This window comes from Sinohyriopsis cumingii, chromosome 8 (assembly GCF_028554795.1).
Source record: "Sinohyriopsis cumingii isolate HCF-2022 chromosome 8, ASM2855479v2, whole genome shotgun sequence".
NCBI lineage: Eukaryota > Metazoa > Mollusca > Bivalvia > Unionida > Unionidae > Sinohyriopsis > Sinohyriopsis cumingii.
Genome location: NC_142968.1, coordinates 30,634,669 through 30,778,847, shown reverse-complemented (window position 1 = coordinate 30,778,847; position 144,179 = coordinate 30,634,669). Strand labels below are relative to the sequence as shown.

General features: G+C 36.8%; 1 protein-coding gene across 1 annotated transcript; it reads left to right on the top strand.

The window, feature by feature from the left end:
• The first annotated feature begins 27,825 nt into the window (after nucleotides 1-27,825).
• LOC149793225 (uncharacterized) lies at nucleotides 27,826-112,384 on the top strand. The gene is made up of 5 exons (XM_089966326.1): nucleotides 27,826-28,066; nucleotides 65,826-65,877; nucleotides 84,568-84,653; nucleotides 102,797-102,961; nucleotides 111,748-112,384. The coding sequence occupies exons 3-5, from the start codon at nucleotides 84,580-84,582 to the stop codon at nucleotides 111,890-111,892; spliced, it is 384 nt and encodes a 127-aa protein (XP_089822452.1). The 5' UTR covers nucleotides 27,826-28,066; nucleotides 65,826-65,877; nucleotides 84,568-84,579; the 3' UTR covers nucleotides 111,893-112,384.
• Nucleotides 112,385-144,179: the final 31,795 nt, after the last annotated feature.

Here is a 144,179-nt window from a genome sequence, read left to right as displayed (position 1 = left end):
TGTTCGTGTATTGCACAAGCAGGTCCGTTCCAAAAGATCACGATCTCGCCAATTGGGTACAGCATCACAGACATCGCCACGGAAATCTCCAGGTTGATCACTGACAACGGAGACGCCGTTGCGAACATCAAAATATAAACCAATTAGTCTACGTTGCAAACTGCAATAACACTCTCGCGAGTGTACATCGTGTAATTTGATATTTGCGACTCGATTGGATCAATACTACGTTTTAGGTCTGGTGAATGGAAATGGAACGCATGAGGGAGATCTTCACCGACATAAATAGCCTCCTCAACAACTGCTCGGTTGCTCAGGGATTGTTGTCGTCGGTCGGTTCAGCCTCCAATGTGATTTATTCCACGGCAATTAATGTACAACCGGAATTACTCATGCAAATTCGTCATAATCCCTTCACGTACTATCCTATCCTAAACACGTGCGCGATCCCGGAAATCACCTTGGGGCTTACCGATCAGTCTGGAAACGGCGTCGAAAATAACAACGAAAGAATCATTTATTATCTGCATATGCGTAAGAAATCCTCATAGTCGACTACACAAAATGTTCACAGATAAAATAAATAGCTATGAGACGATCACACATACAAAGATCGTGGGACAAAAATAGCCAGCAAAATCATGCCTCAGTCGACTACGCCTTCACCGTTGCCGACAGCGACTCTGCAGGAAACTCAGCTGTCTGATCTTTCCAAGCAAGCCTAACAGGCTCTTCAGAAAACTGCGGCTGTACTCAACGCTAGATCGGAAAATATTTTTCAGGATCTGGAGAGATAGGATGGTGTACAAGAAACACCATCTCTTGGCGCCATCATGCCTGGTATGGATTAAAAAGATTGTGGTAAACAAAAATAGAATGTCTTTTAATTATAGTGCACTTTCGAAGGACAACGTAGCTGTCACAGTATTATTTTGTAACAATATTATGACATAGCGACATCATGTATTCGAGGTTTACTACCGATTATCTGAGGCTGAACGATGACACCCCTGTCGACAACTCGACGACCGAGTACAAGTACGTCGACTACCAGGATACGCACATCACCAACCTCAACGCGAGCATGCATCGAAAAAAGTGACGCCTGACGAAGATGTGTAACTGCTTCCACATAAGGCCTTTCTGGAAGTACGCGGGAAAATACAGCCTACAGCGGTGTGAGAAAATTATGTAGCAGGATCTGAAGCCACGCTGCAAAACAACGCATGGTCTTTATTCAAGTCGGAGCAATACCAGCTGAACAATCAGACCATGAAAGAAAGAAATAGATACTTACTACAAGCCAGTACGATCCTGAATTTGATCATGTTCGGCGATGCCTACATGCAAACGTGCGCCACTAACATGTAGGTGTTTAGAGATAGAGACGCTCTTGCTGATGTGAGTTCTGAATTCGCTGCTAATATTTATATGCTTACAGTGGCCGCCGTGGCTAACGCTACTGAACTTACCGAAGAGCGTTTCGGAACCCATTTTGCTGCTTACAAGACAGGATTCGCGGCTCAACGTCTTCTCGCCCATTTTGGTCACGAGATCTGCATGATGTTTCCACTGAGCAACATCTTCGGAGTGTGCAGAGATATCCGAACTGTTTTTAGAGGAGTGAAGTATACTCTCGCTCTGGAAAGAGATGCTCCCACATATTACATGCACAGAGCAGACGGAGCGGCAGATGGACAATTCACCATGACGTGGATTTCATTGTGGATGCCAAACCTTACACCTTCTACTGCTTGCGTGCTCGAATTAGAATCCATGTTTGCCAGATTTAACAAATTACTTTCCTTTATGCAAATCAGGATTTACATGAAATAGTTTATGCAGGCTGGGCAGACCATGTCGTGTCGAGTAGCTACAAATCCAGGCAGCGAACTTCCAAGACACGTATTCGTGGCATTTCAATTATCAACACGGTGCGAAATTTGTATCCCATTTTCCATTTCATGTATCTAAACATTCCGAGTGTCTCAAAGATTCTTCAGCCGATATCGAAATGAGGTGGACTATTCGCTATCTAGGTGGTCCATATGTGTATTACGTCCTGGTGACATCAGACCGATTCATGACGCTGGACGTGCTTAATGGAGAAATGAACAGCATTGTATAATCAATGCCTCAAAATCAAAAGTAAACAAATCGTAGTACCACAGACATGGTGGTTCTGTAACCGCTTTGACCCAATGTTCGGGGTCTGATGTAGCTTTTTCAGATTGTTTATCTACTCAAGAATAATTTCGTTAACTTATTTCAAGTTTGCGGAAGCTTATTCTGTGATTTAAAGGCAGTATAAATGCATGCAAGTTTCAATTTTCTTTTTAGAATGTGAATCATCTTATAGATAAATAAAGAAATAAGAACATAATTTAATTTAAAAGAATCCATCAAGTATATTTGTGCCAATGACATACATCGGATAAGTGAAATTAGGAAGTATACAAATTTGAAATTGTATACTACTTACTTGCTACAGTAGAATAAATTTTTTATTATTATTATCATTATTATTATACTACTAATAAAAGATTTGTACAATCTGAAGGGAAAAAAACAATATTTGTATCATTACGTATATTTATACGCACAACAATTATGCGTAGTTTAATGTCTTTTCTTACCCCTGAAATCTTAAGCTTTTAAATTGTCTTGTATAAATACATTTGATATTTAGGGGCTACTGGGTCAGTCATCGTAAGCAGAATGACTTATGCTAAAATCAAACAAATGGCCTGGTAGAAAAGAATTAAGATACTTTTTTATTTGTACTATATAGCAAAACATTGAAATGTATGTCAATAAATTTATTTACAATTTACTCAAGAAAAAAATCATGAAAAGTTTCCTCGTACAAAGTGCAAGGTTATTATGCAAAGTCCTCTCAAGTTCCGTGTACTTCATTACCGCAAAGTCCTCTCAAGTTCGTTGTACTACAATTCTGCAAAGTCATCTCTGGTTTAGTGTATTACAAGTGTGTGACCTGGGATCCTTCTAGAATATGTCATTTGAGAGACGTGTGTGATCATCCCAATGATCTCGCAAAACACACCACGCCAGTCAAATATAAACTTTGTCTTTCACAAAATATTGACACCAGAGATATGTTTTAGTGTAACAGCAAACAAAATCCATTAAAAGGGAAGCCTATAAATGTGGACCTCCTAATGCACGTGGTCATCCTAATGTAGGTAACGCTTGTGTGTGTGCACGTGTGTATGTATGTGTGCATCTATGCGCGATTGGTCACAGAAACCATAGTTCAGAAAACTAAATTACCTGGTTTGATTTAGAATGTAAATCATCAGTAGAACTCTCTTTGTCATCTTATATCATCATCGCGCGCAGAATCGTGCATGTATTAATGTCAATACATCCAGTATATCGAAAAAAGAAATTAACGCATTTTATCTGATTGGATATTGTTGACACTCAAGATGCTATCGAACTGTACATTCAGTGGGATTGAGAGCACACTCTTTCCACATTAGAAAAATACAGTTGGTTTTCTTTAAAGCCATACGAATTTTGTAATAAATTAATTGCAGTTAATGAAAAGTGATAATTGATGGTTGGGTCTATGTTTTTATACCACTCGAGCAACTTGTCATAGGTATTTAGTATCATTTCTTATTAAAAAAAAAAAAAAACAAAAAAAAAAAACAAACACAATACAGCAGTTTCATCCCGCCAACAGTAATTATACCGTACTGTCAGTATTTTTGTTCTGGTTACTTTTTCGAAGACAATAATAGCCATATTCATTTACAAGTTCAAGGTCATTCCTACGGATTATATTTTCGTCTCGCAGAACTAGCCTACGATATTCCGATTGCAGCCTGATGCTGAGAATTATAGGAAACGAAATATTCTACTGTGATAATAAATTGTAAAACCAGAAATATAATTATTAGCTTATTCAAACATTTTATGCCAGCTATTTATTTTCAAGAATTGAACAGAACTATTTCTTGTTAGAAAAGGAGACTACACACTAATATGTTCTTTTATCATTCAAATTTTGCTTTTGATTTATTGATGGATGTGTATTGCAAACATGGCGGAAGTAGTTAAATCTGTCAATTCTGAATTTGGAGACTGTTAGCTCACCGATTATCTCATAGGTTGTTATATATTTCAGGATACATACATTCGTTCATATACTTACTTAAAAACAAAAACAACAGCTCATATCAATAATGAAATGACTTTCGTAATGCATATAATAGTTTCACCATTTCATAAATTCATTCCTCCTATATAGTACAAGTCACATGGGTCATGTATTCGCATTTACTCATTTGAATTAAATATAAACTGTTTTAAAATTTTAAACTAATTTTCTTTAACCAAAGTCTATTCAGTCCTGATTATTGAATCCTCTGCACCTTAACTGTCACAGACGAAAATTATCTATCGCTATGGACTTTTACATTGTTGGCCGTGTACTAAACTTGGGTCAAAATAAGAGCGCGTCGAGTGGAATCGTCATAGTCGAGGGCAGTACGAATTTGTTTATAATATGCGTAGCTTTCATTGTGACATCACAGCGCGCGATATGGAGTCCGGATTGTACTAGATCACAAATATTAGGTTCATTTCGTCCAAAAATATATACCTACTGTTACATTGATTTTGCCGTATGCTCCTCTTGGTGCGTCTAAATAATGACCTTCCAGAGGAATATGGATGTATACGGATCTAAATGAAGTGAATACTTGCCACTTAAAGCTATGAAGAATCAGATTCTAAAAAATGGCACCCATTACTGAAATAGCCTACATGACCCGTGTGACTTGTACTATAGTCCGTTCTAATCATCAGCCTTTATAATACCTTAAGAGATATTGATAATGCTCAGTTCTGTATATGTTTGTGCGGGGGGTGGGGGTGGGTTACTCTGATTGTGAAGAAATGGATAAATATTAGGCTGAGGCTATTCGCATGGCCGCCATGTGGCCACTTTTGAAGAGACTATTTGCACGGCCGCCATGTTGTCTGCAACAATTATCGCAGTACTTAATACTAGTACCAATACATATTAAAACCGATTTGTCATTGCTGCATTGTTACAAATTGTCAAATTTCTCTGATTTTCCTTCTCTCTATTCCTATATAAAAAAATTCGCTGTCAATCCATACGCGTAAATGTAAATAAAACCGCTTACAGGGCTTCCATTAGCATATTTTATGGAATCCCGAGGACCCCGATATTTGAATTTGACAGGGTCATTACAGGATGTTAAAGGGTCCCACTTCCAAGTTTCTAGAGTAAGATATGTGTGTGTGTGTGTGTTTGTGTGTGTTTACTAGGAGTCCAGGGCTCCTATTTTGGTATGAATAGGAATCCCACCAGGAAAAATTGCAGTTTGCTCCCAGAAGCATGCGTGGCATATGTGATACAAAATCTTGTCAGTTTTATTTATTTGTCATCTTCACTAACCAAGGTTCCGATAACCCTATCCACACCTTGGTGGACCGAACAGCTATATGGGGCTTTGTCCTACTGACATCTATTGGATTTCATGTGTTACCTACATTAATAGGTAATTCCCACTAACCAGTAGCGTGGTGCATTGTACATCAGCCGAAAAAGTGGTGGCAATTGACCTAAAATGGATACTTTGTACGTTTAACATCGAAAGTATGACTATATACCAGAGGGAAGCCATTACATGTCTATTTGAGTGAAAGGTATTTTCGCAAACATGGACCGGCACTGGAAAAGTGCTTATTTATCAGTCCATTCAGGTTGTGTTCTCCCTTTGTTTCGATTACGTAGGAACACTGTTCAAATTTGAACAACTTAATTTTGATTGGATGTGGTGGCTTGCCGCCGCATCCAATGAAATTCACAGACCCGAAGCACATAAATATCTGCTTGATGTTCCAAGGTGTAGATATGGTTATCGGAACCTTGGCTAGCGAAGAAGTTTATTTGTAATTTTTTGTAATTCTTGAAATATTTATGTTTTAAAATTGATATCCTATCAGTCGACTTGAGAACACGCTTTACAAGGCTGTTATTTAGGCAGCAGTACATCACACCTTCCAAAACAAAACTATCAGGTGAGGCGTCTTACATGTTAGAACTAGATGACCATGAATTTGAAATTCGCAGTGAGCAGTCATGTGCTTAATCTGAGTGCTGTATTATATTACTCTCATAGTCTTCTTTTAAAGTTTGTAAAGTGGTGTTGATTTAACCTTTTTTCCTGATTTGACATTTTTTGAAGTTTGAAAAGATCCATTTGCGCTAACAATTTTTGTCATACTACATCCACAAGTCACACCATAAAGCACTTTGCTTAACATCTGGCGCCATTTTCTATAGAAGTATAGGCTGGTCCGCTATCTCACTAGCTTATTGATCTAATGACTGTGAGGCAGAGTTCAAATTAACGAAACCTGTCCGTTTTCTTATAAATGGGTCAAACACAGTTGCTATTAGTGGAAAACAAGGACAATTCTTATGCAGCAGTGATCTTTTTAGCCTATCCTAAAGTTTATGAGTGGAATTAAAGGGATAATAGAAATGAAAAAAACAACTTATAATTGATTCATTTTTATTTTTAATGCACCAAAATCGTAATCTTTATACAGGCGACCGTAAACAACCCTCAAAAATTGTAGCCATGAGTAACTCGCAATTTGTTATGACAACTCGCTAGACAAATAATGGCAACAACGGGGAGGGGGAGGACGGTGACTGGGGGAGGACGACGACAACTGTCAAAATCGAGTATATAACAGGTTCAGGTAAACAGAACAAAAAACTGACATTACATATTTGTCTTTGTTTTGATAATAAAACATGCATCGGTTTTATTACTTCTTTTTATAACATAATAATTGCAGTATTAAATTTTATTTTACCTCACCTATAAGTCAGCCATTGCAAGCTTGCGCTTTATGTCCGCCCACGTGACGTTTTCCTGGATCCGTGAAGTACCGTTTGTCGATGGCTTGACTGGGATCGTAAATCTTGACCAGCGGTCCGTTAAGAACCAGCTGTAGCAGCTCACGCAGGGTGGAAGTGTCTAGAGCCAATCTTTGTTTTGTTTTAATTCTGTTTACAAAACTGAACCCTCAGCAGCAGGGAGGGCGAATCCGACATTTTGTCCAATCGTCATTTGGCTTAATTAATACTTTCTGCACTCAGCGGATCCAGCGTCGTCAGCGCCTGGTAAAAAAAAAAAAACGACGTCGTCGTCGGGGGATCGTCCAATCGTCATTTGGTTTAATTAATACCTTCTGCGCGCCGATCCCAGCGTCGTCAGCGTCCGGTAAAAAAGCGCGACGACCGCGTCGATGTCATCGCCCTCCCTGCTGCTTACAATGATTTTACAAACAGAGTGATCACTAACTCCTCCTCTTGTAGATCAATTAGGTTATTTGACTGATCGGTAAGTTTAAAATTAATTCTCGTTAAAAACCGATTATGGCATCGCATATAGACCGGATTAATTGGACTCTCAACGATTAAAAATCCCGGAGGGGCTGTTGGTGAAAATGAATAAAGGATATACCCCTGTTGAGCCTGATTTGATTGCTTGGTATTCACCTGGTAACTCCCTTCGATAACATCACACACTAGATTGATTGCTATCACAGACGTAATATTTACGTTGTATGGAGCAATGTGCCTACCATCCTCTCCGTTATCGTGTCTGAGGATAGTTGATGGGGCGAGAAAATCATTAAGAGATTTTCTTAGTTCTGGTGCGTTGTATCCTGAAAACTTGAAATCGGGTAAATTGGCTTCTGTGATATTATACTCGGTTAGGAATTTTTGTTTATTATCATCGCTGTTAGCGGATATTGTTTTAACGATTCGTTCATTGATATATTCCATGTCTGATATAAGTTGATTTAACACCTCAACGTGTTTTCGTGCTTTTGTTTTCCGTAGCTGTTCTAGTTGTGATTGGTAATTACGATTAATCTCGGCAAACGCACCAGTGATATCATTTAAACCAACTGTGACCACGGCGGACGATTCAGGAGTTTGCTTATACGGAAAATACCATTGCATGGTATTCCTGTTTTGAAATATAAACCTACTGGGTAATAACGCGCTTTTTATAATAGACAAATCATCTTGATAACTGGGATTAATTCCATGATACGATTGCGCATTCGTGTGCAAGTCCGCGGGGATTTCATGAGGTGGATTCTTAGGCCATCCTAGTATGGTTTTTATTGAACTGTTATAAATATCAACCATATACCCCGGTGTGTTTATTTCAATCGTCGACGATAACGTCGGTTCATGAACCGTAATAGCGATTTTTGATTCTTTTCCTGTGATCGATTTTATCCTGCGTTGAAATTCTTTATTGATTTGTTCTATTTGGTATGACCCAGTTGGTATTGTAACCTCCTTCCAGTCTGGGGTCCCATCGGGTTTATTTGTCCATGCAAAAACCAGCGAGTTATTAGGTTGTTGTCCGTTAAATGCGTCCGCTCGGATATTAGGCCAACTGTGATATACTCGCAATTTTGCCAGTGCTATTTCCTTTACTGGAACCGGTGATGGGAAGTTCACACTGAATTCGGGTTTCGTTGACGTTATCGATATCATACTTGTTTGTACCGGAGTGGTGTTCTCCGCGATCCGTTGAAGTAATTGAAACCCTTCGGGGTTCAGCGACATTATTATTATTTGCTGTTTTTAGTGTTTAATTTCGACACCGAATATTAACAACCTGCTTGTTTTCAGGGGGGTGTTTTAAGCCCATTGAAGTGGTTTCCGGCTTCCAGTTGAAAATTTTCGATTTTTGACATCGCGGAGCCATACAACTGGACCATCGTGGAGAATTCAACATCGGATATGAACGAATTATCAATCGACAACGAGATCAACCCGGATAATTTCGAGTACGCGTCGGATACTATTTGATGTTTTACTGTATACTCGTTGAGTTTTTTCTGAGAACACGATGATATCTTTCTAGTGATTGCGTTGGCGACTTCAGCAATTGTTGTCGCCGCGGAGATAGCGATTGGAACAGCGATCGGGGCTATCATGGTCACCGTGGATAAAATGACACCGGTACCAGCTACTATACCGGACACCGAGTACACGGCCACGTCGATGGTGGTTATTTTTCGGCGGTATTTTTTTATTTTTGCGCGGTATTGTTCGGAAAGCGTTTTCAAGTTCGCGGAGAATTCTTTTGCGGTATCGAATCGATATTGATGTGACGTCGGTGATACCTCTGATTCAATTACCTTGGTGGTCATTTTTATTCTAAAAGAACTATTGTTTTCAATTACTTAGATCCACTACAAATTCCGCATACCATGTGATGTTTGTCCTAAATAGACCGCTATCAACGGCTTTAATTATAAACCGTTCGGTTGCATTTTTGTCAATGATTGTTGATATTGTATTGTTAAACCCGGATGAACTCGACGATGATATATTGAACTGCATCGCTGAAATCAATGTCAATTGATAAATGCCCTTAACAATTGCGGTGATATCTATTGCATTACGCGTAGGAGTCCAATCGAATGATCCGTATTGAACCGTGTATACGCTATTGCCGATGCTCCCATGAGGTGTTTTCATTTTTTCGAGTTGCTCTGTTATATTTTTTTTGTTCGCTGCAACATCAAGTTTGATCGTTCTTATTTCCCGTGTATTCTCGGTCATACTAGTTCTGATCGCTGTAATATTAGTTTTGATCGTTCCTATTTCCCCTCCATACGCGTCTATACTATTTTTGTTCGCTGTAATATCAGTTTTGATCGTTCCTATTTCCCCTCCATACGCGTCTACATTTTTTTTGTTCGCTGCAACATCAGTTTTGATTGTTCTTATTTCCCCTCCATACGCGTCTATACTTTTTTTGTTCGCTTCAACATCAGTTTTGATTGTTACTATTTCATGTGTATGCACGTCTATACTTTTTTTGTTCGCTGCATTATTAGTAGCGAGTTTAATTATTTCCCTCCAATGCCCGCTCATACCTTTTTCGCTCGCTTCAACATTAGTTCTGAGCGTTACTATTTCATGTGTATGCACGTCTATACTTTTTTTGTTCGCTTCAACATCAGTTCTGAGCGTTATTATTTCCCCTCCATACGCGTCTACATTTTTTTTGTTCGCTTCAACATCAGTTCTGAGCGTTATTATTTCCTGTCCATACGCAGTGATATCATTTATAGTTGTTGTAATCTCATCCAGCTTGGTATTTTTTTTACCAAAGAATTTATCAAAGTTGTCATCGATCCTGTTAACATTTTTTCGTAACGTGTAAAATTGGCCCGACAGCGTTGTAAACTCCGAAATAGTATTTTTTATTGTTGTAATATTCGGTTCGGTTACCGTCGGGGTCCCAAAAAAACTAGCGGTAGTGAGTTGTATATCGGTGACAGATTTTTTCACCTCAGTGACAGATTTTTTCACCTGCGCGTCGAGTTCGGTCACCGATCTATCTAACCTTGTAAAACCGTCTTGGACTAATGTTACCCTATTCGTTATCGTCGATAGATGTTCACCCGGTTTGAGTCGTCCGTCGCTGGTATACAGCGCGATAGCGTTCTCGGCGGCATCACGCTGTCGTGTTAAAACGTCATCCAGCGACACATTACTGGATTTTAATTTACCCTGGCGGTCTTGAAATACAACTATTTCGCCCGGGTCAACACTGGTTAGATTTAACGTATCAGCGATTTCATCCTCGATTAGTTTTTTTATGTCATCGGTGGCGGGCGTTTCCGTGGATTCTTTCAGCGCCGAGATAGGTCGTCCCCAAATATCAATCATCGTTATTGTAAAAAAAAACGGTGTTTTTAATTAACCCGCCGGGCCTCTACGACCCCACTAGTGTATTCGTTTACAACCACATGAGGTGGTTTCCGCGATGATGAAATGGCCGCGAGTACGTTCAATACCTCACGGCCACATATCGGTGGGTCACTTAATCGCTGTGTTGGCAGCGTGGAATAAAAAACCGGGGCTGAACACGCCCGGATATACCGCATGAACTCGTTCGGCGGGGCTAACCCGTATGAATCAAAATAGACGATCGCACGCGGATCAATCGCGTATGCAACCCAATGAGTTCCCGCTCCGGAGGACCCATCGAGGTTAATTATGCCGGTTTCAATATTCCTTGGTGCCGCCGGTAATTGATCCCTCATAAAAACACCTCTGAAGTTTTTTATCGCTAACGCGTCGGAAACGTCTATTAAATCAAAATTAGACATAGGAGTCATTAAACGGTTCCCGGTAGTCTTAGACCCTTTCCCGAGTACCATGAATACGGGGTTCCCGGTAGTCTTAGACCCTTTCCGACCACGGATCGTCCTTGTTTCTTTTTTTTATAGCCTTTCCCGGTTGCCTTCTTCAATGCCATCCCCGCCGCGGTACCAACGGCTCCTAACGCCGCCGCCTTAGCCACTGCTGGTGCGGCCGCGGCAATCAATGCCGGAATCGCAGCTAACAGCGGAAATATCCCACCGGTCTTTTCCATGTTTTTAATCGCTGCGGCCGAAAAATCTATTTGAACACCCTTTTTATTCTTCATCACATCATTGAAATGTTTTATTTGACGCGCCGTCAACGATATCTTATGATTACCACCCGCCATCTGCGACGGCTTCAGCGTTATTGTGGTCCCGCATTGTTTAGCTGACTTTGATCGTAATTTCTTGACTTGACCATCAGTCAACTCTACACTGACAACACTATACGACATTTCATTGTAAACGCGTTTGTGTTTTCAATTACATGTTTTCCACTGGCGCATCAACGATTCTCATTCGTCCACCAACACCTTCTAGCAGCATTGATTTATCGCTGAGAATGACAGCAACCGCTCTATAATCAGCACCACCCGGGGCTATACGAGCTCGGAAGTGTATATCAACGACGGATTGTCTCGTTAAATCAAGATGTTTCAACGAAAAATAATAAATCGGATACAGTTTTTTAAAATCAAGTTGTGATATTTGCAAACCAGTGTCGACGTTTTGATCACGACCCATATATGACAGCAATCGATGATACACACGTGCGATATGGTTGTCGCCGTAATTAAGCTGTATATCCTCGGATGGTTCCTGTTGTCCGTTTATTCTCAGCGAAACATCCCTGACTCCTAATTGATCAAATATCATATGGCTGCGTTCGTGGTTACCCAATCGATTCATATTCTGTAGCGCTATAAATATGTGACGCGGAGCTGAAACACCCTGTTTTGATGCCAAGTGCCATGTAAATGTATCAGCGACATTATCCTCTTTAGCATCAGTTGTTACCGCTAGCCAACTTAACAACGATTTCCTCCCCCCCCGTTCCATAAATGATAACAATCGTGCTTCCGTGGTAACTGATGGAGTCAACACCGGCATCCACAATGCTATTTTAGTTAAAACGACTTTACCGTTATCGACGCCAGCAGCACGCCATATTGCATTGTTATCATCGCCCCTTCGCGTTAGCGCGATTGTATGCTTAGCCCCATAGATAACGTTTCTGACATTTCTGCAAAATCCGAATATGTGATGGAGTGGAATCGCGCATGAAAACTGTCGGCGTTGTCCTTGCAACATCCCTACTCGTGTTGCGAATCCTAGATTGTAATCATCGTTATTACTTTTTATAACAGTGAAATCAGCGCCTGGTCTTGTCCTGCGATCTGGATTGGCTGCTTCAGCCTGTGGGTCAACTGCGTTATCTCTTGCCGTCAGCACGTTAATGTACTGAAGATGATCAGCGTTATTAGTGGTGTCCTTTGCGAACATCATAGATGGGCCCGCCGATCTTGTATAATCATCCGAGTATCTCGCTAACCCAATTATCGTTGTTGCAACATCAACCTCGCGTTCTATTGATTCAATTTCTCGCCCGTCAATAAGATATCTGGCGCTCTCAAATAACGCCATGATACCGTTGTTGACGAAACCAACTCGAACACGATCGTCATTTGCGTATGGTGTATTAGCGGCAACATTTGTCACGAGTTCTCCCTCAATTTCGATAAACGCTTCACACGGCAAAAAGTATTTACTGGTATCTTGGACTTGAAGTTCAATTCGCGATCGTAGGTCGGCTTGTGGTGGTTGATAGGAATAAAATTGATAATCACGGACAGAATCATCCCTGCGCACTGGGGCATCCATATCAAACGCGGGATCAGCGGTTCGCGCAAACATTTTTATTATTATTCATGTTGGTGTTTTCAATTGAAATCCATCAACTTCGTTTTCGTCGTAAATTCTTTGAATTCTGTTTAAGGCCACTTCCCGCTATCGCGTTCATGAGCGCGTTGGTTGTTGCATCGGTGGATGACTGAGCCTCCAACGACGGAGTCGTCATCAATGACTGAGCCGCCAATGACTCTAGTTTTTCTTCCACGGCGTTATTTATTACTTTACTGACATTTGCAGGCATCACTGTCGTTGATGGCATCACCGGTGGTTTCTGTTTTCTTTTTCTCACCAACGACATTAGTTTATCTCGTGCGGCAGAAAACGCCTTTCCGGCAACATCTCCAATAGCGCTAATACCCCTATCACGAATAACATCAATAGCCTTCATTCCTAATTGTTTGGCTAACGGCGCTACTTTTGGAGCCATTCTTGTAAATAACCCCGCAATGGTATTACCGAGACCATCTCCATAGTACGCGCAGTAAACAGGCAATCGCGAGTTTACCACGTAGACGAGTACTGGTTTATCATGGTTGTAGTGTATGATCATCTTTATTATAAAAACACCAGTTTTCCAATTAATCATCCACGAGCTCGTCTATGAGCGTTCGATATGCATTAATGTCCATGATACCGCCTGCAAATAACCGCTTGCAAATATCAGCGGCCTCATTGATTATTTCCGGAGAGTTATTTCCGGCTCGTTTTCCTCCGATTAGTACTTCCAGCCGTGATATATCACTGAGAACACTACCAGGACAAGCGTTTTCAACCACACCGCTGTATCCTTTTCCTTTTTTTGGTTTTGTACTTTTAACCTTATCGAGGAATGCTTTGTAATTGGGATCACCACGTGGTACCGCATCTTTATGTTTACTCTCTAAATACACCATTCTTGCCCAATCCTTTAACTCCTTTACATTTTCCTCGTAACCGCTATTGATATGCTTCTTATCTCGTGTGCTCTTAGCAAAATTTGTGACAGTAAAATTAACTAATTCTTCCTCGCTGTCGAAGCCTCTAATTTTATCTATTGTGTCCTTTTTAACTACATTACGGGGTATATTCTCCCCTTTCTCTTTTGTTTTCTGTATTTCTTCCGGTATTTCTTCCGGTATTTCTTCCGCAGTAGCACCTAGTTCTTCTTCGTCGGCCATTGTAACATAGGGTTCTTGTGGGTCCGTTATAGCGAGTGGTGGTGGCCTCCGTGTTGTAGCAACCGCTATTTCCGCAGGAGGTGTTTCTAAAGACCTTTTTGTTTGTTCGGTCTGAGCCGCTATCTTTTCAAGTACGCCAAGCAGTGGCGCCTTTTTCTTTCTTTCTTCGTCGGAAATATCCCCGTATATCGCTGTTTTCACATCCTTGGTTGCACTCGTTATCGGAGCAAAGAGTTGTTCACTTCCAACAGTAAAATCAGTTTGTAGTTGCTGCCGCGTTTGAAGTTGTTCTCGGACCCTGTCTCGTAACGGTATGAACTTTTTAAGCGCTGCTAGCCGCTCTCTGGCTAGCCGAGTAGTAAGTGATTCGCCTACCATTATTGCAAATTGCTCCGCAATTTCTAATTTCCCGCCGAGTGTGGCAGGAATGGGGGGGGGGGGGGAATATGTATACATTTAATGTGCCATCGGGGGCTCCACGGAGTTTTCGTCTATAATCCTTCTAATGTTTTTGATCTTACTAGAAATCTCCCGGCGTCGTTCATAAACACGTCCAAGTTTTTTTCGTATTATTTCAACGGCAGTAAATAGTCCAATGAATGCATTTACGTCATTGTGGTACAGGTTCTCATTAATCGTATGTTGTAATCGTTTTATAAAAAAGTACTCGCGGGCCAGGGTAAAACGCCCCCGTTTCGATTGTTCGTTAATAATCTCATAATCGGATAATATCTTTTCGCTGTTGAGACCATCAGATAATTCAATTCCTTGATTTTTTAATTTTGAAATCTCGGCTAATATATTATTGATGTCTTCGATATTCATATTCTTATAAAACATCTTATTTTTAAATAAAAAAAAAATTATTTTACAAAATGAACCCCGCGCATCAATCCCGAGGTGTGTTATTTAGTATGAAGTATTACAGACAATTCGTCATGGTGACCTTGTCACTCGCTGATATTTGTGTACGAAAATCGAATTCTGTGTCCGGTCCTTTTTGAGATCGCTGTTTGATATATTTGTTCTGCAACAAATCGTACTGAGGCGATGCAAATGTCGAAATATTTTCCTGCCTCATTCATCGACTGAAATATTTTTTCCTCGTGCGTTGATGTAATAAACGATTTGACACCCTTTGCTTGCTTTGAGCACTTACCAGTTTGGCCTTTTTTAATATTTTCGCTTTGAGAGATAGCTTGCAAATTACACAGTCTGTTATCTCGATAATTAGAATTAATGTGATCAATAACGAGACCATCCTTGATCAATCCGTGGAAGCATTCATAGATAATTCTGTGACAGAGATGGTTTTTCCCTCCAGCATTAAATATCAAATACCCCTGATTATTTTTCCATCCAACTGGTTTTTTTAGTCTACAATTTCTAACAACACCGTCGCGAGATGCCTCGTAATTAACGAGCACAGGGTGGGGTCTGAACTCTTGGTTCATTTGTATAATAATACTACTTGTCTAATTCATTATTTGGTTTAATTATAAACCTTTCAATGTAGTCTTGAGGAGTTTTGATGATTTTGTCCTTGACGGAGTCAGCGGTGGGGTCAATGACGGCGTTTTTTATTCGTTTATCGTAATAACATTTTAACTCTCTGTATCGCTTTCCGCCACAATTGACACACAACTGCGATTTTCCTCTTACACCAACGTGGCAAACCAAGCACGGGAGGGGGCCAAGAGAACCATTACGAACGCTTTGTAAATGATACCCGCAGAATTCACCTCTACATGATTTATTGCACGGGGTTGTCGACCCAATCATCAACCATTTGCAGCGATTCATTATACTATATTCTTTCATTTAAATACTTGTTTTAATTATATGGATGATTTCGAGAGATTAGCAGCAATTAAGCCCTGGAAAAATATTAGGTTTGATCTCGATAGAGCCCTCAAGGACGCACCAAAAGCGTTAATAAACGATAGAACCCTGTTGAATAAAATACGCGATTGTATCAATGAATTCAAGCGTGATGGTGCATCTCATAGTTGGTCAACATTTCGAATTGATGGCGTTGTTGATGCTACCATGAACGACAACCGCGCAGCAACGATAATATCACAACTTGACGGTAAAAAGTATTTCTTCAGAGTAAAATTCATTGTCCGGGTGGAATCAGGTAATTGGATCATACGTGATAAATTTGAACCAGTTCTCAGCGACAAGAAAACAGTCATTGTTAGCCGCGACTCCAAGCCGGGGCTGTTAACCGGAATTGACAGACCATACTATGAACGAGCGTATCCTGAAACAGCAGTTGTTTATGGAATATACCCGTCAAATAAGAAACCTGATATCGGAAAACTAGCGCCGATGAAACAGTCAACGGGGATAAATTGTGTAGCAGAACGAGTAATAGAGCATTTTACAAATGCGCGTCGAGGAAACAAATTGACTGATTTACGACGTAGCAAAATCAACCGGTGGGAGGAGACAGTGCGCGAGCGTGGAGCAACCATCAGCGACATAGCGAGATTAGAAACGTCGTTGAGATTTCCAATGACCGTTACAACGATAACCGGTGAAGTATTATACGAATCGAAGTATAAATCAAATGGAGCCCCAATCAAAATTATTGATCATAACGAACACGCGTGGACGCCCGCGATCACAGTGTTTCCACGGGATAGAACAGTAAAGTATATACCTGAAGAATTTTTGGGAGAAGAATTCTCCCGGGATGGTTTTCTCGCGGAGAGGAAACTATTTGATGCTATTGCTTGTTTGTGTAAAAACGACCCTGTATCAGTGTGGTTACTTCGCAGCGCTGAAAACGATGCGGATACCTTTGATCAGTTTGTAAGACCAAACGGTGAATTATATCGCACTGAAGCGTTTCACAACAAGATGAAAAAAACCGCCATGGAATTTGAAGAGCATGATGAACAACTGCTAACAAATTGTTTTACGATTCCATCGGTTGCGGCTCATGTTGCAGCAAGGAAAAATGCGTGGAGCCCAACGCGCAAGGAATTTCTACCGGATGTACAATCCAGTTGTTTGGAATACTATCACGGTGGACTATGGAACACTGGATACAACCGCGACGCTATGATTTCCGTTGATATGGTTGCCTGTTATCCAGCGAGTTTTCTCGGGTATGGATCCGCCGCTGGGTACTTTAAACGATTTGGACACCCCAGACATGAAATGACTCGTGTTGCTATTAATGGACCACTGCCTGATTTTGATTTAACTGGATTCGCTCGCATAGTATCATTTGAGTTCGCGGCGGGACTTCATCGCTGTTGCTATATTTGGATCGGTAGACACATGAATGAAAAGAAGTGGTTGCCAATAGCGCTGCTACGGTATATGATTGATTGTAAAATGCTAGTTTCGTTAATTGTCAGTGACGCGATTATATCATATCGAGCGCAGACTAAAGTCTGGTTACCAGAACCGGAGCGTCTAGATAGCATAATTGACGAGTCCAAAAAACACATTGATGCCGACGAGGAATATATCGTCGAATGGTCCAAAAAGATATTCAACCAACGAAACCGCGAGGCAAAAGATCTCGGTAGAAAAATAATTGGTAAGTTCACACAAGGTGGAAAAAACTGCGATTACAAACGATATTGCTCACGGCTGATTATAGATGACGCAGAATATGATTTCGTAATCAAGGACGCAGTGGCAAAAAATAGATACGTGAACTGCAAAACAGCTTTCTTGTCCAATGGAACAAGGTTGGGTACAGTTGTTACCTACAGCGATGGAGACAGCCCGGCATATCCACATTTGAGGGCGTCTATGCTGGGTTACGCCGCTATCAATTTATTCTCGATGATAAATAGATTTCCTGACACCGCGGTTAGAGTTGCGATTGATTCATTTTACATAGACGTAAAGTATAAGGGAAACATAGCCGAGTTTACTAGTCCGGACGAGAGTTGGGGTACATGGAGAATTAAAAATGAAATACGACGCGATTATTCCCCGTCAGCAGATGTCACCGTTGAGAACAACTACTTACGCGGTGATAAATTGTCAGAATGGTCTAATGCACCACCGTGTTCTGATCCAATTTGTAGGCACAAAACAGTTTATTTAAGCGGCTGTGGCGGGTCAGGAAAGACGACTCGGGCAATTGAATTATTTCGAACGAGGGCAAGTATAATCGTGCTTACACCGACCCATAGACTAGCGCGAGAGATAAAACAACGAAATGTTGACGCCGTTACTTATCACAGCTTTTTTCGATACAGCGGCGGTGAGTGGACTCCTGATCGAATGGGCGAAAAATTTATTCCTGAGGTTATCATCTGGGATGAGATATGTACTGTTTCGTTAGATGTTTTACAAATGTTTCTTGATTGGTTGCTGCTCGCGAATACAGCGGTGATAATGTGCGGAGATCATGGTCAACCACCACCATTTGTCGGCGAGGGCCCACATGATTGGTTAAAGGGTTTTGTGGACTATTATGAAGAAACCGATACTGATTACCGAGCACTTGATGAACAACTGCGCGAGGTTAAAAAATTAATCAGATTACAGCCGGATAGAATTCAGTGTGAAATAATCCGCGAGGTGATTCCGGAAACATGGAGACCAAACGATTTGATTGTAGCGAGTAGAAAGATAGTCAGAGACACACTTCAGCGGAAGTTGTTTACGTTGCATAAGGAAAAGTTTCCAATGCGCCCAGTGCCGTTATGTTATAGACCCGCGGATACACGGCGGCAGAACATTGAAGTTGAAATTCCAGGCCCAACAGCGTCGGGGACAAAAAAACAAATTCTCGTGCTGAATGATATCGTGCTCGTTGATATCAGCGTCGTCGAGGACGCGCTACGTGCTGATAAATCCCCGTGGACGCTGGGATACGCAACGACAATACATTCCTCGCAGGGACTGACTATCACGGACACAATTGTTTGGATGGTTGATAATCGCATCGAATGGTCAAATCTAGTCTATCTTGCAGTGTCCCGAGTACGGAGGATAAATCAGCTTCGAAGAATTGTTATTGACGGAGTCAGTGACGGAGTCACCAACGACAACGACATCATCGATGCAAGCGTCATTGATAGAAAACTCTCGGGTTACCGCCAACAGGATAAAAAAAACACGGCGTTTTGATATTGATGCCGAATTAATAATTGCGTTACGACAACAACAGAATAATCACTGCGCGAGTTGTAATTGTGTAATGCGCTGGCGCTATTCGGATAAAGACGCTCGCCAATTTACCGTGGACAGGATCGATAACAGTCTCGGTCATGTCAAAAACAATGTGAGGTTGACCTGTCTTGAGTGCAATAGACGCAACGGCGCTAGTTAAGACCACGCGGGGGCAATTGAGTATCGTCAGGTATTACTTGTAGTTGCTCGCGCGTAAACCCCCGCTGTGGGGCAGTTGAATCTAGTCTATAGATCGGTGGTCTACCAGTTGATCGTGTTATCGTTGATATGTTATGTGTGGTAACACTCCAGATAGGATCAGTAGCTCTTTTTTTACCGCCTTCAAGCTCTCCTGGTTCATATAGATATCTAACAGTGACATCGCCGAGAATTGGCTTGGAAACGCTATCTATTTTTGATCTTCCGGGTATATACTTTTTTTGAATCGCGTCGCTGGGCTTCATGTTGATTGCTCGGGTAATCTCGTTATTTAACGCGGCAATTACGCCTGGCAACCTTTTGACCCATTCACGAGATCGTTTTTCTTGGATGAATTCCTTCGCGTATTGATATCCAAATAACCGTTCAGCAAGAGTCCGATTGAATCGTTCAACAATTGCCTGATCACGATGTAGCGCTGTATGACCTCGTCGTACCGCGACGCTATGATGTTTCAGCGTTGATAAAACAGCGCCGCGAAATTCATTGCCAGGATCAACTTGTAATAGATTTGGCCAGCGCAGAGGACCTCTTCGATAAATTCGCCCAAACGCATCAGCTACTTCAGTTGCTGACTTTGTTTTTAACGGCTCCGCTTGTTTGTATCGACTCGCAACATCAACTACGGTTAGCGCGTATTTGTAACCGTTGTCATGCGGCAAAAATAGTATATCAGCCTGATGAACTTCATTAGGTACGCTGACATCAAAGCGCGAGAAGTTGATTTGTTTAGGCGGTGGTAGATAAATTTGCCATATAGCCTGTTTGGATAACCAATTAGCCGCAGTGGCCCTCGTTACTTTTGCAGCGCTTGCAAGCTTACCAATTGCGGCCTTCCCCTTCCAGTATCCTCTCGGAGAATAATAGATGGATTCCATGTTGTTATTATAAACGCTAGCGTTTTCAATTACCAGCGCGAGAAGCTCCGCTTCCAATCATTAATTTACCTTTCATAGCCGATTTTACCAACCATGAGGCCAATTTTTCCTTGAAGGATTTATCAGGAATAGCATTTAACGCGTGAATTAATTTTACGTCCGCGATATGACGCTCTTGCAGATCGCTACTTTTGTAGTAAGCAACATCATGAGCATGACACGCCTTATCGATAGCGTTTATTGGATACTCACCGGGTTTGGGCTGATTTTGATCATCGAGTCTGATATCTAATCGTATTCCGGGGCCACAGTAGCTATATCCTGGGAGGTGCTTTTCTCCTGGATACTTTGCCCACGGGGTTCCGGGGAGTTTTGATAACTTGGCTGCAATATCACCTCCTTGCTTTTTTTAAAACATCCCCGGGTCTAATAGAAATAAATCTAAATTTCTTTGTACCGCATTGTACACACTTACCAGTAAGCGCCGATCTGTTATTTCTTGTTGTAACGGTTGTCATATCATTTGTGCCAGTACGCACTCTACACTTCACACAATATAGATCCATAATTTATGTATAGAGATATGAATATAATTGATTTTTCGGCGACTAAAACAAGAGAACCAGTTAAGCATGTTGCAGCGTTACCAAACTCGATCCGGATGATTATCATCGGACCATCTGGATCCGGCAAGACGCAATTGTTACTCAATTTAATAATGAGATGGATGAAGTGGGATATGTTGTATTTAATCGCCCCTAGCGTGGATGATCAACGATGCTACGAGGTGTTAAAAGATTTCAAGGAGAATGCATCAGCGATCGCTGAAAAAAAATGTTATTGAGTTTATTACAGATATCAATGATGCACCAGGTATCGATGATATTGATGGCGACGTTAACAATCTAGTCGTGTACGATGATGTTATGTTAGACAATCAAAAAAACCCAGCTAGGATATTTTCCAGAGGCAGGCATAAAAACACTGACGTGATATATGTCACTCAACGATACACTCAGATTCCAAAAGTAATCAGAGATAACTGTAATATTCTTGCTGTATTCAACGGCGTTGATACACACACGCTACGAAATATTTGGCAGACATGGTGCGGCGGTGACATGGACTTTAATGTTTTTCGAAACTTTTTTAGTCATGCTCAGTCGACCCCACATGGATTTGTAACGATAAATTTACATGATCCTCGGACACGATATCGTATCGGACTTGACCAAATATTCGGTTAAATTGTAAGTAGCCACTTAGCAGCAGGGAGGGCGATGACATCGACGCGGTCGTCGCGCTTTTTTACCGGACGCTGACGACGCTGGGATCGGCGCGCAGAAGGTATTAATTAAACCAAATGACGATTGGACGATCCCCCGACGACGTCGTTTCTTTTTTACCAGGCGCTGACGACGCTGGATCCGCTGAGTGCAGAAAGTATTAATTAAGCCAAATGACGATTGGACAAAATGTCGGATTCGCCCTCCCTGCTGCTCCCTCGCTCACACGATGCAGTTGAAACAGCAACACAAGTTGTGGCTTCGAGAAACTTTTAATTATTTAGAATTTTTATATAACTATATTAAATATCACTGTAAATAATAATTAAGGATCCAAACACAGGATACCCAGCGAAGTGAGGGACGAATAAAAGACACTGTGAACACAAAATAGAAAAGAATGAACTTAAAACAAAGCAGGCGGAAACTAACACACAGCACATGATACCCACACGATGTCTGAGTGGGACAGGGTGCTTGCTGCTGACGCAATCGGCTCTTCTGAATCCGAAATGATCTGAATATTCCCGAATTGCTTCGGTACAGATGCGCAGTTGACAATACGCCAAAAAGGGTGGGTATGTATGCGCCGAATATGCCTCTATGCATGCCTCTCACCCACGCATGGCATGTATTCAAGACGTATAAGTTCATTATTATTGTTATTCTAATTATATGTTCTCGGCAGTCCTGACTTGCGTCTAAACTGAAAATGCTGGTCCAATTGATTGCCAGTAAATAATTTTTTTCTTTTAAGTAGATAGAAAAGTCATGATCTTTTGTAAAAAATATCACCGTATGATAGCCTACATGTTATTTTCTGAGCTCACAAATGACATTTTTCCACTCGCAAATTGTAATTTGGTGAAAAAGCATAATTATTATACTAAAAGCATATTGGTTGGAATGTATTGACCGTTTAAGTCCAAAATACTTATCCAAATTTACAAACGGCATTTTTTTCTAAGTCTTGACGTGAAAGCAACAAATGGTAATGCTATTTATTTTTTGTTAGGTTTATGTTCTGGTTTAATACGAGTCCGCAGCATGGTTAGATTTCGTGGTCACATGGGCTGCTTATTCGGCTATACTCAGAAAAGAACACAATGCATTATTAATCAGCATGATCTCAATAAACGGCGTAGAAAATCCTTGACACCTCTGGTTCCAGAAACCTTGACCTTTTACGTAAGCAGGAAATCGACGTCGGTCAGCAATTTGTAATGCGTCCAACAGGACTCTTAGAACGGGGTTTTGATGCATCATTTTTATTTTATTGTGTTAGGGACGCACATTTGTGCATTACCGGAAGCCGTGGCTTATGACAGCTAACCCAGATTACCGTACCTTGGGGGAACAACACTATATTATCGCGGTAACTTCAGTATGGTAGCACGCACATATTATAATAAACACAAATTTCAAGTTACTGATAATATGGAATGTCGACGCTCACTCTGGCTGAATATTTCCACCAAACTAAAGAATCCCATTACTAAATTGAACACGCTATTGTCAGTTAAGGTGAAATCCATGATAACAACAGCAGAAATTAAAAATAAATTAAAATATAACTTCGTCTTAATTATATATATATATATATATATATATATATATATATATATATATATATATATATATATATATATATATATATATATATATATATATATCTGTGTGTGTATAAAGCTATTATTATTATTATTATTATTACTGAAATATTACTGCTTTTAAAAATTGTTTAATTATTACTGCTTTTCTATTTATGTAGGATAAGTAGGGTCATAAGCAATTTTGGTCCATATTGGCTACCTTGGAATGAAATTCCAAGCATAACCTTGTAAGAACATGTTCATCGCCATCGGTATATGACCTATAATCATCAAACATCGGACGATACACAGAGTGTATTCATAATCAATACCAATGCAGATATAGTAAGTTTGAAAAGAGTTTTATATCTGATGGTCAATAGAATTCCATACACTTTCAAAAAGTGATGTTCGTTGTATTTCAATATAGAATTACCAAAAATGTTGACATCTTTTAGGTAATTGTGCTCTGACAGATTTGTGTCGTTATTGGCTAAGGCTTTACATCTATGAACAACCAATGAACAGCACATGTTCAACATTATTCGAGAAATCCTGTTTGCCACAATAATACAGCACCCGCGATAATACAGAGTATACATTACAACATGTATTTTAGCTGAGCTCAGAAAGACTATTTGCACCGCTGCCCATTGCATAATTTACCTAAAGCAGTTGCCATGCACATGATCTTCCATTTCTTTTTCCAAATGAAAAAACTGGTACAATATTACCCTCTCACTGCGTCTTTTGCAGTAACAGATGTTTCTATTACCAATCCGATCTATATTATAATGTAGAAAAATTGCCCATAATGCATGTGTAGACAATCCATTTGTCCTAACTGGATGGTTGTAAAAGCCAAGTGCACAAGAGAGCATACGTTCTCCATATTCTTATGTCTTACACTTACAATGATAAATTGTATGGATCCTTTTAAATAGCAATGAGCAACAAGGAATACTCTTCTTTTTAGATATTGGTTTTGGAAGTGAAAAGTACCTTTAACACTAATGAATCATACTATTCATAATTTTATGTAATTAATCCAGATAATATTCTTCCATCTTAATTGTCACATAAAACAACATGGGATCCTTTCTTAGTAAGTTTCAAGGGGAATTGATGTGATTTCTCTTTGCAGCAAATATGTTTCTCTGTATTTTTTTTTTCAAATTTGGAAACAATAATCAGAATATTTCGGACTTGTCCATAATGCATTTACGTGTCAGCGTGCAGATAGGGTTTACTGTTCCGCCTGAGCCATGGCTGTGCAAATATTCTTTTCAAGGGTAGCCACATGACAGCAATGTGAACAGATACTTCCTAAATATTATGGTAACAGTGATATCTCATATCTTTCAGTTAAATATATTGCACCATATAGTATTGCGTGTGTGAAAGAATAGCTTATAATAAAAACAATTCCTAACCTTTTTGTCCACAGACTTTGAAGCAGTGTACAGTAATATGGAATCTGTATGTGGTGAAAATGAAATGCCACTGACGGTTCTGAATAATGCACTTGGTAGTAAGGAGAAGTGGATTCTGAATAAAACTTAAGATATATCGAACATGCACTTTTCTTTTGCACATGCTGCTTTCAAATAAAATGGATTTAGTCCTGAAAAACCCTGACAGAAGTTCCTAAAAAAGGTATGAAGTCATGTATTGGCCATAAACAGCATTTTGTGATGAAGTCAATAACATAATTCTGGTTATCTTAAATACATAAAGAAGGTCACTAAATCACCACTAACATGTACATAACTGATTGTTTATATAGGTGTGAACTCTTTTCGTATACGTGACCTTTATGACACACTGTACAGTTCAGTGTAGAAAAAGCTCATGAATATATGCATAAATACATGTTATCGTCAGTCATTAACTCATTCGGATAAGTTTTTTGGAGGTTAATAATGAATACATCCATTGTGTGTGTGTCGTTTGTATTAAGTTTACTTTCCCCTGAAAAAGATATCAAAACTTACAGAAACTTTGTTTTTCCCCTGTCTTTATCAAAATGCGTTTCCAGTCAACATATTGTAGCCACTTAACTGACCTGTCATGTTTGAGCTCGACAAAGAACCCGTTCTGTTACCAGATTTTCGGAGCAACAAGTTCTGTCGTAAACACTGGCTTGACATGACCACATCATCTTATAAATTAAAGAAAATTTAATAAATGAATTATTTTAAAAATATTCAATAATATTTGGATTTAGTATATTTTAAAGTCTTTAGATTCTTTTTGCAAAATACATAGAAGTCTTTTGCATTTTCAAAACGCATATTTTCGCGCGGATAATTAACCAAACTATATTGCGAAACACGCGCATGACAATCGATCTTTCTTGTTAGTAGTCCACGAAGACATAAGGTCGTGTTAGCCTAATACACGTCGTTATGTAATTGATAAAAATCGTCGTGTTGTAACTTATGATTACAAATGCCTACCCAAACACACCAACATTAAGGGTTACCGCGTAGTCCGTTTGGGGTATAATTTAAACGAAAACAACAGAAAAGCTGACTATAGCGAGGGTTGTTTTGAGTTTCGTGACATAACCTCTCCAAGAAATCTTTCACATCCAATCCATCAAACAGAGATTATTAATGATGCATACAGAGTTCATTACGAATTTATTTCACATTTTATTTAGTTCTAACTGATGTCCTCTTGCTTTGGTTTAAATTATCTAACTTAATGAAATCCAGAGCCCCCATGAGGTAACGTTATATTGAATACAAGATTGATTATTCGAGTAAGTATTTAATTATGATTTACCCTTTCTCCGATTTTATAACATTGTCATAGCGTTTGTTCCTGGATGAAAAAGTAAAAAGAGTAGCCATTTGAGATGAAATAACTTCAATCTATTTCTGCTCTGTAGCCTCTCATTTCTCACTCTTGGTCTTATTAAAACTTCCATATAATTTTTATCTCAATCCGTATTATCGTATTAGTTTAGAGCCTCATCTTGCATAGATTTTCTTCACCATTTATCCCTCACTTGATACTATGCGCTTAATTTGTATCTGTATTCATCTACAAGCGTGCAAAGTAATGAAATTATATGTTAAATATTTGATCGTTAATTCTGAGAATTATTATTCTCACCTCGTTTTTATTTAATATTCATGTTATATTTGGTCAACTAATTTTCAGATATGTCTTTAGGATTACAATCTTCCATCTACTTTGTATTAATCCCTCTCAAACATTTACTTTCACCTAGATTGTAACATTTCTTCCAAACCTTTGTATAAAAAGCACGTGTACTTTGATCCGATCCAAGCATCTTTTCACTTCATCTGAGTACCTTTCCGTTGTTTACTTCTTATTCTACAAGATCAAAAACATGTAGCAAACAAACAGCAATGGAGGAGTGGCAGATGGTGATATGAAGAATCTGCGTTAATTAGTAGTTTCCCCATAATGGTTGGAGCTAAAATCCGAAGTTCAGAAGGTGAATGATATAATGGCTCACGTGTTATATATGACCAGGGACAAAAACTGGTTAAAGAGAACTCTTCGTAAACATTTTTACCATGAGATGATTAATATGCTGGTTGGCACAGTTTTACTTCTTACGTGTCAAAGAAACGATTTTCCTTTCTCTTGTTTGAATGTTCCATCTCAGATTGTTTTTATGAATTATGACCGACTACCTTAAGTTCTTTACATCAACCTGAATATGGGATGGCTAAAAATGTAAGCATGAAACAGCAAATGATGTATTGAAATATATTTGACATGTTGGTAAAATCTGTGCAAAAACATAAAAGAACTGGGCATATGAAACATTCGTGTCTTTGGCATAACGTACACAGTGCTTTTCAGATTATTTTGTTCCACTACACAAATATGTTCATCGAAATTATGATAACCAGATCTATACCCACAAAGATATTGAATCTGAGCACGTAATAATAATAATAATAATACAATAAAAAGAAACGGATATGTAGGACATAACCAATTGTGATAAATATATAGCTGAAAATTAATAATCTTTTGACACCACAGCATCCCAAAGGAAAATATATATCGACAAAAAATTACACATTTAATAATTATGATTAATAATACTATTTTAGCACTTGTTCGTCTTTTAAATACCCATTCTTCTCTAACGTAATTTTTCTATAAATAGTCTCGAATTATTTTGGGGTTAAAATCAAGATTTAAACATGCATATGACCTTCACATATCTAACCGAAGTATGAGATATTTTATTAGCTAATTTATTCATAGCATGGACAAAGTTCGTCAGAAAGATATCTTCGTTATGGCATGTATATACCACTCATACATCTCTCTCTATAAAACAGGCATTGATAATGTGACATAACTTGAATTAGATGCAGATTACTGGAGGTTTATTTTACGTGAAAACGGAGGAATGCAAAATACTTATTTACCCAACAGCTACTTGACAAAAGCTATATTAATGTTGGACGTATTACAAGAGGGGTATATGCGAAACATTAAAAGCGATAACAACAATAATATCACCTAATAATCCGTTTCCTATCATGGATCTACTGTGTGAGGTGATTTATCGGGAAATTATTCATCTATCATTTGAAACAATCAGAGTGAGTATACACTACACAATATCAACAAATTAAGTTCACGTCATATTTTGTTCTCAGTTCTTCATGCATTTGTTTCAGATCAGCACCTATTCTGAAATAAGAGGCCATTAAAAGGAAAGTTTATATTAAGCTCAGAGTAAGTATCAAAATCAAAGGCATTCCTATATCTTAATTTCTAGCAGGTATCGGTGCTTATTTCAGACTGACGTCGTGTTCCTCGTTGCAAATTTATTTTTTAAAGAGCTCGAATAGCGTTTTAATGTGCCTCAGTATTATAATCTTGTCTTTAGAGTCTCATCTTCCATCCATTTCCTGCGCTAGTCATCCCCTCTCTTAATACTGTGCACTTATTTTCCATCATATTGAATTTTTCGAAACTGTTAAAAAGACATGTTAAGTGCTTCGATACTTGTTAAAGTTAAATCTGTGAAAGACTATTCGTCGTTATTCTTTAATATTCATCTTAGCTTTAACTGATTAAACTTCTGAGATTCGGTTTCGTTTTTTCTTTTCTGTATCTTGACTTTCCTTTTACTTCCTCTCTGAATATCATACCTTTACTTTCCATCGCATTGTACGTTTCGTAAGCACAAAATTCAGATATTGATCTGACCAGCTAAATGTCACCAAGCACATTTTTACTTCATTCCCGCATATTTATTATTGTATATTCCTTGTATATTAGCATTAAACGTACATGGTAAATTAACAACTGATGAGGGGAGGATGATAGCTAGGTGGTGTATGGGTGTTCGAACGTCATTTCCATCAATTTATTTATCCCAGAAACCTAGATCTGGAGAGGATGGAGAATAAATTGGCACCGAAGTTGCATATGATCTGTAGATGTATTGGCTGCAGTGAATTCGCTCTTAAAAACATGTCCAAACAGGGCAATGTACGCTTTGATCTAACAATTCCCCATATACTTAAAGAAGATCCAACCCACCCACTCTTTCCTCTGGGAAGGTTTCTTCTGTCAGTTTATTTGTTTTACTATAGGGATTTAACTAAGCTATTTGCTTCAAAATTGTTTGTGAAAACGTTTCATGTGTTTGAATTGGTTCAATCATATTTATGTATTTTTTGTAGTTTTCAATAACTACAATAACATAATTTGCAATATCCGTGTAGGTATGTAACAACATATGATATACTGAAGCAGCTTTAATATGTAGATCTAGTTTTTGTTCCAAAATGTAAAAGTATCGTGATCTGCGAGAGAAGTAGAATCCCTCACATATAAAACTAATTCCTCTGGACTATATAACATAGTAAAAAATTGATGGGAAATGTGGCCCAAAATCTCTCTTCTCTGTTGCACTAAGGATTTTAATTGAGACGTGTTTTTTTAATAAGTAAAAATAACAATAATTTGGCTAATGATGATACAGTCCGATGAATAAGCGGAAAAACATGAACTTTCTATCTACACTTACACGGTCCATATTGACATACATTAGATAAATATCATTAAATTACATATTCTCCATTACTTGAAATATCCATATTTGTCAGAAGTCACTTTCAAATGAATATATAATGGAATAGGTGTAAATTGTATGGAGCAAAGGAATACTTGCATAGGTTAGATCATACTTTCTTTGATAATCGATCAGTTCAGTTTAATTGTTTCGATGGGGGTGGAGTTTATCGAAAATATGTTTTCGTTTATGCCTCACGAAGAACAACCCACTTAGGCATTTCAATACATTCGACAGGTATGTGAATGTGAAATGACTTCAGCTAGTCTGAGTTTAAAGAGAGCGCATTTATCTGATAGTGAGAGATATAATATGTAGGGGCCGCAACGCCTACGTGGAAAACACTGTTATAAAAATTGATTACTTTATCTGCGTTACATTAACAACTTCTGTCCCACAGCTGTAGACGATAATAAAATGATATGCGATACGTTTACACTTATCTCTCTGGCTTATTTTAACTACTATTACTCGTCGTTTTCTTTCAATATTCATCTTATTTGTCTTCAATAAATGTTCATATCTATTGTAAAAGTTGTGGATGAGTCCGCCACCACATGGTGGGGATGTCTATTACTATTCAATTAGTAGAATAAAGACAATCATTGTCAGATGCTAATGCATTAAAAATAAATGACAGTAAGGGGGGAGGGGGGACGGTACAAAATGTTTACTGTGGGGCCCGTGGGGAAATAGGTGCGCCAACGTGTATGCATACACATTGCTTAGTACGTATGAATGAGAAGTTAAGTTGATATGAGAAACTATACTATAATCTGTCTTAGCAGTCTTGATTTATGGAAGACACAGTGACGAGCTTTACAATAAAAATTTCTTGAAATTGGATTTTTTTGTGTGTATGATATTAAAGTCAAAAGTGGTTTATGATTAGTGGCGAAAAGTTTGCTTGTAAATAAATTATCATCATGAACCAAGCTCTGTATCGTGTTTTTGTGCAATTTTTGAGAGGGGGAATTCAGTCAATGCGCGAGATTGATACATTTTAAATGAGACATTATGAACAGTGTCATACAGGATACAAGAATCCGCTGACTGAGACATAGGATTTAAAAACGCTTACTTGAAAATCACATCAAAAATGTTACTGCGCTGCCAAATCAGGATATAAAAAGAAAAACATGCAAACGGGCTACACCGAATATTTCTTCTTTAGTTATATTCTTTGACTCCATCTACCAGCACCTTGTTATCAATAAGTGGAAAAGAATACAGTGAGAATACATGGAGCGATATGAATGATAACTATACCGTTAACTTATTTCGTCTTGCTTTTTGTGAAAATTCTCGTGTTTTTCTGAGTAGCTCTTGCTAGAAGGAAACCATATAATGTAATCTTGCTTTCCTATCAAAGTATATAGTCATGAGTATTAATTTATCTGAACTGTTAACAGGTATCGGCTTTTGTTTTGAAATAGCATGAAGAAAGGTGCATAATGTAAATGGTACCAATTTCAAAGATTTATTCAAGAATCCGTTTACTTATTGAAGTTCTTTAATGGACCCGAATACAATTTGTGTATCCCTCAATATTTTGAAATCAGCTTTAACTTCTCATCTTGGATATATTTGCGTCAGCATTTATTGATATTTTGATGTTCCGTAATTATTTGCCATTACATGAAAATCTTTTGTTCTACATCTGCAGAAAGTAAATTACTGAATATATAATACATTTTTTGGGCTTCTGGTGGCCGAGTGGTCCAAAAAGCTCGCCTTCACTGATCATTGCCACCTCACCTTTGACATCGTTGGTTTGATTGTCAGACACGGCAAATGTGGGTACCGGGTTCGTCCTCTACCACTTACACTGACCGCAATGATAGCCTATCATGCACTGAGAAAAAAAACCCAAAACAACAATACAACCATCAACTAAACTAAACAATACAACCATCAACTAAAGATTTAAACGTTTGGTTCCAGCTAATTTTGAGCAGCAAAGTGGCAACAACTGAAGAATTGCATACGGTGGCAAAATGAAATGGTGTCAGTCAATTATTCACCCCACTCACCTACCCCAATCCGTTTATTTGCATTGAAAACCAAATCTGGAGAAGAGGACTGGCAAAACTGTCCCATAGGTTGAATGTATACGGTCTGCGAAGAAACTGGGCTGTAGAGAAATGACTTTTGCGAAATTGTGCACTAGGGAAAGATGCCTTTGGGGTCCATTGTACCTTCTATGCTTGAGAAAGCACATCTGTCCACACAAGGTACTCTTAGAGACAGTTTTGCGCCTTATACGTTTAGCTTTGATTTACAATAGTTGGTTCAACGAATGTTTTGGTTGTTTTTTAAAATTTCAAATCCTCTACTAAAATATATTTTATTATGTCCTTCCAAGCATGTAACTGCATAGAATGTACTGAACTAACTATATGATGCTGATATAGCGTGTGACAAGTGTAAAGTTATAGTGCACGTTGAAACGTCAAAACGTTTACTTTTAAAAATTACAGGTCAGTTTCCTTCTTCTCAACATACATCTTAAATTAATTAATAGCAAATATGACACGAAGTTGTTCAATCATAAGTCATTAAGGATCTCAAATATGTATCAATAGTAATAGTAATAGTAATCATCATCAGCAGCAGCATCATCAGCATCATCATCGTACAGTCTACTACACATATGGAACGAACTTAACAGTCTTTGCGCACTGGCAAATTTTAGAACATTCTTCTCGACATCTTAAGATAATTGATAGCAAATATGACACAAAGTTTTTGCATCATAATTCATCAAGGACCTGAAAAAGTATCAATAATAATAATAATAATAATCATCGTCATCATCATCGTACAGGTCACTACACATATTGAACGAACGTAACAGTCTTTGCGCACTGGCAAAGTTTAGAACATTCAAGTCACTGACATTCACCTAAAGATAACAGTTACACAATCAGTTACAGTATTGATATGGAGGCGGGATTTGGCGCGATATCCTATCTCACAAGTCGTCTGAAGTGCAACTCATGATATTACAGTTACGTGCACAAAGTGGGTATTGCGAGTACTACTTTCAGTTTAAATGACGTGCATTTTATTTGAAACATAAAGCAATATCAATTGGGATTACGCAATGCGTATTAAAAAAAATAGTCAAGGTAAGCACGGTGTTAAATCAGGCTACAAATACAAGAAAGTAAACAGAAAACACATTAGCAGCACTTTATTCATCAGTCACTTAAAATAATACAGGCATTATCTATGACACAATATCAGTTGTAATTTAAGCTCGTAACAATATTTAATTCTGACTTATTTCGTTTTGGGTCTGTTATCAAAATGACTCTTTATAGACAAATATACAAGTAGCTCAAAATAGAACGAATGGGGACAACACTTGGACCGATAAATATCTCGCATTAACGAAAGTTTCATTTATCAGTCTAGGAAAAAATCGGATATGGATACGTGGGGTATACAATATTCATTATTCACAGCCTAGGTTGCTGAAAGTCGAAATGGTCCAAAATAAATGCTCGATATTGCCAAACGTCAGCAACATATAGGAAGGCTGCTTACGTTCTACCAGACATAATTAGACAGATATAAAGAGAATCGGACTTCTTATAGTACAGACAGGTTATCCAGTATTAAACAGGAAACTTTTTTTTGATATACCGTACAACGTCAATTATGTGGTCTAATCTGGAAAATCAAAATATGCTATGTTCTTAAAATTATTTTCTCTAGTTCTATATGCACCTTTGATCTATGATTGTACATCTTCTACTCATAATTTAGGTTTGTGTACATAAGGCTTATTTTTACCTGAATATATAGCTGAAGAATTCCAGAATGAAAGGAATAAAAATTAGTGAACAGAGCTTGTTGAAGGTTAAGAGTGGTACTGCGCTTCCAAAACGACATACCAAAATTAGAATGTACGAAGAGCAGACACGTCAAAGTTTTATTTAACCAAGCTGGCAGGACCCATAAACTTCGCGAATTCAAGGGCACTTCCAATGACTGAATGAAACAAAGAACAACACGAGTATTCTCAAACAACCGAAAATGAAAGTTATCCTAGGGTTAACGAAAATACTTGAAGGATATAAGTGAAAATGGTGTACATTAATGTGTATGTTTATCAATGATATAGATAGTACTGAAAGGTACGACGGGCAAGTTAGATTTTCCTACATGATTTATGTCCGGGTAAAACCAGTTAAAATACACATGAGTACTGACATGCACATGTATAGATTATATGCTCGTACATGAATATTAAAACTGCGAAGATTAACATTTGCATGACACTAAGAACGTCTTTCATATTATTTCGCTACTTATTATCATAACGCCTACATTGCTTCAAAGGCGATTGAAAATCAGTGCAACTTGTAACTTTAAAATGTCAGGGCATGTATTTTTCAAATGTACTCCATGTATGTCAGTGACGCTTTCATACCTAATGTCACGAAGTTATTCTGCACAAAATGGACGTTACACAAGGCCTACAACATACATATATCTATTCAAAACTCTTTCGCTAATGATGGTGATAAAACCCCGGGATAATGAATCCGTACCACTAATACAAACAACAAAACATTACCACCGCAAACTAGTACAAAACTGACATAGTACTAATTTATTGGACGTGATTGATATTCGTTGTCTGCGTTAGCAGTAACAGCACAAATGAAACCACCATATCCCTCCCAAAAAAGCAGTTGTTTGCTAACCACGAAATAATTGTAAAAGTTGCAGAAGTTTAAAAGTGGTGGATTACCTGCATAGATCCTAAAATAACAGTTGAGACTAGTATTTGATTTAACAGATCAACCATGTCAAACATGTTTTGACGCAAGAAACAAGACACATACACTAAATCATGGGGATATTATCAAATGTGTTGATCAGTCTGAAATGATACGGTGAGATAATAGAAGATTAGAAATGTGTCTCTACTTTACCATTATTTTTAGTGGACCTTTTCATTAGTATATACGAAGTAGTTGAAAGGAATGAGGAAACTTATAACTTGTGGAACACCTGTTTAAACACGGACATGATACTATTCGAAACGTTATATCATTCACATGAGGCGTGATTGATCTTAAAATAGAGTTATCTTCTTGGAATAATCCAAGATAAAGGTAACTAGAGTAGTGAAGTGGGATACCCTAGCGTCAATGGGAATTAGCATTACAGAACCCCTTGGGACAATCTGGAGAAAAATCGTGGGACAATCTAGCGTCAAAGGGAATTTAACATGGGAATAAATCGTGGGACAATCTAGCGTCAAGGGGAATTTAACATGGGAATAAATCGTGGGACTGTCTAGCGTCAAGGGGAATTGAATATGGGATTTTTTTTTTTTTTTTTAAAATTTTTTAAATTTAAAAATTTAAATTTAAAAAAAGGGGTAGGCAATGGAAAGGCTATCTCTTTTCGAGATATATGGCTGGCCCTGAAAAGGGCCTTTGGGTTTTCTTCTTCTTTAATTTCTTCTTTTTCTCCACCAAGTTCTTATTTTATCTCCTACACTCTTCTTCCCTTTCTTTTTTTTCTTCTCCTCCTCTTCTTTCTTCTTCTCTTCCTCCTCTTCTTTCTTCCTCTTTTCATTTTCTTCTTCTTTTTCAATGTTTTCGTTCCATTTGCGTATTCTTATTCTTTCCTCTTCATCCTCCTTCTCCTCCTTTATCTCTTTCATGACACCACTAATCTTGTCCTTTGCTTTTCTTAAGTTATTAATTTCCATCTTTACACGATGGGGACTATAGGAATAATGGTCTTCAACGAGTCTTATTAGCATCTGTTCCATTATTCCTAAGTTGTCTAAAACGTCTTGCAAGGTTTGTATTTTGTCCATTTGGTTTGACGCCATCTTCTTTTTATTCTTTGCAGAATGGTTTGAACAACTAACACTGTGGGTTCTTATAGTGAAAGCGCGGACGTGAAGGAAAACATCCCCATAACATAAAATTGATCTTACCTAGATCATGACCTAACATCTCGCGTACGTGAAGGAAAACATCCCCCTACTTTCTCATTTCATATAATATAACCACAACTATACTCTCTACATACGCTAAGAATCAATAAATAAACCCATAATCTACTATTCACACAAACTTACTTCAGCATTTACAAACACAAACACACAAACACATACACTTCCACTATTAATAAAGAGTTAGTGTTTATATTCACACTACTCTACCTACACACATTGGCAAATCGATCGTTATTTCTTTTCTAGAGTATTGGGTAGCCCTGAAAAGGGCTGTTTTGTTTGGAACTTCATGGACACCTGGTTAATGGTGGCACCTTCCAGGCCTGGCGCCACATACACATCTTATCCCCCAGTTACTTTTTACCTTTTGGGGGGAGAGAGCAGAGGCAGGATATTTCGCTTCAGAATCCCAATTTTCGCTCTCTGGGATTCTGAAATTTTTTCTTCTCTCCTTTTCCTCCTCCTCCTCTTCTTTGTATCTTCTCTCCTCCTCTTTGTATCTTCTTTCCTCTTCTTCTTTATATCTTCTCTCCTCCTCTTCTTTGTTTCTTCTTTCCTCCTCTCTTATCCTTCCCTCCTCGACAATGGCTTCCGCGGCCAGTTCATTTAATATGCGCCTGGCATATTCCAGATGCACATGAAGTTCCAACAGTTTCTCCAGTCTCGTGTTCATTTTTGGTGTTGATCAATCAACAAGGGTAGCTGGACTGCCGAACGAGTTTCAATTTATACTGAAAGCGCGGACGTGAAGGAAAACATCCCCCTAAAAACATAAAATTCATCTTACCTAGATCATGACCAAGAAACAACAACAACGCGCGGACCTAAAAGAAACACTCGCTCACTTTTTTATGCTACCCATCACTATTGTAAAATTTTTTATAAATCACTTCAATAGACTATCCACATACGCAAAGCAATCCAATCTAACCCAAAATCTACACCTCAAACAGCCCAAAAAACAAACATCATTTTAATCTACTATCCACACCAACCTACTTTATCACTTACAAACACAATCACACAAACACATACCCTCACATTTTTTAAGAAAGAGTTAGTGTTTATTTTCACACTACTCTACCTACACACATTGGCAAATCAATCGTTATTTCTTTTCTAGAGTATTGGGTAGCCCTGAAAAGGGCTGTTTTTTTGTTTTGCTATGGCATTCTTTTTTTAGTTTCTAAGAATGCGATGTCCTCTGAGGATGGACTTTCTGGCAATAGGTCTGCTTCTTCGGAAAGAGAAGAAGAACTCTTTGGTGTCGATACGACAATCGACAAAGCCTCTGTCAGCTTCAGGTTGCTGCTGCTGCTGCTGTTGCTGCTGTTGCTGCTGTCTCTGAAGTCTGTACTTCTCTGTCCATTCTTCTTTTTCCCTGTTCACTTCTTCTCTGAAGAGCTCTTCTATCAGGTCTTCAGTGACTTTTAGCATTCTCACGTTCTCTATTTCTTCTGGCTTCGGTATCAGACTGTGTCTGACCCTATGCAAATTCACGTAGGCTTCGTTGAGCTTAGCTAGTTTGGAGCACATCTTCGTTGGAGGATGAGTCGACAATGGATGGTTAGACTGGAAACAAACCGGTTCTTAAAGTCAAAGCGCGGACGTGAAGGAAAACATCCCCCACACGGTTTTCGAGCCGCAACGTTCATGAGAGGGATAGTAAGAAATGAAAGAGCATCAATTCAACATTCTTATAGCTAAACAAACGACAAAAGCATTTTTTCAAAACACAACATTTTTTTATTCAAAAATCACTTAACACTAAACAACAACTCTAACATTTTTAACAATAATCCAACACTATAACATCAAACAATTTTTTCAAATCACAAACATTTTTTTTCTCAATGGACAATCTACTTTAAACAGGGCTGACAACGTTGTGAATGAAATTGTGATTTCCACTGTTGGAAATCATTAGGCCATTGATGGACACTACGTTTCCTAGCTTGAGACAAAAGATAAGCATAATGGTCACAAAACCATCGATCTACTTTCACATCGTTTCTAGCAGAAGAACGAGGATCAAAATGAGTCACTAAATGTTCTAAGGAATAGCCCAGGCTGCGATGATGCAGAAAATACACACAGTACTGTCCACACACCAAGGAATCTGTGCCTTGTAATTTCACGTTATTGAATCGGGTAGTCTGAGCATTTCTTCTCATAAAGTCGATGATATCGTCTTCCAAAGGGGGCAATCCGTACGAATCGAAATATTCCACACATCCTTCTTGAGGAAAGTAAACGGCTACCCAGTGGGTTCCTGGGAGATGACTGTCGTCCGTGTTGATCACGTAAGCTTGATGGTCTTTAGGTTTGCGATGAGGGAGTTCATCTTTAGCACAGACGACAGGATTCCAAGAAGCCGTATACGAACTGTGGTTCAAAGGGTAATAAAGTTCCCAGGTATCCATTGATTTGTGTGTTTTTTTTCTTCACAGGTAATAATAAGTTGTTAATTCGATCCTGACTTTTTGCTTGAAAATGTCTGACGAATAAACGGTTATTCGTTCTGTTTCCTCACTCTGATTCAGGAGAGCTTCGATACGATGGATCTCTTGAGTGGTTAATGGTGGACAAGAATGTTCACGCAAGTCTTTATACCACTGGTGCAACACGTCTTTGTTCGAGATGAGACTCCAAGCTTCGTCCAGATATTCGTCCAATTTTTCTTCTTGACTCAACATCAGGCATTTATCGTGTTGAATTTGACTGGGATGATCGTTTTGACATCCATAACAATTTTTCTTGATCAATTCCGTCATTTTATCCACCAAGTGTTTGGCAAAACAGGAGACTAAATGCGCTTCTTGTTCTGGCCATCGGGACTTCATCATGATCACTTCTTCTTCTTTTTCCACGGTCTCCTTACATTCCATGTCCAAAGTTTCTCCACTAGGTAAAGAGGGATAACAGTCTTCCATGGCTTCTAGTAATCTAGAATGACTTCTCTCAAACTATTGATTTCTATGGTATTATCAAATTCGGCATACAGGATGACGTTCACCGTTACATCAGGGTCTCGGTTTGCAAACTGAATTTCCACACGAATTTGGCCGGATTTTATAGGGTGGAAATGTCCCTCGTCGCTGCCTTGGTCTGGAGTGAAATCGAAAGCCCACAAAGCATAACCTCCTGCGTAATCCTCGTACGTAATACCGTGACTGGTGTTGGTTCCTAACTGGCCGGTGGCTTCGTACAGGGACAAGTACGATCTCAAGTAATTCTTCTTCTCAAAGTCAGGTTCGAAAGGTCGGGTACACAAGGTCTTGCCATCGCGACTGACTTCGATCTTGGACACGCCAAAGTGTTGAAAGTAGAAAGGATTTTTTTCGACAGCTCCGTTGAAGGCTGTATTCTCGACGATACCAACGATTAAACGTTTGGGTAGCTGTCCTTGGAACAGATGATCTTCGATCATGGATCGCTGTCCCTTGGGAATGGTGAACGTTTTCACTTCCACGCGTCGTATGGGATACTTGGCGGTCGTTCTGCTCAACGTCTGACTGATGTCGTTTCCCACTTTAGGTAACACTTCCACACGGCGTACGTAGAGCCTGGCTTCCTCGATGACAGTTTTGCAAACAGTAGTACCTATCAAATGGAAAGCGGCACTGCTACGATTCAGTCTCAGGCGAACATTCACCCCGTTTAGCAAATATTTCTCTTGCAACCACATGTCCAGATGTAAACGATCCATCAGTTCTAAACTTTGTCCGTTTTTGATTTTGTCTCTTCGTTCTACAAATCCGTCATTGTTTGGTGTTTTGCTTGCATCAGTTTCGAATCTTTCAAACTGGCCTGCTTCGTCAGCTTCCCATAGCACACAGGCATTGAGATGAGTGTTCTTGGCATCTATTCCGTACGTCAAGAGATTTTCCAGGTACGCTCGATAAGGGTAAGTATCCATGCTGCTGCTGACCAGTTTGTTGTTCAAGTACAAGTCCACTCCGCTAAACAAGGAATGCATGAAATTGTTGACGGGAGCTATTACCTCATCGCCATCTAGGGTCGAATTGTCCTCATCGACAACTTTGACTTTCAAGTACAAGTAACTGCTATTCACATCGATGTAATCTTCGGGCTGTCCTTTGATTTCAAACTCGATGGGAGCTGAGGCTGTCAATGAGGAGACGGGGTGAAATTCCACCCACTGGGATTCTTGCATCGTCATCATGGTGGGGGGCATGGCAAACAGATCCAGTTCTGTCTTGGAACAGGCGCATGACTCTCGGTGCATCATTTTTTTTGTTCTGTTCTTTCTCAATAATCGAAAACGTCTAAGTCTCGAACGGTTCTTCTTTTCTTGGCCTTTCTCGCTTGAAGTCTGGTGAAAGGGTGTTTTCTTCGTCGTCTCTTTCTGCCTTGTCCTTGCTGAATGCCTGACTCGGTAGCGTGCAGGGCATTTATAGGTGTGTCTCGTCGGCCCAAAATGTCTTTGCCCGTTTGCAGCAAGACATTTCTGCCTGCCCTCATGAAGGCTTCTTTAGGGTTTTGTTTGTCGATGATAACATTTTGGAGAAATTCTTTGCCTTGTGTCAGTGCCGCATCTTTCAAGGCGTGCAATCCGCGTGTCACCATCGGTTTCAACACCGGAGCCACCGAACGAAAGGCCGATTTTAACATGTCTCCTAAACCGTGTCCTCGCTGTCGAGCAACCCCTCGGTACACTGGATACATGACTTACTTACGAGTCGTGAGAAAACCGTTTTCGAAAATGGAGTTTCACCGTGACTTTTCCTTTGGTGAATGGAATATTTTGTCCCAAATCTCCTTTTATAGTAATGTTGACCGTGTCCAAATACGACTTGCTGACAGGCAAATAGTGAGGATGGACAAATTCGCGGTGGACGTGATAAGTGTTTCCACCTTCCTCGTCAGCGTTTGCGGCAGAATCCACTTTGAAAGGAATGACACGCAGTAACGGTACAGAGGTGTGTCCCACCACGTTATACTCCACCACATCGGAGTACACAAACATCAAATTCAGTCCTTGGTTCAGTTCTACCGGGGCACGAAATAACTTGCTAAAAGACTCGTTTTCGTAAACGATGGGTGATTCGTTTTTCTTCATCATGACCATTCTCATGTCCATGTCTCCGCCCAACATGTCAAACAATTCAGGACAAAATAAAATGGACAGGATTTTACTCCCGTCAAATTTCATCAAGAAGCGACGAGCTGTTTTGTGGTATTCCATGGTGACACTTTTTTTGAAACTTTCCAAAGCTTTCAGAAACACGACATTAAACCTGGAGGTAATGGTGCTCACCAAATGTTGACCACTAAAATAATACCCTGGGGAATGAACAAGTGATAGGTGGTGTACTTTTGATTTTTTGTGCCAGGGGTTTTCTTGTCATATTTGCCATAGGTATCCAAGTACTGTTGCAATTGTTCGTCATGAACTTCCACATCAAATTTATTTTGATTGGGAAGGACATTGAGGACTTGGGTCGGGTGAATCATTTCTACTAAAGCCACTTCCCAATGGGCTTCGTGATCTAAGGGGATGGCCTGAGGTAATTTAGCCGTGTAACAGCACAACGTGTTGTGGGGAAACACCTCCATGGAACTGTCACTGGGTAAGGTTAAGTAAAATTGGTTTTGGTGACTCATAATTCCAGAGTTCTGTGGCTGTCCGAGGGGTTATTAATGGACGTCAGAGGCGTGTCTCCGCCCAAAATGGGGTTCTGATTGTGGTTGGAGTGGTGACTGGCACTGGCACTGGACACAACGTTCCCGTTCGAGGAGAATTTCAGGGAGGGATTGGGAAGCAGGTAACCGATGCAACTGCTCAATAAAATGGTCCACAATTGTTTGTCTCCTTGTTGCAAACTCAAATTGGCAATGGCTGCCCCGATGACACAATACACCACGAAGATTTGGCAGAAAAAGACGATTTGCGTTTTAGGCACACGTTCTCCACACCACACCCACAAGGGTTGTTTTTGTAAATCTTGCACAGAAGAACTAGGTGAAGAAGGAGTGGTCGACGTAGCTGCGTCTGCTGTGTGAAAGGGCATGATGGTCACTTCTTTTTATAGTCGATGACTTGCGAAGCGTCGATCCAAGAATCGAAACTGGGTGGATATCCTTTCCAACGTACTTTGACTTCTTTGACACGTCGTTTGCCCACTTTACGGGTTCTGCGTTCGAGAATGCTTTCGATGTCGTACACGTCGTCTTTTTTTTTGGTGACACGTTGTAACTCGGGCAAATAAAACGTTCCTTTGAGCACTTCTCCGTTCATGTCTTCCAATTTATAGACGGCAGGATGACGGCCATGCACTCGTCCAGTGACACGAAACAATTCGGTCGTCCAGTTAGGTAAGTAACCTTTGTCGAAAGTGCGTTTGGTTTTGCCAATGCGCACCCAATCTCCTACGGCCAACTCTCCACTTTTCTTGGGGACAGCCCTCGTCGGGGACGTACCGAACAGGCGCTCAAACACCAGCACTTCGTTGTCGGGAGTCACGTCTTGCGGGGCACGTCCGATGCTTCGATGGTAAGATTGGTTGTACGCTTGCACCAGGTGCGGTAAGATGTCGATGTACTTCAGAGTGTGGTGATGCGTAAAATATTTCCACATGCGTTCTTTCAAAGTGCGTTGAAAACGTTCCACGATGCTGGCTTTGGTTTCGGGATTCTCGGTGGTAAAAAAATGAATGTCACGTTTCTTTAATTCTTTTTGGAAAGCTTGGTTCAGAAATTCGGTGCCTTTGTCCGTTTGCCATCGAAGAGGGTGACGACCGCTTTGTTTCAACACCCGTTGCAGGGCTCGCACTAACTCGCTGCTGGATTTGGAAGTCAAGGGCACGACCCAGGCAAATTTGGAAAAGACGTCGATGACACAAAACAAATATTTGTAGCCGCGATTGTAGCTGGCCAAATGAGAGACATCGGCTAAATCGGCTTGCCATTGATGATCGATGCCTTCCACTCGGGTGCGACTTCTGGCAAACTTGCGTCGAATGGGTTTGTGTAAAGTGTAGGTAGCTTGTTCTTGTAACCATCGTTGCACTTGAGGTAAACGGAGACTTTTCAGTCGCGTTTTGGCAGCACGATACAATTTATGAACTCCTGCGTAACCTGCAGGATGCGAGGGATCGTAGTAAATGCTGGCTAAGACTTTTTCCATTTTTTGTGTTGGTGTGTTAATAAGTCACCCACTCTTCGGTGATGCTACTTTGGGTGGGTCGAAAGGGTGGTTTGGAAACGGATTTACGTGTCCGATGGGCTACGGGAGTAGAAGTCGAAGGTAGTGGTGGAGGTGGAGGTGGTAATGGAATGGCTTTGGTTTTCTTTTCTTTTTTCGCTTCTGGTTTCCCTTCTTTCTTTTTCACTTCTGTCGAAGGAGGCGTGGACATCATCTTTTTAACCCAAGCTTTCATTTCTTCTCGTTGGGGTGTGGGGGACGGGGTCAACAAGGATGCTGCAATCTTACTCGAAATGGGAGCTGCTGACGGTGTTTGAAACACTTCGCGCATCTCTTCTTCCTCAGGTCTTTGTGGGGTAGCATCTCTGGTGACCCTTGGGGATGGTAGTGGTGGTGGTGGTAATGATGATGATGGTGCTGGACTTTTCATCAAGGTCTTAAAATCTTTTAGAGTGGGTAAAGCTGTTTCGTCTAAAGCTTTCTGGTGAAAGAGTTGCAGTCTTTGCAAGAGTTGACCGTACTTTTGGGATTTTTCTGTTTCGGACAAAACTTGGCGATCCATCAAGGATTGCAATTCGTGTTGTAACTGGGACATCTCGCTCAAATTGGGATTGGGAGGTAAATGCGGGGTGCGTTGTTCTTGCCACCGATGGTATTCCATCCATCGTTTGTAAGGCACTAAAGCTAGTTTTCGTCCTTCCATGGGGTTGTCAGGGGTCGATTCTGAGATCTTGGGACTTCCGAGGGCCTTTTTATCTTGCTCCCACCAGTCCTCCCAACATGGTTCCCAAGACTCCTTTCAGTATGGGGCCTAGCAAGAGAGGTAAAATGCCTCCACGTTGGACCAACATCTTCTTTTTTTGACGAATAGGAATTTTCTTTCGAACCATTTGGCGAAGAACGTGACGATGTTTGCCTAAGCATTGTTTCTGGTGTTTGGACAAAGGGATCGTGCCTTTCAAAATGTTCAAACAGCATTCGCACACGATATCGATGACCTCTTTGGAGGCCGTTTGAATGAGTTTTTTTCGTAGGGGTGGAGAAGCTTTGGACAGGACAGATAACATGTCCCCATGTTTGGCTAAACGTGGTGGCAGTCCTTTCCTTTTCTTTCCTTGGGGTTTTCTGGAGGGTGACATTTTTACTTGTGGGTTCCAGGACATTCACCGAACAGACACTAACGTCGATGACTTAACGCACACCCTTTTATCTTTTTTTGGGACTATCGCTTTGTCATAAAGGTGACAATGTTTTTCCCAAAATCGCCAAGGAATCCTCCCCTTTGTTGACGCCTCTTTTTCTTGGAACGACTGTGTCTTTTCTTAGGGTAATGTCGATCCTTGGCTAAGCGCTTTGTCGGATGACGCGTCTGCATTTGTCTCTTTCTTTTGTGGCTTCTTGGAGGTGACATCTTTTACAAGTTCACTGATACCCCGACTTGGTCACAGGCTCTTTTTATACTGGAACGCGTCGCCACTGATTGTCTTTACGTTTTATCAGTTTGAGGACAGGCATGACACGTCGTGCAGGGGTACGCAACGGACTAAATCGAGCCAGTTCTTGCTTGGACAAATCCAGTAAACTTTGTAACATGCCCGATCTTTCTTGGACTTTGATTTTGGGAGAAGGTACTTTGTGAGCAGCAGCCACTGCCACTAAATTGGAGGGTCCTGCCACTGGGGAAGTTCTTTTGGGGGTCATCAACGGAGATGTTCTTGGTGTGATCAACGTCTCCAAGTACTCTTCAGTTCTGGGTGTCATCAACGGAGAAGTGGACGAACGCGAGGATGCCGGAGACGCAGTCACTGCCGTGGCAGGTCGTGGTTTGCGAGTGTAAGGTTGCGTCCTGGCCGAAGTGCCTCTCTTGCGACTAGTTTTCTTCTGTGGACTTTTCTTTTTCTGGGGACTTTTTTTCTGTTTCTTTTTCTGGGGGCTTCTTTTCTTTTTCCGGGGTGGTGTCTGGTAAGAGGAGGGTCCTGCCACTGGAGAAGTTATTTTTCTTGGGGACCTGGTCTTTTTCTTTTTCTTCTTGGGGCTTCGTTGGACTTTTGTCTTGGGGATAACTTTGGGGGCATTAGGATCCCATCTTAAGAGTGAGCGAATGATGACCCCTCCTAGAGTACCGCTCCCTCCAGGTTTCAAAATGATTTGTTTTTTGGTTTGAGTATCGATGCGGGGATCGGCCAGTTGGACCAAAGCAACTTTGTTTCGATCGAAAAAGCGTTGGGTTTGATGAGGAATCTGAATGATTCCTTGGAGTATTTGACGTGCTGTCACCGTGAACCATCGTAAGACTTCTTTGAGACTAGCTTCTAAGACACGAGCTCGTGTTTGTGGATTTTTTTCTCGACTGATGCCATACAAGGCACGAATCAATTTGACGGGAAGATGCGACTGAAGGGACGTCATGTTCACACTGTGTGAGACAGACGAAAAAGGGTCTGAGGTTTTTATAGATTTTTTTTATGGGGAGTGAAATGAAGTCGAGGACGGAGACGTGTACAGGACAGGCCCTCCGTCTTGGCACCAGTGGTGAAACAAGTGGGTACGAAATCGCAAATCCTCGGGGGTCGTAGGTTTCAAATCGACGAGTAAATAGGCGTGTGGCGTTTGAGTGGCATCGTCGTACGCCTGAGTCAGCCAAGGCGTTCCTAACTGTTTGGCTAAGACTTGCACTTGCGATTTATCTCGAGGGCTTTTAAACAAGACCACGTAATGCGCATTGAGACTGATGGTGCGATGGGCTTTACTTTGTTGAAACAAATTTTGGGTGATGTAAACAACACTGGCATTACGGTGATGCCCTTTGCGCGTAAACCACAATTTAATTTCTTCTTCGTCTTCTCCTAACATGTCGTCGAAAATGACCAAATGGGTTTGACGGGAGTCAGAGACGATGCCGTCGTCTTCTTTAGGAATGCCTTCCACAAACACGATGGAATCGCCTTGACTTTCTCGCAAGAGGCTGTACGCCGATTGCCACTCTTTGTAACACCACACGATCCGTTGAGGGGGCCGATCGATCAAATGATGTTTATGTTCGATCAAACGTTTGACGAATTCGGTTTTGCCAGAACCGCTAGGTCCAGCAATGAGCATGTTAAAGGGATGGCGAAGATACAAAGCCTCCCAACTGGCACGATCTAAGTGTTCGTCGATGACTTTGACAGTAGAGGAAGAGGGAGCAGAGACAGTAGAGGTAGCCATGGTGTGAGAAATGTCACTTGTGACACGAAAAACAAACAAGACAAAAGTTTATATACTTTTTCAGAACACGTTTATTGAATGTTTTTTTTCAAACATGAATACGAAAGACAAAAATACATAAAAGCCAAAGGCTTAAGTACAAGGATAAAAGGCACATGATAACGATGAACGTGGAATAAACACAAGTGTCTGTACAACATGTTTTGGGTAATGTTCTAACTAGTTCTATAGTAGGGGGTAAGGTCACACAAGTGTCCTCCCGAAAGGGTCTTTCAGGTCTGTCCACGACAGTCCTGTCCTGAGTGACGGGTTCTTCTGGCACCGTCACTAACACGGGTTGAAAAGTAACTTTTTTCCTTGAACAACTCTCGTGCATACTGGGCCACTTCTTGGGTCCAAGCCTCAAAACCCCATTCTTTCCAGGCACGGACATCTGTCCAATGGGGATGTAAGTCACAAGCTACACACACATCATCATACACGTCTTGGGTAGCTAAAAGTTGACGAATCTTTTTTTCCTGTTGAGGTCGAGAAGTATCCAGATGAAAACGCAAGGCTTTGAGCAAAAGGAGTTTTTCGTGACCATTTAAGGCCATTGAGGTGGTAAGTACTGATCGTAAAGAGTCCACAAAGAATCGGCTGGTAAACGAAATCCCAAAAAACAAGTCACTAAGACACACACCACTTGTCGTCCCAAATTGAATGGATACAGTTCTTGTAATAATTGATGGTAATGATCCACGGTTTGAATATGGTCATTGAGTTCCTTCCACGGAATCTGTTGGATGACATGTGACATAAGTCGTGGCATGGCAGCCTGTTTTTATAGTCTCTTTGTTTCGGAAACAATACACGTACTTTCTAGCCAGAGATCTTCGTTCTCCAGTAGGGAATCTAAATCTTGCATACTGTAACCGAAACTTCAGAGTTCGTTTAGAAGTTTCCTCTTCCTCTAAGTAGATTCCACGTAAAATATGTTGATAATCCTTTAACTTGTCTTCCTCAATGTATTGCTGTAGGTGAATCTCGAAGTAACCAAAATAATGAACATTTCGATCATTCACTAACTCAAAGTGTTGAACAAGGTCTGACCACTGAAACAATTTCTGACGAATCAGTTCTCTTATACCATTCAGGTACCAGTGGTTAAAGATCTGGTGACGTAACGGATGCAATTGTTCTTTACGTTTGACTTGTATTTTCACCAGCTCTCGGTAAATGCGTTCTCTCAACTCCACAGGCAAAGCACGAATGTTCTCTAGCAAAGTATCCATGAATAGGTCATACTAAATCCTCTTTGGTCTGACACAAGAAATGTACTCTTTGCACAAACATGGTTTCACTTCAGTGTCGAATTTAAATCGTTGAGTCACTAATCTACACATTACAATTCGTTCAGAAGTTTCCTCTTTCACTAAGTTGACATTGTGTTCAAGATGTTGGTAATTCGTTAACTCTTCCTCTGGAATTCGATGCAGTACGTTTACAATGATGAAGGTAGAATCGTCCATACCAAACCAATCCTTTTTAAAACTAGAGGATCGTTGATCAATGTCTGTCCGATGGAACACTTTCAATTGAATCAATCCTTGTATAGCCTTCAGGTACCAGTGGTTCAAACACCGGTGACGTAACGGATGCAATTGTTCTTTACGTTTCACTTGTATTTTGACCAGCTCTCGATAAATGCGTTCTCTCAACTCCACAGGCAAAGCACGAATGTTCTCTTGTAAAGTATCCATGAACAGATTATTATGGTAAGAAGTTACTTCAATGTCTCGGTCCCACTAAGGGCAAGTAATGACAATTCGGTGACCATCGAGCATGTTCTAAGTAGGCCGAATCTTGCGGTTCCCAGTGGTGAAGTGTCACATCGCAACTGAAGCACCTGACTTTATCTCCTTCGCCCAAGTAGAAAAATCCGGCTCTGGCTAATTCTTCAGGGGTCGGTCCTCCCAGATACTTTGGCCATTTTCCTTTGAACGATTGAAGACGATTTTCAAAGTCGCAGTATTCCGACAAACGCACAGGAAACGAATATTCGTCTTTCACAGGTTCGTTTCGATGAGGGTTGGGTGACAGGAACAGGAGTTTGCTCAGGGCTGGATGACATCCGTAGGGAGGTAAACGTGAAGGTGAACATTCCCCTTTAAACCCAGTAAAATGTCTAAGAGGACGAGCGGCATCGCTTTCGCATCCCTCAGGTTTGACACGCACAGCATCACTTTCCATGACAGGGGCAGTGAGAACAAAGTTCCCATGATGCTTTACGGCATCGCTCAGGTCACAACGTACAGCATCGGTCCCATCGCAAGGCTCACAATCGCACTCGTCTGCAAACTCCGTTACGCAATTACAATGGTAACCACATGGACAATCGCAGTTTCCTTCCTGACATTTTCCGTCGCAATGCCTGGGTCTTATCCATCCAATATTAGTCACACTAGAGGAAGATACAACTTTTTTACAATCCCCAAACTGAAACGATGTCTTTTTCAAAGTATTCATCTTCTTCGCTCGGTCTTGGTAGTCACAATGAACTATCGATCTTAACCATAGCCCCCTTTTTATACTAGTCGCAATGCAGTCTCCAGCTTGTACATCTTTCCTTTTTTACGTTTTTTATGTCTTGTTCTGGAAGGTACCGTCTCTAAGGTACCGTCAACATTGTACCGTAGTGTGATGGGTGGAAAGGCCATAGAAAGGTAAGGGCAGTGCGGAGACCATCGAGTATGTTCCAGAATAGCTGAATCTTTATAGATACATAGATCCATTCGTAACTTCAGTCCGCAAGCAAAACACTGTACCTCGTATCCCAATCCTGACTCAGGTCCCAAGTAAACAAATCCTGTTCTAGCTAAAACATGCGAAGAAGGTAATCCTTCCCTATCCGTAGGCCATTTCTGAAACGTGTCCAATCGACGGGCACAATCACAATAATCAGGTAAGAAGACTGGAAAATGGTAGGGTTTGAACTTGGAGTTCTCATCGGGTTTCTCACTCGATTCTTGCTGTGGCGAAGTCATCTTTCTGGTGGGGTAACTATCCTCTTACAACCAATGTTTTATACCAACGTGTCCATACGGTAAGGTGAAATGATTGGGAAGTCGAACTCGCTTCTGGTACACGATTTGATAGACTTTTTCCAAGGGCCGACTGACGATGTGAAGAGTGGGTAAACGTACAATCTTGTTCGGTTGATAGGTGGTCACTTTAAAGTTTCCATCCTCTCCCGATTGCAAGGCTTCTTTCAATACCCCAAAGTTGACCACTCGACTGGTACGATAATTCAGAGTCAGTCCTTTCACTTTGCACGTCGTGTGCACCTCTCCTTGTTTGTCCCGGTATTCGTAGCCGTAATTTTTGGGACCGCCACTGACGAAACTTAGAATCTTGTCGTCGGGATGCTCGTCTGTCCAGGCTCCTAAACGGTCTCCTTCGATGCTAGGGTGATGTTGAATCGGGTGATGGATGTAAATGCAACTGTCCGTGTCAAAGTACAGGACGCGTTCTTCTAACAGTTCTAAAGCTTCGTACAATTTTAAGCGAGCATGGGCTGTCACATAAGCCGCAATGATGACATTTCCAAAAGGGTCGTCTTGTACAAAGTCTAGATCTTCTTCGTAATTGACCAAGATCAAATTCTCTCGAACGACGTCCACGTGTTTCATGTATTTGGTTTTGTCGTGAATCATCTGGAAGTAGCGGGAAGGTTCTGTCAAATATTCCGTCTTGGGTAAACACGGTCGTTGTGCCATTTTACCCCACAAGCAATTTAACATCACTTTGGCAAACGATCGCCTGCCTTCGTTTTTCTCGATGTGGTCTAAAGTGATGCCTTCTTGTTCGTAGTATTTCTCTTTGAATTGTATTTGGTCTTCGGGAGTGTGACACCAGGAAGGATAGCCGCTGGCTTCTTGCTTCAGTTTCAAAAAGGCATCCACGTAGTCTGCGAAAATGCCTTTCTGCGTGGGGTCACCCTTGTGGTATTGTTGTGTCTTGGGAAAGTGACAAATTTCGTACACTTCTAACAGTTGGTATCCCATGTCCAGAGCTTTGAACAATTCTACGCTGACCCAGGTTCCCGTCAAGGCCCGTTCTTCCTGGGTGTGCTGACAAGGCTGATCTTGGTTGCACATTTCGGCACAAGTACGGCACAAGGGAAACATCAGTTTGCCTTGACAATGGTGAGGTAAGACGGGATGGTATAGGTTCGTGGACGGCAAAACTTTGCACTTGATCAAGCCTTCGTATTGTCGAATGTTGACCAGGTCGATGTGTTCCGTCAGCAATTGCGGGTGCCCTACGGGAAAGCGACAATATTTGCACACGTAGGGATACAGCGAACACACGTCCAAGTATTTGATTTCTTCTCCTTTCTCTTCGTCGGCTTGGTACAGCAAACAGGTGGCATTGGTCCTTCCTCCGTACAAACTATCCCTCGGGTTCAGCGGGTCCATGAACTGGTAACTTTCCACGGCACGTTTAAACTCGGGATCGGTTTTCATACGGTGATCGTACTCGTGTTCCCACATTTCCACCACTTGGTATCCTTGCTGTTCTAACTTTAGGCGTCGCTGACAAGTGTCCTGGTACAAGTCTTCCATGGTTCGTTGCAAAAACTGATTTTTAGTGCCACGGTCAGGGTAACAAACAGGACATCCGTGAAATAAGCAACCTTTAAACTCGTACACGATGTTGGGGTTTTCTAAGTCCCAGCCATCGACCGAATACGTTCCGATGGTCTTTTCGCCCCCTCCGTTGCGGGCATGCTGAATCCACTTGTCTTCCTTGTCGCACAAGTAATGTAACCAACGTAGGGCTTTGACCGAGTATTGACGTTTGACAAAGTGGGTCGTTTGAGGGCTGATGACAGCCACGGTGTTTTCAGGCATGAATCGTTGTCGATACACTAGGGAACACGCTTTGGCAATGGTGCAAGCTTCTTTCAAAGGATCCACCCCTCCGTGTTCCATGAACAGTTCTCGAAATTTTCCACAGCAACGCCGTAAAATGTCCACGTCGGAACGAGAATACTTTAGCATTTCTTCCTGAAAGTCGAAAGGGTCCGAGGCGTGAGCCTGGTACCAAGCGTAGAAAGCTTCTCGTTGTTCGGTACGCATGTTGTCGGGGTCGTAATAGTGAGCCTCAGGTGAATGGGGTAGAACGGCGTGTTGATTGGCTTCCGTATTGAAAAAGTGTGGAAAGTACCCTTTAGCCATTTCTGTCATTCCAAACGTTTTAGGCATTCGACTCAAAGGCATGGCCAAATAGCTCATCGAATCTTTAAACTGTACTTGTCCCACTTGCATGAAAATGATTTTGGCTCCGTTCAAAGTCACTTTAGGACGCTCGGTGCCTTGTTCCGTATAGTATCTGAGAAGAAACTGTCCATCGTATCCGGAAAAATTGTGAGCTATCACTGTGGCATGACGATGACAATCTCGGTAACGTTCGATGTCCTCTTGGCTCCACGTCTTGTCGACGGGGTCTAAGACCCATTGGGCAAAATCGGCTAACGTGTTCGGTCCCCGAAAGATTTTTTCACGTCCTCCAGGAATCTTGCTGCAGTGAGGGCAATGACTGAAGATAGGTTCTTGAATGCACTTCTCGCACGCTCGATGAGCCACGCAGAAATTAGGGATGTGAATGCCAGTCTCTTGCATGCATTCGAAATCGAAAAAGATGAAATTGCCTTTCTTCTTGTGACCGTCCTCTTTCTCTGGTGGGGGTTGGTATTTTTGCACGTAACATTGGTGTTCCAAGTCCACGATGTGGTGACAAATGTGACATTTTTTCTTTCCTCGACATACGTGTGCCTTGGCATTGTTGGTAAGTATACCTTGTCCACACGTAGAGCACAATCTCAGGAGTTGACAAGCACATTTCTTCTTTGAACCTTGTGCTTTCAAATGTTGTTGGTAACAGGTAGGGCTGACAAACGTGCGCAGACAAGTTGAACAAGGCACTGGTTCTTCGCTCAGACAGGGTGGAGAGGCCAAACATCCTGGGCATTTCGATCCACAATGCTTGTGTTGCTCTCGATTGTTATAACCATAATCGCATTTCTCACAATAATAACCGTATCCTAGGAATCCAGTGATACTGGTAATGGTATCGAAATGGCCATCGTTATAATAGACATGAATGTATTTTCCGTCCTTAAATTCTTGGCCTCGAAACAACAGAGGCCCGCGCATTTCTTGAGGGTGCACTTTCAAGGTGTAGCGTGGAGCTAGGGCATCTTGCAATTTTTGCATCTCAGGAATGCCACAGGGTGTGTCTTTGGACAGGCCAGCTTGTTGTAACAGGAGTTCTGCTTCGTTTCGTTGTTTGGCTCGGTCGGATTGTTGAATAGTTTTCCAGGTTCTTTTCCATTCTACCGTGTCGTTCTTGTTGGCATAGGTTCGTCCCACCACGATGGCACGGGCTAAACACATCTGGTCATGAGGGTTGTTAATTCGGACGAGACTTGTTATGGTGTTGCGAAGGTCGTCCACCAATAACATCTTTTTGCGTCCTGTCCCTTGAGGAGGAGAGACGTGGGTCATGTCCAGTGTGGCTTTTCCATCGGTGATGTCAAACTGGTCATTAGATTGTTGTACGTGTTGAATCTTGTCCATGACTTTGGAAGCGGTCAATTCTGCAGGGGTGCTAAACTCGATCCAAACAGGGGATTTCAAACCGTCGTGTTGTATGGAAAGTCTCAAGCGATCGTCTTCTTTGGGTTGACATTGTTGCTTGAGTGCAGTGAGCAAAGAATCCCACACCTCAGTGATGAACACTTCTGCTTTCTCTAACGGCACTTCAGCCTTGAAATCTTTAAACTTCACTGTGTATTTGTAAGCCGTGGTTCTAAATTTTCTAGAGGAGCGCTTTTCCGTCTCTCGAATGGAATAGTACTTTTCAGGGTTGACTAAGGGTGGTGAACTTGGTTTAGAGGGTTCGGATTCTGGTTCACTCATGTCCTCTTCAAAATCACTGGCATGAATTTGTGCCAAGATTTCAGCCCTGGTACGAGGCGATAGATCACGTTTCTGCCTCTTACTTTCTTCTTCTTCTTTCTTCTCGAATGAATGGGATCGTTTCATCTTGAAAGCAAAAAGTCAAATGACTCAAGTTCAAACACCATGAGCTACTTTATAGTCATAGCAGACCAGCGTATATAAAAGGGTGTGTGTCTTGTCCTTTCACTATTCATTTCACTCTCAAGCCGAGCACAACGATGGAAGAGACTAACCAGATGGAACGTTTCGTCAGAGCTTTGCGAGGGGTCATTAGAAAATTCTCTTCAGACCAGCCTACGGACTACTCTCCTTCCTTTAGAGATAAAAGTCAAGATACTTGCTATATCTGTCAGAAGAAAGGGCATTGGTCTTCAGAGTGTCCAGACCGTCAAAAAAGAAAAAAAACAGGGGATAAAAAAGACAAAAGTCAAGATACCTGTTATTATTGTAAAGAAAAAGGACATTGGTCTCCAGATTGCCCAAAAAAGAAACAAGAGGAGTCAGAAGAAAAGAGGAATTCTTCAGAAGAAGAGAGGGATTCTTCAGAGGAAGAGAGGGATTTTTCAGAGGAAGAAAGAAGACAGGTGAAGAAAAAGAAACAGGAGAAAAAAAGAAGAAGGGAAGAAAGCGAGGAGGAAGAAGAAGAAGAGGAAAATAGTGTGACGGTGAAGAAATTCAAAAAACAGAGAGACTAAACAAGGAGAAAGAAGAAGTCAATGAACTTTAAATTAAAGTGTTGTGATGTGAATTGGATTGTAACAATGGATAAAAGAATTAATGAATGATAAAAGGTAAGTGTCTTTGAGTTTTGATTTTAAAATAAGAACGTACACTCACGCACTCATACACAGACACGTACTATAAGGGTAAAATGGGTGGGTTTTTATTGAGTTATTGGCAAATTGAAATTGCATTTCTTTTCGAGAAATGTGGGTGGCCCTGAAAAGGGCCTTTTTTATTTATGGTGTAGGGGTGAGTTTAAGCAATCAACTTTAACTGCCTTATGCCTTTGCCACGGCCAAGGCCTACTTCTGAACTGCGTAATGTTGATGATGATTGGGTTGAAATCACTAAGGGTGGTACGGTAGGCTTAGTCACAGGGTTGACGTGTTTAGCTCGGGAAGGTCGTATTCTCTTCGGTCGTGATAAAGAAGTCTGATACATTTGTTTCAGACTTCTTAACTCCGCTAAAATGTCCAACAGTACCGTGACCGTTTGATTTTCACCCTCTTGTTTCTTTGCTGTTACTTCTTCTTGATGTTGCTGCTGTTGTTTTTTTCTTACCTCTTCTTCTTGCTGCTGTTGCTGTAGGAGAAAAACTTGTTCGGCTTCCTTTTGTCGTTGTATAAATTTCTCCAATTCTTCTTTCTGTCTCTGTCTAAAATTCTCCACTTGCGGTAATGAAGAAGGTAACGAAGGTTCCGGAACAAATTCTTGCGAGGAGAGAAAATCCACAAAATCCCAATTCACCTCTTCTGAAAGTAAGTCCGGGTTCCCTTGGGCAGTCTCCCCTGTTGGTGCAGCCCAATGGATCGTTTTCTGAGTTTCCGTCATGTTGAATCACTGTCGCATAGATTGACTGCACACAAGTGCTAGCGAATCTATATAGACTACGTGACGTCACAGACTGCTCTCTTCGGATTGGATGCGGGCTGACTGAATTCTGTAACGCGTGTTCGGATTGGTGAATGAACTCAATCCGTTTCAATCCTTTCTGTCCCTATAAATAAGCGCAGTTCACTGCATTGATTCACCTATTCTCGGAGCCTCAACATGTGGACAGACGTTGAATCTTCAACCCTTGTGTCAACAATGATGTTCAGGACGGACATGCTCATGTATGTCCGATCCAAGTGGATCGTTGTCCACAGGACCAACAGCAGCCTGTGGATAAGAAGAGTCTATATAGAGAGACAAGGTTGCCTCAAGAGGACTCTGATGTATGGCCCTGCTGTAAGACGAAGTTTGAGGAAAAGAAGATGTCGCAAATGCCCTTTATGTTAAGGGCATATTAACATAAACCAAAGGCCCTTTTCAGGGCCAGCCATATATCTCGAAAAGAGATAGCCTTTCCATTGCCTACCCCTTTTTTTAAATTTAAATTTTTAAATTTAAAAAATTTAAAAAAAAAAAAAAAATCCCATATTCAATTCCCCTTGACGCTAGACAGTCCCACGATTTATTCCCATGTTAAATTCCCCTTGACGCTAGATTGTCCCACGATTTATTCCCATGTTAAATTCCCCTTGACGCTAGATTGTCCCACGATTTTTCTCCATGTTAATTTTCCATTGACGCCAGATTGTCCCAAGGGGTTCTGTAATGCTAATTCCCATTGACGCTAGGGTATCCCACTTCACTACTAACTAGGCAGTCTCGTGTGGATAAAAGCACAGAACACAAACAGGCGTCATTGTGAAGAATACTATTTTCTTGGCTTTTTGTTTGAAACTATCTGTCAGCAACTTATATTCATCAATCATTTGAAATATTTACGGTGAGTATACCTTGAATAATATCAGTTATGACTACATCATGTTAGGTTTTCTTCTAACTTATTTTTGGTCTTTTTGTTGTTTTAATTGAAATGCACTCAGTTCAAGTATGCATTGAGTCATGATTATACATCTATTCGAAACTTTTAACGAATGTCAGATTTTCTTTCAAGATCAGGTGAAGAGATGAATAAAATTAAAATAATAAAAGCTCAAAAATTATGATGCCCAGGATAACTTGTCCTTATTTGTTTGACATAATGAGTTTCAATCCGATTTAGATTTTCCTTTATATACCAGAGATTGTTTAAGATAATAATCTTCTGACGTTTAAAACATGAGTTTAAACTCCTCTTTACGTATCATACATTTTTACCTGTTTGTACAGTGTAAACGTTTTTCCACTCCTGAGTCAAAATATAGGTCGATCAATAAGTGCTTGCGGGGTTGATATGGGGAAGCTTTGCTGGCAGCAAGTGCACGCAGCAATTTAACAACAAGATAACCGCATACGGATCCATCCAACCGAGTTTGTACTGGTATAGTAAAAATAAACCAACGGCTTTTGTCCAGCTCACCTGGATTAGTAATTAACAAATTCGACTGGTGTTGCAAGTTCATATGAGTCAAAATACGAACAATGTTTGGGGTCACCACGTTTGCAGCCTAGTGAGTCCCAGGTCCTTTTTGTCAAATACTGGTTGACAATACAGGTCTGCCAATGTGTGGCACCATTGATGCATATTTAATCGCATAAAGACACACAAAACTTTTTGACTGATTTAGCCATCGCGAGTAAATCAAGATTGGTTAGAGAACGTATGACCTTTTGATTGTTGTACAAAGTAATCGAAAACCTCTTCCCGATGGTATTAAACGACTTGCTTGTGGCAAACGAAGGCCTCATCTTTTTTATACAATTGCGACAGGCTTCGCCTCCCTCTGCCCTATTAGTACAATTCTGTGTGAAGTTCGTACATGTAACAGATATGATTATGAATGTTCCACAGGCTCATCGATCACCCTCATTCGACCACCAGCATCCGCCAACAAATATATCTTGTCAGAAAAAATCCCGGAATGACATCCATAACAGCCAAATTGAGCTGTACCAACACGTGCAATACATATCAACAACATATTGTCTGAACAACTCCATGTGTTCAATAAAAAGTAATAAATCGGGTACAACATACGAACGTCTTGTTCGGATATTTGCAAAATAGAGTCAATGTTCTGACGCCGGTCCGCATATCAACACATAATGCGATATGCACGTGCAATCTGCATATTTAAGCCAAATTTCTTCAGACTATTCATGATGACTGTTAAGCCGCATAGAAGCTTCAGTCACTCTTAAGTCACTCTTAAGTGTTCAAATATTATCTTACTACGTGTTTGCCCATTGTGGTTATCTATATTTTAAATGCTACGAATACATGTTATGGTGCGATAAGAGCATATTGGGTAATTATTTGCCAAGTAAACGGTCCAATAAAAGGAGCTGGAGGGTGTGCGACTGTGGTATGTGCAAGAAACGAATTGGTGATTCCGGGCTACATAGAAGATTAGAAATGTGTTTCCATAGTCAGTGAAGGGGTTTGCTCAGGCTTACAAAATAATAATTTTTCCAATACAACTTTATCATCAACAACCCTTTTACGCCAAATTGCATCTTTGGCATAGTTTTGTACGAAATAAGGTGACTTTGTGTTGGAGTCCAAAGTAACTTAGCGACCATCTCTGCAAAACCCAATATGTGACTCAGGGGAATTGCGCACGAAAACCTTAATGAAGCATCAGTAAGTTATGATTGAAGCTGTTTAATCAGCACGTGCAAATGTTTGTTAAAAGCCCGCTGTGATGTCTTCTCGTGAAGTTTGTCGAGACTGTAAAATATATGTTTACCTATTTTAGGCCTTCTACGACATTATGAATCAGTTTCTGGTGTTCTTGAGCGGCATTACGACAACGCTTCACATACTTTTATATGACATCAATGGCAGATCTTTTGAAATATTGTTTTGTGATTGTTCAATTGGCGTATGAAACGCTTTTGCGTGAGACATGTTCATGAATAGATCATCACGATATTTACCAGTTGAAATTCCATTCAAATCAATGGTGAAAAAACTATATGTTTATGTGATCGGAGCAAGCATGTCTCGAAACGCATTCAACGTGCGGTCAGCGGCACACCATGTCTAAGACTATACGCGTCAATTGCAGGAAATATCATAATGTTCCAACTGTCATTGATTAATTTAGATACATGTGAACATAGTTGAGTCAAATAGAATGTGTTTTCTTTTTGGCAACCAAATCGTCAATAGAAGGCGGTTGAGCGATAGTGAAAAACAAAATATGGTGGGCGATGACACTTTGTCACTCAACGCTTTTGAAAGTCTTTTAAAACATCATAACACAATTGATCGTCAGCCGATGGTGCAATCATGTACAACCGATCCTACTTCAACCGTCGTAAAGCTATATTCAACAGGAGTTGACCTTTTTGATGAAGGAGGATCAATGATATCCGAATAACTGAGTTTGGAAATATATCACCAAGTTTGGACGGCGCAGACAATTATGGTGAAAACTGAGCTTTCTAATCGTTGAATTTTTGTTACTACTGAAAGTATCTGCGAAGTTCCTTTTTCAAATACCATTGAATAATACAGTATTTAATACAATCATGCTTATATTGTGTGCAATCTCGCGTCAAACGCGTACCGCAAATGCAGCTGAAATTCCAACGCGTAATTGACCAGCTGCAACTAATGAAACTTGTGTTCGATGTGGAGAAGATAAGTTCACGTTTATCGGTGAACAATAAAGCAGTTTCACTTGCAATTCCATTAGAAGAAAACGCAGATTGTATAAAGAATGAAAGTCGCAGTGATATCGCTATTGTCTTGACAAAGTTACCAGGAATATCATGGTGTAAATACCCTGCTGAAAAACATAGAACTGGATACAATTACTTTAGATCTGGTACACAGATGGATATGGGACTTAATTTTAACAACCAACCAAAGCCCTATGAGGCACCTATCAACTGCGTTGACACTGTATAACCGAAATGACATGCGTATAAAGCACCCAATGATTGATCCGCTGGTCGATTTCGTGAACGGCAACTGGCTGAACTGGATCTCATCTATGACTTGAATCCGATTGCTGCACTAGGTGCTGAAGAACGAACCGATTGGTGGATTATCAGAGTAGGTATGAAGGCCAAGATTGCATCATGTTGACAAGGTAGACCCAATTCTGCCTCTCGCCGACAGAAAATCCAATTATTCAATATTCATTGCTCTTACGAAGAGGTTATTATATCAACAGTACGTGCAGGAATTGTTAATGAAGCCTTACGATCAACCCATGCAATATTTTAACCAGTTGGAAACAAGTTTGTTCCCTATTTGTTTGCACCAGGATAGTTTGAATGTGGACAACGTTGTTCTGCTAACGTGAGTGGGTGTGTCGACGTGTTTAGGCTCTCAGACATGATTGATACTCTAAGACAAACAATACCTTATAGTTTTGCGACCATCATCGGGTAGAGCAAACATTCCCAAACGAACAATTGTGCGAGAGGAATTGGATCGCAAACGCACGATGGCCGAACACATAAGTGAAGACTCCGTCGGTTAGTATTCATCGTTAGCTATCAAGTGAGATAAAACTCCCTTGCGATGTTTCTGATACCATATCATATTTGCCGTGCATGCCAATTCACGTCAGGCTCAAAGACATTCCACGTACATGTCGTGTTTGAGAATCTTTTTGCACAATAAGTCGTGGAACATCTTTGGACTTTTAATGTTCTTGGAGCATCCAGCTCCACAGGGCGAAAAACCATATGGGATCGCAGTCCCAAGTACTCTTTGATTGGTTTACATGAGCATTATCTTTGAAATTAACAACAACACCAGTCCTTGATTCTGTCAAACAGCAACTACAACATCATCAGTTAACTCAAGTGGAATTTTCAGAAGGTACAGAACAGTTGTTTAAACCGGTTGTCGAACCAACCAAAAAGATTGTTACAGCAACTGAGGCAAGACAAACAGATCCTAAGACATTACCCGATAATATTGATGTTCATCTTCAACCCCAGAAACCTCTTCAACCACCATCTCTAATATGTAGAACTAACATACTAGATACAATTATTGAAGAAGGTATTTATGCTATTAGAGTTCAAGACCAAATACTCGAGATTGCCTCGTTTCGATACGATATTAGACATTAATATGTAAAACTCGAATACGTTAACAGTTTTAAAGCTACCGATTATGTTAGAGATGTATGGCACATTTATAATAATTTTACTCAAGTCAAAAGGGGAGATACAGATTTTAAACTCTTTATCAAAGCAGCAGAGAACCGCATGACAATATCAGAACAGAAACAGAAAGAAAATTGATTGTCAGCTTGACAAAATAGGGGAAGAAAGTGGAGAGTCGGGTGTAAACACAAGATCGGAAAGAAAACAAAAGAAAAGGAAAACTTGCGTCGAATGAGCTCAGAGCAGGAAAAACAATCAAACCAGCACGACGAATCACTTGAAGACGCAACTGGACATCGTGGTCGTGGTCACAAACTCCGCCGGTGATTCAAGATAAACTTTGTCCCAATAACGGCCTCGCTCCTTGTTTGTCTATAAATTTTGATTGATTGAAGACAAGCTAGCTATAATTCACCCAAAATTATCAGTGAAGCAGCTGCTGTTTGTCAGAGTTTATTCACAGGTGGTGTTATCAGTATATAAAATTATCTACGGAGATGGGATTGGTGATGTTGTTCAAGGCCTCTTCAGAATGATAGCCCCAAAAGCGATCCCGATTGTAAAACAATTAGGCATGAAAGCCATCGACGTTGTTTGTGATAAAGCTATTGGCGCCATCGGCGATGCCACTGGTAAAGCATCTTAAGCGGTCGAGGTCAGACTCGCACATTTAATACGACGAAAACCACAGCAGAATGCAAACATTGCACCAGTAAAACTGTCCAGCAGCGAATTGATGCCAGCAAGTGTCATTAATATAATAATTCAAGCAGCAAATGAACGGTTGAAAGAATTAGCTGGCATGCCGTCACCGACAAAACATCAAGCTCCTGAGCAAGAAAAAATATTGATTTCAAGTTTGATAGAGGGAAGTGTCCTGGTTTGATGTCGTTTTAGACAACACTAAATATAATAAATGGTCATGCATTTACCCAATTCCGCATTTGACATGGACGGGAAACAAAACTATAACAGTGATCGGACTACTGCTGGTAGCACCAGCTGTTGTTGGACTCACACAACCACAAGCACAAAGTTCTGATTGTTAGGTTATATAAATAATCCAGATTGCTGGTGACTATTCGCTGAATGGCTTTCTCTGGATATGCCATAATGGTAAACTGGGTATGGGGCGATGTAGAGCGTGTACGGGCAATTTATCAAGGATAAAAAATCGCATATGGATAGCGCAGGAATATGAAAATAAACAGAGCAGTCTGAGAGCGCTATTTGAGCAGTATGTGTTTGAATATCCCGATGATGATCTTAAACAAAAAATCATTAATACAATAAAACATCTGATGACAATGAATTGTGATGCTGCATATTCAAAAATAAAGGCTGTCGAAATTGTCCGTAGTTATTAAAAGTTTTTTCTTGATCATTATAAGATCACCAAAACCCAACTGTCTACGTTCAAACTAGGGCTGGATATCGATAAAATGAAGAAGTATCTCAGTAACGTATTTGACGAATATTTTCCCAGGATCTATGCGACATGAGAGAAAATAAAAGACCCTGAAAATATCCTCAGACATAATAATGATCCAGATGGTTGTGTTTATCATATATCGCCGGGTATATTTAATATTACGTCGATGATTTATATAAATCTTGTCTGTGATGCCGTAAATCATAGTTATCAGGTTGGATTTGTCGGCAAATCTCAATCCAAAGGAAGGGGCAGACAGGAAAAAGTTACTGTTAGTTTGTATTTGCGTGATGTACCCTAATAGGGTCCCATCTGAAAACTGGACCAAGAACGACAAGAAAGAGCATTTTCCGCCAATAAGAAAAAATACGAGATTCTTTTTGTCGCTGATGGCGACGTTGTCGTTGGCAAAGCGAGGATATGTTCCGATACGTTATGTTATATTTTATGTACTGGCGACGTCGCTTGTAGCGAACAACGTTCGTGGCGATCAATGGTCCATGAGCAAAGGTTTGCTGGATGAATGTCACGATTCAGCATCAGATGATTTGGATTCGGAATTTCTGTGCCCTGTGGATCCCTGTTTGATTTTCTAGCAAACCCGAACAAAGCTTCGCTTTGCCAAATTATCCTCGACCCGCAGGCTAATTTCTGTGTCCCCCCTCCGGGACACTTTTTTACAATCCCCAATGATTCACTGACTTCACTCCCAAACCCGGTTAGTCAATAAACAACACCCATGTATACAGAAGCTTTTAAGCAGTGAAATCGGCCGATTAAACCTAGACATGTAGATAAGCGTTTTGATAAATATTTATTAATCAATAGCGTTACAACGGTGGTGTGGTCAAGTGTCTCTATGTTTTACCTCACTAACTAAATACATCATGAGATATAAATAACACGTGTCATAAGATATGTTATGCTAGCAGTGCAGTACCCACGATGATTTTCTTACTTCTTCCATCCCCGGTTAGTCAATAAACAACAGCCGTGTAGACATAAGCTTTTATTCAATGAAATCACCCCAGTGCCGATTAAAACTATAAATTAGAAATGTAGAGAAGAGTTTTGATAAATATTTATTTATCAATAGCGTTACAATTTCGGTGTGGTCAAGTGTCTTTATGTTTTACCTGCCTAACAAAGTACATCATGAGGCATAAATAACATATCTTGTGACGAGTTATTTGTAATAGCGCGGTAGGTCATTGAACGAAATACGTCACTGGAATTCCGTGTTATTTATAACTCAGCACTCGAAGGTTCATGAGTTGGTTCGTGGGTAAAATAAAAAAATTACATTACTTACTTGTATTCTGAAATCTAATTTTTGTTTATACCGCTTCGATAGAGCTGAATTAGTTATACCAACAGTTAATCTATATAACTAATTTTATGATCACGATTGTTTTCTAATCAAGAATTTTCTCAGTCGAAAGTGTATTATTTTCTCAGTAAAATATCTATCATTTTCTATTGAGATGATCTTTAGCGTCTCTTACTTTTTACTGAAATACTTTATTTGATTAGGACATGATGGCCCTTGGAACACAAAATGCAATCCCGATGATGTAAGTTCTGTTGATACGGTGGCTTGTAACTCCACTAGTTTGAATCAATTGAGTTTGCCAAACATTTTCATCCGGTTATTGTTGTTTGGCTTGGTCGTCATTTTAGTAAATCAAATACTGAGATAAATCTCCATGACTGCTGTGCAAAAAATAAATATGGTTGGGCCCCAATTGTGCTATTAAGATTCACCCTTGATGCGGGGGATAATGACATCGTTGTCAGTGATTGATGCAATAACTTCATATAGGCCACAAAAACAAGTTTGGCTGCCAGAGGATGACGATATATCGTTATGTAAAAGATATGTGCCGGAAACATATTGGCACATTTACCCATTTACCTATGGTGCCTCATCTGATAACTAACTCAGGTGTACAAGGTTAGTCATGGAACAAGCAGAGCTTGATTTTATAATCGCAGATACAGCAGTAAAAGGCGTATTAGCCACCATTGAGCTTGAAAACCTACCAGACCGAACTACGATTGGCACTATCATCAGCTACTTCGATGGAGGTTTACCCCAGTTTACTCATCTCAGATCCGCCATGCTTGCATATGCATCAATAAACATGACGCTGTTAAAGTCGCTACGGACACATTTTATATAAGTAAATCAAACATAGATCTTTTTTACAATGATGCATATTCACTGCAATTCTGCTACGTGGAGTCACTGGAGAATAAAAAATAAGAAAATATGTAATTCTTGAAATTAAATGTATTTTTAGGGCATCTTTTCTGTATTCACTTGTAACGAATAATGCTTATTTAGAGCATTCAGACTACAGCCACAAACTGAACACAATAGTTGATGAATTTGATTGGTTACTCTGTTTTCCTCAATGAGTGGTTGGTATTTAACGATACTTGAAACACATCATTGGGTATGTAATGACAAATAAATGGTAGCTACGTGCCTTAAGGACTCGTTGAGGCGGCATTCCAAACTCACAACTGATGGATTACAATTTCAGCACACTAGCAACTGGGCTACCATCACTTTTCAGTAAAGTTTGTCTAATGTGTTTTCATTCAAAACCGAGCGAAGAGCAACTTATCTTCATGCAATTGGTTACATATGACGTGTGATACGAATATTGATTGAATACTTGGAATTTCTTTCAATTTATATAAGGTACACTTCACCTGAGAACGAAAGGTATATGAACACAACTTATGATTATAAATTCCCTACCCAAAACACAGCAACAGTAAAATAACCACGCAGTCCATTTGGGGTATAATTTAAACAAAGCAAAATCCAAGCTGGTGAGAGCTAAAGAGGTTTTGATTTTCTTGTCATAACCTCTTCAAGAAAACTGTCACAACAAATCCACTAAGCAGAGAGTAGATGTCCTAATTTTGCTTCCCTTGCTTTTGTATCAATTATCGCATCGTTATAACATCCATAGCCTCCAAATAGTAGCATTGTATTGAATATAATATTAATTATTCAATTTAGTATTTAGCAATATTTTTTCCTTTCTCCGATTGTATAACATGAATCAGCCTTTGTTTCGTAAATTATTTTTCAGAAACGTCTTTACGAGTAATATCTCCCATTTCCTTTGCACTTAATCCCTCTCGAATATTTACTTTCTTTAATATTGTACCATTTTCTTCCACACCTTAGTTAACATACATCTACTTTGGGCCAACACATGTGACCACGTATTTTTACACTTTGTTTGAACACAATTCCATTGTTAACTTAATGTTCTACAATATGCAAAATATGTAGCAAACAAGCAGTAATGAAGGAATGGCAGATGGCGATTTATGAGCTTCGTAGGTTACGTAGTCGTTTCCCCATTTTGATTGGATCGGAAACCGAAGTTGAGAGGGTGCAGAATATAACAGATCAGGAGCAGTAAATGCTCTGAAACAAACATTAGCTAGAATGAACTGTCTCTTAGAAACTTTTTTCCAATATAATAAAGATGCCTCTGGACACAGTTGCACTCATTCTTTGTCAGAAAAGATTTTCTCTATTTTCTCCCTCCCCTTTTCTCTTGATTCAATGATTCCATCTAGAATTGTATTATGCGTTATGATTATTTACCTTAAGGTTTTTAAATTATCATGTATACAGGAAGGATACAGAGTTTTCTAGAATGTAACAGCATCGGATATAATGAAGTCTATTTGATATATTGGTAAAATGTATGCACAAAAGAACTGGGTACATCAAGCATTCGTGACTTTCACATATAAAAGAAACTACTTTATAAATTAGTTATTTCCAGTACACAAATATATTCAATAAATTCATGATAACTAGATCTATTATTATCCACTAAGATATTGAACTGGAACGAATAATAATAATGATAATAATAATAATAATAATAATAATAATAATAATAAAAAGTAGGACAACACCAATTGTGCACAACTAGGGAAAATAGTAGCATTTTGACACCTCTTTATCAGAATATGACCCGTTTTGTTTCTAGAATGAAAATTGTACTTTGTTCCAACTGAAAATAATGACACCTTTTCATTAATAATTGATTAATATGAATGCCTTGCAAGCTGTTACTTTCTTCAAATACCCATTGTTCTTTTATGCCGTTATTCATAAATAGTCTTAAGTCAGTTATGAGTAGAAATGAAGTTTAAAATATGCATTTGGCCTGCATCGACATAACCATAGTATGAGATATTTTCTCAGGTAATTCATTCATAGTATTGACAGAGTTTTTCCGAAGCGTATTTTCATTAATTCGTGTAAAGTGCAAATCCCGTTCATACATTTCTTTCTATAAAACAAGCATTGATAATGTGATAAAACTTGAAATAGTTTCAGTTTACTGGAGGTTTATTTAAAGTGAAAATGGAGGACAAAAAATGTATATTTACCCAAAACGTACCTTACAAAATCTAGGTTAATGTTACGACACAATAATATGTGGATATGTGCGAAACAATAAAAGCGAAAATAGTACCTAATAATACTGTTCGTATCATTTCGTGGGTCTACTGTTTTTGAGGTGATATATTAGCACCTAATTCATCTATCACTTGAAGCATACGATGCAGCATCAACAAATTTAGTTCATGTAATGTTTTGTTCTAACCCATTTCTTCTTGTTTTTGTTTCAGGTCAGCACCTTATATGAAATAGGAATTCATTAGAAGCAGAGTTTATATTGAGGTCAGAGTAAGACTATACTCATAGTTTTTCCTATATCTTAATTTGTAACATGTATTGGCGTTTAGTTAAGGATCCTGTTGCGTTCCCCCATTATGACTTTATTTCTAAAGGAGCTCGAATAACATTTTAAAGTTCCTCAGTATTCTGATATTGGCTTTATAGTCATATATTTCATCCATTTTCTTCACCATTCATCTCTCTCTTAATATCACGTACTTATTTGCCATCATATTGATTTTTTCAAACCTGTATAAGAGACATAGAAGGATATGCTATGATACATACTTTTTACCAGTTACTTCTGAGAATCACTATTCGTCGAAATGCTTTAATATTCATCTTTGTTTCCGCTGCTTAAAATTCTGAGATTGGTTTCAGATTATTATCTTCCATATCTTTACTTTTCATTAAATTCCTCTCTGAATATCATATCTTTACTTTCATTCCTATTGTAAATGCACACACACACACACACACACACACTATATATTGATCTGATCAGCTAAATGTCGCCATGCACATTTTCACTTCATTTCAGTACATTTGTTATTCTGTATTTCTTATATATTAATATTAAACGTACATCGTAAACTAGCAACTAACAATGAATGGAGTACAGCGAGATGATTATGTGCGTCCGAAAGTCATTTCCTTCTAGTTATTTAGCCAGAAAAATCGGATCTGGAGGAGGGGAAGTATCAATTGGCTCAGGAGTAGTACACAATCGTAAACATATATTGGGTGCAATGAATCCGCTATTGAAACTTTTTCCACTAGGCAAATATACCGCTGGGTCTACCAATTATCCTAATACTTATGTGAAAATCCCAACTTCCATCCCTTCCCTTGGGAAGGTATCCCATGACCATTTGTCTTGCTATTGGGTTTTACCTCATCTAATTGCTTCAGAGTTGTTTATCCAAACGTTTTGTGTGTTCAAATTGGTACAATGATATTTCTTTTCTTGCAAAAAGTTTCAATTGCTATTACATAATTTGCAATATTCCTGCACGTTTATAACAGCATATAATATATCAAAACAGCTTTAATATGTAGGTATAGTTTGTTCCAAAATGTAAAAGCAACGTGACATAAACAAAACTTCGAATCTTTCATATAGAAAACTAATTTCTCTGATCTATAAATAAACTACACAATTGATGGGAAATGTGACTCAGATTCTTTCCTTTTTTGATGTGCTACAGAATTTAATATTAATAATAATAATAATAATAATAATAATAATAATATTGTAATACAGATAAAGATGCCGATAAAAATCAACGTCTGTCCACACCTACTAGATCCATATAGACACATATTTGATAATTATTAACATGTAACATATTCTTCAGTTCTTAAAATATCCATATTTATCAGAAGGCGTTTCCTATGAATAGATTCTGGAATAGGTGTAAATTGTAAGAAACAAATGAACACCAGCATAGATTTGATTATACTTTCGTAATTAATCAGTTCAATCGTTTATATGGGAGTGGAGTTTGTCGAAAATATGTTTTTTGTTTATGCCGCACGAAGGGCAACTCACTTAGGCAATTCTTTGCATTCGACAGGTAATGTGAACTTTAAGTGTTCCGAACTAGTTTCAGTTTAAAGTGCGCGTATCTTATCTCATTGTGAAAGATTTAAAATGTATGGTCTTGCAGCGCATACTTGGAAAATCCTATCGTAAAGATTCCCATATTGCACACATTTGCTTGAACATGCATCACTTGTTAGATATTATTTATTTATTTATTTGTGTTACAATGAAAAGAATTCATTCTGGGCACAATTGCATATAAAAACAGCAGTTAACTTCTGTGAGTTCTTATTTTCTTATCATAAATTTATAAAACCGATATATCAGCACATTATTTATCGATCAATAGAGACACACACAAAGTGTATATAAATTAGTGTCCATTATGAATTTGGTTCCCTTATATTTTTCTGTAATAGTTTTGCTTTAACTTTGTTGCAATTCTTAAACTATTACGAAATGTACAGAACAAAGAGTCAAAAGTTTTATTGAACTTCGTTATTTTATTATTTTTCTATGATTACTCATTTATCTGAAATTCTAACATGTATTAACTTTTGTTTCGAAATTGAAGTATAAATGGTCATTGTATAGACAGTAAACACATTTGTTCATATTTGCTCTTTTGTCGCCTCTTTTTCTGTCATTGACATCTAAAATTCCTCCATATCTTCAAAGCAGTAAACTTGTAAGACAATTGTGTTTTCGCCGAAGATTTTAAATAAAAGTAGTTTGTCTTATAAATAATTATTAACAGTAAAATTTGATTTTAGGTCACAGGTAATTACTTCTTTTACTATCCGCAGACCCAAAATATGTATATTAGTATCTTAAGCACGAATGTACAATAATGAAGGTCGCTGATTGCCAAAAAATACTTGTCAGAAAACAACTTATTATAATTTTGTAAAAGAAGCCGACGGTTGGGAATATTGTGCATATTGGCAGACTTGAAACTAACACCATTTCTACTTTATAACTGTTACCGAATACGTATTACAAGATGTTAGATGGAGATATTAATGGGCTGGCAAGTGGGCACATATAAAGCAATGTGTGTTAACATTTAAGCATACGTCATCTACTTGTCAACATTTTCAAAGTACACTTTGCTAGACATACCGCTCTAAAGGAAGTAAGGTAAATAGGACCGATTTAATGTAAGTAATTACAATAACGCTGGGTAAGGTTCTGAGAAACGCAAAAGCGCTGAATATCCAATATCGACTTGGAACATATTCAACAGTCCATGGCTGATATGCTTTGATTTTTATGGCAATGAGCCTTATATTAATTTAGCTCAATATGTGAAGTGCCTATCCACATAGGAAAAAAACTATTTCTTTCTGGACCTATTTAGAACTTTGCTTTTGTGCCAAAATACTATACAATTTTCATGTCAGTAGGCCCCCAAATTTAAACAAAAACTCTTTATATGTTCAAAGTCGTAATAGCGAGACAACTATGCTTTTATATAAGGTTTGTATGAAAAGTAGTGTTTCCTAGGAACATTTATTGTGAAAATAAAATTTTGTATAGGTCTAAGCTAGCTAATTATTTTATTATCTGCCCAACCAACCTATGTGTGATAGTATTTTATAAAATGATGTTCGCTGATTAGCTGAAAATAATTACCAGAAACAATGACTTACTATTTTTGGAAGACTTAAATGTAAACAACACACAATAGTTAACTTGAACCTATAGGACACACGGTACTAATTATACGGAAGAACTGTGAACCAGTCTAGAAATGGGTGAAGAAATGATAGAGTATTTACAGGTTTGGTGGTCCATAATTGGTTAATAATGAAAATTAAAATTTTAGGAAAAATATCTTTTGAGAGCTTATCCTATATGTAATGTAAAAAAAATATTGACAAATTTCTACTGATGCAACTTTAGCATTTTTACAGGCTTGACTCAGGAGTACTCAATACTGAAAGTAGCACCTGATTCATTTGGTGCAGAATCAATAACACGTGTTTCATGCACATGTATGTAAACAAATTGCCGCGGGTCATATGGTGTTCTCCACACATAAGCTTGCACCAAGGTTAGATGTGCACGAAAAATTATAGGTGTCATTATCAGCACCCATAAATTTTAAGTTATTGAATTTTGAATATGATAGTGTTTCCATATGTTTACCATTGGAGTGGAATTAGTACCGTGAGTCCTAAAATCATTTTTATTGTATTGCTGTTGCCACACAGGTACTAATGGATGTAAAGAGGGAGATCTAACTTGACTTTACTTTCCTCGTTGGCAACTGCGGGACATTTACTTTGTTCAAAATTAAAGGCAGACCATGTCATTTCAATACATCCACATTTTTCGTCTTGTATAGGTAATTCATATAATGCAGGTGTGACTTTGTGATCTTACCACAAAAGTGCATTAATTTGGCAAAACGTTAAGGTTTATAGACGTTGTTGCATTAGATACAGGCCGTTGAAAAGTACCTAAATAAGATGTGCAAAAACACTTTATCGCCCATGTATTTAATTAGTTTGGATATATTTCATTAAAACTTTAGAGAAAAAAAATATGTCTGTCGACATTTTAAAACTAAAATTAAAATTTGAAATTAGTTTTTGTCACCCTGGATTTTAAAACCAGATATCCAGTGATTGCTTATTAAAGTGGCGTGCAATTAAGTTTCAAGGTAGCCCAATTAATTAATAAGACGTCTATCCTTAATTCGAGCACGACTTTTGAATAACAACTTTCAGTTTTGAAAAGTTATGGCAATTATAAATGTCTACACTTGAAAATGTACAGTTATTATGCTAACATTGTGATAACAATATTGCATTTTTGTCCTTACGTTGTTAAACCTGATATATCCTTCCCGTCAGAACCAGGCCGCGAAACGAAGTTACATAATGACTAACTGCTCTGTGTCGTATACTGCTTCTTTAACTTGGCAGTTTTATTTATCATAATTATCTTTGCTGTTTTGCTATAATGCAAATGCTTAAGGAAACATCTATTTCATAATCGATAAACTTTTTAACATAAGATTTCACTAACACAGAAAGGGACCTCTGAGTTTCTCGAGCATAATGAAATTTGACGTCTTTGAAGAAGAAAGAGTGAATTCTAAGATGTACTTTACATTTTTGACACTCCCACTGAAACCGCAGCCCTTTTGTATAAACATTTGCTTATGTTGGGTGGTATTGTAAAATTACCGTATTTCATAGAATGAAGGTCGATGATTGGAAGATAATATTTAACAGGAAATAAATGGGCAAAATTCTTCCAACGAAACCTGTGTGTGGGTAAATTGTATGCATTAGTTGGTTATAACCTCAAACGATTTTTATGGTATTACTGTCGCAACAGTTACCACGTAATACAAAAGGGGCAAATCTAGCGACTGGAGTTTTAGAGTTGGTACTTACGAGGGAATTCTTGTCAAATTAAGCCACACAATATCTCATTTTCATTCTTTTAATAATTTCCTCTTCGAAAAGTTTTTTTATAAAAAATAAGCGTGATTTCACGACTTTACTACACAGTGTAGTAATTTGGCCAAACATTAACGTATTGGTTTTTGAAAATTGCATTAGATGTCTGTATCCACAGAATGCACTGAAGTAACCCTGATATCTCGACGTTTGTTTCCAAACCGAAAATATATCATGGCCCCTTAGGCTACTATGTGGTACACAGCAACTTACTCTACTACTACTACTTCTACAACACTTTTAGGCCATTTATTAACACTGCATTCATCAATCGAAGGAATAGTAATCATACACGGCACAGTTTCACCGATGCCTTTTGGCTCAAATTATTCTTTTTTTCAATTCATTTAAACTTTGCGAAATCTACATGATATAGTTTTCACCAAAATACTGATCATATTCAACATTTCGTACTCAAGTTCAATGACATGCTTATATTACCTAATATTTAGATTCTCATCTTGCGCACGTTTTGCCAAGATTCCTCATTCGGATTGCTACATTTATTGGCATGCTTTTCTTTTTAGACTTCTATTCCACATTTGTACAAATAAATGCGATGACATACTAAATAAATGAATGTGATTTAATTTAATTTTGAGCAATTCATCTCACCATCTAAATTTGAAATTCAGCTTATATTTCATCACTTATCTTTTTACATTTGTTTATTTTACCATCTTTATCAATTTACTGTACTCACTCTCTCTCTCTCTATCTATGTATTTGTCTCAGTCCCCCTATATATCTCTCTCTCTCTGGATATCATGAATTTCCTGTCCTTTCTTTCTTGTAATTTTCTGCGACGTTAATATGTAATAATTACTTAATCAGCTAAGCGTTGCCATGAATATTTTCACTTCATATTGATCACCGTTTTCCTTTTGTACGTATTATCTCATAATAATGAATATATATATATATATATATATATATATATATATATATATATATATATATATATATATATATATATACTGAAGCTAACAGCAACTGAGGAGATCGGGTACTGATACATGTATATTCAACGGGTGAGATAAAGTCTTTTTTCATGTTATATTTTCGCTAGAACTGGAGACAATGGAGATAAATAGCACTATTTCACAGTTTTTGTTCTTTAAAATATCCTGTCTCCTCAGAACATACCTTCCTATAAATAATCTCAAACAAGGTATAAAGAATAAGGACTTTAGAACATGCGCTAAACCTGCATATACCTAGACAAAACTGTTTTTTTATCTTCTATTAATTAAACTATTTGTGGCGCGAATTTTGTCACAGATGTGTCCAATACAAGTCCTCTGAAAGAGCAGCACACGATCATGCAATTCTAAATTTATGACAGGAGTTGCAAATGTTAACTACAATAAGCTGAAATAAGGTGTATGTCATCGAAAAACGAAAGATCATAGAATTAAGACTTACACAATGTCTACTTCGAAAACCTCATCTTAAATGCACCTTAGTCATGAACAATTTGGAACAAAACATAATGAGTACATGACGCAATGTCAATTATGACTTATTGCATCCTGGTTTGTTTTCAACTCTCTTGCTAATCTTAACTAGACAAATCCTGGAAGGAAAAACTGTACTAAACTCATGCTTTGGTATCGCAGTATTTGGTTATGATTTTTCTTTTCGCGAACCTTTGATTGATTTCAGCGTCTGACTGAAAATGAAAAGGATAAAGATGGCATAGGATATATTATGTGTTTTATTAACTGTGCTGCTCCAGTGCCAATTTTTTACCTAGATTAATGCAGTTTGCACGTCCCTCAATATTTATGATCCTTTCTTTCAATTATCATCGTGTTATATTTTCTTTATAAGTTATACTTCTCATAAGATGGTGTATGGATTTGCCTCTTTGCTAAGCCCTCGTTTATGGTGGCCAGGGCAGCCGAATAGTCTCTGGTGTTTCCTTTAGATATCACTCAGATTTCACTTCTGTCCGCTCGGCCAGCATTGACTTGGGAGAAAATTTGCAACTAGAATCCAGTTGTTCGGTGGTTATTCCGGGGATTTTCCCTGGTTCTTCCTCAACCAAATATACTACCTGCCTCGTGTAGGATACGAAATGCTGAAAAATGGCGTTAAACCTACAAAACTCAGCCAAACATACGTCTAGTCTCATGTGCCTGTGAAAATACGAAATTAATCAATTTCATTTTTTCACGTGCCTTTCCATCTCATTTAAATTTATCTAATATTTCAGCACTTGACATTCTGAGATTAACGTTTAATTTGCATCTTTCATAAAAATTTTCCTATTGCTTTCTGGATGCGATGAAGTTTCTCCACACCTGTATCAAATACTATCTGATCAACGAAATTTGATTTGCCTCTTTTCACTTTATATTTATCGCCGATTTTTGAATATTATTTTACTATATTTAATATAAGTGTGTGTGATTTAGATTTCTAATATCGCATTAAAAAATGTAGTTATATCGTTACGATGTTTGCCTATTGGCAGTTTTATAGTAATGTCTAGCATTGGGGTATCATGCCGCAGATATGTAGCATCGTATCCTACGAAGTCACATTACCCTGACACCTAACACTAATCTTTTAATACAGAGCCCCAAGCAATGCAGTTGCTAATACTACTTTTTAAAGTCTTGTTATGACCTCAGCCGGGGTTTTTAACATTTGTGGAAACGCTAATAACGAATGAGGAGTTGCAGATAGTGGTGTGATTAAATGGTCTCAATGAATCGTTTCTTAATAGTTTCTTTTCTCTAGAAGGGTAGGTACGGCGTCGTGCTTTTAACTTTATGGCTGCTTTCCTCCAAGGTAAAAGCGTCAGGTCAATATAATCTTTGCCATGGTGCTGTTCTTATTCATGTGACCTCTCGTTTGATTCATAAGAGAATTTGAGTCACATGTTTAATTTTCTAAATTCGGTTCTTGCCTTCAAATATTATTTCAATGTAATTTTCTTGCGTCTTCAGGTATCACGCATTTCACTTTTCTATGCGTTATAATCCCTTCTTTCAAGAGGGCGGAAAATTATAATATGATCACTTAACTGTTCTAGAATGTCTTTTCAGTCAATTTCAGCACTAATGTTTCCTTTTTTATTGTAATGCTTTATTACTTTAAAATATATGTGGCTAACTAATACTTGCAAAGGAGTTTCAGTTATATGTATAAGGATCAGCTATTATAGATTAGGCACCTCATATGTATTTCCTCTGGAAAGCATTTTAGTGTACTCCTATGCATTTCTTACATGTTCAAATACACCAAGACTACCTTACTTATGTATAGCAATTATTGGAACAGAACAAAGTAAACAATCAGCATATTATACATTGCATATTCTGAAAATAGTACCATTATAATAAATTGAATGGAATTTGTGTGCAGAACAATGCAATACACACTAATGTGATACATTATCTTACATATAAACCAAAACACTGATGTCAATTAATAACTCATTCTCTGTTCAGACTTAAATGGTACTTTATAATGACTACAACAAACATCTAGCACTAGTGATTAGATCTACGGGTAAAGGGCTAGAAAACTAATAATGAAATTCTCAGGAATTAGACTTTAGCCTCATTTGGTGTAATAATATCTTAAAGAGATGAAGAAAATGTCACTTAGGTAATATATCAGACATTTCTGTTTATCTAGTATTATTAAAAAATAACTATGAATTAAATCTGGTATTTTTATTTGCTCAAACAATGAATCTGGAGTAATTACATAACCTATGTGCAAGTCAGGTAGAATATGAAACGTTTTGTTATCAATGGGACAATGACATACACACTTTAGGATCAAGTGAGTGTCATCAACTCACTTTTATGTTCATTTCCTATTATTGTTAGATTTTAAACTGCTGGGAATCGTGCTATATGCAATATTTTGCCTTAGAGAGAAACATGTATTATACTCGCCATAAAGTACCAGATCTAGGGCCTTACCAAGGCTCATCCTGAACGTACGAACCACAATATTTTATATTGAGAATGATTAGTATATATCTGAGTTAGATATCCGTTTCAATAAAAGCTGAGGATTGTTCCAATCACTGTGCTAGAGTGTGAAACAAATACCATTATGTCTTCGAATATGGAGAAGTGAACCATCAGCATGTGATAACATAATTACAACCACGCTATTAAGATTTGTTTGCATCCGTATAAAGGTTCAAATAAATTGAAACCACACTATGGCAAATTATTGTATTCATTTTTGTACGACAGTAGTTTTTTTCCAAATCTGACGATAGTTGCCGTAACAGGACATATGTTACATTATCAGATGAGATGTCAACAATACCTAATTTATTTGCTTACCTAATTTAAATGCACACAATTATTAGGTGTGAATGTATCTGGATTCCCAAACTATGAAAAGAATGTATCGAGCATGGACTTTCCCTTTAAGCTGTTGAAGAGATGATAAGTGGTACCTTTTTAATGTTTTCGAACTGTCGATATATGTCAGAATATTAAAGTATTGAAGTTTGTTTGTATTTGTCTCTATGTATATTGCTCAGGCATGTCAAGGTGTATTTCCCAAAACAAAACACTATTTCACATGCAAAGGCCGATTTTATTCAATTTTAATATATTTCTAAATACTCATGAAAATAAGAACAATGTCTAAATATTTGTTCAAAATCTAATCCCATGTTATTGAGCTTAAAACGCAGACCCCTATGATCAAGATATGTACGTCTATTCACTCAATAAATGGATATTGGAAACATATATCAATCGCATGCTTCTTGCGTGAAATAATAGATTTTTGTAAAAATAAATCCCCAAAGCTAAAACGGAATATATTTTGAGTGTCATATAGTTTTCAGGCAGACTTTGGAATCCACATGATTGTCATGAAATATTTTGCATCTTAATTGCAATTTCAATTTTGTATTTGGTGAATTTCCATGAAAGAATCCTTAATTAAATCTGAGGTTTCTCAGCCTTATAAATGAAATTAAAACTGCACTGTTAACTATTGAATTTTGCAATTGAGCAATGGGTAGATAATATTATATATGCATGAAATTATTGCTTATGAATACATCTAGGTTTCTGCATAGTTAAACGAAAATGCTCACCAGAGATATTCCACTTATATTGTTGAAGAGAAGACATTTTTTTTCTATCAATAGCAACATTAAGGCATGGTAATGAACCTTGAATGCAGGTACCTCGCCGTGCTTTCCGACAGAGCACAAGTTATCCAACCAGGCATCGAACTAAGCAGAATGGTAATGAATATTATAGGAGACAAATGTAAGGTCGAAAAACAAGGGCTTACCATCATCATTCATCTCAGTAATAACATTCTTTGACATCATAATTTCATTTGTAAAGACCGGTTTAATTTAATAGCAGATTTTAAAATATTGTATTTGTAACAGACACAAACAATCGTAAAATCGTAAAATCTTTGGCCAAAATAGCTACCAAGTTTGCTGCTCTGTTAGCAAGAGACAACTACTTCCAGATCAAATATTAGAGTGATATTTCTAATCTCTTAATACTTGCATCTTGAATAAATATATCCTTCATATGCACAATAAGTAGAATATTAGAAGTTTTGGAAAGAATGTAACAGTTCCAAAATTGACGAAATTTCATAACTATTGCTTGCCATTGTTTTGATATGAAGTCATTGGATACCAAACGAGTATCATACTTATTTGCAAATTAATTTACAACTATTAAAAGATATTTAAACTGCTGATAATCGTGAATTCCACACTGTGATGCCCTGAATGGACAGGTCAAGCACTGGTAAAGTAATGCTATAATTAGTAATGGTTGTGGAGAAAGACTGAGAATACCTCCAATCATGGTGTCAGGATCTGAAAACAAATATCAATGGTCCCTAGTCCTGCAAGATCTGGATCTCACTCAAATGCCTAACTCAAACGGCAGAACTAATACAAGTTTAAGGAAAGACATTAGGATAAGAAATATACAATTAAATGTGCTTGTATCCTTTTGAAGTTTCAAATAAATTACAAATTGCACAACTCAGTGACGAATTATTGTGTATATAATTGGAATAACCGATCAACCCATGATGGCACTTTTCTTATTGTCGCAGTATGCGAAGGATAATAAAACATCAGAATAATAATTATAATAACAAACTATGTTTGTAGCAAGATGTAATCTCGTGCAAAACCTAAGAAGCAAGGTGCATAGCAAATGAATTTACGTGCGTGATATCGGGCTTGCATCAGCTACAAGCTTGATTACCAGCCTTAGATTTTTCAAGATATGCACCACACAACTAATGTATTTGCTAATTTCAATTACATATTTAAAACCATAAGCTGTGAATGCATTTACATTGTTGAATTATCACAAATGTGTTTTCTGTTATTCTGTTAAATTATGTTGCATTAGCATCTGCAATAGTAGTTTTTTATTTTTCATTTTAGCAAGATAGAGATTTTTACAGTCTTAACTTTATCCATAAAACCATAGACTATACTACAAAGTGTATATTATACTTGAATCAAGATATTGTCTTTGGAGCTGTAACAAGTCATAAATGTAAACTATACAAATAAAAACAACAGTGTTCTATTACAAGACCAAGTGTATAATGATGCAAGAAATAAAACAGTAACCTAACATTAATAAAGTATGAAACTTAGTATTTTTCGAAAAAGTATTGCTCAAGTTGTTTATGTATCATCAGCCTTGCTCTCTCATGTTCTGATTGAAGTAGTAGAATATCTTTAAACATTTTGTATCAAATTCGGAAGCTTATATTTAGTACTTTTCGATAGCATTGTCATATCTAAACCCAGATTACGATCGAATAATAACTTAGAAAGATACTTATTTCCTGTAAATGCTAGGCCATTATTTGTTGTCCCTCGAGTCATTAAACCTTATGTAGTCATTCTATAGGAAAGATTTGGTATTTGTTGTGCTGATTTTATGAGCAACAAACATTTAATGCCTTTGCATTTTCATCTTACATCCTGACTTAAAAGGGCCTCGTTTATGCTGCAATCTAATTATCAAAACTATGTTTTCTTCTGGATAGTATTTCGTGCTTGTTAGCGCTGGAACGTTTAAAAACAGATCATTTTAATATCAGACGAGGAAAGTATATATTAGTTGTTACGATCTACGAGAAACGCGAAAACTTGTATTGGGGAGGATATGAAAGTTGATAACACTTGTGCATGAGAATGATTTCTTAATTTTAATTTCATCATGCCCTTTTGGGGTCTTATTTGAATCCTATTTTCAACAAAACGTTAGGGAGAATTGTAAAGTCCGTAAATATCAGTTAATGTTTGAGGTATTGTTTCAGTTTTAAAAATATCCAACAATCCTTTTATATGAGCATCTAATACCACCCACACGTGGTATTTCGTTCAGAAATTAAGCTACATCTGCTAGATACACTTAAATTCATTCAATCAGGATACTTATAACTCTGAATGATGCAAAATTTGTAAAGTAATTTGTAGCAATGTTTTATAAGTAACCGGCGTTTGGTTTTTATCGCAATAGGAGGCTCTGCATTCAAAACATTTTAGAGAGAGGTTATATTGCACATTGTTTGAATTAAGATGAATGTAGAGATCGTCACAATTTGAAACTTTTTCATTTGCTCACTTCTAACTGTAAATAACACATAATAGTATTAAGGCATTTAACTATATTGTTAATTCTGACGTTGGCAATAGCGGCTGGCTAACAATGTGCTGTCCCTAGGTACACACGCTACCCGATGATGTTGTTCCTACAGGGTAGTATCTACAATAACTCTGAAATTTCTAAGATAGGCGAAATATGTTATTCCTTATGCAGTACATCCACGTGGTGTGACAAGCCTTATCAAAGTCATAAACAACGACTGCTATATATTCTTTCTTATAGAAAGCTAAAAATCGTCTGATATCCGCCTATGCTTGTCTGGTGTCCGAATCCACATCGATGGTCTGACAGAAGTTTGGTAAACTCAGTGTAACAGATGAGTCTATCATTTATCAATCGTTCCAAGAGTTTGCAAATACAGCTTGTAAGTCATATGGGACGGTATTTGGAAGCGTTGGTATGATCTTTTTCAGGGCTAAGTACTGGTAACACAACTGCTTCTCACATGAGACGATCGAAGTTGTCAATTTCCCATATTGTCTTGAAGCAAAGCTTTTAAGCTGCGTATTAACTGTTTTAAATCGTTTTTCAGAAGTTGATAGTGTATATTATCGACGGATCTGAAAAGTAAAGGAACCAATCTTTTATGCAGGGAATACGGCGGAAGTCTTCAAAAATTAGTTGCCTTGAGAGGAGTTTGTGCGGAATATTTCGGCTAATGTATTTGAACGTACTTGCAATGTAGCGTCTATTTCATCAGATTTATTTAAGAGCTTGATACAGCAATGTTTATTTTTGTCAGAGAGTTTTCCTACCATATTCCATTTAAGTTAGAGATGCAATGTCTCAAATTTGTTCCTGTTGCTGTCTCTAATGGTAGAGCATTTATTTAGATTTATGATGTTGAACTGGAGCTGAAATGTTGACGGACGTTTTCCCGCTTGTGCTAGGTTCATTAAAGTAATCATCAAACCATAGTTTGGTGATACGTTTATGAATCAAAGATGCCTTAATGTTGGATCTCCAACATGATCCGGCAGTATGTTAGTCAAAAGAGTATTTTATCTACTATGGTATGGATAATATCTGCTATCAAATTTGATTTGCAGAGTGATTTAAATGTTTACTAATCTACCTTATTAAATGCCTTCCTTTATCTAGCCCTTTACTATTGTAAATAACATATCGTGTAGTGTCTGTCACAAATATCTAGTTAAGAAGGCAAACTTCAGATGGCCAGGTCTACCAACATTTAAGATCATATAATAGATGCGGGTAGGTGTACAATTTACCAGTTAAATGGCAAAGATTGTCTTTGAAGGAACCCTCTAACTACTTCCTTTTGTATTGATATATTAACGGCTCTAATGTATATAGTGACCGTTAACTTCGCCAATTGAAACATAAGCTCATATTTATGGAGGTGGTGAAAGTTTCTGAGAGTTGTCCCTGGCAAGACATTAGTCGGATATCCAGTGTCTAAAATCTCCATATTTAGCACTTAATATGGTTGTCAGATCCTTTCAGAAATCTAGCAGATTACTTATTTCTATATTTATTACGTTTTAAGCATGTATTTAGTATGGCTCTATGGTTCTGCTGTTCCTAGGATGGGCCAGATCTGTTATTACGCCCACCGATTCCAGTGGTTTGCTGTGTTGTTTTTCTTTTTCTTTTTTTTTTTGTATGAATTTTTCCTGTCTTTAGACGGTTTACGTTTGGTTTCATATTTGTCATACTGGTGGATGAGTAGATTGCCCTTTCTGCTTCACTGCCAATTTTCAAACAAAGGCAGATTTAGGTGGTGTGAAGCTGTAAACGTGGTCTCACCCTTTAGCCAGATAATTTTTGTATTGGTACAGATCGAATTTGAGGAAATGTTTTTATCTTTTCCTCCGCTGAGATGACTTAGGATTTCAACAAACCTTGTATCATCAAGGAAGTAGGACGAACCATCTTGACACTCATATCCACATCTGGTGCAGGCTGCTTTCCTCTTGCAGCCTTCTTCGTGTTGTCTATATTTTTTTCAGTCAAAGTAACACAAAGGGTTGCAAATGATACGGTCAGATGAGCTAATGAAGAACTCGCCTTTTATCGATATAGGTAAAGTAGTGCAGTAGAAAAGCAGAATGAAATTATTTGTAAGAATCAAATGTTGATTCGTTTTACTTAAGAGACTTATGAGAGATTAAACTTTCTGTCATCTCAGTCCCACTGGAACCATCAAAGTTTAGACCGCACTAATCTAATGGGTGATGTTAACAGATTATTGTGGAATTCCGTAACATGTATGTCTATTAATCGCTTTGAGCAAAGCAGATCAACGTCATGAGCTTTTCTGCTCCATTCTTTAATCAATTTAGTGGCTCTAAGGTCTTTTGCAACCTTTGAATCTGCAGCCAAGCCCCTAAGTGCCTTAGAGATAACGAAAGATGATAGGCTGGCTTTTGATTCTCCTCATTTAATTCAATATCGAGAAATTATTTCCGTTTCTTTAACTCCATAAGTGGCTCAATGAACAATGCATGTTTCTCTAATCATCAGTTAAACAGAATGCTTTGAATATAGCCCTGAAGTTTGGACTGAAAACCCGACTGAAGAGATGGGGCTGTTCTTGATCACTCGTCTGGACAAAGCTGTGACCATAGAAGTAGCATTTTGCAGCATCTCAACTATCAGGCTAATCTCTATCACCGATTTGGGTCACAACAAATGGCAAATGGGTTCCTTCCGAACAGTAGACTCTTAGAATTTTCATGGTGACGCATCGAGCCTATTTAAGAATCCCCATTCTATAGGGAGCTGTCATTGTTCAGATCTACGTCCCTCCTGATTGTTCCATTTAATGCGGCATATTTTTCATCTATATTTCTATACCAAATAATTTGGAGAAGATGCTAAGTTTTGATAACAATGGGATATCACAATTAGCTATACCTGCGCCTGTTATACTGCTGAGGCAAAACACATGATGAAACGATCAAACGTTTTATTAACCTTTGATATCTAGTATAGATATCAAAGGCTTTATCAACCCCAGAGATGTTAATGAAGATGATATAGTCATGCAGCATGCTCCTCTGTGTGCGTACTCTGATTTGTCTGGTCCTAATCAACTAAGACAATGTTTCTGTTTGATAAGTACTAGATGCATGATATCAAGTAAAAACATGTACGCATATAATACATTTCCTCTATATAGAGAGAAGATCAGAACGGAAATTTTGCATCATTTACAACTGTGAACATCATCATTTAGTAGATGCTGAACAACATTGTGTAATTTTGTTTTCTTAAAGTCTTGTAACATAATCAAATCATTTAGTGCACTATTTTCCTTAAAGATGCACTCCATCTCTTTAACATATGATACGCTACTTTAATTTGTCAGCAATGTTAGTCTTTGTTAAAATCGAAATCTGAAAGTTATCAATGTGTCAATGCAGAGAGGCACACATAACTTCAATGAGAAACACTTAGTCTAACATTTACTTCTGATTTCACGCGGTCAAATTTTGTAACTTTATCAATAGACAAGGAAACTAATTTATACCAGCAAGATGAAAACAATTATTTCTCTGACACTGTCTAACATGATACATCAGCAAACTTGTGTAAGCATTATTTTAATTGTTGCTGTCCTATTCTTGGTTTTTATAACCCTTTACGGTGTTTTATATGGAAGCTATCATATTATATTCGTCACGACTTATTTCGTTATTACTTATTCATTTATCGACCGTGTCATCAATACTGTCTTACTTAATCATGACAGATGTAGCAACTTCAATATGCTTTTTGAAACTATAATGTGTACTATATTAACTTTGCAACCAGCGCAAATAAAGCTCCAATATTTATAATACATGATGAAGTTACCTTGATAACCTAAACCCAGTTTAACAACTGTTGATTCTGCATTTTCTTTTAACACATCTGTTACTATTCAGTCTCTTTGAGCAAATATTTCTTAATATAATTTATCTTCAACAACCTACAATTGATAATTGCTTATACAATGGTGGTTTACTTATCATTGTGTCTCCCATTTAGATGCATGTATAGGTAACCTTGACACATTGATCTATTCGCTTTATAAATTTACTTTTTATCAGAGAACTAAAATTATCTTTAAGGTCACTACGGCTCATTTTTGGCACAGGCTGTTTACTTATTTTCATAATTTCCGTTGTGGTATTCCTAATGTTATTCGATCATCAATTGTAATCCGACTCATGGAAATCGGAATAATCAATACGATGTCTTCACTGTCTAGCTTTGCTTACGAATTAGTTGACATCTTAAGCATCATGTTATGGCTTCATTGTAAAAAGTTTCAATTATGGTGATAGTCTCGCTGTCAACATTTGCTGAAAATTATATATGAATTCCAGCATTTCTGTAAAGGATTTCACTTATCTTTTGGCATACATGTTTAAAATGGCTTCTTTTGGAAGTGGTTTGTCAAATGCAACACGATTAAACACGTTTGTTTGAATACATAAAACCCATGCCCAAGAAAATATACAGCAACTATTAAGTAATGCATATTCTTTGAACTATGCTCATAATGCTGAGCTCAAATATTAGTTTGTCCTTGCTTTTGTTTTACCTCCTTCCTTTTGAGAGCTTTTCTCATTCATATGAATCTTTCCCAAATATATTTCTAAAGTCTGCAGTGAATAATCGTTTTCGTGAAGTTACCTATATTCTTATATGGTTGATTGAAACCTTAACATTTTATTCCGTTTTCTATGATTTGAATCAAAATTAGCAAGCGTGTAAAAATGAGTTTAAAGCAAGTTGCAAATTATTGAACAAGAGCTTGTGTGGTTTTTATTTCACTCTTTGAACAAACTGTTTCTCAGCCATAGGTCGTTAGAGGAACACACTAGCGACATTTAAGGTGAATGAAGTATACCTTTGGTAGTGGAATTTTATTTGGAGAAATAATGCTAACTAAATCGCGTCTGAGACACGTTCATAAAGGAAAACAAAATTGTCTTTCAGGGCGCAAGTCAGCAATTAAAAGTATTGCTCATGATCGTATGTAAATGATTGCTGATACAGTAATAATTTTTTATTAAATCGGAGAGACGAGAGTAGAAAAGATTCAAATAAGTATATATGATTCGACTCTGGTCTTAAAAAAGCAAGAGAAAAGAACAGAAATCAACAATTCTAGTAATATTTAGCAAATAATTTATATCTCTAGAAAACAAACAGAAAATAGAACTTTCATGAGGGTGAATTAAATCACAGATAAACCTAAAAGTTTAATAACAGGTCCAAATGTAGAAAGCTTCAACAAAAATTCCAATAGCTTTCAAAATAAGATGCAATAAAGAATGTGATGACGTGCCTGTATTTTTGATGTGCTAATGTGCATATGGCTTGGAATGTGGCGATGTATTAACAATCTTGGCGTAATCTGATAATACAATCCAACAGGTCATTTAATGAATACACTATAATTCCAAAATAATTATTCAGTCCAAAACGTATTAATGCGCACTTTGTATTTACAGGTACTAATTTAAACAACTAAATCAAATAAACTTCAAAAACTGAAAACAGCTTGTAAATATGAATTACATCTCTGAAACCTTATGATTATGTTTTTATCTGAACAAAATTAAGTCTTAAATTAACAATATTAAGGTATCCCTGCAATGCGGTACACGTGTTCTATTTTGTACTTGACAACCTAAAAAGAATGACATTTAAGATGATATGCTTTGCATCTGTCTACGTATTCACTGTTTTGTTAGTCCTGTTCACTCTTATAGAAAACGTGAGTCTATCATGTTTTTATCACTTAATAGTATTTTATTAATTTCGTCAGTTAACGTTTTTATCAAGTATTCGGATGTCTCTATATGCATATGTCTCTTTCAAGTATTCAGAGTCTCTATATGGTGTTTCCTGTCATGTTTATATATATATATATATATATATATATATATATATATATATATATATATATATATATATATATATATATGATATATTTTGGTCATAGATTTAGTGAAGTAGCTGAACGTTGTAAATTTCTTTCTAGATAAAAGGTACCATGGGTGGCGTCAATAGCAATTCGAGGGTTAATGTGATGGAGAAAAAAGTTATGAAAGCGGAAGTTATCCAAAGGTGGGTTGTTTTCTTGCACTTCAATTGCCAGCTTAAAATCTATTAGCCAAAAGCAGCAAAAATGTTCAGACATAAAGGAATATCAGTTAGTGTGTTAGATGTGCCCTAGATAACAGGAAAGTTATTGAAAGCAAAAGGAAAATTCAACTAGGAAACACCTGTTAATATGACAGACGCATCATGAAACAAAAGACATAAAACATTTCATTTTAGGAGCAAACTTTAAACTTTTGCAATTAGTGTTACTATTACCTGTCATTTTTTGGATGATGGGAGAAGGAACACATCCAGAATGAATTAATAACCACTAGAACAAACTTATAAGTTTACAAGTGGAATTTAGTTTAGGTTGACCCACAAAGAGACTAGAAATAAATGTTCTTTCAAAGAATAAACACACACACACACACACACACACACACACACACACACACACACACAAGACTAGAAAACGAGCTGATGAGACATTTATAGAATTAGCCCGTTGATTAAATCATGCGACCGTAAGAGATATGACACAGCTCGACAGGTCCAATCCTTCTATTTGTTCATGTAGTTACTACTTCCTCAACTCACTCTTCCTTGCTTGAATCGACCACGATTATGCCATGGAAATAATGACTGAAAAGAAATCAGTATATATATATATATATATATATATATATATATATATATATATATATATATATATATATATATATATATATATATATATATATATATATATATGCTGATTTCTTTTCAGTCATTATTTCCATGGCATATAATTATTTATTTCTTTATTTATTTGATTTATCATAAACAGAAAGAATATTGATATTCCTGGGTGCTGCAAGAGAAGGATTGATAAGACTAACATATTTATTTTAAAATAAAAATGAATGAATACCATTATATTCCATGTTAAATAATTAGTGTACACTACGGATATTCTAATTTAGATCCTCGGGTAAAAAGCACCCATCGCCTTGCCTGTGAGCATCGACTTCTTCACCATCACGACCATGCACACATCACAAATAAATGATTTTACAGAGCCGGTGGTACAGGCATCAGTGCGTACCACACACTCTCACATATGTATAGTGGATTAAATATTCAGATCGTGTGTAGCTATAAAAGGCGCTATTAAAAGATAAGCATTAATATATGCCATGCGTAAAATAGCTGCACCCATAATGCAACCAATACGTTGGTGTATGTGCGCTGGAATATTTCTTTAACTGGTTTTGAAACAAATGGAAAAAAATGCAGTTATATAAGGAAAAGGAATTTTTCAACTTATAGGTTACTAAATTTTTGAGAAAGAAACTATTAAGTTCTTTTCCGCTTCTTCAAGCAAAAAAGCCTCAGTGGTGAAGAGATTTAATTGAATTTTAATTATTATAATATGGCTGCATTTTACTGAAAAATGGCACAAAATTATTCAGATATTTTACGACAATTTATTTATGGATAAAATAATTCATTCCAATCATTTACATACTGAACATGTGTGACAAATCATAGATATGATGTATAGATACACTAATTCTACAGTCGTTCACCCGTTGCCTATTGATTATCTAACTATAAAGAGTGAGAAAGTTTGAATCATACAATGTAAGATGTTTTTCATCTAAAATGTTTTGCAAAGCAAGAAATTTTAGAAGACGAAGAGCATAAGGTTAGAAAAGAGAGACAATAAAGCAGAATATTCAGGATTGAGAAACATTTTTTATATCCGTTCCTAAAATGAATGATAAAACGACATGTGCTGGTAATATAGAATGCGTATGACAAATTGTTTTACATTGGGAAACCGGAAACTAGTGACATAGTTCTCAAAGCTTTAATCCTTTCTTCTGACGTAGTCTGCAGACCACGATTAATAGTAAACAGTTTTAAATATGTAAATGTAATCACATCTCGTATATGCATGTTATCAAATTGAATGTATTGAAATAATGGAAAGTTTAAGCACTCATAATAGACAATTATGCAAATATAATAAAATCGACAAGGAGGGGATACAAAATTACAGAATGCATCGAACAAAACTGACTTGTGAGTGCAAAGAAAGCGTTAAAACAGAGTCGCAGTATTCAGTCATAAAGAATGATGAACACTAATTTTATGAGTAGAGAAATGCAATGCAAACCATTCTTTTCCAACAAATATTGGACCACGATATCTTTTATTTCTTGCTTCAATAAAAAAGCTTATGCTTCAGAAAGATCGTATTTTCTGGCATGGTGAAGATTTTTAAATTTTTCCTAACAGTCCAACTGTTCCTAGGTAGGATTTGAAAAAACGATCACCACTTTTGATAAGATTTTGAAAAAACTTGCTGATTTCACTAAAGATTTTTAAAATGTAAAATAACACTTGGGATTTAAAAAAGGGAATTTAATTTTCAAAACAAACGTTTTCTGTAATATTTTAGCCAAAATTCATATATCCCAAAGAGGAGCACCCAGTTTCTTTGTTACGTGTTTAGGTTCTTACCAACCGTAACAGGAAAAAGTGAAAACAACATGCTTTGTAAAATTTAACAAATAATTTTTTTCCCTAAAAAAACAAGGTAAAAATGAGAAGAAAAAAAATTACGGCTCAACGAATCAAATCCAAAATAATCCAAGAATAATCCAAGAATTAAAAAGTAGAAGTCCTAGTAAGAAAAAGTCATATTTAAACTGAGTTCGAATCCCTATGAAATCCAAAATGGAAGGTGATGACGTATGTTGTGGTCAGCGTTGTACTGATATGTCATCAGTTTTTTGTCGAATCACAGAAAATAATATTCCAGTGTTTGAATTCTGTGCAAATTTCTATAACTGTCCTTGTCCAAGAATAAATTTAGAGCACTAGTATTTCCATGGAAAACAAATTTGCAATCCAATTAAATTAAATTAAATTAAATAATTAGCCCCAAAACTGGTCACAACATAAAACACGTTAACTTCACAGGAGGTTAAGGCACTAATGACTATTCTTTATCAAAACATCAGTAATAAATCTAGCTACAAAGCAATATAGATGCAATGATGTGGGTAATTCCATTTGAAAAACCTAATTGATACCTGTTATTTGTCATGTACTCCAAGTATGGCCTCGATTTCACTTTATAAATCTTACTCTGAGAAAGAATACAAAAATTTGAAAGATTATTTTCTTCAACTCTTACTGGTTCTTAACCACGTTCAGGAACTAGGTCAGCATTATATACAAAGTTTATATTATTAGTTGTTTACTACTGAATTAAATTTCTGGACATTGTCAAATCTAGTAAATAAGATTAAATTACAATATCATGTAATGGAATAAAACATTAAAACTAACAAACAAACAAATAAATTAAATCAAATATAAATTAAATCAAATATCCATTACAGTGTCCTTACCTACTGCTCGGTTTAAAAGAACATTAAAAAGAATACGGAGTGAATTATTATAAGAAAAGTATATGTGTTCTAACAGACTTCTAAGTGAATAAAGGTTCATTCCGAAAAAGTAGAATGTAGTTATCATCTTTTACCTTATTCGATTGCTTTTTTTCAAAGAAAGTTGAAATATACTTATTGACAATACTTGCAAGAAAATCAGAGATTGTGGATCAGTAAAGGTCCACTTTGATATATCTATTAAATTGTCCATAAGAAGTTACAGTGCCAGATTCTTTTATGCGTGTTGTCAATATTGGTATCACAGAACAAAAGATAAAAGAAACTATGAAGAACTGAAACGAAACAAAATTATATTTCCAGAGCTGGTTGATGAACTAGATATCAGATTCGGAAAAGGAAAAAAAGTGTAGATAAAAAACAGTAATTTCAGAAAGATAAAGTTCTTATCCTTGCGTACTGAAGGCTTTTTTAACCCATTAGACTGAATGAAATATGTCCTGCATTACTGTACAAAATTATTGTGCTCAAAATTGTCTTTATTCTGTATAAAATAGGATACATTATAAGCACATATAGAGATAATCAGTGTAAGCTCAAAAATAACGTTCATAAATATACAATAGTTTTAAGAGATGTCCAATAAATGTACAATAAATTGAACTTTTGAAATATAGTTTAATGTATCCATCAATGTCTTTGATCCAAAAGAAACACTAATAGCACAAGCTAAAATGACAATTTAGCAATCAAAGCTACGATAAATCATAACAATAATAAATCTGTTAGATTAAATAAAGAACTCAGCGATATTACGAAGGACCAAAACAACTTGAGGAAAGATGTATTGAAACTGAACTACAACACTCGAGAAATGTATGCATGTAATATATAATAAACTTTTTGGGGAAACATTTATTTGCGATCTTCACGAATGCTACTTAAAGAAAATTTCTTTAATGTATGTGACAGTTTTGACAAATTTAGATTGATTTGTATGAAACTAGATCCAGCACATTCTTTATTTCACTAGGACTAGCTCACGATAAAAAGTTGAAAATAAGTTAGTGGAATTATAATTGCTGACAGGTTTTGGTCTGCTTTAATCATTGAATATGTAATCAGAGCAAAGATGTCAACGTTACCTAACATAACTGCCAATGCAAATCACGAGTAAGCAAGGTCAAAAGCATCAATAAATTTTATGACGTAGCCATGTGCAACTCATGTTCGCTATACATGGGCAGGCTAAATATAAATTAAACACAACAGTTGACGTTTATTTAACAATTAGACTAAAGAAACCTCAACTGAAGGCTAGAGGTTGATTTATATGCATCAATCAATATGCATGGCTATTTTAAAAGAAAATCTTATCCCTAGCAAAGATGATATATATCAGTGACAAACAAATTAGTAGAAGTTGACAATAGTACAGAGCCTTCTGTGTTGAAATGTTTCTCATTTTTGCTATCGTAATTTTTAGTTGTGTATACAGCTATAAATACGGTTTTAAAAAGACATTGAGAGCGGCTATGTTCGATCAACACCTGGGACTAACGTTTATGTTGAACGTAAAACATCTTTAAGAGACATCAAACCAATGATGAAAAAGATTTATAAGTTAATGAATAAAAATGGAGGCTGTGGAAATCAAAGAGAAAATTTCAAACAGAACTAACATTAAAATATAGATTGAAGAGAAGAAACGTGTTTAACTTCAAATGTCTTTCTTTGCACAGGAGACAATAGCAGATGAAAATAAGTATTCAGTTGTAAAAAGAACAAAAGGAACGAGATAGTCGAACTAATGTGTAGTTGTTTTACACTGCTAGAGGTAAACACTTTGCTGATATCTGATTTTGCTTCAAGTCAAATAATCCATAGAGCAGGAACATGAAGTTATTAATTGTCAGAACGTATTACTTGTGCATTAGTGTAGAAAACAGCAGCGTTCCATCATATTAAACAAAATATACAGTTTTATAACAAAAACAATTAAGAGTTAACACGTTTAAGAAAATAAGATAAGGAGACATACAGTATCATGAAAACATGTTGCTTTTCACTTTATAATAATAAATGATATTTAGTCAATATGGATAATTCTTTAACTTATGACTATATGATTAAGTAGTTAATCGCCTTATGCCTTGCAATTAAACAGATATTCCTACCTCATTAAAAGCATATTTCGTACTTTATATCTATAATAACTATTGACACTAAATCACTTTCATTAACACTATTGCCCATAAGAGTTCTATCTATTGAATAAAATACCAATACAAGACTAACCTTTTCGGAAAGGTCTTTCATGACGTTTGTTTTATTTTTTCCACATAAAGATGTTCCAGTGAGCTTACTTCTGAATGCCAGCTTTGTTAATTGTTTTCTTTCTCTTTAACATCCTCTAAATTCGCACGATCGCCTGTAAGAAACAAAGTATTATTTTATTGGTATACACTAACGAGTAATTATAATATTTGTATCCAATTTATCAATAGGATCTATTAGAATTATATAATTTTCTCAACAACGCTAACTTAAATTTTGCTGCACATAAATTGTTGGATATATGCTTCCAATAAATTCAAAAGGTTTCCTACTTAGTTTCATTCAAATCTACTGTAACCTTTACCGCAGTTTGTAAAGCCACATGCGATTAATTTATATGGTCATTTAGGTACATTTATTAACTATATGTATTATCTAATGAAACGTATGGATTGCTTTGTTGGTAACGGTAGATGCTGAAAAGCGACTTAAAACAGGTTTGTGAAGTCAATATATTTTAATTCGCTGTGTTGAATATGTACATGTGCATGAGAAACAATATATTTTAATTTGCTGATGTAATCCTTATATATTATCATGCTTCTTTCTAATATCCAACCATAAACAATGGCGTTCATCTGCGTGGGTTCGAGTCCAGGATTCGGCCAATGTGGGTATGTGAGAAAGCTTGCCAGTAACTTCTCGTGGGTCGGTGGTTCTTCTCGGGGGTTTTTCCGGGTTCTTCCTCCACCTTTAAAACTGGCTGCCATGCATAGCCTATCGTGTGCTGAAAAATGGCGTTAAACCACACAACAACAAAAACAACATAAATATTCACTATTCTTATATCAGTAAAATAAGCATCTTTTTGTTGTTCAAAACATTTACATGTTTCTCTAAAGTTCTGATCTAATAGACACCACTGTGAATAACACATGTAAGGTAATCCTTCCATGGTAATCATTTTTTTTTTATTGCCGGAATAAAATACTAAGGATCAATTATTCTGACATTTTTGCATAGTATCGAAGTTTCTATTAAATTCATGCTTGGTTAATCAAATATAATAGTTGTTAAGTTCGTACTGACAGCTATATCAGTAATTGCTCCTTTGTCAAATAATTCTTAAAGAACAACATTTCCATTATTAACCTTTCGATTACATCTATAGCCAATGGTTCAGAACTAACCTTACCGTACTAAAGATATCGTTTCCAGTTTGCACGTCCTATCACTTCTGATTGCCTTATTTCCATCGATTGCTTTATTTTCCATCGTAGTCGTGGATCGCAGATCCTGTGCTAGGCAAATTGATGCAGTGGAAAATGATCTGTCCGTATCGCAGAATTGCGTCGTATTCTTAATACATTTATGTGCGAATAAACTGTATAGATTATGTGCCAATCTTTTGTACATTAGCTGCTCTTGATGTTATCTTTATGACATTCGGAATTATTTTACCTCTCTGTTTTATTTGACGTTAACCACAAGTCATTAAACGGCATGAAAATCTATTACTCGATTAAACAATATCATCAATCCGGTAAGAAACGTCTACATCCTTAAGCAGCATTCTTTCACGACGTATTATCTGCAAATCTTAGGACAGGCAATAAGAGTCTACTACCTGGTAAAATCAAATCTGTTTTATAATCTAGGCATCACAACGAGTAAATATTATCTAAGAATTTTGGCAAGTGTGCACACTTCAGTAGCGAGATGGCTTAAAGTTAGTAACACCGCGTTCTATTTGTTCCTGCTGTGTTAAATACATTCAATATATTGCCATCGTAACTATTTAATTATATGTTTAACGTGTTAAATATATCAAAGATTTTAACGAGCTTACTCGGCTTTTTTCACAGATATGTATAATTCAGATAATTACATTACCAAAGTGATGCTAATAATCATGAAAGTGAGGTTGAATTGGTTTTTCTAAAGTGAGAAGCGTATTGATCAAATGCATCGACAAAGTATTTAAATACTAATTACCTTAATTTTGCAGTCTTAAGTTTTCATTTGTGCGCATAATTCTATTTACCCTACGTCTATGTAACTTATACTTTCTACAGTTACTTAATTCATTTCTCTTGATTCATCAGTTTGACTAGGATCACATATATTAAAGACGAAAATACTTCTAAGGCAGTACCATTTGCTCCTAACATTACTGCTACCCATGCAATCAATTTAATACAAATTTATGCTTTTGCCATAAGGTAACTTACACTCCGCGAACAAAAGAAAACAGTATAGCATGTTCTTCTAAATGATATGATCTTTATTATTTTATTTGATCATATCCCAGTTCTTGAATTCATTCGGGCAAATTGCTTTGTAATACAATTCGCTTTTTTGTAGTTACTTCGGAAGAAGTAATGTTATTATGTTCCTTCTAACACACGATACTATTTTCTATCAGATCTAATTTCAAGTTGATAAAACCTGATCTTTTCACGTTTGATGCATAATGCCCGTGCATAGCAATATCTGGAACATATTTTGTAGCTACATCGAATTTATAAAACTTATAAAAGTGATTGAGGTGCTGTTAAAAACGAGAATATGTATGTATGTATGTATGTATGTATGTATGTATGTATATATATATATATATATATATATATATATATATATATATATATATATATATATATATATATATATATATATATATATATATATATATATATATATATATATATATATATTTATATTTATATATGTGTGTGTGTATTCATTTATACATATTTATTTTTATGAAGTAATAATTTTACCATTTTCTAATCAATAACATATATATGGTCTACATAGTGTACTATCCATTATGCCATCTTGAGATACATAATAAAATCAAATATCAATATACTTCTATGTGGTTTATCATAACATTCATCCAATATTTTAATGTCGATAATTGAATTAGTCTTTGAGCGCACTTCTGTTTTTAATCCAATTAGTTACGATTCCAACTTATTAACATTTGAAATCTAGTTCACAAATATAGTTTATTCCTCCACATAAATGTATTCAACTTCTTCATTTACATTTACATCATAAAAATGACTTAAAGTCGTATGTCGGTTGAACTTAAATTGATACATTTACTCTAGACCTCATTTATTTCAATAAGATGCTAAGCCTTGAGGATTTTTATAACGTGTAACAGGTATTCAGAAAACGTCATGGATCAAAGTCAAATCTTCAAGTCGCAGCTACTGTTCTGATGCCATTAAAAAAGAGACATTGTTTTAAAAAGTAAAAGAAATGACATTTAATTTGCTTTTTTATATTGATGGCTAGAGCACAGTCCATTTCTTAAACCAACCACAACAACACCGTTGCATTCATGACGAAAAATAAAATGTTATTCATTTCCATATAGTTAATTTGCGAATTTATGTCATATTGTATAATGAACATCTAACCTTTTATTATGATCATTTAACTTTTTATTTGCTCACATTTCAACATGTATTCTAGTCAACGGTTTCTCTATTTTTGATTGAACTGTATAAGTTATTTCACCTAATGCACAAGGCTGTTTTATTTTATTTTCTATTTCCTCTCCTTCGTTTAAGTTATTTTAAATATATGTTTCTTTTCCTTATTTTTATCTGTTTCAGATGTTATTTTATTGTTATGTCAGTTACAAATGCTGCACAATCTAGTCCTGAATTCCAAATGTCCATACAGAACTAAAATACGTATTGAAATTTCCATTCCAGTAGGGATGCGATATATGTCTAGGATCAGATACATTTTTTGGGACTTGCCTTGAATACAAAATATGAAACACAATTAAAAACATTATAGTCCATCCTCACTTTTTAGGAAGGATATGAGAATACTTAAAGCAGACGAAGAATTGTATAGCTCAAATAGTTACTGTGCTAGTATTTTACACTTCAGTATCTTTGTGATATTTTTTTTTCGAAGAAGAGGATAGTATTTTACCATTAATCGCATTATTCGAAAACATTTTCTAAAAGTTGTATTACTTTAAAATTTAAACAAATACATACTCAGTATTTGGCATAGCTGTGACTACCTGTAAGCTGTTAGTTTTCATCGTCTCAACGTTATAATAGCAGAATGGATATTTTTGACCTCAGTAAATGAGCCACATTAAATATGCACAAAAATGATCTTACAAGCTCCGACAAAGAAAAAGAATAATTCAAACCTCAGATTTCTATATACTTTAGTAACAGCAATTAACATTAACTAAAATAAAAGAGGCTTTGAATTATTTGTTACATTGTATAACATTTTGCTTGCTTTTATACTTCAGTCAAACTTGATACAAGCCGGTCTGTTATGTGGATAAAATGTGTTGAATAGCAGACGGTTACTATAGTAAGCCTGACTATGACGATGAAATAATATTTAGTAAATTGTACCTGTGGCACCATCTGACGTTATCAACGGCTGGGTGCAATTGATTAGGTCTATTCAATTCTATAAAATTAAATTTGAAATGTCTCAGCTTTATGATGGCTTGTTTGATGGTAATAATACAATTAGCGGAATAAGAGAATGTATCAAGATAAACTCATGAAACCATTTTTTTAATTATTATTTCAGTCTCCGGATAATCATTTAAAACTGTTTTGTAAAAACAAAGGTTATGACACTCAGTCAAAAGGCAATTTACAGGTTCATAAAAATGTTGAATATCAGGATGGTATGAATGTCGTGACAATTAAAATTTCAGGTTTAAGGAGTCACACAATGATGTGAGTACCATCAAATGTCAAACAAGTGTTAAACAATCTCCAATGAATGTAAATCACCTAAAAATTTCCGATAAGAAATGTGTATCATAAAGGTGTTAGTAACTTAGAAAAGATGATTATTAAATATAGTGTGTTAAATGTTATATAAGGTCAGAAGAAATATCAAGCCCACTGAGATACGTGAAGTGATAATTTAGTATAATTTAAGCTCTGCAGAACATAAACTCCAATGTTCAGCAAAATTTAAATCTAATATTTTAATCAACAGACTTCTGTAATAAATCACACTATCATCAACCGCCTCAAGTCCATGTTTGATAAAATTAATTTCATAGTCTTTCAAGTTTGACAAACAATTATTCTTTTTAATTGCATGTAAATATTTCATGATTATTTTGAGACTATGTTGCAACTATCAAATAAAAGAAATCAACGTCAAAGGCGTTGATGACATCGAATAATTATTGTTTTATAATCCAAGTATTTCGAAAACATCTTCATTGACGCTTTCAGCAACGACTTCACCATCGGAGTCGTATAATCCGAGTTCTTCAAATATATCGTCATGAACTATTTCGTATCTGCTAAAACAAATTTGCTAAAAAATTTCTTCTCAACGACAACTTCAACTACAAGGTCTACAATTACAAGTTTAATCCGCAGCAGGATAAGTACAAGCTGCTAAACACATAGAAAGAAAACCTTCGCGATGATCTTGGTATTTGAGGAGATAATTTTGTTATCATACAACCAGAAGATCTGATTCCGTAAACGAACTTGACACTGACGAACAAAAGACGATTGTATTTGACTACATTCCTTTGAACAATGGCGGCATGTCCAACTCCTCATTGTTCATAAACCAGAAATGTAATGATGTTTACTTAGCACAACAATTTTATAACGTGGACATATTTATCAGAAGAAACACTGGATGTTTTATATTATTTTCAGGACTTGATACCACTGACGTACGAAACATAGCAAATGAGCAATGCAAAAATATGTCCAAAGATAAATTTATTGAACATTATCACGTGGCTACCTCGAACAAGTATGATTTTTTTTTAATTTGATAAAATTGTAAGAGATCCGAGAAAAGTGTTTCGTTGTTGTATCAACAGATTTTTGTAAATTCAATTTGAATGAGCGCATTAAAATAATATAGATCAAGGCAAAATTGATTTGCTAAAGAAATTCGTTGTGAGAAGAACAGCGTTTAAACAGAAATCAAGCAAGAACATAGAGTACAAATTCAAGAAGCAGAAGAAACGTATGAACCTTTAAGCCTGTTACCGAAGCTGTATTGGGCAAACAATCAGATTCTTCTAATAAAACACTTAAATATATCAGTGAAAGGATTACTTGGTCTAATAAAAGAACAATAGCAAACAGAAACCGAAATTTTTTTAAGCAAATTGGTGACTCTGTTGCACGACAAGAAGCAATATTACAAAAAATGGTGACCCAGTTGCAGCACAAAAAGAAATAAGAGAATTATTTCAGCGACAGCAAAATGTTATATTCATGAATCTTCTCCGATTTAAATAATAGCAGCATCAATATTAAATTTTTATTATTTTATAAAATCTCCAAAAGATTCAGTAAGTTAAAACGAAAATTAAAAATTTATTGTCGATGTTTTAGAAAAAAGAAGTTATTTATCTTGACAAGATTCGCAAATGGGATAACGAAAAATGCCTGAAATTTACATAGTTGCTAAAAACGTTTGGAAATAGGGTTTATAGCAGGTAGTATTATCGGGTATAATTATACTGATCCGGACATGCTAAAGAATTATAACAAAATGCGTAATGATGTTATAGCTTATGTTATACAGATTATCAATAAAAAAAACAATTGGAAACGATTATGACAAATCTTGGACTTTTTACAGATTATTTAAATAATTATGATTCACATCTTGATAAAATTGGCAAAAGCTAAAAATTACGATTTGGCGTCTTAATCTTTACATCAACTGCAGAAATGGTTGACAAACTGATGTTGCTAATATCGTCGAAAGACGCCGTTAATGTTAGCATGGAAATCGACAACGAAATCGTGGACATCTTAGATCAAATCCGATCAAATGGATCATTGGCAACATCTGAGTATCGGATTATTCAACGGGATCTCATACACTAATCGAATTGTATCATGCCCTAAAAGATATATGATATCAACAACATTATTACTTAATTCTTCCACAGTCGCAAGTGGAAGTGATGGCGCAAACTTTTCTGTCGCATGTTATTCACCAATCGTACTTGATCCAGCAACACAACACGAAATCGGATTAATTTCTGCAACGGCATTAAAACCAATATAAATGATAATTTGACGTTTTGTATCTGATGCGTGGATATCAGCTATAATTCCACAAGGCGCTTATAACGTAATTGCTCTTAAAAATATAAAATGGAGGAACCGCTGCTATTGTTGAACTTATTCCAAACTACAGCACGTTACGTGCTAGAATCATGTTAAAAATCATCAAATAACAATAATGATATGTTGCTAATCAAAGTATATCTTATGAAGAAGAGCTTCCGGTTAACATTACACAAGTAAATACAGTTTTTGTTAATTGTTCTATTGCATCAGGATCTTATACAGCACGTGAAAGTCGATGTCAAACAATGTACTCGTTTTCTCCTGACGTTCCTGCAGGTTCTCTGATGCAAGTTGAACTACGTCAGATAATATATCATCCGATAGCACCGTAAAGCCAAATGCAGTTAATAACAATACAACTAACATATCAATCTGGACGGTAACTTGATCTTAGCAATGAAATCGTAACCTACTATCTGCGCTTGAGATCAATAGGTCATTTAACGAAGTTCATTGTGAATTTTATCTGACGTTTATCAATAACAAGATGAAGCAAAGAAACATTTACAGACGAAAGATCGTAGATGGATTCTTCGAAAATATATTTTCTAAGATAGTTGAAAATTTACCCGGTATCGCAAATACAGTTGCACCAATTGCAATTGACGAGGCAAAGGTGTTTGCGACCGGCTTAGCATCTGCAGCAGGAACTGTAGTTGGACAAAAGATCGCCGTTAAGATTAAAGGAACTCCAGTACCAACAACAGCATATATGAAACTGATACCATCAGAAATAACAACAACCGTAGATACAGCACGAGCATTGGTTGCAACAACGACGAAACTGTTGTCCGCACCTAGTGAAGAGATTGTACGGGAATTGGTAATACGAACACGTCCACGGCCTGACGTTGTTGCGTTTTAATTGTTCTGCGACGAGGATTTTTGTCCCACACAAATCTTTTGTTTGGCAACTACAGATAAAGATTGCCTATTAAAAGTTTTGATGGCCTTACTGAATAACTTGATGCTGGTAATTAAGCAACTGAATATAACTACATTGAGTATCTCGACGACAATGCTAATGACCCAAATAGAATAGAATCACGGAAGTTTTACACGAGGGACGAAGACATGTTTCCGTTGCCGCATGAGGCCTTTCTTGAAGTACAAGGCAGAATCATGACAACCGCCAATTCACTGGCTGCAATAGGCGCTGACGTACAAAATACTTTGGTTAACAACTGCTGGAGCTTGTTTAAAAGTGCAAAATACGAACTCGCCAATCAAAGCATACAGGAGGTTCCATTTCATTTGTCAGCTAGAAGAACAATACTTAATCTTGTTTCGTTTAGTGAACATTATTCGCGGTCTGTTCCAACAAACATGATTTGTTGAATCAACTGCTGACACAGAAGTTACCTGGAATTTTGTGGCAGCTCCTGCTGCTATAAACTATTTTGCGTATATACTTATTGTATTTGACAGGTTTATAACTATCGACGCAACTGGAGGTCCGATGACTGTCCAGGTGTAAAGCTGTATCCGGTGACGGAATGAAACAAATCGTCTGAAGTTCTTCGAACTTTCACTTTTGTGTGACAATAACAGAGAAAATGCCACCGAAAAAAATGAGTTCGAAGAGCTACAAAGAAAACAATGCAAAGACGGATTCATTCGGCCACTTCTAGAGGTAGTAGCGGGAAGTCTACTTCCAAATGCGATCAGAATGTTTATTGGAGGTAAAGGAATGAAAACAAGAAAATGGAAACCAGCCAAAGGACGCGGTCTAAAGTTGCCGGGTACAAGACGCTAAAAGCGTCTGCATTATTTAACTTTGAAATTTTAGATACACTAAAATCCGTTAATGGATTTCTTGGTGTATATTCTAAAGATGACGCTGGAGTGGATATAATTGCAGTAACCGGTTGCGTTATCAACATCCAAGATTTTTATGATGGATTTCGGACTTGCACCAAGTGACGTAATAAAAAAATCTTTGTCGGAAAAAGATACAAAAATTAAATTTTTCATCTAATCAACAAGAACCAGTTGAAACTGCAGCGTGTGGATACTACTGTGTGATGTTTATCAAACAAATGCAAAGAGATAATGATATTCTTAAGTTTATTCTGCAGTTTGATCAAAAACCAAGTTTAGATAATAATAACAAAGTAATATTGTGTGACAAACAAATATAAAAATGACAACTTATTCACTCAAGTGTAGAATTAAAACAGAAGATACAAGCGAAACAACAGAAACAACTAAAACAAAAGACTAATTATAACAAGTATTTGTGCTGTCAGAGGCAAGAAAAATAAGTATGTTTTTGAAGCAACAGAAAATCGCCAACGATATCGTTGGTGGTGAAGTAATGAACATAATTCCGAAAAACGATAAACTGATTTAGTGGATGACTAAAGTATGATGAAAAAAATGCAAACGAAAATGCGATAAAGATGTTTCTCTGGAACGAGATAAAACTGTTATGTACTGCAGAAAATGTGATCATCGTGAAGTAATCGATTCTGCTATAGACATCCACAAACTTATTGGTAAGTTGCCGAAAAGCGGTTGGACTTTGCCTGGACATAAATATATATGACCTTATAATCCATTAGATCAACAGTTGGAAGAAAGCATAGTCCAATACCTGGATAAGAGCCGTACAACCAAGTTGATGCAATAGCAATGCAAGATGATATCTGTAATCGGGATAATGAAAACGATAAACCTGTTTGCAATTGTGTTATCTTAGACGAATTTGATCAAATGAAACCTACTGGAATTGGAGAACTAGTTGACAGAAAATTAGTACAAGGTTTGATTGGAGCAAATTATACGTTAGGTATTGGACTGTATGATGACCGCGCGCATGAACTTCACGGACCTAAAAAACATAATTTTTTTAAGAAGAAAAGTTGTAGCGCATGCCGTTCTTGGCATTTGGGCAATAGATCTGGCAGATATATAAAAATTTTCTAAGTTTTACGATAACAAGCGATATCTGTTTAACTTGGTTGAAGTTTTTAGTAAATACGCGTTTAGGGTACCAGTTGCTGATAAAACCGGTTCAGCCATAACATACGCGTTAAACGAAATTACAACAAAAGTCTTTTAATAGAAAGTTTGAACAGTTTCTCGAACAAAATACTTTCAGAAGGTATATTACAGGAAACGAAGGAAAAGTGTTATTGTAGAACGGTTTAACCGTTCGTTTTAAGAAAACATTTACAAACATTTCACCATAAAAAGTACAAATAGATATGTTGATTACCTTCCACAGATAGTAATGGAATATAATAACACAAAATATAGCACAATAAAAATGTCACCGACCGACACAAATTTAAAATCCACTACTAGCAAACAAAAATATTTAGAGCAGAAATAAGTTTAAGATCGGCGATCGTGTTCGAATTTCTTTGGTTAAAAAATGTGAGAAAGGATTTACTACAAATGGACAGAAGAAATATGTGTTGTTGATAAAATTCTAACGACAATTCCAGTAACACACAAAATAAAAAAGTTTAGCGAATGAAAAGTAATTGGTAATTGGTAGCTTCTACGAACAAGAGCTACAAAAGACTGATCAAGATGTGTTGGTTATCGAATGAGTCATTAAGAAAAAAAGGCAAGTGAAGTCTAGTGAAATGGTGCGGTTATAGCGACAATTTCTGTATTTGGATTCCAACAGCAAGTATCAAATTATAAGTTCATTGTAAATTTGTTTGACGTTGATAACAACAAGTAATTTTCAAGGTCAAATGTTTCAGTGGTTTTGGACGATCTTTTGTCATCGTGATCCAGCATGTCATCGACATCGCGATAAAATTCAGCCAAACGTTTAATCATAGACGTAATATAACAATAACGTTTTGTCTCAAATAACGTAATAATGACGATGCGATATCACAAAAGAGCAACTAACTGAGACAGAAAAATAGAACTACATGATAATGCATTTGCTTATGTAACGTATGATAAAGAAGCAATTAGTGCACAGGAACTTGATAAAATCATGAAATGCATTTAAATAGGATATCTAAAACTGATCCTGTGAAACGTTGATTGTGATGCGGCTAATTGTTTTTCCATTGGCAACATCTTTAACAGATTGTGAACAAATATGATAATATCTTGCAGCTGCATAAATTGAAGGAAATTTCATTTCTTCCTTTTAAGATTTTACTGAAATAATAAGCCTAATACGTTTGGATTATAAACTTTAATGGACTTGTTAAAAAGAGTACAAAGAGCACTAAAAACCAAACCACTTTTAACCGTTGCTTGCATGGTTGTGCTTTTGATGAAATTTTACAAACACATCTTGCTTAATGCTCTGATGTCCAGCCATCAACAATGCCAGAAAAATGTAAAAACAGTTTGCTTTTCACTAACAATAAACATAAAATGCAATTGCCGTTGTTAATTTATGCTGATATCGAGTGTATCCAACAGCCAGTACATGTTGCAGAAAATAATCATAATAAATCAAGTACAAGAATAACCGAACACCATGTTCCGCGTGGAGTCGCTTATAAAATTGTATGTGCTGTCGATCCTGGTTTACCACGGCTTGTTCAACTATATCGGTGAACCGATCCAGCGAAATGGAGACGTGGAATTGATTTCAAGCATACTTTAAAAACCGTAAAAGTGAAACAGTTAACTCGAGAACAAGAAGTTGATTTTGTTACTGCAGAATTATATCATATTTGTGATAAGCCGCTTGGTGATGATCGAGTAAAAGACAATTCTCATGTAACCAGAAAATATCGTGGTGCGGCTCATAACAATTTTATCTTGTGTTAACAAGCTCCGGATTTCATTCCTGTTGTCTTGTACAATTTCCGCGGCCATGATTCACATATTATTGTTGAAACCTTTTGTTGATGCTGAATTTCAAAGTCATTTAAAACTAAACAATCACGTAAAATACATATCAAGCAACTCTGAGAAATGCGTGTATGTTACGCTAGGAAAGTTGAGATTTAGCGACAGCATCCAGTTCATGGGCGCGTCCTTAGAAGAACTTGTACGAGGCTGTGATAAATTTGACGGCGAGAAGTAGACGATGCTAAGACAAAAAGGTTTATTTCCGCACGAGTTTCTCGATGATTGGGATAAATTCAAGGAAACACAATTGCCAGATCGATCTGCGTTTTATTCACAACTTGATCAGGAATATAAAATTATTGTATGTAGGATTTTTTTTCTGCTTAAATATGCAACAGATATGCAGAGTTAAGTTTTACATTTTGAATTCGATGTCCAATATGGAACGTTACTGTGGCCAATATTTGCCGGGAGGAAGGTACAAGAGTTTTGCTAATGTGCACATAGCAGGACAACGCGTGCTTTTTTAATTTGTATTTTGAAAGCGAATAACTTATTTCAGATGTATTCACTCATGCAGTCGAAAGTGTTCCAACTCGAGCTTCATTTACCATTGGGCTGTCAGGCTTACAACGCATGATCAAAATCAGTACATAATAGAGACTGGCCCGAAGATTGGTGGTGATAAAGATATTTCTCTTAAAGATGCTTCTAGTTCAGATGACACGTAAGTATACTTTTCATATTTTTATTTGCATAAGGTCTTTTCTACAGCGTTCATGAAACTAGATGACGAAGAATTCAACACTGAGATAATCTGGTTCCAATATGTTCAAAGGTAAACCTTGTTGCATCCTTCAATATTCAGGCATTACAAAAAACCGTTTATTTATTCAACATCGTACCTTTATTTCAAGGTCAACTGTTGCGCTGACATGTTTTGATGTTCTTCGATCTGTATTGTTGGATCCGGTACTGTTCTTTTATCACTAATCTAACAAAATAGTGGTATAAGTTTATATTCTAGAAAAGAATTAGGTCAATTAGGTCAGTGTACTTCAAAGGCCGGGCTACTTCTTTTAAAAGTCCTGCAAACTTTTATTCCAGATATATTTAAATGGTAAGCTCTGTACAATGGATAATAGTAAATTAGCAAAGGACTTTACAAAGATTGCTACTGACAAAAATCAAGAACATGGTGAACATAACAGAACTAGAATTTGAAGTGGAAAAATGTGTGATGAGCTAAAATTGATCTAAAGTAAATAGAAGAAGCAATTTGTTTTCTTTCAAATTGTTTTGAGGACTTTTACGAGCAAATCATATATTATCAACATCTGCTTCATCTCATATAACGGAAAGAACCAAAAAGTAGTTTGCACTTTGCTGTTGTTTGACACTGTTAAGGCCACATACATTATGCAATCCAAGAAGTAATACAGCAGAATAAAAAATGTCAGATGAGGTTTCACTTTGGGATATAAATACTAACATAAATAAATCAAATTTCCTCTTTTATATGATTTGGAAATTATCACTGAGCCGAGAATTCAATGAAATGGCAGTCAAATACCTTATGCACATAAAAGCAAAATAGACACCATTATGTATTTATCGTTTTCTGAAAGGTTCACGCAAAGGATATGAGGTTAAAATCTAAAGAGAAGAGAAATGCCTGGCTAAATTTTACCAATAAGTGGTGTCACTTTCAGCAACTGTTTATGAGGAACTAGGATAAATAAATTATCCTACTATGATGATTCCTAATGACAGACGAAAAACATCTTTAGTCAGCCTACATGTGACATGTGAAATTTATTTTTACAGAAAACATTGATTAAATCCCACCCACCCATCTCCAAAGACGTAAGAGACAATAATTAATTTCACAAGAATAAATAACTGACAGCCACTTTGCAATGTAGCAAAGACCACAGTGTAATTCAGTGGTACATATTAGGAACTATAAAAACTGCCGATAGTACTCATGCAAGTTCATCAAGTCTATAGTAGTCGTTCACTGTGTATGTTGAAGGCGCATGAGATTCTGTCAAATGTATGTTAGCGATATTTTCGTGTGGAAAATAAATATATAGGTATGTCAATATATGATGGCATAATCGCTTTGACCTAACACAATATCAATATAACTGCACAGTCTTGATATACAGTGGCAAGAGTAATTCTCCCCCACCAGAAGACAATCCCAGAATGTTGACAATCTTCAGCTGGTAACTGCTCATAGATCAAATGATTAAACATATTGGAAAGGAAACGTTATACACATTGAAATGATATTCCTTTGTCAATTTTATAAATATTCTATGTACCGCAGGGACCATATACTATAATGATATTAGACCCGCTAACAAAGAACATATATTAGACATTCTTTTAAGTGCATTACGCATTCTAAATACATATTTTTGTATTACAAAACAATAGACATCTGCGCTAAAATTGGCTGAAGAATATCATATTGGGGTGAGGGTTTTTAATTTTTTATTGTATTTGAGGCCTCAAGTATTACCATATAATGCCATGGTTCTCTTTTATTTGTAAAACTGGACTGAACGCTTGTACACGATCTATTGTGTCTCCTTGTCTTTTTCTAACTGAACATAGATCACAACTGGACCTGTGACCCTAACTTACTGTTAAGAAAATGATTATTTGAACCTTCTTGCTCAACAATTTCGTCAGCAATCCAGCGAAGCTAAAAGGCTGTGTTGATTGATCCAGTTTGGTCTGGTGACTGTCTGTGTTGCCGCTAATAGACCTGCCAGATTCATGGTTGCCTCTGGGACTCCAAATATCTGAGATAGACTCTGCAAATCAGCCAACAACATGTATTATATCTTGGGTCGGAACGTTGCGATCAAACGCAAGGCTCGCAGACATTGCTCAAAACTTTTGAGCAGTTATCTATTTGAGAGGAAACGGATCTGTTGAGACGTCAGGGGACACTACAGGTACGACTCAATTCAGCCACGAAGAAAGGGCTTTTTGTAATATCTTGTGTTCCGGCTCACACCGGAAGGAAGCGGTGTTTTCGCGTGCCAAGACTTGAACCTGTGCACTTCAAGTTTGTGTTTGAGAGCGCGAACAAGATCTTGCATGGATGATGTTCTCGACCTCCCTTTGGAAGAGAGAAATCTTTGCTAACGGACAGATGTTAGCCTATTTTGGATTTCGAAGCGTGATTGTGTCAAGAGAACCACCGAACCCTCCGATCTGAACTGAAGAGAGTACGGGTCGACACAAAGGGCATACAGCTCTTTTACCTGTATGCAGAAGCTAAAGCTAAACTGAAACATGACTTCTATGATAGTGACCTTGGTGAAGAGTATGCTAGAGGTTCGAATGAATTCAGATCATGTGAATGGAGGGACTTCGTGCTCTAGAGATGCTCGCTTCAATCGAAGACTTGAATTGTTTGTTTCGCAAGCTGCCCGGTAAGAGCCGAGCGTGTAGAGAATGCAACTATCCAGTCAGGGAAGGGGCACACGTGATCGTGGATGCTGGAAAAGATTCGGGTTTCCCGGAATCTTCCTGGGCATATCTGTCGCTACAACGAGTAGATCGGTGAGCCAGGATTTTTCACATCTGAGAGGGGCTATCATAATCATCTTGCTATTCTGACCCCATAACTTTTGGATTATTTTCGGACTCCGCACCGTGGGAGGGAAGGCAAATGCCCTCAACCCCTCTAAACTGCGTGACAGTGCATCCACGGCCCAAACTTTTGAGTCTGTAACTGGAGAGAGGAAGGTGGGTAGCTTGTGATTACCCCTCGTCGTAAAGAAGTAGATCATCGTAAGCCGCCCAAAGTGTGCAATCTGAGTGAAGACCGTTTAATCGAGAGATCACTCCATGCGAAGGACATCTTAGAAATGAAGGCTATCGTCAACGCCATTTACTTCTGAAACGAAGATCGATTTTGAAGAAAAAACGTTCCTCATTTGGTCCAACAACTCTGGCGGTGACCTATCTCCTCAAATCACACTGGGTCTGCCGAGAACGTGTCTGATTTGTATGTGGATACAAATATTATTGCACCAACATTGAAATTGCCAAAACAGAACACATAGCACGTGTGATTTGAGGAGATAGGTCACCGCCAGAGTTGTTGGACCAAATGAGGAACGTTTTTGCTTCATAATGTCCATTTCTAAGATGTCCATGTGTATAGGCCTTTCCGCTGGCTCCCATGTATCACCGACGGTAGTGAAGGTCAGTTGAGGCGACTCCAGTCGATGATGGGTCTCAACTTGCTGTTTACTTTCCCAAAAAGAAACATCCGGAAGTAATCTCTTCAGAATTGTGGGCTTGCGCAAGCTCCACTGCTCTATTTTAAACGAAAGACCGTATCACCTGTTGTAGAAATGCACCCTTCTCCCAGTGTGATGGTGTATTCATGAAGAGGGGAGAGTAGAAGGGGATGGGATCGTTGATGAACGAGGTCACTTCGAACGACTTTGATTACCACCCCATACCAACCCTGTTCGACGGGAATAGGGACAACCAGTGAGCTTAAAATCGGATTCTTACCGCCTCTGTACGATTATTTCCTATGGATCTATGTTGGTGCACATATGACTCAGAAGATCCCTTGTACTATGACAGCTTAACATCCCTTGACACTGACAGGGTCTAAGTGGTTCCAAAAGCCAGAGTGGGTTGAGCGGCGAGGTGGATGTCAGTTCCCGAACTGACTGCCTCCAAACTCTCTCTATTCTTCCTCTAAAGCAACGATGATCCGAACAGGGTCGTCCGGAAAGGGAGGGTAATGATAAAGTTGGAGAGACGTGGATCTCACACATGCAACATGTCGTAACAACAGTAGATTTCCGAAGCCTTCAAATGTAGTGAGCCGCTCTGGTCATTGACCCTAGTAATCCTGACCGTCGCCTCCCAAGAGTGGCTATCGCTGAGTGTCTGCAACGACATCGCGAACCAGGTCTGATGGGCGTGCGGCAGATTTGTCCGCCCAATAAAACAGACCAACGTACATACGAAGAGCTACTACATTCTTGTGAAGTGCCAGGAGATCAATACTGAAGGCGTCTGTATCTACCTCCTCATCGAGATCTACAGATTCTTTAGAGCAGCGCTAAGAGTTGAAGATATTTTGAAGTAGCCAACACCTTGAAAATGTCCTTGACGGCGCCTTGAAAGCTAAACTTCAGTCCGCTCCATGGTCGGATCTAGCAAAATGTGAAGGAGGGTGGATTTGAAGGAGTTCCGTCGCACTTTCATTGAGACCCATCTGGGTCTACTTGCTCGCTAGAGAAGGCATACCAAGTGGTATGAAGACATTATTCCATCCTTATGAAAACGTCGCTAGCTCTCCCTTGTGGACAAGTAATGAACATACTACACGGACTGATCTATCACTAGGATCACCATATGAACTATATGGCTGGCCCATTTCAAAGAAAAGCTTCTCATACTGGGACAGATGTACTGCGAGTGTGGGCAGAACTGTTGGACAATGTCGGGAAAGCCAGTACCGACTGGACGGCCAGTATTAAGAGTTGGATCCAACGGATGCGGCATGTAGGACTCTCGATACTAATTCAACTCCAATAGTAAACATATGGAAACACCATAATATTCAAAATTCAATAACTTAACATTTCTGGGTGCTGATGATCAGACTTATATTTCTCCATGCAAAACTATCTTTGGTGCAAGCTTCCGTGTGGAGAACACCACATGATCCGAGGCCTTTATTCGATATACATGTGCATGAAACACATGTTGTCCCTTCTGCACCTAATGAATCAGGAGCTACATTCATTATTGACTTTTCCTAAGTCTGTAAAAATACTAAAATTGAATCAATAGAATTGTGTCTATATGTTTTAAAATTGCAGATAAGATAAGCTCTCAAAAGATCTTTTTTTATACTAAAATTGTACTTTTCATTATTAACCAAGTATGCACACACAATGACATTCTGAAACCAAGTTTATAATTTATTGATTTCTATAAACATTTTTATATGCTAGATATGGCACAAGCATTTAGTGAAATAATCATTTTGTAAAACCAGTTAAAAAGCTACACATTGAAATTAATTTGCAGCATCTTGCAAATAACAGAATTAATAAATATTGACCGTACTAAACAAAGTCTTAAACTATAAAGAATCATGGTCACAATCATGTGCAGTACATTTTAATAGTATCCTATAAGTTATCAGTATATTGTCCCCTAATTATATACGGAATTCAGAAACGATGGTATACATTGATAGATCACATTAATTTTAATCTCATTGATAAGAATAAATTATTAAAGTACATGTAAGTATTTGAAGTTGTATTAAACTTGTACACGTTATAAGATCAAAAGAGAGATACGTTGCATTATGACACCATACATATTATGTAACGATTCTTTATTTAAAACTAAGGTAAAGGATCTTTAATGTTAACAACTTATTATTTATTTTAAGTGAAGACTGTGATATAAGGAAGTAATTAATAAGTTTTCAGTGTTTGGCAAAATGTCAAGAAAGATATATCTATTTGTTTCTTACGTTGATAAAAGTTTAGATTTATTTAATTCAAAAATTGTTGCAAGTACTTCAAAATCATTGTTCAATTTAAGATCGAAAACTATTTCGACGGGGCTTATTTCTTTCCATCTATATTTACGTTTCTGGCTGAATCGTTTTCAACGTCGTTCATTCCGTCTTTTCTATTAAGAAACACACTAATTGGTTTTTGCAGAAAAAAAAGTTCTAAGTTACCCTACAGCCACACCTTCATGCAAGGATAAAGATGGCACAAATGTTTTTCAAATGAACAATTTAAATGTAAAAACTTTTGAGTACACTTTTCAAAATAGTCCATATCATTGACATTGCCCTAGCGAAACCAAAACAGTTCAGTTCGACACAAATATGGCGACCAGTTAAAGCATTTGCGCCATTAGACACTGAGAGCTGGGTTGCGTTATGCAACCTTTACGTCAAGGGCAAACATTATAGCAAGTGCATATATCACAATTTAGCATACGGAACAGGGCGCCACATTAACCAGAACATTCACTGGTACTGGACTCGTGCAAGCATGGCTTCGCATAGAAATATCGTGCTTCCAGCTTAAAATAATTAGGATGTGTTGACTAAACCGAACTATTCTTGGATTCAAGTAATTTGGTGAACTATGCCAATACTGGTTCGAGGATCACTTCTAAAAGTAGATATCGTCTTTACAAGCATAACGAGACTTACTGTATTAGATTTCTAATGCTGCACAGTAACTAGTGTTTATTGTGCTGTATGTTTCATTTTTCGCGTGCCATTTTATGAAATAAATGTCGTTAAAAGTACGAATGACTCCACTTTTAACTGATCTATATATATGTGTAAATGTAGAGCATTTATGGAAATGGGCTTACTTTATTTGACTATTTGTACGTTATGTTTCTAGTCTGCAAAGCGCCTGGTTCTTTGCATATTTTATGTTTTCGTACATAACATACAACCCTGTAACAACAAAGACGTCAGATATCACGTAGTAAGTGCCGTAGCCTATTTTAACATCACCTTAATCCTACATCAATGATTCTTTATCTTCACACACTAGTAAGCATATATTTTCTTCCAGTTTTTATGCTTTAGATTTTTGCAAATATTTTTAATGCTTTCCAGCTTATCTCACAAGTTCACCTCTTATGAAATTACTTTCTTAGTGATATTTTCAAAAAGTTCCATTTATTTTGTAACGAAATTAAAGTGTTCCTATGTAGGCATTCAATTTAGTTTTAGCTTACCTATTTGTTTTCTTCCATCTTCATATACATTGTTTCGATTTTAAAGAGTCTACTTTGTGGGGGTAGCAGGTGTGACAATAGCGACAGCGATAGTAAATTCATTGATAAATTTAACAAAGGCATGAAAAATATTGATGAACATTTATTTAACTTAGGTGTTAACAGAAACAGCAGCAGCGTGTAGCACTAGTATAATTAGTAGGTGTAATGACAAAATTTCGACATTTGCCAAAAAAAATATTTCTTTAATATCTGTAAATGCCATTGTATTAACCCGTTCGATAGCATGGTCTCCGCATACAATCTTCGTTGACTGCCTTGTGACTGATTATCACAGGTTCTCTATTAGCGTCTGGTGCGGCATTCTTTACGACCTCAGCATGTAGAGTATTATTTATGCGTAGATTATAAAATAATCTGATAATCGTTGTAAATTTGTATTCGTATAATGTAATTATAGTTTTATCTTTCATAGCTATATTGCTGGGTATTGAAATATAATATCATATAATGTTGAAATCTGCAGTTGTTCTGTTTTGCATTTATCATCTAAAATAGGAATCAGATATGACCTTATAATCTAATTTTGAAGCACCATTCCTTAATTTGTTTAAACGAAGCAATCTGTAATCAAGAAATAAGTCTATCTTACCTCTTCTTCTGTTGCTTGAGAGCTATAATACTCATAACTGTATTGCCTTTTCCATCTTCTATCTCACCTGTCAACTGTCTAGTTCATAAATATCATTTCTTCTGATATCAGCAGCCGTCTCTTCGTTCTTTGATAACAGATTACTGGACCATCAAAACATTTTCAGTTCTTCTTCTTAAATCAGTTCCAATTACGCTTTGGTGCAATATTAACGTTATTACAAGTTATTTCAAATCTGATTAGATCTGCTTTGTTGTATTAAGTGATTATATATATATATATATATATATATATATATATATATATATATATATATATATATATATATATATATATATATATATATATATATATATATACACACACACACACACACACACATATATATATATATATATATATATATATATATATATATATATATATATATATATATATATATATATATATATATATATATATATATATATATAACTCCGTTGTTTGAGAGTCTAACTCGTAATCCAATGGTAGCTGTTTCGATACCACTGTTGTGTTAATATTGACATTAAAACAACATAAATAAAACATTAAATTATAACTACTAAATTATTAAACGTAACTAACAAAGTTCTTTAATCGCCGGTATTCTAGCTAATTGTCTGTGTAATATATCTTTATCTAGTTAAATCCATTTGCCATAAGTGGATGTGATAAGGTGTGTTAAATTGGGTTACAGGACAAGCAAGGTGTGCTACTGTCAGTTGTTTGTTTTGTTTTTTTAAATCAGAACTCCGTCATTTACTTTTGTGCCACATTTTATACAGTTTAAAAAAAATAAACTTGGGTATAGGAGCTGGCATTTTATCCTGTTGCTTTTTGGTGTGGGTGGCCTTGCTCTTTTAGCAAATATTTAGAGTGCCAGTTAGGGCCGGTAGCCTTGTTGTTATTAGAGTTATTTTGTCTATCTCTGGCCAAGGTATTCTTTGTTGCAACAACTAAATTGACGTTCAAGCCTCAGAAGTTTCATCCAATATTCGTAGAGAAATATAATGCATAATCTTCCGTAATTGCTGACAAATATATTTTAACAGGTGGCAGACGATACGTGAGGTATCTGTGAAAGATAAGACCGTGGGAGATTTTTATAAAAGTGCAAATCCAAATGAAGACTGGGACCTATGGTACAATAACTGCAAACATGCGACCCAAAGGATGATTAATGACAATGAGCAATAAAAGATGGTTGAGTTATCTTACGAATGGTTTTTCAATATAGATGTATGCATGCAGAGATCTTTTGTAATTTTGTAAAATACTAAACCTTTTTAATATGAAAATCAGATGAAAATATCTAAATGTTTTATAGACGCATGCTGATTCTAAAATATAACTGATTTCCATTGCTAAAAGTTATTATCTAGATCCACAAAATAGTCTACAAAATTAATAAAAGAAATTATGTAAAATACTAATTTAGGTAATATTTGCACTTCATTAGTTATACAAATGAGCACATGATCAGCCAATATATATGTTGTACATGATTGTAAAATGTTCGCACTGGATTTCGATTTATCTAACTTTGTTTGTGAAATGCTATTATTTTCGAGTTTGAACATCTGTAGTTATTTGATATATATTTAATTTTACTTATTTCCCAGATTTATTAGATAACTTCTGAGACTTGAGAAATTAAAGAAATGTTCTTAGAGCATCTCATGACAAATTCTGTTTAGTTGATTTTGATTGTGAAATCTCTTTCTTAAGTGTTACAAATTATCTATCTCTTGTGTTATTTATTATTGTACTGTCTACTTTCCTTCATAACATCTAATCTTCAGGAATGGAACACTGCAAGCATTCAAATATATACATTAAAATTGCATTATTAAATTTCCAGCTGAAATTCGAACGTCATGAATTTATCAAATTCGTATTAAAACAACATCTATCATTTTTCTAACGTTTTCTTTCATTCACTATTCAAAATAAATTATTTTGATTATCAATCACATGTGGGATGCTTGTGTGTGTGCGCGAGTGTGTGTGTGGAAAAAAGTATTATCTCTTGTTTGAGAAAAATGTCCACTTTAAATTGTAATAAGAATATAGTTAAACAGATTTAATTATTTCTAACTTTCACAATTTATGGTTTTAATGCAGGTGTTTTTATGAGAGCCTAGATCAGTATAAAGCTAATTTTTCAAAGCTATGTTTGGTGCGCCCTTATCTTTGAAAAATAGAGGGCTTATTGTCCTTTGTTACTATTGGTTTATTAAATTGTGATCCGCCCATGGATCAATAATTCGCGTTCATAAACATTCTTGGAATTGTGTGCTGTTGGGTTTGTTCCTGTAGATCCATGATGAATTTCCACTCATTGATCATTTGCGACGTATGAAAAAAAAACGATAAAAGGTAATAGTAATCCCCGTTTTCTAAATGAATTTATCATGGTACACAATTTAATCGGAATCCGTTCTTTTTCCTTTTCTCCCTCCTCTCTCATGCACAAGGGACAAATATGCAGAAATCTAGAGTTATAGAAAAAATAAATTGGGCTTGATTAAAAAACACTTGAAATTAAAATTGCACCAAGTAACCTACAATATCGTTCTTTATAACGGTATGTTTACACTTCTCTTGGGACCTATCTAAAGTGTTTATATAAGCAATGATACAAAGTCGCAATTACAGGTCGACACAGTAAGGTAAATGACTTGTTTACGGGGTACACAAATGTAATGTATTTAAGGCTTTGTTGATGTTGTTGTTGTTTCTTCAACTTATTATAAGGTTCCAAAAATCGATTATTATTAATTAAATATGACAATATCCCAATTCGCCTCTCTCTCTCTCTCTCTCTCTCTCTCTCTCTCTCTCTCTCTATATATATATATATATATATATATATATATATATATATATATATATATATATAACGATTTACGCTCGCGTAAGGACATTTATGGGAGGTGTGAATGGGTTTACAATTTCCCGCCAGATTGGTCGTGTAATGAGCTGTCAAGAGCCAATATATTTAAAGTTTTTAATCACGTGATCCACCCAGCCAATCGCAATGCTTTCGCACCGGCTGTGCGCGGAGGGATTCTCTCTGCTAGGGACTTTGGCGTCAGTTATTCCAATTTCCTTCTGGGGTGCGGACGTGTTCTCTTGTTTGGAAGAAATTTACTAAATTGTTTCCATTGCACAAATTCTGCTAACCTTTCTTTGGTAATACATTACGTCACTCTGATACTGGGTGATTCCATCTGTAAAAGATTGCACCATCATTTAATATTCTGTACTATTCAAGATTTTATAAGCACAGAGGTTGGGGGCAGAATATTCGACACAATTATCAGGCTCAATCTTTCTGTCGTACGCAAAATTAAACCAGAGAACCATAAAGCTATACGTAGATATACTTCCCTTTGTCTCTTGCATAAATTCATTTCAACAACACATGTGGCTAACAGTGCTTGATCAGTCTATTGTCCTTGGTTCACTGTTAGAATGCTTAAGAGCAGGTTTTGCGTACGACTCGTGTTTGTTTTCTTTCGATTGGTTCCGTACCATTAGCTTGTGTTACTGCATTGTGTTCTTGGCCAGCTTGTTCCGTACCACTTGATTTTATGTTAGCCCTCTGTTTTCCATTTGGTTCCGTACCACTGCAATTTATGATTACCAGTTGATTCCGTATCACTGGCTGTTTGTTTACCAGTTGGTTCCGTACCACTGGATTTTTTGATTACCAGTTGATTCCGTATCACTGGCTATTTGTTTACCAGTTGGTTCCGTAGCACTGAATTTTTTGTTTACCAGTTGATTCCGTATCACTGGCCTGTGTATTTACCAGTTGGTTCCGTACCGCTGGATTTTATTATTAGCAGTTGATTCCGTATCACTGGCATGTGTGTTTAGCAGTTGGTTCCGTACCACTGGTTGTTATTATTAACAGTGGATTCAGTATCACTGGCACGTTTGTTTACTAGTTGGTTCCTTACGTTTTACGTTGCTACGATTTTCATGCTTGAAGTATTTTGGTCCCGCATCCCTACTACTAGACACATGATTAGTCACTTATGCTTTCTACTTCCACCACTTCGCTCCAGGTTAATGGGCTGTGTTCGTTTAGGTCCACTGACCTGTAATAGTTCTGTTGCTACTGGTTTTATGTTGCATTCCGCACCTCAAAACAATGACCATTCATTTTCATAATGTTCAAATTTTGTTCGTTTTTTTCATTTTCTCTCTTACTACTACCAAGTTCGTGTCTCATCTCACTATAATATTACAATAAGGGTTATGCATTTTCAACGAATGCTTCGTAGCAATACGACTGAAATATAGGTAATTGTTAACTTGTTGTGGTATTCCTTACAAAATGCCCCCCTAGAAAGGATGCTGCGGTGGCGTCGCAAATGACAGTGAAGAGAGCCAGACCATCAAGGTCCAAAATTCAAGAGGCAGTGAAGAGGCCCAGAAAGAAGGCACCATTGTCAACACCAACGGACGCCAACCCTGGAGGGGCTTTGATGGATCCCCATCTTCTTAATGTTATAACCCAAGAGGTCTCCGACAGGTTCACCACCCAAGTGACACAGGAGATCCATAACAAATTTGATCAGCTGGTAGCTATGCTCAGGCCGTCCACGGAAAATAGCCCACAAACGGAGTTTCAAATTCAACCCTCTGCAGCAACAGACAACACATCAGCAGCGTGGTTTCCCGCTCAATTGTGGAAACCACGGCTTCACTAACAGGTACAGCTGTGGATACAGGTAACGTTGTCCAAATTGTTTCTGCCTCCGGGGGACATTCACAGTCACAGTTTGTAAGCTCGACGATCACACCATCCACTCTAATCCCTGATAAAGTTAAGGCAAACATATGGGCGGGCTCATACATTGATTTTTCTACCCTCATGAGTAACTCGCAAGATGCGGGTTTCAAATTTCAGTTAAATACGCACAATTCTGGTCCTGAACTTAGCATTGTCCCAAAAATTAGGAACGTACAACTCACAATAGGACAGTGGATTCTTGCTTGGAGCAGGTTCACCAGTGTCCTATGTGAAAAATATCCCCTAGTTAGTACCTCTCTTCCCCACCACATAGAAACTGTCCTTAAACTTGAGGAGAGACTGGAGGTACTATGATGAAAACTTTAGACAATTGGTTGCAAAGGGGGAAGCTAAATGGGGTACCACGCATCCAGAACTCTGCATGAAGTCTGTTCTAGGGTCGGGTCATAACAACTACGCAAAACACAATCCCTCACAAATTACAAACATAAAGTATCCGAAGGGAGTTTGTTTTAATTACCACAAAAGCGGTCGCTGTTCATCGGGATTTGCATGCAATTTTCAGCACAAGTACTTCAGTTGTTTAGGGACACACCCATTCAATCGCTGTCCCAAACCAATTTATCAGCCCTTTAAGGTACTTCCACAATACAGCCAGCAGCCGCAGCGACCTAACAACCAGCATTTTCGTTTCGAACGATCCGAACAACCTCGAACCACTAACCAGAACAACAAGAAACCTGTCGGCAACTAGTACTGATCCTTTGCCTACCCCGGTCAGAATTGACCGCTTGCAATATTGGCTCCATGATTTCGATTCTACCAGAAAGGAATATCTGCTTTTAGGTTTCCAAATGGGTTTTGATGTGGGTTTCAAGGGGACATTGCAAACAAACGTATGTAATAATCTGAAGTCAGCTCAAACTAATGCCCAAATTACTGAAGAAAAGATACAGAAAGAATTGGTAGCGGGTCGCTTTGCAGGGCCTTTTCGTACAAAACCATTTCCCAATTTACACATTTCGCCCCTGGGCCTAGTCGCAAAGAAAATTCCTGGGTCTTTCAGATTAATTCATCACCTTTCCTTTCCACCGGGAGATTCGGTAAACGATGGAATTCCAACTCAACAATCACATCACATTTATAAAACAGCTGGATAGGGGGTGTTTAATGGCAAAAACAGACATATCAAATGCTTTCCGCATTCTTCCTATTCGTCCCATGCAATATCATTGTTTTGGTTTTGTGTGGCGGAATATGTACTATTTTGACAAATGCTTACCAATGGGTTGTAGTTCCATTTGCCAGATATTTGAGACCTTTTGCAATTCTCTTCAGTGGACAGCGAACACAAAGTTATCTATTACACACATGACACATATTTTGGACGACTTTTTTATACTAGATGCAACTCGTGTCCAATGCCAGCATAAGCTAGATCGCTTCCTGACTGTATGTGCCGACATCGGCGTTCCTATGGCTGCGGATAAAACATTTGCACCGTCAACAACCATGACGTACCTCGGATACGAATTGGATTCCGTGAGAATATACAGCCCGATGTTTCTGCCAGCCCTGTTCTATCACACTGCCAGCCCTTTTAGACCTATGCTGCCTGCCAGATCCTTCAGCTAAAATAGACCAAAGTCACACGTGTATTATACTGACCAAACGTTATTAATGATAAAATTTGTACACCATAAATCATAACATATATAAATACACTAATCATTGCAACAATTCATTAAAATATACAATACTATCATATTTCTACGTCAGTTTACAGACCTCAATAGTGAAAGACATCAAACCAGCTATTTGTCATGCCCTAACACTGTAGAATTTACCAGAATTTTGAATATCAAGAATAATAGATAAAACAGTATATCCATAAGGGGTATTTTAAGTATGGATACAGTTACAAATTGAACTTTTTAAAGTAAACTACTACTTACCCCTAGGGTTATAGAAAGTTGTTTAATCTAGACACCTCCTGACAATAACTCTGCGATCATTCTGCTTGTACATAGCAATATGCTTCCTATAAGTACAAAAAACGTGTAAGATCCAAGGGTAAAGTAACGGTGCACATCATCAAATATGGGCATCTCGCTGCGAGCGATCTGCTACGAGATGCATGTATTACTCAAATACTATTGTTCAAGGTAAAAATATTTTAAACAATCTATTTTAGTTAACGCTCTACGCGTCAACAAAATCAACTACAGAATGGTTCAAAGGTATTACCTAGTTATGTCTTGCCTTATTCAGTGATAATCAGATACCTACATACATGAGGACAGAAAGTCTGTCCTTGTTAACAATTTTCAGACATCCAAGAAACAGACAAACGCATGGTGCCTATAATTATAACAGATTATCGTCCTCATAATAGTCAGGACAAATTTATTAATAATGGTTAATTTATTGTATTACCTAATAATCCTAGGCACAGAGAGAACTTTAACGACATTACTCATTAAGTAGTGCTCATCGATGTAGGATAGAAATTTGAAATATTGGTATAAATATATGAAATTCAAAAACATACAAAAAGGGGCATACAAACAAGGAAGGACGATTTTTTCCTTAGTTTAGAGAAAACGTAGAGATACGAAAACATAGACGCTGAATCAGCAAACATAACTTATAATTTCCGAAAGTTTTACTGCGTATAAAGTTGAGAACTCATAAAAAAATCGTTTTGAAAATTCAGTATTTTTGGTTTTACACAAACTATACATGTAGAAAAATATACAATCACATTTACTATTGAAACGAAAACACACCTAACTATTCTGAGTGTACATGAGGACAAGATTACTTAAATATCAGTTCTATAAATTATTTAATCTAATATGAACGATAACATTTGTGTCATTTAGCAATACACTAAACTTGTACATGTTTGCCTGTTTTAGATACTTCTTTTTTATATATTGCTTTCTTATTGCAGCTACATCTACACATTGAAAGCATGCAAAATTCATCACCTCTGTTTTGTGAGACACATAACTCAGTTTCTATCATATAAACATTTTGTCAGAAGTTTCAACTGCAAACCTGAGATTCATTGTAAGTAACTGTGTTAAACTTATTTTATAGTTTTGTAAGCTTTGTCTTAAAAATGGTCACAAATGTAAAAAAAAATCCTTTAAATTATCATATAAATTCTTCTTTGGGGGGAAGTTATATACCAGCATGTCATGTGTTTATATATTTATCTTTCAATGAACACAGGAGAATGACTAAGATTACCATACAGGTTTCGTTCCTAGATCAAACAAAATGTGCCTGAAGAAGGAAAACCATTTAAACCTGCATATACTAGCAGCAACATAGTGCAAGCTAATATCATAAAGCATCTTTTAATTGCATTCATTTTCCAGTAGCAAGTCTGGCTCTAAATAGTACAGTCCTAACAGTAATAACCTTTTTGTTTAATAAACATCTAGTCTCTCCACAAAACACATATAGTGGGATATGTTTTCTTAAAAAGTAAAACATTCCCCACGAGATATGCGATGATCAGCCATGTGGTCACGTACATGTATGTTGTAGTAAGAACGAATATCACAGTGATACAAATCTTGTAAATCCTAGGCTATTATGAGGACGACAGTGCCGTTATAGTTGAGAAAAACCGAATTATTGCAAAGGTTCTAGGGCAAGGGAACATCTCAGGAACGAATTATATTCCTAAGTTATTTATTTATGATTAAATGACGTTTTGAAGTTTTGGGAACAGTTTATATTTGTCGACGTTGATAAAGTTTCACCTGTAAACGTCATTAGGAATTGGCACAGAGCATGTCACCCGCTGTTATAAAATTGCAAAATGATCAAACATTCTGAATATTATGTGCCTTAGGGAGAGTTTTATGTAGATATTTGCTGCTCTATCAACCCACTTAATATCAACATCCGTAAAAACTAATATATACCAGGTAAACAAGATCCATATTTTTGGATAGCTATAATAAAACATTACATAAGAATATTATTCATCTGACCTGATACGTTCATGGAACCTCATAGCAATATAAGTTTATGGACCCAAGCTTCAGTTTCAAACATACATTTTTCACGTCCGAAGGTCATTTTTGGCACAAGTTTATACGGTGCACAAATGCAAGCTCTTTCCCTCTGTGATAATTTTTTAAAGTACTGTGTACTAAACAACTCGATACAATTCAATGTAGTTGCTATCCAGGCCGATTTTTTATATTCTACTTTGTGATGAAGTGTGTATGAGAGGATAACAAGAAATCTAAGTACACTATATGTGAGTAATTAGATTACCAAATTAATAGGGTGTTTTTATTATTATTTTAAGTTGAGGACAGCAAAGAGGAAGGTAAGAGTTTAAGCATAATGAATAATGCTAGAAAATGACTTGTTGATGCAGGCCACACAAGTGACAATTGTATTGAAAATAATATTATGTTCATGTTATATAACATGCATAAAGTTATTTACAAAATGACTTTACTATAGTATTTGGTAAACTACTTAGTTGAAATTCAGACCTGAATGTAAATTTTTTAACCATCAAACCAAAAGACAATCCATTTGGGAGCTGAGACCGCCATAACAATGGAACCATACAAGTCACCCACTTTGCATGGGGCCTATGCAGCCCCAAAAATGGACAGCGGCCCACATCGACCCCGCTTTCCATCCCTTTCCTGGGATAACCATACGACCAAGAATGACAGGCATGCAGTATGCACAAACATCAATATATAAAAGACATATGGCGAGTGAAATAGAAAGGAAAATAAACGCACATCCTTAGACTTAGGCAAGCATGTGTTCGATCTGTTGAGTGGAAGATATTTCAAAATGCAAATTATGGCAATCTGCCTAAAGACATTCGTGGCTCACAAGTGAGAAGGGTATCAGCACCAACTGTGAAAATTGCAAACAGTGAAAAAATGTCAATGCTGTTATATCGGCGTTAGAATTATATAGTTCCTGAATTCCGCAGAATTAAATCCTTCGGTGATTCACGATTGTCGTAATTGTTCGGCAAAATGTTCCTCCTGTGATCATTCATTTGCAGTGAACCCACTTGCCATTCTGATGAGAGTTCAGGTCTGTGTACCCAATACACCTGAAATGGAAAGCAACATTTGTGCGAGTGTGTATGTGAACATGAAAATAACGCGATCTCTCTCTCTCTCTCTCTCTCTCTCTCTCTCTCTCTCTCTCTCTCTATATATATATATATATATATATATATATATATATATATATAGCTAAAATCTGTCTGTGTTCGTACGACCTGGACTTTGATGACCCTTGATACATCCGATCGTCATCACAAACCAGTACTAATACGGATTGGACATGCTTTTAGTAACTAACTCAAGAACGAAAATGATAAGATTTCCAAAGTTTTAAGCCTTATAGGACATTTTGTATTTAAAAAAAAAACCACAACTATTATCCTAACTCCTAAGACTTATACTCCTATAAGCATGTATACGTGTAATCTTCTTGTAGATCATAATACCCATATACAACAGGACAAAGCATTCGCTCAGTCGCAATACAATATAGTAAGCTTTGCAATTTCTTTTGGAATCTAATACATACTTCTAACTGAATTATTGACTATAAGAAACAGATATTGTGTTGTTTATCATAACTGTTGATGATTTGCCACTGTGTCCATCCAAATTGTTTCGTCTCAAACATTATCATGCAGAATAAGTCAAGCTTGATCAGATACTCTCCAACGTTTTTATATTTGTCAGATCTCATGGAAATATATTTTAAACCAACACCATTCCTTCTATTCCTTCTATCCAAGTTTGTATCCTCCTTTTCATCGGTCACTGATGTCAATCTGGCCTTACACTAATATTTTGATGCAAAAATATTTGATGAAAAGTTTGGAAAAGGTTTAGTTACACAAAAAATTGATGTAAGGTACACACTTACATACCAAACAGAGGGTGTGCATCCCTGTATCCAACATATGAAATGAAATTACATAGGAAATTTTCAATATCCATATGAACATGTTAGTGAACATGTTAGAGAGCTGTAATTTGTGGCCCAGCAGGAATGTAATTAGGATCCCAAGATCCAAGTCATAATGTTATGGTATAAATACGTATTAGACGGTTATGTAAATATATCAAATTTTAATAGCGTTTCAATCCGAGAGTTATGATGTATCGCCCACCTAGAGTATAGTTAAGAACTTAAACGTCGTAAGTCTCTCTCTCTCTCTCTCTCTCATATACGCACCTATCTCTTTCAGTATTGCTAATCTTAGACGGCTGCAAGTTAAATATGTGGAGTTATCAATATGCTCGTAATTGTCAATGTCTTAGGAATGTTTGCTTATTTAGGCATATGGTATATAAAATAATTAAAAATGTATGCACGTATAACATGATTTCTAACTGATAGAAATAATCTATGACATGAAAAACGGGTCATAGGTTGTTTAAAAGGTATAATAGCATGTACAGATATATATTTCGAAAGTGAAAATCGAAGAAAGAAATGCATTAAAGAAATTCATTTACTGTGAAATTGACCTCGTACATATACAGTAGATGATTATGTAAATATACAATATAAATATGTAAATATATAATTAAATTGTAACATGTTTTTAAACCTGAACGTTTTTTTATCATTCTTTACAAGAAGAAACTACAGCCTAGTGTGTACTATTATATGCATATGAACTAGATTTCCAGTGATGTTTATGGACCTTTGCATTATTGATGGCGCAATAAGCTATCGAACAGCCGGGACTCTGGCATGTGTGGGTAATTTCTAAATATTTTATTATGATTTTGTCTCTTTGCAAATGTTTATATCACAGTGATGCAGGAACATCTGCTGTCAACTCTGTCACCCCTCCCCCCCCCCACTCTTTCGAGAATGTGGAAATTCAAAACCAAGGACACAGACATCACAGAATTTCCCACATTTTTTTCAGTCCACATTCTCAAGCAAGGGTAGTCCACATTTAGATAAAATCAGGGAATAGTATACATGTATGTTAGTCTCATATACTATGAATAAAGAATCGGCAGAAAAAAGAAATATTACCGTGAGCTTACAATATTTTCAATGGCACTGATAATATTGAAAGACGCAGAGCGCATTAAATGCAGAAATTCGAAACAAATAATAAGTTTAGCAATTTAATTTCGATTAAAAAAGAATACTCTGTTCTGTTGTACTCCTTCTTATCTCGGACACAATGATTGAAGATCAAAAAGATATAGAGTAATAAATGCATAGACTGCAGCATTCTCAACCAGTGTAACAATAACATACATTGCACCCACAGCAGCGGAGATGTCGATTGAAGATCTGGCAGTTACACGATATGCGGGTGTGGGATAATAGTAACAGAGTAGTATTGGCTGTCAAAATTGATGTTGTAAATCTGAGCGCTCTTTAATTTTCAAGTTTTCTCTGCCAATATAACTTTTGAGTCCCAAGCAATTCCATATCAGAGGTATAGCGCAAGAGAACATTACTTAACTGATGCATTTTATGACCACGTGTTTCATTCCAATTTTGATGTGATCAGCCCTCATTAGCAAAAGGAACAATCAACTGATCTCATAGAAATGAGCAGCAGAATTAAATAACACGTTGTCAGGGTGATAAAGGAGTGTAAGATGAGATAAAAAATAAAAGCATTCATTGACTTCTGGAGTGTGAAAGTATGCAAAATCCGATTAAATAAAGTAACATGGTAACAGATCGATTCTATTCAGTTTCTTACTTAAATGTAATAAATATTTAATTTACATTCAAAGGTACTTATTTCTCTTTAAATATTTTCATTATTTATGCGAAATAAAACACAGTATTATTCATTATATTTTGCTTCTATAGACTTATACTAAATATTCATTGCACATGCTCAAATGAATGCATTCATCTGAAATATTACTTACAAAGTTTGACATTCCGATTTGGATTTATATAGAGACAACTAATCATTCAAAGTCTTAAACACATGGAAATAGGCAATCCGTGTTCTCATTAGCCAAGACTATACGAGAGATACCTATATACAATATGCACATACGGAGATGACTTGCTCAAGCTATCTACGGATCTAATTTGTTTCCATCCTAGTGATAAATTTGTTAACTTCACTTTACTAGCTGAACGATGTTCTATTGCGTAGTGATATCAATTCGACCAAGAAATAACGATTTTGTGCGTAAATCTTATTATATTGATTTCCTCAAAATAAATCAGATGTAATCATTGAACACCTATAGGAAAATTTAGATCTGTCAACGAGTTATAATCAAACCCATATGCAGAGACTAATTTTAGGACAATTGGGAAGTGGTCTTTTTAAGCAGGTGGTCTTTATATAGTCTTTATATATTGGTTGCAATAAGATTGTTTTACTTTTTTCTTGACGTTACCACTTCAATAAATTACGGCATCATAAAAAGTTAAATATGCTTTTTCTTTCCTATTACTAGCGTGCGTGATTATGTTCAGATACAGTTTTAAATTATACCTTTATATCTTTACTGCTACTAATTAAATAGTTTGATCAAAACATAATAATGTGTAACAAAAAGGATATAATTTGAATGAAAGCTCTGTAGCGACATTAAACCTAAATTCACATGTTTACTTAAACAGAAAAATAGTACACAACGTAGGTAGAAACACGTTCGTGACGTTAAATGCCATACTTGGTAAATTTTGTCGTTTCGAGCTAAAATGTATACACTTTTAAAGAACTATCTCATAACAACTGACCTAGTTCTTTTCAATAGTTAAAGCTTGAATGAAGTTGATTTTGTTGTCGTGCACTTCGATATGTAAATTCTATACCAGATCATTATTTTGATCATCCACGACCTTGTTTGCATATACCTATGTTAGCATAATAGCTGGCATACTAGAGGTAAATCGAACAGATCAATTATATTGGACTGAGTATTTCAAAAATGTGTTTTCATTCTGGAGAGCAGCTTATCCAGTCATTTACACCAGACAATTGATCCCAGTGTCAAACAGCTTTAAATAGTGACAGCCTGAAGGAGTTTTCTTCTTACACGAAAACAAGAGGTATTGCTAAGAAATTGCTGGGTAAAAGTGAACACAACAACAAACATTTTTTGTTATCTCTGTTACTTTAGTTCATTTATCAGCACCTTATTCATTATTGAACTAAATAAAACATTGATTATATGCGATACAATATAGGTAATAAGGTTTATAAAGTTACGTTTAGTGATTGCCTTTATTTCACGTCTCTGAATGTTGTTATATATAGACATTTACATGGTGAATCAAATGTGGAGCAACACAAATCCTCCACTGGTTACTCTAGTTCTTTATATAGCTTAAATGCAATTTTTATCATTCAGTATTCTGAGATTAGCTTTTGATTCTCATTTTGCACATATTTCTTTAACCCTATATTCCTATCAGAATATCACACTTTGTCTTCTGAGATACTGTTTTATGCTTCATGATTGTTTTAATTTAAATTCTTGACAACAGTCATGGAAAGGTTTGAGAGTTTGCAAAGACGTAACAGCATATGATCACAGTTAACTAATTATTGCATGAACCACGGAACCAGTCTATATGTCGAGGTATATGAAATACCGTATTAAAGAATGAAACCTGCTCATTGACGGAAAATAATCAGCTGGCAAAAATGAACGTGATGTTTCAGGCAAAGCCTGCGTACAGCTAAATTATACACTTTTGATTTGAAGCTTAAACAATTTGTATTGTATTTCTATCTCCGTAAAATTATTACTGGACTTAAATTGGTAAATTTCACCGAAACGGATTTTTGTTGGAGAGAGAATAAGTGAGGACCTCTTTCTCAGAAACGAGGAACACATAATATAATTTCATCATTTTAAACTTTAGTCTTGAACAGATCGTTTTTATGGGTTAAGTTTGATTCGACGGTTGTCATAATTTTGCTAGACAGTATCGTTACGGTCAATGGGAACTGAATTTTTTATGTCCTATAGCAGCAGATGCAGTGGAAAACGACACGGATAAATTATGCACATGCCGTTTCTCTGTCGTTGTGCCGGCCAATTTGGTTAAAAATTTTGTAATGTTAGGAATAAGGTGTCTGCTGTTTTACATAATTTTATATATCGCAACAATTTTATCTCATGAAGGATTTTTAAAATAGTCATCTAATGATTGCTTATTAAAATGATTTACAATCCATTTCTTTCGGAGTGCTATTGATAATAGGTGCTTTTTATGCCCGTCTCTCGTAAATTCGAGCATAAAAATTTTTTGGCTAACAATTCTAGGCTTTCAAAAGTGGAATTACACGACAGCAAAGTCCATGCATAGAAATGTACAGGTATTATGCTGAAGTTTTGATAACAATATTGTATTTCGCCATACTTTGTCACAAAGGGTAATTTCGTATTTTGTCAGAGAGGGTAAATCCCTACTGTGTCCAAGCTAGTATATAAAACCGGATAAAACCAGGTGACTGAATGATGTTACATGATGACTGAATGTTAGGTGTAGTATCTTGCTTCTATAACTTGTCGATTTATTTGTCATTGTTATTTTTCTGTTTTCTATAATTTTCATCCATTTCTAAAACTGTTTAATTTTGATTCTTCTTTTTGCTGAACATGCTAGCAATGTATTATTTAAGAAAACTCACACATTGAAACAAATTCCTCTAAATTTTTTAAGCGGTACTTGCCAAACTTATATGCTTTTGCAGGGGGGTTTAAATAATGTGGTGTTGCTTATGAATAATTATTATACAAGCTAACTTTAATTTTAGGTCTCAGGCGTCTTGTTATTTAGGAACTACATAACCACCCCATGTGTGATGGTATATTAAATACCTTATTAAAAAAGAACCTAATTGCTTTAATTTTCTTCCACCACACTACATAATCAACCCAGATATGCTAATCATGACTGAAAGTCTCTTAATTCACTAAAGTATTGCATTAGTGACGGATTGTATTACTGCTACTATTAGTAGCATTTGTAGGAAGAAGAAAAATAAATGGCCAACCGCTCAAAAAGTTCGATAAATGCATCGAAGAAAATTAATACTCTTTCGAATCCTGTTAGATAATAATAATAATAATAATAATGAGGATTTTGTATAGCGCCTAATCTTTAGAAGCTCTAAGCGCTTTACAACATTAGACAACACCTATAAGATAAAAAACATATAATGATATGATTACAAAAACAACACAATGAAATTAGAAAACATTAAAATACATGCTGAGAATATTTAAGGTAGGAAACATTATTAGGTGTTTAAGTTTGTTCTTGCAGATCTCTATATATCGCTCTTGTGAAGAAGACAATATTATTTTGTGTAAGCTGAAAACATACAAGGTAATATTAAAGACATGACTATTGTACCCATTGCTTGTTTCTTCCACTCTAGATTGTTATGTTCATTTAATTTGTATTATTTGGTGTCTTTTTCTTAATGGTTATATTTTATATACATTTGTATTCTGTACTTGATCTAAAATAAGATCATGTTCACTGTGAACTTGACTGCCATTGACGTTGTGCACAACATGATACATAACTAATATATCTCTGTGAGAATCAATCAAATAGTATGGTCGTTATCAATGGAAGAAAGCTTGTTCATCTTAATCTGAGTCTGTTACATTAGTATTCCACCAGGACATACCTGGTCTATCTGATATTTCACATATTTTTTATTATAATTTTAGAAATATTCGTTTTCTTGTTGGCAACTTGGAATATTCCAGAAATTAACTTTTGACTCACATCCTGGTTATGTTGTATGGCTTAGATTTTTATATAACGTTGTTTTCTTGAGAACTTGCTTACCATCTTGAGCAGATCAGTCCTATTGTTATTTTTGCGTTCTGTTTTTTGTTTGGGTGGAATTTTGTTTTTAAAATTATTATGCACTGGAAATACAATGTGCTCATCAATAACATTCATGGACAGGAACATTAAGTTGAAATTATAATGAATTCAGAAAAGGACACAGTTGTCTTATATTATTGCTATACATCAAACGAATGTTAGTACATTGCCGCACTACAAGCCACTGGCACATTAGCATTGTCAAGACTACAGGTGCATCAACATATTCAATATTGGAATATTTGTAGAATACCACTGGAATTCAGGCAGAACGTTATACACATGAACTTGTAATAAAAATGTAAAGACTATTTTGGATTTAATTTGCATTAATGTAAGTTCTTTTTATATCTTCACTTTTTGTCATCTGTTAAATTGTCCAACACTTGCTGGTTTTGTGCTTTTCTGTTGCTTAAATTAAGACAATAGAGTCAGAACACTATTTTCAGATGGAATTTTTCTATAAATTATCCTAGATAGTTCTATATAAGATGGAAGTTAAAACAAAACGTACATATCACCTACTTTATTATAGATACAATATGTCAGATATGCAACCATTTAAATCCTTCATGAGTTTGTCCTCTATGGACAAGTATTGTCATTCAAATCCCATGAAGATCGATTCAGATTCATACAATTTGGTATGGAAAAGCGGTATTGCAAATGTCAAAGAACTCGAACTATTCTCGTCTTAAATTAGGTATATATTATCTCAAACATAAAGATAGCAAATTTAGTATTACGTAAGGCTTAAGTAGAACAAATATCATAATCGTAACTGCGCAGTAAGTAATTAGTACAGAATGCAAGAGCGATACACGAGATAATACTGTTGTCAGTATTTTCTTTGATATATTATTAGAGGTTATTTATCAGCTCCGTATTCTTTAATCACATTCAAGAAATACAATGAGTATACACGACACTACTGTAGTGTTATGCTTTAGCCGTCAAACTAAATTACGAGTCATAAAGGGAAACTAAAATTAGACCTCCATTTTTAGTGTACGTTTGTAACAGTGTAACATATGGCGACGAAATGCTCTCGAACGGAAATACAATATTACAACATATGTTTCACATGAAGATTTAGTCTGCTGGTTCTATTTCGGCAAGTAAATGTGAGTTTGTCTGCTCTCAGAATGAAACACCATATTAACGTCATACATTTCACATGAAGAATATGTATGTCTGACATTGAGTGTATGTAGGAATGAGGTATACTTGTGTGTAACTATCTTATGTAATCTCTACACCTGTCTATAATAGTCCCAACCTCACCTACTCTCCTTTTTAACAGAATGATACCATCCCACTCGCAAAAGGCAGGATGTTAAAAAAACTTGTCTGAAATAGCATTGAAATCCCTAAAATTTAAAACTCCTACCAGTCAATGAACTCTTATATAATGTTAAAAATTGTATCTACTTTTATAATGTTCCCACCCATCCTTAAAAAAACTAAAACCCTCATAATCCGTATAACCTTAATAATATTAATTTACGCAGAAATAAGTAGAGCCTACACCAATCTATAAGGTCCCGACCCTCCTATTTTAAACATACATGCCATCCCATTCACACCAGGTAGGATTTTAAGAACCTGCAAAAACAACTAGAATTTTAAACCCTTGTTAATTAAAATACCTTCTGTAAGCCCTTGTAGGACCCGCTTATAAACTTAAAATCTCTCCACCATTCCATAATGTTGCTACCTACCCTTATCTTCATATTCGCTAGGGTCTGTATTTGGAGGGTCTTTCGTCCACGGTGGTAATTTTACAATCAATATTAATCACAACAGCAGTATGTCACAAACAGTTTCAACACCTCCAAAGAAAAGGTGAGTTATATACGATAGTGACACAGATCTCTATTTACCAATGAATAATCCAAGCACAGTCACCCATGCTACATGTTACTCTCCGTTATGGCATTTATATAGCTGTGTACCGAGTATAGTTTTATTATTTATAATATAACTTTTAAAAATTAAACTTGATTAAAAAAAATGCAATGTTTTCCTGTGACTAACATTAAATATTTATTGTTAATTTCAAATAACACACATATATTAAATGTGATAATACTTCAGTACTATCAAACGTCTTATGTCATTTTTTGTTCACGTGTAAAATTTGTGTACTTCGGATGGAACGGTCACGCCACAGTGCTCATTAACATATTCTTATTAATACGCCTTATGTAAACAAAAGTTGCGAGTGAACTATATTGCAAAAGTGAAGAGTTCATTTTACATAGGATAAAATATTGGGTACGAAAAATTATCTACCTTGAGGTTTGCACCGAGACAAGGAAATCTCATTCGCGGGGTTACATTATATATACCTTGACTGGGATTTCCTTATCTCGATGCAAACCCCATCACAGATCCTATTAGTTCCTCCCTTCCAAATCCCTCCTATATCATCAAACAAGCTACCATCCAATACACACATGGTAGGATCTACAAGACGGGTGTAAAATGGTATTTAAAAACAGTCAATAAAATACCTTCTCTATAACTTTATTAAACATATTGGCCATTTGAGTAAAATCTCTACCCTCTTTCATATTGTTCCCACCCTCCTTTACTTTCTTCTTTCTTAAAACCAAAACTGAAGTAATCATAATCATGTCAGCGCTAGTAATAAACTCATACATTAAGAAGGAGAGAGAGGACAGTGGATATTAACATCAGACAAATCACCCCGTTTATTTACTATGCAGCCGAAACACAGACACTACCAAGCGGAGCATAAGATTACTACAGACTGGCATGCACCAAGCAAACCGCAAGAAAGTCCACCGGATAAAGCAGTTTTGTAAGTGCACATTGTTAGAAAGGGGATCTATCCCCTTCCATTTTCTTTTATTTTTTGTTTTGCACATTTATATGCCTTTTTTTCTTTTTGCACCTTAGTTACTTTATTCAACTTAGTTTGAAAGTTTAATTGAGGGTTTTTTGCCTTTACAATGAGATCTTTGACAAATTGCAGTACCATTTTCCATATTCCATATTTTCCTTTTGTATTTGAAGGAAATAATTTATCAGTTTGTACCTTTCCCAAAATTTTGCATTGCATTATCATTGTCAGTGGGGCCCAGTTTGGCCGAGTGGTCTAAAGTGCTCACCGTTCCGGATCACTGCCAACTCACCTCTGTCTGCGTGTGTTTGAGTCCAAGTCTCGGCTAGCGTGGGTACGTGGGAAAGCCTGCCAGTAGCTTCTCATGGGTCGATGGTTCTTCCCTGGGTTTTCCAGGGTTCTTCCTCCACCAGTTATACTTGCCGACATGTATAGCCTATCTTGTGCTGAAAAATGGCGTTAAACCCTAGAACAACAACATCATTGTTAGCAATATATTCAGTGGCGTGAGATCTACTCACGCTAATTAATACCAAAATTTGAATTTTGACATTTACACAACAGTCTTCATTTCCCAAACTCCATTTTTGAATTTGTTAAAGGTTTAACCAGTTAGTATCTAAGTTCAAAATATTTACTGCATTATTATTGTTTAGCAATAGAATTAGTATTGTGAGACCAACTCGCGCAAATTAGTGCAAATACTAAAATCAGCTATCCTATCGACAGTAAAAATGACCTGATGTGATGTGATTTTGATTTTTAACGTAGCTTTAACAATTTTTCAGTCATATCTCTACGATGTCTGCAATGTGGCAGTTTATAGTGATGTCTAGCACTGTGGCATCATGCCGTAGACATGTAGCATGATGTCCCACCCAGTCACATTATCCTGACACCAGGCCGACCAGTCCTAACACTGACCTCTTAATGCTGAACGCCAAGCGAGGCAGCTGTTAGTACCATATTTTTTAAGTCTTTGGTATGACTCGGCCGCTAAAAATGACTACCAACCCTATAACAGGGGATCAAATAGAGCAACGGCAAGTAGGATCAAACTTACGCAACTACTTTCATACTAGATTAGAGGGGCCAGAAGGGAAACAACAGATAATTGTGTACCATCCACCAGGTTTCCAAACCATAGACTTTGGAAAGATAGACAACAGCCCCAGACAGGCTGAAATTTTAGCAGCGCTGAAACTGCAAGGGATAGGTATCCATGCAATCGAGGGGCTACAGAATGGGGGCCAAAATAAGTTTATACTATACCCAGCAGATTCCGACAATGTAATCATTAAAGAGAACTTCATTGAAGTAAAGGGAAATAAAGCCCAAGTCTATCAAATTGAGCCAATATCAAGAGAGGTCGAGGCCAAGACAATAGACATCCATGTATCGGGACTCCCTCTAGAAATAAGTAGCAAGGAAATAATAGAATAATTAGAGAACAAATTCAAAATGATTGTAAGAAACAGCAAAATGGCCACAGTTTTTGGATTTCAAAATGTAAAAACTGGAGTCAAACTCATAACAGTGCTAAGATAATATGCAAAAAAAACTACGCAACTTTTTCTACGTTATGGGTTTTCGCCTAAAAACTTGGTATAAAGGAGAGCAAAAAGAAAGATCGTGCACAAGATGCAGACAAATAGGTCACACACCTCGAGAATATAAAGGTGTGCATGGCAACAATGGAGCAAATACTTACGCTGGAGCGGTAGGGAATGCTCAGACTTTGCCAGATAAAAATGATGACATACATAACAATGTGCAAGACAAAATTTCAAAAGTTCTCCAAGAAATAAGAAATGAAAACGCGAATCACGCCACAATGACTGACCAAAATCAAACAGTAATACCAGAGGAAGCTTCAGCAACCTCGGAATGGGCAAAATTTTTGACCCCAAATAAGACGATGATAGGGAAAACCCCAACAAGAGACCACCTCCTGACAAAAAACAGGTTCCAAATCCTAATGGAGGAAGAGGGACAAACAATTGGAGATTGAGAAATGGAGGAAACAGAGGGAGAGCAAACAGACCTAATCAGTCTCATGCCCCTAACCTCCACTCCGATACCTGCCCATAGGAATAAAAGAAAACTAAGAAAATCACTGTCGGTGTCATCAGACAGTGATTCGACGCCGACGGAGGAAAACCTCCCACAAAATGACAAGTACAAAGCTCCCAAAAAGAAAAAAGAAAAACATATGAGTGACATGACTGAGAGCGAGAATTCAAATGACGGAAACACACAAGACGGAGGGAGCGAAAAAAAGAAGACGAATACGACAACATACATGAGAGATACGGGCTTGACATTACGGAAATGGACACGGAACAGGAAACAGGACAAGAAATTGAATTATCGAAAGGGACGGAAAACACAATACAAACAGACGATAACACTGGAATCTGATTTGATCGGGGGCCTGATGCCTCCGAGGAAATGAACACACAAAACTAAACAAATAACTTAATAATAGTTTAATAAGAAGAAATAATTAATTAAAATATGAAAGTACCTTTGAGACGGAATGCGGCCACCTGAAGGATCAAAAAAAAAATGGAAGGAACAAACTTCCGGATTGCCTCAATAAACACAAATGGATTAGATAGGGAAAAAATAAATAAATTCATTAACCTAACAGAATTTGTTGTTATTTAATACAAGGGACCCACAATAATATTTCAAGTGAACTAATAGCCACTGTGGAAGAAAAAATGAATGCAATCGTTATTTTAAATAACTGTAAAATTGATGATATAATGGGGGAGTGGCGATAATTATCAGAAATAAACAAGGTTTTAATTGTAAAAGAGTTGAGGAAACAAACTGAATATCATAAACGTTTACTGCCCGACAATGAGGTATAAAATACATGAATTCGTGCAAAATTTAAGCAAACATCTAAATGATTATAGGACGGAACCACTAGTTATGGGAAGGGATTTTATCTGGGTAGGGGATAACATTGATAGGACGGGAGGTTTGTCAACAAATGATTTCAGTTCCATAGAAATAATAGAAAAATTACTAAAGAGCCACAAACTAACAGATATATACAGAAGACTAAATATAATTAAAACTGAATACACATATGAATATCAAAATGGGGCAAGCAGACTGGATAAATTTTACGTAACTAAATTTGAAAATAACATACACATAAAAGCAGAAATAAGAGATTTTATAATATCAGATCATAAACTTATAAACTTAGAAATGAAAATAAAGAACATGAAAAATGGGGAAGGGAGTTTGGAAAATTAACAACAGGATATTAGAGGTAGAAGATTTTATAAAAGAAATCCAAATTAGAAAAATTCAAAAATCTAGGAGAAAGGAATATTACAAACATAATAGTAGACTGGGACAAACTAAACAATAAAATTAAGGAAGTAGCAATGTACCATTCCAATAAAAAGAGAAAATAATGGAAAAGGATGAACTAAATATATTATTTAAAAAAAATAACTAACAGAAGGCACTAAGAGAATATACAAAGAAAAACTAAACAAAATTATACAGGAAGAAAACAAGGGAAGGGAAATACAAGCAGGAAAATTTAACAACATACATAAAAAAGCAGTAGGCTTATATAAAAGGGAAGAATTGAAAAGAGGGGGAGAAAAACGACTAGAAAAAATAATAGACAAATGAAAAGAAGTAATCGACAAAAAAGAAATCATGAAAAGTATAAGAGACTTTTATGAAAGTTCATACACCTCACAAGAAATTGGAGACAATACTATCGCAGATTATTTAAAAGAAATAAAATGCGAGAAGATATCATCTGAACACAGGGACCTGTGTGATGCTCTCATCTCTAATGAAGAAATATAAAACACTATAAAACATTTAGCAAAAGGCAAATCACCAGGGAGAGATGGATTCACTGCGGAATTCTATCAAAAATTCCAAAGTGATTCTATCAAAAATTCCAAAGTGAGTTGGCGCCGATTCTTGAAGGGCTGTATAATAACATACTTTTAAAAAATGAATCAATGTCTAACTCCACGAGGGAGGGATTGATAACTATAATTTATAAAGGGAAGGGAAATAAAGAAGAACTTAAAAACTGGAGGCCCATCTCCCTCCTAAATATTGACTACAAAATTTTAAATAGAATTTTAGCAAACAGAGTAAAAAAATGTATAAATGGAATCGTTAACCTAAATCAAACATGCGGGGGAAAGGGCAGGAATATACAAAACAACATCTTAAATATAAGATCCATAATAGATTATTTGAAAGAAACAGGTCAAAAGGGTGCCATGGTACTTTTTGACCAATAAAAAGCCTTTGACAGATTGGAACACAACTTTATACGAAAGTATTAGAAAATTTGGCTTTGGAACAAATTTCCAAAACTGGACCAAAATACTGTACAATAACATAACTGCAAGAGTACAGGTAAATGGAGCTGTCATGGAAAATTTCGATATACAAACATCAGTGAGGGAAGGATGCCCGCTATTAATGTTATTATATGTAATAACAATCGAAGCTCTAGGTATAAAAATAAGGAATAGCAAACACATCGAAGGAATAAAAAGACGAATTCAAAATGCTGCAACATGCGGACGATTGCACCAACTTCATTAAAGACCTAAATTCCTTCAAACACCTAGAACAGGAATACGAATCCTTTAGTAAAGTCTCAGGGTAAAAAAAACAATCATATCAAAACTGAAATTTTGAAAATAGGAAACTGGAGAGGTAATCACCCGGTACTACCCATCTAATGAAAGACAAGGTTAAAGCATTGGTAATCAATTTTGGGAGAAACGAAGAAGTAGAAAACTGCAGAACAATAATAACGAAATTCAAAGAAATCATCCAAATCTGGGAACTTACGCCACTATGCATTATGGAGCGAGGACAAGTCGCAAAGACATATATGTACCCAAATATGAACTATCTTCTAAACTCTATGGACATAGGAAAAAAAAATTTGGAAAAAATTGACAACAAAATTATCAATTATATATGGAATTTTAAAACCAGTTATGTAAAAAATCCACTCTATATAGGGCAAAAACAAAAGGGGGCTTAGCACTACCAAACCCAATCTTAATAAAACATGCTAACATAATAAATAGGAACAAACGTCTAAACGCTCAACCGGAAACACCTTGGGAAGCATTATACATCTATTGGTTTGGCTTCTCTTTTAGAAATAGGAAAGACATTTATAAAAAATAAAAAATAACTAAAAAACTTGAAATATTTAGGAAATTTAGATTTATAAAAGAACTGATATGCAAGTATAGGGATCAAGACAAAATATTGGAAATAGAGATAAACCAAACGTATGATTGGCTTAGAGATGAAACAGCAAAGAAAATAAAAAATAAAGTAGAAGAAGAAATAATCTATGTTAATTGGGATAGAGTGTGGAGGCATTGGGCCAACATCGGATCCCCTAGAATCCAGAGTATGACATTGAAATACCTCCACGACGCGTGGTTAACGGGAGAAGTCGCATTAAGAAGAAAAATGATAAGAACAATAGTAAAATGCCCAATGTGCAAAACAGGGAATTGTACGAAATACCACGCAACCACGCACTGTGAAATAAGGAAAAACGACAGAATTAAATTATGAAAATTTGTAAAAAAGAGAAACATCAAAGGAAACAAATTTTATATTTGGATGGAAAGTTTGACAAAAATACAATAATTAAGATAACCGATCATAATATAAAAACAATCATGGCCTGTGGACAGGTAATATCAATTAAGAAATAGCAAACATAGGCCATCATAAACCACAAAACATAGAGATAAATAATTTATTTGAAATTCAAAGTTAAAAGACAATTTAAAAAAAAGAATCCTTTGATGATTCTTAACATAAACAAGAATAATCTGCCAACCAGGGAACGGAGGCGGGAAAGGGGCCATGGTAAAACGCTCATCAGGGGCATTAACGCAAAAGCGGGCTAAGACCTCAGTCCCACCCCTGCTTTCCCTGGGAGGAGATAATACGATAAAACAAATAAATTTAATAAACAGTTAAGTATGTGATGTTGCTAAATAGGAATCATCTACCAACAGAAACCCTATATACAAATAAATTAGACGTAACGTCAAACATTTAACCATCTACATATTAAAAATCATTATACAAAAAGGCTGCAATGAAGTTTAAATTATTCACTTTCCTTACCTAAGGGGGGATGGGACAGGGTATCTGTATGGGGAAAGTAAGAGGTAATGACGTCATGGGGCTATATCACAAGGCGCCACGCGAAGTGGGCAGGCCCATAAAAGATCCTAAAAAACACCCCATATGGAACATTAGCACATACGAAACACGCAATCACAGCACAGGACCAGGAAATAGCTAATACTCCTTTCAATCTTCTCTCCAACAACTGTACAGCTCCTGTACTGTACAGTAAATTTAAAATAAATTAGAGAATTTTGGCCAAAACATAAATAAAAAAGAGGGGCCAAACTCGAGTCGGGAGAAGTAAAAAAATAAATAAAGTATGGACCATCACTCAAGTACAGCCCACCTCACTCTAAGAAGTTAATCATGAGAGGAGCGACTCACATAAACACGCACATAAAACACTAGGATTTCTTTTTTCGTCATAGTACACCGCTCATCGACAAATTCAAAATTTTTGAAAATTAACGAAAAAATTAAATCAATAGTATCAAGAAAACTGGGAAAATAGATCTGACTGAATTGCTGTCCCAACACAAAAACTATATATAGCACTCACACAATATAGCAAATACACATGTAGCAAACGCGGGACGTAGGAGACCTCTACCAAAGGTCACAAGAAAGCCTACGGGAGGGAATTCGAGCAAGGTAAAGGAAAACTGGCTCGGATGAACAACCCTAAAGATAACACTAGGGAACTATAAATACCCCATCAAAAATTTTATAAAATAAATTTTTGAGCAAAATTCTTTTAATAAACAGAATCAAACAACACACTTTCTGGGGACACACATACATATAAAACACTTTTCTTTTTTTCTTTTTTTTTGACAATTATGGGGATCTGTCTGGTGCCCCCACCCCCCACCCCCAAATAAAGATAAAATTATTATTATCATTATTATTATTGAGCATAAAAGGAAATAAAACTGGGACACCATTTTTACCGCTTATCTGACAAGGAATAGTTAACATTAGGTTACCCTTTTCTTTCGTTTATCAGAACAAGTATGCATCCTAAGTTATAAACGTTCATTGGCATTTTTTTTAAATTAATCGATTTCGAAAAATCAGTGTTATATGTATTGTTAAATGAACGCAGTAACACTTGGCTTGTATAAGATACTAAATCTAAATTTCTATCAGGCTGTATTGACCATACTCTCAGCTTCATCTGGATTTTAAATACGGTTCAATTCTTCTAACTGTGAGCATGGCATTCGATTTCACGTTTGACAATGTTACAAAACAAAGCAAGACAAAACTTTATTTCACTCAGGTTTTAAAGTTGGCTGCATAAGAGTTATTTACGAATAGAATATGAATATAGAATGTGACATTATAAAATAATACCTAACATGGATTACAAATTCGGCAAACACATATAAGAACCTGCAAACATTTTTCGAGAGTCAAATGCTACCTGTATTCATTCTTTGATTATATTTATAAACAATAGCTCTGGAAATGTAAAAACCGGGATATAAAGTTTCGCCTTTCAGTTATTTTTGGCGACTGAAGAATGTATAATATAGTTCGCTATAGGAAACATTAGCCCATCAACCAGTTTCAACAGGAAACCTATGATTTTTATTCCTAATCTTATATCAGCTTTCCAAAATATTTTTGTTTAATAATACGGGATAGCTCTTTTCTAATCCAAACGAGCTTTGAATATCATGTACTTTATACGACGTCTTGATCTTATAATATTCTGATGCATCTCATTTGGCTTCCAACATATTTAGTTCTTATTTTGCTTCCAATGTTACAAATCGCGGCCAACATTATTTTAGCTCACATCGACCGAAGTGTTTATCTAATGTCAATGTAGATATTGCAATACCTGGGAATTTTTAGATTTCAATGTCGATGCATTATGATTTAAATCTATATCATTCGATACGAAACTCAGCTGTGTGTTTTTGTTTTGTTTTTTTTGTCAAGATGTAGGTGCGTGTGTGTTTTTAAATGAAGAAAGGGAGAGTATCATAAAGCGGAACAGATAATAATATGATTTAAATCTAAAGAATTATATTGAAACTCAGGTATTTATGTGTGTGATTGTCAACGAGCGCGTAAGTGTGTTTTATGAAACTAGAGGGTATCATAAGGAAAGGTTGTGTCATTATGATTTAAATCTAAATCATATTATAGGAAGTTCAAATGCACGAGTATGTGCGTCGGTGTCTGTGTGTGTGTGTGAACCTAATGCTATTTCAGTGGTACATTCTGAATGTACTCTTCTAACCCCTCCATTCACAGGACTGCTGGCTACAGCATCCTTTGTGTTGGATGGAGCGATATCAAAAATTGTTTTATCGTTTAACTCTTGGTAGGGTATATCATAAGTGTGTGTGTGTGTGTGTTTGTGTGTGCTGGTGTGTGTGTGGGTGGGTGCGTGTGTGTGTGTGTGTGTGTGTGTGTAATTCAACCTTTTCGGTAAACGTCTGTACTGAAAATGATACTTATATCTTCGAACCTTTTTTATTACATGCCCATTTAATCTTAGTTGGCTGGTCTGGCGTTCAATACATATGTACAATTTGTAATTCCGTAACGCACACCTAACAGTTCATATCGCACACCCAGCCTGGAATTAATGTTGCAAGTTAAAATGATAAAAAATACTCCATACATTTTAACCTTTACAAAAATGCCTGTTCACTTTGCAGTTTTATCAGATTTAGTTAAATTTGGTGAAATTGTCCGCTTTTGCTAATGGGAAAAATGGGAAAGTACCTTAGGTAGCCACATGCAGTTTCGGTGTACTTTTCGGTATCCAGGCCAAGAAATTAGAGTTAGTTCAAGTGGTCAAAATGCTTGAGAATGAGTTCAGAAACGACGCTAGTGTGCACAATTACATAACGAGAGAGAGAGAGAGAGAGAGAGAGAGAGAGATTTGCGTTGAGTTCTAGTAGTGAAAATTTTTAAAATCCAGTGTTCAAGTACAAAAGAAAAAGAAAACACATCAATACCGCAATATTGAATAGTATTTTCTTGTTAAATTATATCCAAAAATCGAGTTCACATGTCATAAAGAGAAACAATCTTTGATTTCTTAATTTTATCATTAAATTATCACTACAAGTTCAATGCATCAATACGTTATTGTATAAATAGAAACCCGAACAGTAGTTTGAACGTACGGCAAATGAGCGAACTTATTGTTTAGACTTGAATGTGTTTAGATTCAGTTAGTCTGAAGGTTTGCCCTGAAACTGGCTTGGGAGTAGAGAGTATATTAGTAAAATGAGTGTAAAAACGGGGTCAATTGCTATTCCAAAACCTATTTAAGAAGTCAGTTAAAAATTACCATACATGTGACTGCAGCTTACATCCATTCTTATATCCCAAACAACATGTTTAAAAATTCAAAGCTAAATGTTAAATACATATTTGTCATGCAAACAAACTAATAACTGAACTACACAGCACCATATGATGCATATAGGCTTAGCCCCAGCTACGTACACGTTGAAGGTTGCACACGATCTTCCAGAAGCGCAAATGTCTAATTTATTTTTATATAAGTATCCATAAAACACTAGTTAAAAGAGTGTGTGAAGAAAAAGGGGATATGTAATAAATACCAAGCCTCATAAGTGTCTAGTTCCGAGTCAAGGGAACGGACTTGTTTGACACGGAATAGGAACATAGACACCCTCCACATTCCGACGCCGTATCAATGTCACAAGTTAGTAGCAAAGTTCATAATTGTTAAAACTTTATATACCAAAATGTTTTTCAGACAGTATAGCTAGCTGATGAATGCACATTTGCACGCGTACCTTGCTTAAATTTTGCAGTACATATAGTGCCCTGTAAATAGTTGTGTGGCGTTTCTCAGGTACACAATACGCGATATGTTGTGTTTTACGTGTTGCATGAACAAGCGTTAGCACTAACGTCTCAAATAAAGAACTGACTTGTACAGACAGGCACTCTCGCTGCAGAATTGCCAGTGGAAAAGCGAGATAGGCATTTCCCGAACGTTTTAAACACGTAGAGATGAACAATGTACTAACTGTGGATTGCTAGCTTAGTTATTATGGTACCAGGATATCGATCGTGTAATCCCGGACAGCCTAGCAATTGTTTCTACACCATTTTAAATTGGACAAGCAAGTAAGAGGTGTTATTCAGTCCATTGTGGACATGTGTTTATTTTCCTGTGTGGATGCAGTTGTCAATTATGTGTGGGCAGAAATAATATAGTTATGTGTGGACATGTATATATTTTCCCGTGTGGATGCAGAAGTCTGTCTTGTGTGGGAAGATGTATTCCATTCCTGAGTGGACATGTAACTGTTCCCTGTGTGAGTGCAAGGCGGACAAGGGGGGACCGGTGACATATCCCCAGGGCCCTGGCCCGTAAGAGGGCCCGGGCCGAACAACACTTTTTTAATTTTATAAAGAAAAGTTTTGTTTGAACAAGAACTAGGAAAGGCCCAGGTGTTTCTTACCCCAGGGCCCGTGATCGCTCTCTACATGGGTGTAGATATTTAACCTCCTGTTGGCTTCCATAATTGTGTACACCAGTATTGTTCTTTGTGAGAACATACATATCTCCGTATTGTGTGCACCGGCGTTGTTCTTTGTGAGAACATACATATCTCCGTATTGTGTGCACCGGCGTTGTTCTTTGTGAGACCATACATATCTCCGTATTGTGTGCACCGGCGTTGTTCTTTGTGAGACCATACATATCTCCGTATTGTGTGCACCGGCGTTGTTCCTTGTGAGACCATACATATCTCCGTATTGTGTGCACCGGCGTTGTTCTTTGTGAGACCATACATATCTCCGTATTGTGTGCACCGGCGTTGTTCCTTGTGAGACCATACATATCTCCGTATTGTGTGCACCAGCGTTGTTCTTTGTGAGACCATACATATCTCCGTATTGTGTGCACCGGCGTTGTTCTTTGTGAGACCATACATATCTCCGTATTGTGTGCACCAGCGTTGTTCTTTGTGAGAAGATACATATCTCCGTATTGTGTGCACCAGCGTTGTTCTTTGTGAGAAGATACATATCTCCGTATTGTGTGCACCAGCGTTGTTCTTTGTGTACACCAGCATTGTTCTTTGTGAGAAGATACATGTCTCCGTATTGTGTACACCAGCATTGTTCTTTGTGAGAAGATACATGTCTCCGTATTGTGTACACCAGCATTGCTCTTTGTGAGAAGATACATGTCTCCGTATTGTGTACACCAGCATTGCTCTTTGTGAGAAGATACATGTCTCCGTATTGTGTACACCAGCATTGCTCTTTGTGAGAAGATACATGTCTCCGTATTGTGTACACCAGGATTGCTCTTTGTGAGAAGATACATGTCTCCGTATTGTGTACACCAGCATTGCTCTTTGTGAGAAGATACATGTCTCCGTATTGTGTACACCAGCATTGCTCTTTGTGAGAAGATACATGTCTCCGTATTGTGTACACCAGCATTGCTCTTTGTGAGAAGATACATGTCTCCGTATTGTGTACACCAGCATTGTTCTTTGTGAGAAGATACATGTCTCCGTATTGTGTACACCAGCATTGTTCTTTGTGAGAAGATACATATCTCCGTATTGTGTACACCAGCATTGTCCTTTGTGAGAACATACATATCTCCGGTGTAGACAATTATTCTGAGAACCTCCGGTGTAGATGTGTCATATTCAATTTCAATGTCCGTGCGAAGACTAGAATCTGTGATAAACGTTTATGAGCATAGGACTCCCGACATGTTTTCATATTAATTTAGCTACTCCCCCTCGTACATAGGCGCATATACAGGCCTATTGAAAGTTGCAGTAGTCAAGTTGCGACAACCAAACTTGTTCTTTCCGCCCATTCGGAAGACATCACATATTAATGTAACAGTAAAATGTAGATTTTTTGACTACATTTTATGTTACTGCAACAGTAATAGTCGGCAGTTTGTTGAACCATCAAAGGAAGAAAACATAAAATGCGTTTTATGAAAAGTAAGTTGATGTATTATGAAATGAAATCAAAAGGGGCGTTGTCGTTGGTTCTTTTTGCATTTTTAAGTGTTACTCTGTTGCACCATAAAATAAAACGAGAACATTTAAATGTCAATTTGTTGAAACAAAATCATACTTTTGTTTCTTAATGCGTATAAACCCAGTAATGAAATCCACTCCAAGTTAGAAATCGTTTTGATATGTTTCTTTACTTTTCATTTCTAAGAATGTTGTCACAACGGCGCAACACCCAAAAATAATTTTGCTAATTTTATTATGGCTCCCAGTAATGACTTTAACTGGCATCAGCTTTTGTTATAACTAATTTTTCTTGCTTTTGTTCACATCGGCAACTATTCTGAAATAGCAAGTCCCCACACAGAAAACAAATAATCATCTCAGATATAATGTTCCGAGTAAGTATGAAGTCATAGCTATTCGTTTGTTTTAATATTAGAAGGTATCAGTGTTTGTTTTGGAATGGAAAGAACAGTTATTTAGTCTAGATGGTGTCATATGCATAATGATGTAATCAAGCCTTATAAAAAGAGATATTTTATATTTTCCTATTATGGCTATTGCTTACATTGAGTATAAAATCCATAAATCTTTCCAAGTATAAAGATATAAAAAAAACTTTAGTGTAATTATTACAGGTGGTACTCTTAGTTTAATGTTATTACTTTATTCAGTACGTTGTACCTGACCGCTTCGGTGGCCTAGAGGTTAGAGCGTCCGCCTCAGATTCGGGAGGTCGTGGGTTCGATCCCCGTCCGAGTCATACCAAAGACTTTAAAAAATGGTACTAACAGCTGCCTCACTTAGCGCTCAGAATTAAAAGGTTAGTGTTAGGATTGGTTGGCCTGGTGTCAGGATAATGTGACTGGGTGGGACATCATGTTACACGTCTGCGGCATGATGTCCCAGTGCTAGACATCACTATAAACTGTCAGACTGCAGACATCGTATTGATATGGCTGAAAAATTGTTAAAGCTACGTTCAAAATCCTAAACACACACACACACACACACACACACAAACACGCACACACGTTGTGCCTGATTCATTTTAAAATCCTTAGTCGTAGCAAAATGTGTTCTTATCAAAACTGAATGTGTTGCAATTTGTAGATTTATTACAGTATTCTGCCATAAAGGTACTTGTACAATATTAAAGATGAAAAAATATTGTTTCTTTCATAACAGACTTATCTTTTATACATTTGCTACAATATATCCTTTGTAGAGTATCAAATATAAAATAAATGCACAATACGTCACTTAAATCCGAGTTTTAGGAGCTAATGACCTATAGAAAATGTGAGAAAATTATAGTACTTGATAAATACTGTCACACAATAAGGCAAGAAATAACTTGGTTTTGCCTTAGAACGATTTGACTATCTTTCGTTGTACACGCGTACAACGTTACCTAGTATGTAGAGGTAGAGCACGTTTTGGTCTGTGCTGCATAGATGAAGCTAAGACAACAAACTTTTCACCGTTGATTAATTAGTCTTCAAAATTATTTTAAACATAAAACTACCATTGGACAGATAAACCGATGGAGAAAACATAACGAACTGTATTTTGCAACGCTCAGATGACCAAAGCATTACAATAAGCCTGGTATACTGAATCATTTACAGTGATCGTTAAATTCTTAATAAATCCAGATGGAAATATTTCATGGATTTGTCATGAACTAACATTAAGACTGGTGTTTTGCAAATATTTGTGAACACTATAAACCTCATTAGAAGGAGAAAAGAATCTAACTAG

What these genes read in the sequence shown, in the direction of transcription:
- LOC149793225 (XM_089966326.1), top strand. Translation starts at nt 84,580, where the DNA reads ATGGGTGGCGTCAATAGCAATTCGAGGGTTAATGTGATGGAGAAAAAA. An exon ending in AAAGCGGAAGTTATCCAAAG is followed by an intron (nt 84,654 to 102,796) that starts GTGGGTTGTTTT and finishes AACTTATTTCAG; the next exon opens with ATGTATTCACTCATGCAGTC. An exon ending in GCTTCTAGTTCAGATGACAC is followed by an intron (nt 102,962 to 111,747) that starts GTAAGTATACTT and finishes ATATTTTAACAG; the next exon opens with GTGGCAGACGATACGTGAGG.